At 38.3% G+C, this 144,179-nt stretch overlaps 1 protein-coding gene and 1 pseudogene across 1 annotated transcript; one reads left to right on the forward strand and one right to left on the reverse strand.

The window, feature by feature from the left end:
• Positions 1-1,550: 1,550 nt before the first annotated feature.
• Positions 1,551-83,678, reverse strand: C9H9orf135 (chromosome 9 C9orf135 homolog). The gene is made up of 6 exons (XM_036739214.1): positions 83,554-83,678; positions 36,302-36,413; positions 26,320-26,438; positions 25,028-25,096; positions 18,625-18,682; positions 1,551-1,842 (listed from the first exon to the last, which is right to left on the reverse strand). Exons 1-6 carry the CDS (start codon positions 83,676-83,678, stop codon positions 1,657-1,659), a joined length of 669 nt encoding a protein of 222 aa, XP_036595109.1. The 3' UTR covers positions 1,551-1,656.
• On the forward strand, positions 39,280-54,890 carry LOC118831050 (annotated as a pseudogene).
• Positions 83,679-144,179: the final 60,501 nt, after the last annotated feature.

The following is a 144,179-nucleotide window of genomic DNA, read 5'->3' on the forward strand; positions in this document are numbered from 1 at the left end:
AACATATCCTTTGGGTGCTCTTTCCTTGTTGTCTGAACATTTTAGTTGTGCCTGATGCTTTGTGACCCCATTTGGGGTTTTCTTGGCAAGGAGACTGAACTGGTTTGCCACTTCCTTCTCCAGCTCATTTTACAGATGAGGAAACTGAGGCAAACAGGGTTAAGTGATTTGCCCAGGGTGACACAGCTAGTAAATGTCTGAGGCCAGATTTGAATTCAGGAAGATGAATCTTCCTGACTTCAAGCCCAGTACTCTATCCACTGCACCACCTAGCTGCCAGTTACTTAAGAAAGGTTTACATACACAGTGTAATTTGATATCCAGAGGTCTGGTCTTGGAGTCCTAAGATGAAACATGTTACCTGCCTCTTGGCAGAGGTAATGATAGACTAGGGATCCAAAATGAGACATATGCTTTCATAGATAATTGATATGCTGATTTGCCTGACTACACTTATTTTGCACTCTGTGTACTGTGTCACCTAGGTGCTCTTGAGTACTCTACAATCCATATTATTCACAGCATCAGGGAAGCGCCAGGTTTGGGTTGCCTCACAGTACATGTAGTTCCTTGACATGGTGATCTCTCTTCTATGGCATGATTTCAACATCTCCACTTTATCAGTTTCTTAGAGCACATGCTTCTCCATAGGCCTATGTGAATTCTTAGACCTCTTTCTAGGTCCCCCATGTAGCTCAGTGTATGTTTTTACTCCTTGTCAAATGAATGTTCCTTCTAAATACAGAAGCAGATTCTTTTTTGGGTAAGTGCCCCTTGGATTGAGTCCTCTTCTAATGAGGGGAAAGGAGCTTACGCAAACAAGCGGGGAGGAGCTTATCCAGACAAGGGGGGGAAGAGCTTATTCAAAGGGGAGGAGCTTATCAAACAAGAGGAGGGGCTTATCCAAACAGGTGGAGGGCCTTATCAAACAAGGGGAAGAGCTTATCCAAACAAGGGAGAAGCTTATCTAAACAAGGGGGAGGAGCTTATCCAAACAAGGGGAGTGGCTTATCCAAATAAGGGGGAGGGGCTTATCCAAACAAGGCGGAAGAAGCTTCCCTGGGTGCCAGAAAGATAAACTATTACATAGTCAAACTTGAATTCAAGGTCTAACTCAGCTCGATTAACCTCTATGTGACTAAGTTTCCTCATATATGCTGAAGGGACTGGAGTAGATCAGGGTTACTTTTTGTGACATATACTCCTCTTGGCAACCTGGTAAAGCCTAATGGTTTCTAAGAATAAAGTTTTTAAATGCATAAAATAAAATATGCATGATTGCAAAGGAAACCAATTCTGTTGAAATGTAGCCATCACAATATTTTAAAAACACATTCATGCAGACCAGGTTAAGAACCCCCACACTAGATAGTCTCTAAGGTTCCTAACATCTTCAAAACTTGGTGATTTCTATAATTTTCCATAATGATTTCTTCAAATGAGTTAGCATTTTAAATCGCTATGTACATGCTAGTGATGATGATGATGGTGTTCATCTATCTTTAAAAAAAACCAAGTTGTATGCTAGAAGAAAAAACCTGCTATGTAAGTAAGCATTTCAATTATATTTATTAGAACATATAATAAACCATTAACTGTTTGTTTATTGGTCTTTCATCAGAAATGAAACCAAACAAGTACCTTTGATACAGTGCATTATTTCAGAATAGGAAGGATAGGATTAACTGATGGGAAGACCATTTGTCTTAAATGTGCATTGGGATAAATTCCACTCTCATCGTGCCATGTATGGATACCTATTCTTTTAAAACCTCCAACATCAGTGAACTGAGAGCAACATTTTCTGTGAACTATCGAGTACATATCCTGGAGGGGTTGAAGCTGTGGGAACAAAAGAAACATTTTTGAAGTGAACAAAGGTCATCTGACACATTACTACTATTTAACATACTGGCATTATAGACAAAAGTTTATTTCCAAATAATTAAAAGATTTTATCTCCAAATAAAATACTTACCTAGCAAATCTAGCCAGTATATTCACTGACACTTTGTGGAAAAATGATCTAGTTCACAGTTAGGGATATTATGCAAAGATAAAGAGGTTTTTTTTTTATGTGGAGTCTTCTTAAACAATTTTAGAGTAAAGAATGCTTTTATTAAAAATTTATAGCTAAGATTATTGGTGAAGTTGTATACTGATTCAACCATTCGATAGAGCAATTTGGAACTATACCCAAAGGGCTATAAAACTGTGCATACCCTTTGACCTAGTAATAGCACTACAGGTGTGTGTCCCAAAGAGATCAAAGGAAAAGGAGAAGAACCTATGTGTGTAAAAATATTTCTAGCAACTCTTTTTGTGGTGGCAAAGAACTGGAAAATGAATTGATGCCCATCAATCAGGGAATGGCTGAACAAGCTGTGGTATATGATTATGATGGAATACTATTGCGCTATAAGAAATGACAAGCAGGTTTTCCAGAAAAACCTGGAAAGACTCATGTGAACTGACGCAAAGTGAAGTAAGTAGAACAGAATATCATACACGGTAACAGCAATATTGTCCAATGATCGACTGTGAATGACTTAGCTATTCTCAGTAATAAGAGGATCCAAGACAATTCTGAAGGACTCATGATGAAAAATGCTATCCACCTCCACAGAAAGAAGTGACAGAGTTTGAATGTGAATCGAAGGATGCTTTTCTTTGCTTTCTTTATTTTTCTTGATTTGGAGGGTTTGGGGCCTGTGTTTCCTTTCACAACATGGCTAATGTGGAAATACATTTTGCATAACTGCACATATACAGTTATATCAAATTGCTTACCTTCTCAGGAAGCAGGGAGGGAATAGAGGGTGAGAGATAATTTGGAGCTCAAAATTTTAAAAAACATATGCAAAATTGTTTTTACATGTAATTGGGAGGAAAACTAATTAAATAAATAAGAGTTATGGCCATAAAAATTAGACCAGAATAAATTACTATTCAGCCACTGTTCAACATTTTTATTCAAAAACATTACACACATTCCAAAGAGTCATATTTCTAGTCTGCCTTTATTCCTTGGAGTAATGAAATTAGGTTTCCCAGGAAAACGGTAAATTCCAAGCCCCAGAGAAAAAGCAACATTGCTATTTCTCCTGGGAACTTGCCTTAGCAAAACAAAGACTGTTGTCTGGATGATTCCCCACAGCCTATACTATATCTAAGAATCCGTTTGTCAAGACACCATATGATTGACCAAATCCCAAAGGAAATGTCAATTGTGTAGATGTTACTCATAACATTGCTGCTGACAGCAACCTGGATTACACTATACCTGGTAAGCTAATGGCTACTTTCAATCCCTACTAATTTTAAACAAAGAGGATACTAAAAGTAAATCACTAAATCTCAACCTGTGAAACAAAGCAACCAAAGACCATCAAAAAATGATTTCTCTTCCACGAAGTGAATCACTGGATTGCCTAGCTGCTTTTCCCCTAGCATCATGTCTAAGGGTGTGCTAGTCTTCAAGAAAAAGAGAGGTTACTATCAAAGTGAAAAGCCACACATCTTTCTAAATTTTATTTAGTTCTTGGCTTCACTTGCACTATATAAATTAACTGAAAAGTTGTTTGCTTTTTTCAAATTACAAAGATCATTTGGCCTTGGTGGTCTACACAAGACCTGCTCAGTCATGTCTGTTTTATTCTTTCTTGTACAGTAAATAATCCTTGGGTTGGATGTATCATCCAAAAAACACTAGATCTTCATTTCAGGTGAAAGTAATCTCTTAAGAAGTTTAGCAATCTGAATTATAGCCTCATTATTAACTGTTCACTGCTTTATCTACTCACTTCAATGCCTTTTTATAGCATCTTGGGAAATGTTGTAAGAAGGTGTGTGGTACGGATTTACGAATCCAAGAATTAAAAACAGAGGCATCTCAAGGTGAAAGTAGAAAAGAAAATTTATTACGATCCCATGGGAAAGGGCAACTCCAGGCACCTCTCAGTGTCAAAGCGTGCTGGACACAGAGAATTGGGGTGTTGATATAGGTCCCTAACCGCAATTCCCCCTCCCAACCTCCTTCCTCTTGGCTTGAAGACGTAAGCTTTGAGGGTACAATCTGGATGCAATAAATCTATCCCAGGGACAATGGCAAAGAACAAAGTTTTAATTATTTTTGACAAGCAAGTGACGGACATAACCTTCCCACCATTCTTATCCCATTCTCCCACCAATCTGAAGTGATAAATCTATCTTAATGACAATGACAATGAACAAATGATTTGGTTATCTGTGACAGGCAGAAGCCAGTTGTTGGTTACCTCATCTTCACATCTGTGGCAAACTAGCCTTTCCCATCACCCTTATATCTGTGACAGATATCCCCCAGCACCCTTACATTTTGTCTCCCATTATTCATACCTAACTGGTCTTGCATGTCTACATTGCACCTGGCTTTCCAGCTTTTCATCCATTCTTCTCCTGAGCTGGGGGTCCCTTATCCTGGGGTCAATACACAGGAGCTGAGCATCCTGTGTCCTTTGGTCATTCTCAGAGGATTTTATGGTTGCTGACTTATTCACCTCAACCTTCTTTCTTTCAGGCCTCTCGCCCTTAGGTAAATACACAGGATGTGAGCATCCTGTGTCCTATTCTTATTCTTGGGGGCCTTTCAGTCACTAGTTTGGCTTATAGAAAGGAAAATATCTAAGTATAGAAATGGGACTCACTATCCTACTTATTTCTATTTATTTAATTTGTCCGCTTTTATGAGAGGTCTTCACTCATTCCACACAAAGGGTCTTTAAAATAACATCTAGTCTAGACACCTTTCCTACAGTGTTCCTACAGTGACTTAAATGTCTAGAGTGTCTGGATTAATTTGTTGCCTAGTTTCTTATTACCTAGAGCATGTGGGGGAGAGAGAAGTAGAGGAGATACACACACACACACATACAGAGAGAGAGAGAGAGAGAACAGTACAAAGTATATATGTATGTACTAGGGGAAGGGAGAGGTACCCTCTTCCCCTGCTTTGGGGAATGGTTAGCTGCACTGGCATTTCCATGAGAATATTTAACGGTTTAGAAAGTAGGAAGACCTTTCACCTATGGGGGGTTTTGTACCCAAATGAAATAAGAAAAAAATCTGTAGATAAATATTTAGGGAGTGAACAGTAGAAGCTAAGAGTCATAGGGGCAATGACACCTAAAACATTTTGTTTGGGGTCTCATTCCCTTGTGCCATCATTGTGGTATTGGGGTGAATAGGACAAAGTTTGGGGCTCCTAGTGCTCCTGCCCTATGCACACAGCTTGCAATACTTTGGAAGCAAGTGATGATGAGAGTTGTGGTCAGCTCTAGTCTCAGCACCTACCTCAAAGCTTCATCTAAGTGTAAATTGTTGGATTTTCATCACCATCACCATCATCATCATCACCACCATCACCATCATCATCATCACCATCATCATCATCATCATTGTACTAAGTGCATTTGCTTCTAGTTTTCCATCCACAGAGAAGGGACAGCTTGGGAATTCTAGTTACCTAATTGCTCCTTTCCTCTATTTCTGTCACAATTTGTTCACCAGGCTAACCCCTTTTGCCCCCAGGATGTCACCTCGTACTGCCTATGAGTTAAATTATAACCATACTTGAAGCTTCTCCAGTCCAGGTATCCTCAGATCTGACAATTGGCTTGTATTATAATGCAGTATAATGGATTAATTTGTACCACACCTGACCCTCCACTGCCCCCTAGTGTCTATTTACACCACAACCCTGCCTGATCTCCAGGTTAAAATTTTGGTATATTAGCAATGTATGTGCTGACTAAAATAATGATAACTCCTTGAGGACATGGACTGTTTTTGCTTTTCCTTTGTATCCCCAGATCTTAACACAATGCCTGGCACATAGTAAGAGCTTAATAAATTCTTGTTGATTGGTTCATGTGGCATTTTAAAGTTGGCAAAGCCTTTCTATACATGAGTTTATTTGATCTGATAGCCATAAGAAAACAACAATCACTATAAGTTAGATTGGGAAGTAAAGACTTCGTGGGGAAAGAGTTTTTGGATTCAAGTCTAGAAAGACAGGAAATATATGGGTAGGTCCAGAGGTAAGAATGAGCAAGGCAACGGATAGATACAGACACAGGACAATGAAATTTGGAGTAAGGATGAGTGTAAAATAGGAAATACAATAGGCAGAAAAATAGTCTAGAGTGACTCACAGTGGGTCTGTAATGTTCAGTTGTTTTTCAGTTGTATCTAACTCTTTTGTCACCCATTTAGGGTTTTCTTGGCAAAGATACTAGAATGATTTGCCATTTCCTTCTCCAACTCCTTTTCCAGATGAGGAAACTAAGGTAAACAGGGTTAAGTGCCTTGCTCAAGGTCAAACAGCTAGTAAACATCTGAGGCCAGATTTGAACTCAGGAAGATCAGTGTTCCTGACTCCAGGCCCAGTACAGTGCACTGTACCATCTAAGGAGTGGGCAAAGTAAAATTGGACTTCTGTAATCATGTAAGTAGACCAGAATGGGAAAATTCAGGCGGCGAAGGTCAGAAACAAGTAGGCAAGCTGGAATAAGGGTATGCAGCAGGTCAAATACTACTTGATCGATAAAAACAAGGTGGGGGAGGCAGAGGAGCAGACTTCAAAATAAGATAAGTGGCAAGAAGACCAAATCGACAGCAAAAAAAAAAATCTAGAGGGTAGGAGCACTAGCGGACAGAGCAAAACTAGTGGTCAAAGTGGTCAAAGTGGTCAAAGTAATAGTCACAATTCTGAAGGATTCATAATGAAAGATGCTATCTACCTCCTGAAAAAGAACTGATAGAGTCTGAATGCAGATTCAAGCCTACTTTTTAACTTTCTTCATTATTCTTGGTGGGGTTTGTTTTTTTCAGTCTGTGGTTTGTTTTCTTGTTTTTTGGTTTTTTTTTTTGCAATGGCTAATATGGAAATATATTTTGCATGATTGTATATGTATAATCTAAATCAAATTGCTTGCCTTTTCAAGCAGGGGGGAGGAGGTAGAGAATTTGGATTTTATTTTTAGGGCAGGGCAATTGGGGTTAAGCGACTTGTCCAAGGTCACACAGCTAGTAAGTGTGTCAAGTGTCTGAGGCCGAATTTGAACTCACATCCTCCTGACTCCAGGGCCAGTGCTCTATTCACTGCGCCACCTAGCTGCCCTGAGAATTTGGAACTCAAAATTTTTCAAAAATGAATGTTAAAAATTTTTGTTTACATGCAATTGAGGAAAAATAAAATAAAAATTAAATTTAAGTTTTTAAAATTTAAAATGTATTAGTCAACATATTTGTCAACAGAAGACATATATGTGTATATCTCAATATATATATGAAGGCACAAACAAGACAGATTTTAGTAACTGAGATAGCTTCCTTGCTTGGGCTATAGAGCTTCTAGATTTCTCTCAGTTATACATTTGACTTCAATCCCAGTAGGGCTAACCTGGGCCCTACAGGTAGAAACAAATAATAGAGTACATCTGAATGAGGTAAAGGGCCTTTTTTGGTTTTACTGTACCCTAATAAATATCTGGAATACATTGAGGTAGGTACTAGTTTATTTCAGAGACACATTAGGCATTAGCAAGAAGGTTGCCAACAAATGAATATGATAACAAATGCAAGAACCTTCTGGTGGACCTCCCTGACTCAAGTCTCTTCCAAATCTAGCCTATCCTCCACTCAACTGCCAAAATGATTTTCCTGAAGTGCAGAAATGACTGCATCATGCCCATACTCCATAAACTCCAGGGACTTCTTATCATCTCCAGAACAAAATGTAAAAATCCTCTGTTTGGCATTTAAAACCTTTCACAACCTGGTCCCTTCCTACTTTTCCATCTTTTTATGCATTGCTCTGCTTCACATAGATACAGCAGTCCAGAGAACTGAAGCCTTCTTGCTATTCCTAGCACATGATACCATCTCTATGGCTTGTCACTGGTTGTCCCATCAGTTTTGGAATGCTGACCCTCATTCCCCTCTTGGCTTTTCTGGATTCCTTTAATAGAGCTCAAATCCAACCTCCTACCACTTTTCCCTGCTTACTAGTGCTTTCCTTTAGAATTACCTTCCATTTATACTATATGTTCCTTGTATGTACATAGTTACTTGTATGTTGTCTCCCCAATTAGAATCTGAGTTCACTAAGTCCAAAGACTGTTTTTTCCTTGCTCTGTACACCTGGCACACAGCAAGTATTTAACAAAAGCTTGTTGACTGTATGACTGATCTCAAAAAAAATCCTCTATACAGGGCTTCTTAAACTTTTTCCATTCCTGACCCCTTTTTGCATTTTGGCAGTGTTCACTGGGGTTGCGTGGTATGACAGCATGCACAGTGCAAAGTTTTCATGCTGTGCATTCAGAACCAAGGCTGCAGTGATGCTGCGTGATCCAATACAGGCACGTGCTGCCAGAAACACCTCGGATTCATTATGCATTTGATTTTTAATTAATTTTTGGTTGTTGTGTGTTCAGAAACCTTTTACTATTGCCAAATTCTTCACGACCCCATATGGGGTTGCAACCCAGAGTTTAAGAAGTGTTGCAAGATATAACTCTCTCTCTATATATATACATACACACACATAGATAGATAGATAGATAGATAGGTAGATAGATCAAGTGCTAGTTCACCGATATTTGTATCCAAGCTTCAAGTCAACTTCTCTCTACCTAGCAGTATAGTCAAAGTCCAGCTTTCCTATTTTGTCAACCTGCTATTTCCCAGGGCTAGGGCTAGTACTCATCATAGGTTGAGACTGAACCAATTCTACGACACAATGTTGAAGCTACTCTGGTTGAGGAACAAGGGAAGGCCATAGTTGGAAAGTTCCCATGCAGTTTGGGGCCAGAAGTATTATGCTATAAGCCACAGTTTGTAACTAGCTGATAGAATGCTGAACTGAAAAGATCAGAAGAAGAGGAGGGTGCTGGGAATTAAAGTAATGGAAAAAGAGGTGACCAAAAAGGCATGCTCCAAGGTGAGTGAGACTAAAAGTCGTTGATATCATGATAAACCACTGAAATATAAGCCACAATCAGATGTTGCTGAATTTGCTATGTTCAATTTTCTTTGCTAATGTTATTTTTTTTTGCTCCTCTATGAGTAAGGCAGGCACTGGCCGCTAATTCCCATGCTTGGCAGAATCTGGCAGGGTCTCTACAACATAGACCTTCTCCTTTATTTCCTAGATAGAAGATTCTTCTGATCTTTGAACACTCAACCTCTATAGTTCATTATATAAGTGTACAACATCCACAGCGATCTATTGTACATCTTGCTTATGTAGAAAAACAATGTTTGCGAAGCTAAGGTGGTAACAGAAATAGCTATGTAGGACAAAGAACATTGCCGTACAACACAATCCCGGGAGAGAATGGAGTACCAAAAATATCTACGTATTTTGATAGTTTGAAAAATGAGGAGCAGAGTCATATGGTAGGGATGGCTTTGTTTGTTCACTTGTGGGGTTTTTTGGTCTGGCTGGAAAAGACTATAGAGGTCATTTGTTCTCTCCCCGCCACCTCACTACTCTCCACAATTCTTATTCTTTCTGAGAGCTAGGAGCCTCAAAGATTCTTTCACTTCTTCTGCCTAGATACTTCAAAGTTGAGCAGTAAGGATGACCCAAAAGGACACTGGGAAGGGTATGTTTACTACTCTATTCTATTTTATCAGAGGTCATTCCTGAACCTAGTGGCCTCCCTTCCTAGTCAATAGGAATTTATTAAGCACCTACTGTGTAAGGGGAGATACAACAAAAGGCAAACTGTCCTTGTCCTCAAGGAACTTACAAAGTAATGAGGGAGATTTCCATTCTCAATATTATACATGTGCACACACATCTTCTCCCACTCATGAACCTTAACCCTGTTTATCTCCCTTCTGGGTTCTGAATCACTATTAGAAGTTGTTGAAGCTAAGCTCCCTTTGCGAAGTAGTTCTCTAATTGAACTAATTGCTATTTTGATGAACAATGATTTGCATATTTGTCTTTGAGCTAAAATTTCCCTTATGTGATTAATGTATGATTTAATTCTGTATGCTTAATAAATTACCCTCTTGTTTTCAGCAGACCCATAAGACTGTGAACTTCTGGGTATGATCTGTCAAGATAAAACTACTGCTAAAAATAAAAGACGCTAAGTTCACGACACTCTTCGAACATAAGTAAAAGATGGGAGGAGGCTCATTGTTAAAGAATACAAATACAAAATTAAAAAAAGAAAAAAGTCTCCTTAATAGATCCCCGTGAGCCTACTACTGCTCTAACAAAGGACAGAAGAAAATGCTTCCCTCTTATCCTCATAGGAACATTCTTCCTCCATAATCCAGCTTACTTACCCCAGAGCAGGGGTTGTAACAGAAGGAACCCTGACACATGGACTCCTTTTTATCTGGCCAAAAAGACAGGCAGGGCCTAAAAGAGGTACAGGTAACCTTTCAGAAGAGGTAATAACATGCTACTGATAACTAGTCTTTTCCCACTGGGCAGGAACAAAGGAGAAAAAAGATAAAAGAACATAAGATCCTAAAGGACAATCCTTGAGGATTGTCTCATTTATTCTTCTTGGTATTCAAGCATCAAGCACAGTGCCTGGCACATAGTAGGTAGTTTATATATGTTTATGGATATGCATTGAATAGTGTTGGTGACTCTCACAAGGTAGGGAAGATGATAGCTTTTGTGAGAGATGGTGTGGTGGTGGCCTTCAGAAATCACACTTAACTAACTCAGTTGATGTCACAATCTGTCATAAAGATGCATACTACCCTGATAACGGCCTCTGATGACAATAACTGAGCTCAATTTTGATGAATTAGATAGACTTATCTAAGGCTATATCTGCACGGAACCTCAGACTCCCCTCTCAGATGCACCCTGTGTCCTGGTTCCCAAGAACTATCAAGCCTAACCATGAAAATATACAAAACATTGGGGATTGGAGGGGGATAGAGAGAGTTGATTCTCTTGTGGCATTTTTGTCTGTCTTCTATGGAGGCACAAGAGCTAGTCCAATTCAACATCACTGAGGGATATGATAGAGAAAAACAAGATTATCACAACTAAACTGCTTCAAGCTTCTCTGAGACTTACCCAACATCTGCCTACCACTCCATCCCCTCACACACTGAACTGTAATTCTAACAAGATAGAAATGACTTGACAAAAGTACCCCGGCAACTTTTTTTTTTTACTTTCTTTTTTCTTAATTTAATATATTTAGTTTTCAGCATTGATTTTCACAAGAGTTTGAATTACAAATTTTCTCCCCATTTCTATCCTCCCCCCACTCCAAGATGGCATATGTTCTGGTTGCCCTGTTCCCCAGTCAGCCCTCCCTTCTGTCACCCCACTCCCCTCCCATCCCCTTTTCCCTTTCTTTCTTGTAGGGCAAGATAAATTTCTACCCTCCATTGTCTGTGTATCTTATTTTCTAGTTGCATGCAAAAACTTTTTTTTGTTTTTGAACATCTGCTTTTAAAACTTTGAGTTCCAAATTCTCTCCCCTCTTCCCTTCCCACCCACCCTCCCTAAGAAGTCAAGCAATTCAACATAGGCCACATGCGTATCATCGTGTATAACCCTTCCACAATACTCATGTTGTGAAAGACTTACTATATTTTGCTCCTTCCTAACCTATCCCCCTTTATTGAATTTTCTTCCTTGACCCTGTCCCCTTTCAAAAGTGTTTGTTTTTGATTACCTCCACCCTCATCTGCCCTCCCTTCTATCATCCCCCCCCTTTTTTTATCTTCTTCCCTCTTCTTTCCTGTGGGGTAAGATACCCAATTGAGCATGTATGGAATTCCCTCCTCAGGTCAAATCTGATGAGAACAAGATTCACTCATTCCTCCCTCACCTGACTTCTCTTCCCTTCCTACAGAACTGCTTTTTCTTGCCACTTTTATGAGAGATATTTTACCCCATTCTATCTCTCCCTATCTCCCTCTCTCAATACATTCCTCTCTCATCCTTTAATTTTATTTTATTTCTTTTAGATATCTTCCCTTCATCTTCAACTCAGCCTGTGCCCACTCTCTCTGTCTCTCTCTCTCTATATATATATACACATACATACATGTATATATATATATATATATATATATACACATACACACTCACATATACATATATATACATAAACATATATACATATGCATATTCCCTTCAGCTACCCTAATACTGAGGTCTCATGAATCATACCCATCATCTTTCCATGCAGGAATGTAAACAAAACAGTTCAACTTTAGTAAGTCCCTTGCAATTTCTTTTTCTTGTTCTTTTTCTTGATTACCTTTTCATGCTTCTCTTGATTCTTGTGTTTGAAAGTCAAATTTTCTATTCAGCTCTGGTCTTTTCACTGAGAAAGCTTGAAAGTCCTCTATTTTATTGAAAGTCCATATTTTGCCTTGGAGCATGATACTTCATTTTGCTGGGTAGGTGATTCTTGGTTTTAATGCTAGCTCTGTTGACCTCCGGAATATCGTATTCCAAGCCCTTCGATCTCTTAATGTAGAAGCTGCTAGATCTTTGGTTATTCTGATTGTGTTTCCACAATACTCAAATTGTTTCTTTCTAGATGCTTGCAATACTTTCTCCTTGATCTGGGAGCTCTGGAATTTGGCGACAATATTCCTAGAAGATTTCTTTTTGAGATCTTTTTGAGGAGGCCATCTGTGGATTCCTTCAATTTCTATTTTACCCTCTGGCTCTAGAATATCAGGGCAGTTCTCCTTGATAATTTCTTGAAAGATGATATCTAGACTCTTTTCTTGATCATGGCTTTCAGGTAGTCCAATAATTTTTAAATTATCTCTCCTGGATCTATTTCCAGGTCAGTGGTTTTTCCAATGAGATATTTCACATTGTCTTCCATTTTTTCATTCCTTTGGTTCTGTTTTATAATATCTTGATTTCTCATCAAGTCACTAGCTTCCACTTGCTCCAATCTAATTTTTAAAGCAGTATTTTCTTCAGTGGTCTTTTGGACCTCCTTTTCCATTTGGGTAATTCTGCCTTTCAAGGCATTCTTCTCCTCATTGGCTTTTTGGAGCTCTTTTGCCATTTGAGTTAGTCTATTTTTTTTAAAATGCAATTTATTTATTTAACATATTTGGTTTTCAGCATTGATTTTCACAACAGTTTGAATTACAAATTTTCTCCCCATTTCTACCCTCCCCCCCCCACTCCAAGATGGCTTATATTCTGGTTGCCCTGTTCCCCAGTCAGCCCTCCCCTCTATCACCCCCCTCCCCTCTCATCCCCTTTTCCCTTCCTTTCTTGTAGGGCAAGATAAATTTCTACGCCCCATTGCCTGTGTATCTTATTTTTTAGTTGCATACAAAAACTTTTTTTGTTTTTGAACATCTGATTTTAAAACTTTGAGTTCCAAATTCCCTTCCCTCTTCCCTTCCCACCCACTCTCCCTAAGAAGTTGAGCAATTCAACCTAGGCCACACATGTATTATTATGTATAACCCTTCCACAATGTTGTTTTCTTCAGTGTATTTTTCAGCATTTTTTTTGGGTCTCCTTTAGCAAGTCATTGACTTGTTTCTCATGGTTTTCTCGCATCCTTCTCATTTCTCTTCCCAATTTTTCCTCTACTTCTCTAACTTGCTTTTCCAAATCCTTTTTGAGCTCTTCCATGGCCTGGGACCAGTTCATGTTTTTCTTGGAGGCTTTTGTTGTAGGCTCTTTGACTTTGTTGACTTCTTCTGGCTGTATGTTTTGGTCTTCTTTGTCACCAAAGTAAGATTCCAAAGTCTGAGACTGAATCTGGATGTGTTTTCACTGCCTGGCCATATTCCCAACCAACTAACTTGACCCTTGAGTTTTTCAGTGGGGTATGACTGCTTGTAGACTAAAGAGTTCTATGTTCCAAGCTTGGGGGGATGCGCCAGCTCTGCCATACCAGCACTCCTCCTTCCCCAAGAACCCCCAACCTGGACTGGACTTAGATCTTCAGCAGGCTCCGCACTCCTGCTCGGATCCACCACTTAATTCCTCCCACCAGGTGGGCCTGGGGCCAGAAGCAACTGCAGCTGTACTTCTGTAGCTGCCCCACCTCCGCTGCCCCTGGGGCGGTAGCCGAACTGCGAACTCCTTCCACTCCCACAGCTTTTCCCACTAACCTTCTCTGTTGTCTTTGGTGTTTGTGGGTTGAGAAGTCTGGTAACTGCTGCAGCTCACTGATTTGGGGCGCTAGGGCACGGTCTGCCTGGCTCCTGGTCTGGTTGGTCTGCCCCGCCCACGCTGGGCTCTGCTCTGCTCCCAGCTCCGTGCAGGATAGACCTCACCCAGAGACCATCCAGGCTGTCCTGGGCTGAAGTCCTGCTTCCCTCTGCTATTTTGTGGGTTCTGCAGTTCTAGAATTGGTTCAGAGCCATTTTTTATAGGTTTTTGGAGGGACTCAGTGGGGAGCTCATGTAGTCTCTGCTTTTCAGCTGCCATCTTGGCCGTACCCCGGCAACTTTAAATGCAGCAATATAAAACAGACATAAATAACTATTATTTTCCTACTAGAGATGGGTAGAAACCTTGCATCTTTGATGTGCAATCACAGCCCATAGGTCCCTTCTCATGCTCATTGCTAACAGCTAAGACTATTGCCAATGAAAATTCAAAGAAAAAGATTGGCTTTGGGCTTCTACTACTCTGTGTACTCAGAACTCTCAAAGTAGAATTGGACATGAAGGTGAAAGGAAAGGCTGGACTCATTTTCCCATACATTTTCATGTCTCCAAAATTTTAGCTACTGTTCCACTCTAAATTACTTTACATACTACAGTTGTTGATCTGGACTAGAGAAAAGAATTAGCAAGTCTATGCTCACAGGTTATCCATTTCAGAGGTGGACTTCATTTCAATAAACATTTATTCTACTGTATGCCAGACACTGTCCTAGGTGCTGAGAATACAAAAACAAAAGTGAAATGGTACCCGCTTCCCAGAATTTTACATTTATCCACATTTATCGACTATGTGCCAGACACCATACTAGGTGCTGAGAATACAAAGACAAAAATGAAATAGTACCCACTTCCCAGGATTTTACATTCTGAGGGGAAAGAAGATATATACAAATAAATATAAAGTGATTTCATGGAGGAGCATTGACAAATGGGAGAGGGAGAATCAGAAAAGGCCTCATGTGGTGGTACTTGGAGGGAACTAGGGATTTGGAGTCAGAGATGAAAAAGACCAGCATTCTAAGCAGGAGTGGCAAAGCACCAGAGGTGTTAGGAGGAACATTGTGCACAGAGAATATAGCAAGTTGGCTTATTTGGCTAGAACTTAGCATGTGTAGTGGAGAGTAACATGAATTCAGTATGGAAAAACAGGTTAGGACCAGATTGTGAGGGATTTTACCCTAAAGGTAATTGGAAGCTGGTTGTTGTCCTTTGTTCTCAAAGAGGACCAAAATTATGTCAGGGTCAAGTTATAGTGTGTCCAACTGTGGCTGATCACAACAATATAAGTTCAGAATGCTCTGCCACAGGTCGGGCACAAATAGTCCTTGTGAACATTTGGGGTGGGTTCTATAAATCTGCACATCTCATGTTTCTTTTGAGCTACTCGAATTGGAAGCTACTGCAGCTTCTTAGGCAGAGAAGGGACATGGTCAGACCTATGTTCTTTAGGAATATCAATCTAGCAGCTACCTGGAAGAAGGGAAAGATGGAAGACAGGGATACCAATTGGAAGGCATTAGCCCAGACCAGAGGTGATGAGGGAGTGGGGTGAACTAGGACAGTTCAGAGATAGTTTAGTATCTGAAAAAGAATACTTTCTAAAATTTTCCAGAAAAAAAATAGCCACTCACTTGGCAGAGAAAACAGCTAAAGTAAGAGCTGAATAGTTCTGCCTCCTCTCCATCATCCATTATCATCACCACATCTACCTTAAGCTGCAGTCCCATTCTTTTTTATTCTAATTTTCCCCAATATTGCTTTGAAAACACCCATAAAAGGCTTTTGTGGTTATTTTCCTTAGCATTGCCCATTATCCTCAGCTCATTCTGAGCACTCCTGACATATTATTACATTATTATAGGCATTTATACATTCACACATTGTGAAAGGAGGAAAGAAAAAAAGAAAAAAAGTTACATGGTAAATTTATTATAGTCTTAAAAGGAATAGCAAGTTGCACATAATAGATTTGCAGTTTCATGTACAATCACCTTTTTTCTATTCTACTATGTTATGGAAATGCTAGTTTTATTTCTTAAATTCAGAATAAAATAAATATAATTTTTAAAACATGTTTTAAAAAAGTCATTAGGTTCCAAGACTGAATCCTGCATCTGATAATTACTGTATAACCCTGGGCAAGTAATTTAACCTTTATAAACCTCAGTGTCCTCATCTATAAGATGAGGATAATAATAGCAATGATTTCACAGGGTTGGTTCAGGTGGGGCTCAAAGGCATTAATATATATATATACATATATATATGTATATATATATATATATATATATATATATATATATACACTGTGCTTTGTAAAATTAAGTTCTCTCTCTGTCTCTGTCTCTCTCTCTCTGTCTCTCTTTCACTCCTCTCATAGTTCTGAAACCGAGTTGCCACTTTCCCTCATTTTCATCCCAGTATCCAGTTCGTCTTTGTTGGATCCCAAATCGCAATTCCTCTCTTTGCCTCCTCCACTTTCTGAAAGATGAAGTGACTGCTAAAATAGGCCACAAGCTGTGAACTAGTCCAACCATTCTGGAAAGTCATTTGGAACTATGCCCCCAAAACTCTCAAACTACCCATACTCTTTGACCCAAGAACTGCTCATAGGTTTATATGTGAACGAGATCCAAGAAAGAGAAAAGGACCCATTTGTGCGAAAATATTTATAACGGCTCTTTTTGTAGTGGCAAAGAAGTGGAAACTGATGGGATGCCCATCAATTTGAGGAGTGGCTGAACAAGTTATGGTATATGAATGTGATGGAATACTATTGTACTACAAGAAATTACGAAGGAGATGGTTTCAGAAAAGCCTAGGAAGACTTGTATCAACTGATGCAAAGTGAAGTGAGCAGAACCAGGAGAACAATTTATACAACAACAGCAATATTTTAAAGATAATGAACTTTGAAAGATGTAGTAATTCTGACCAACCACAATTCCAAAAGATTCATAGTGAAACATGCTATCCACCTCCAGAGAACTGATTAACTCAGTGCAGACAAAAGTATATTTTTTCTTTTTCTCTTCCTCTTTCTTGTTTTTTTTTTAATGTGGCTAATGCAGAAATTTGTTTTGCATAATGATACATATCTGTAGCGGGTTTTGTTTTTCTTGCTTTTTAATGAGTGGGAGAGTGGGAAGAGAAGGGAGAGAATTTGGAACTGGAAATAAAACTGAATTTAAAGAAAGAGACAGGTCACAAAATCATTAGCTGTTCCTTTTAGAAGACAGAACTCCAGCAGCTCATATTTCTATGTTTTTTTTACTGCTAAATAGAACTAGAGGAAACCACATAACCAACCACTGTAAATTTATATTATCTATCCTCAAGTAGGCCTCCACTTCAGTAACACAATTCTTTTATTCCTACTAAACTGATTCTCTATCTCACTACCCATAGAGATTCTTCCAAAGTTTCTCCATTCAAGCTTTTTATACCTCCTCCTCTGATTCAAGGAGCTAGACCTTAGAGACTCCCTAAGAACCTGATCCTTTCACAGACTATATGGTATAATTCCAGGGATAGGATCAGTTTCAAAAGAATGCCAGGGATGAAAAAGCAGCAGATGCCTTTATGCCCTGTTAGAGCAACAAACTCACTGGGAGCTCCCTCTGGTGCTGAAATCTCTGCACCATATCCCTGGCTGAAATCTCTCATCTGAGTGATGTCTTAATTTTTGCCCATCAGAACAAGTTCTGCCTGTGAACTGTCTAAATCCTGATCTGCCTAACCAAACCTTAAGCTACCAGCCTTGGACCTCCACACTCTTTGTGCGTTCTCCATTTACCAGCTGAGCTTGCTGTTACCCCAATCATTGCAACGTAGCTTATATGATTTAGGGAGATATGGTGCCTGGGGATAAGTTTAGTTTATAACAAAATAAACCTTACTTCATAGAGAAGTCAAATACCTTAAAGATCAGGAAAAAGAACAGCACCATTGCTCATATATATACATATATATATATATATATATACATATATATATATATATATTCAAAAATACGAAGTATATTCAAGTGTTAAGAAAGCCTTTAAAATCCACATCTTCCCAAACTACATATAGCAACTTTGTTTTTTATGTAGAATGGATGTATAGAAGCAAAGATGTTAAGAAAACAAAAAAAAATCTTATTTGCCATAAAATGTTAAGTTCTGAATGGCAGTAAAACCAGAAAGAAAGTGGCTGATACATTTAAGGCACTGACATCTTTTCTTCTTTGCAGTCTGTAAACTCCTCAAAATTATTAATAACTTCCACAGACATGTTGCTAACAACACTATGTAAATATAGCATTTCTAGCCTAGCAGTTTCTTACTTTCAATACTTGATTATTTAGTTTAGATAGGAATATGTGTTTTAAATACATGTATTAAAAACCCACTTAATAGAGCTCTTTTCTCTCATACTTACAACTTTTGTGTAATCATATGGAGGAACATATTCTTCACGATATGTCGTCATGTATTCCCTACAAAGGATAAACCAATATTCGTGAAAAGACAGAATACACAAAAATGGATTTTTTTCCTTTTTGTTTTAATGTCACTTTGTGATGGCTCCATTAAACTATGACTGCTCCAGCTCTCTCTAATATTGTTAAGTCAAAAAATGATTGTTGATCTGCATTGATTGGGAGAGTTTTCTCACTAAAAATTCCCTAAATCAATGAAACCATAGCAGCAGCAGCAGCAGCAGCATCACCGAAGGCTGCCATTGAACTAAACTGTGAAATAGGCAAAACTGATCTCCATTTCCATCTCCCCAATAATAACATCCCTCTATGGTACAGCATTTAACCTACCCCTATACTAAAGCCCTTATTATAATTCAATCAAACAGTAACTTACTAAGTACCCACTATATTCCTGACACCATGCTCATGCTATCCTTTGCTGCCCGAAAGGTTTAAACACCATCCATCCCAAGGTTTTGACACCTTTTTCCCCATTGAAACTTATCTATCCTGTATCCCACCCCTTCAGGATTCACTCTCTAACACCTGACAGTTAATTGGTTTAATAAATTATCTGTACTTATATGATATTTCAATACTTTTGGATAAAAGGAGTTGGTATCTGTACCTCAGTTTCTTTATATGTTAAAATGAGGAAAACAGTACCTGCTCGAGTTCTATTACACAATTGTGAAGATGAGAAAAGAATGCACATGAAGGAACTTTGAACGGTCTGAAGCGTTCTGCAAATGTAAACTCATACTGATATCTGTACCCAGCAGCTAACATCTATGGAACATATTCAGGTTTGCAAAGCACTTTCCATATATGATCTCATGTGATCCTTATGACAGCTTTGGGAGGTAGTTATTACAAATAGTATTACTAGCCTTTTAAAGACAAGGAAACTGAAGCTCAGGAAGGCTATGAATTGCCTATGTCCACATAGCTAATTACAGGTTGATTTGGGATTTAAACAGAGATTTCACCAAGTCCAATTCTAGCATTCTTTTCACTACCTTACTACTAAGCAGTCTCTGTGGTAGAGTAACAGGGGAAGAGATAACCAAAGTGTGGAGATCAAAAGAAACTTCATCATGGTTAATGATCTCTTCAAACTATTGGAAAGATTGATTGATGTGAGGCATAGGTGCTTTGGTGATATTTGAGCTATAAATGCCAACTAGATATACTGTGTGATATTAAAAAGGCAATGGCATAGAAATATGCAGTTCTGGAAAGTTCTTATCCTTACAAAAATAGTCTCCCCAATATCATAAGTATGTTCTGATGTGATTCATGACATAAAATACATGGGGCATTTCATCCCAAGAGAGATGGGAAGCTCTCAAGAAGGATGTTCTACTATTACAAACACCAATGATACCAATGAAGAAGAGAACAGGATGCTGCCTGAATAGACTAAGATGAATATATGAGGAATTCAATGACCAAGTTAAACTTTAATGACACGTAACAAATTCTTCATCAGATATTTACTATCTGTGTGACTATGGGCAGGTTCCCTAACCCCCAGAGCCTCAGTGTACTTGTCTATAATATGAAAATAATAAAACCTGCATTATTTATCTCCACAGAAATGTGAGGAATGCCATTAGAAAACCTTAAAGTGTTCTGTGTGCCATTTTTTCCATCATCATCATCACTGAAGATGGAAGAAAGGATAAGTAATTGCAGATATGTGAAATAAAGCTCAGAATCCACTTAAGCTGGTGATAAATGGACACCAAAAGGGGATTTTTGGAGAGGAAGGGCTATGTTGCAGAAAAGAAAGCTTAAAAGAAAGGTAATAGGACTGATGTCTTTGAGGTTCTTTCCAGCTCTTAGATTCTATGATTCCCCTGATCTGGATAGAGAGATGATGATAACAGATTACGGTGAGAAGGCAGAACTACTCAACTTTTATTTTTGGTTTTTTTTGTGATTTCCTAAAGAAAATTATCTTTAGACCAGAAAAGATAGAATAAAAATGACTATCAGGGAGCTGTAAAAAAGTAAGTGAAGAAGTGACAAGAGAGCATCTATCTGCCCAAGACAAACTCAAGGTACCAGTCCAGGAGGCATTACATCCCAGGCTACTAAAGTAATTAATTGATGGATATGATTATTGAGCCACTTTCAGTGATCCTTGAAAAATCATGGCAAATAGTAGAGGTTCCAGAAAGTTAGAAATGGGAAAACATCTCAGTTTTTAAGAAAGGAAAGGGGTAGAATATTCAGAGCTCTAAGCCACTGAGCTTGACTTCAAATCCTGGTAAAGTTCTAGAATATATTCTTAGAGAGAAGGTATACAAGCTTTTAGAGAGCAAAGCAAAGGGTCACTGGGTGTCGGCATGGTTTCTTTCAAATTAAACTAGTTTCTTTTGTGAACAGAACAACTAGACTTACAGACAGGGGAAATGCAAACATGTAAGCTATGATTTTAGCATTTATCAGTGTTTCATGTTATCTTTATGGAGATGGCAAGATGCAGGCAGGATAATATTACAGTTAGCACTATTCAGAACCAGTTGAATGAACAAACCTAAAGAGTAAATCATGTCACTCTTAGTTATAGCTACATATTAAACTTAGAGGTGGAGCACCTGAAGTTTTCAACTAAGTGATGAATTTCTTTCTCTCCTGATTTTAATGTTGAGGTTCAACCCTAGGCTAGGAACTCAGTGCATAGCTACACTCAAGCTAATATTTCTGATTGTTAAGGAGGAAGAAATAATAATAGCATTTTTTTATTTCTTGGCATTCGTTTCTTTGAAGTGGAAAGGATGGCATTGTTTACAAAACATTTCTGGAACTAGTTCAGTATTTTTTTCATGGCCTGGCAAAGGTATTGTAGATGCATATTTGAATGAAGGCACAGATGATATAAGTTGCAGATATGCAAACGACCCAAAGCAAGAATGCTGGATGAGAAGGCAGTGTTCAAAAAGGTCTTAACAGACTAGAATAATGGGCCAAATCTAATAGAACGAAATTTAATGTAAAGTCCTATTCTTGGGTTCAAAATATTTCCCGTACAAGTACAGCGTGGGATAGACATACCTGGATTAGGGTTATTTGAAAAAGATCTAGACTGTTGGCTCAATGAGTCAACAGCATAACAGAGTATAGAAGGATCGATATGATCATACGCTGTATAGTGTCTGGGCTAGTAACTGTCTGTATGCCGTCCTCGTTGGATCACATTTGAAATAGTGTTCAGTCGCCATTTTGGGAAGAACATTACCAAACTGGACTGTGTCCAGAAGTAAGCGAGTAGGAAAGGGAGCATATCATATAAGGATTGGCACTAAATAAGGTCATTTACCATAACAATCCAGGTGAATTCAATCAACTATAGAATGGACTAAAGGCATCTGTGAAAGCCCTCCATAAAAATGTAAAGCACTAGGTATTCCAACTCTTTCTCTATTAGGTAAGTGACAAGAATTTCCACTTAAAGGTGAATCATGAATGCTTGGCTCAAACAGAGCCAACAAACCCAGGTCTCTGATTACAAAATTTTTCATTAAGCCTTTTTTTCCTCTATGAATTTTTGAAGCCTATTTATAAGGAAAAGAAGCATTTTCTTCATAGAAATAGTCCAAAATTGTGTAGGTCCAAGGTTGTAGTATAGAGAAAAAAAAACAAGTTACCAAATGTAATTATAATTAATTTGATGGGTCCTAAAATTTAAGTTAAATATCTTCAGATAAAAGTCTCCATTATGACCAAGTTATACATTTATACTATTGCACCAAAAGAGTTAACGTGAGGATTGTGGTCATATTATAATTACAGTTTTCCAGCATAACTGGAAACACATCATTCTGGTCCATTGAACAAACTCATTTTTATTCATTGCCTTTTGCCTGTTGACATTTAGTTTTAACTGCTGTACGGTTGGCAAGAAGCAAAAGAATAGTTGATATTCAAGAGAGAATATTCTAAAATAGTATATTTCAGTTAATTTTCCAAAATGGCATGCTATATGTATTCTGACTAAAACAGAGTATTTATGTCTTTAATACCTTGTTTATATTCACTAATTAAATTAAAGTAATAAATGGTTTTAACCCACCATTTAAATTATTAAAGCCTTATTTCCTAATGGACCATATATTCCCTACATTCATCCAACAAGATGGAATCAGGAAGGATTTTTATAACTATGTGCTTTCAATTGTTATGTTAAATATAAAAATTAACCCCACCACTTACACCTTATCTCTGAAGTATTATTACACTAGAGTCACAGCCAGAATCATAGAATTTAGAGGATAAAAGACTTCGCAGATCATCTAGTTCAATCCATCCTCACTGTAACATCCCTAAGAAGTCATCTTGATTCTTCTTTAAAGCCTCTATTTTTGGGGGCAGCTAGGTGGCACAGTGAATAGAGCACTGGCCCTGGAGTCAGGAGGACCTGAGTTCAAATCCAGCCTCAGACACTTGACACATACTAGCTGTGTGACCTTGGGCAAGTCACTTAACCCCAACTGCCCTGCCTCCCCCACTCCAAAAAAAAGCCTCTAGTTTGGAGGACCTAAAGAAATAGCCCATTCTACCTTTAAGGACTTCCAACGTTTAGGAAGTTATTTTCCCCCTGGACATGAAACACCAATTTGCCATCTGACAATGTCTACTCATTTCTCCTAGTCCTCCCCTCTGGGACCAAACAGAACAAAGTTAGTCCTAAATCATAAGCCTTCAGATATTTGAAGACAGATAAACTGTCTCTAGCGAGATTCTTATTCTCCTTGACAAACACCCCAAATTCATTCAACTAATCCTCATCAGCCTATAGGGCATCCAAGGAAGGAATAAAATTATATTAGAGCATCTGTGGTCTACAGAATATAGAGATATGGAGATAAAAATCTGGTATGGTTTTGGCTCATATTTGGGAGCATCAATTGTCTCTTGGTGATTTATTTGGGCTCTGAATGCCATGATCAAAACTGTACCTGAAAAATATATTAATTTAGTCAATGTATTGTTATGTAATATTAACTACATTAAGATAGGTATCATAATTATGGAAACGCAGCTAGGTGGTATGATGGATAGAGCACTGGGCTTGGAATCAGGGAGACTCATCCTCATGAGTTCAAATCCTGCCTCAGACACATACTAGCTCTGTGACCCTGGGCAAGCCACTTAACCCTATCTGCCTCAGTTTCCTCATCTGTAACATGAGCTAGAGCAGGAAATGGCAAACCACTCCAGTATCTTTGCCAAGAAAACCCCAAATGGGGTCACGAAGAGTCGGACACAACTAAAACGACTCAACAACAATGACGACATACTTATGGAGACATCCCAGGGCCTCAGCAGACCTAATAGGGGCTACAATCCCTAGAATCCACATCCCTAGCATTGGATTGTAATTTATCTAACAAGGGTAGGGAACTTGTGGCCTTGAGGCCACATGTGGCCTTCTAGGTCCTTGGGTGTGGCCTTTTGGCTGAGTCCAAGTTTTACAGAACAAATCCTTTTATTAAGGGGATTTCTTCTGTGAAGTTTGGATTCAGTCAAAGGGCTGCACTTGAGGTCCTAGAGGGCCACATGTGGCCTCGAGGCTGCAGGCTCCCCACCCTTGGAGCACTACGGTTAGAGGAATGGGAATGGGACATTATTTTGCCCCTTTTCCCAAGTAAGCTTACTCCTTAATAATTCACATTTATATAGTACTTAAAAATGTTTTACTCACAGCAGCCCCGTGAGGTAGATAGCACAGGTACTACTATCTTCCTTGTACAGATATAGAAACTAAGGTGAGATTAAATGACTGATCTCTTAGCAAGTATTATTAGATAAAGCCTCAATCAGATCAAATCTATATTAATGTGCAGTTAGCAGATCCCTACTGCCCTTGAAGTAGAAACTTTAGCTAATAATGTATGTTTATGATGTTCCCTGATGATGCACAGGTTGCTCTGGGTGCCTTAGCTTTCGATAGCTTTCATTTTCTTCTACGTCACTGATATCATTGTGGATTTTTTTTAAACTTCATTTGGGACCACATCACTAAATTATATTACCTCAAGATACCTTTAGTCACCAAAGGTACCTTATTTTCACAATTTTTTCCTTTAAAAATGGGAAAACGCATATTAATTTAGTCAATGTATTATTATATAATTGTCATGTAATATTAGCTATATTAAAATAGGTATCATACTTACTAAAGGGCAAAATAACATTGTATTAAAGAATGTAACTGACAGATATAACAAACGGTACTTGAGAATTTTTTTTCATTCTTTGACCCATTGTACTTATTTCAGGAAATCAAATTTCCCTGACTCATTATGTGATATTTGCTATCATTGGTAGCATTTTTAGTAAATTACTAACATTTTACGGTGATCTGGTGGGTGTCGAGAAAAGAGAGCTCCAAAACCTCTTCTGGGCAATCCAGTGTCCCTGAAAACAAGAGGACAATTTCCAGAAAACAAGTCACAGTGCCACTTTTAAAATGTCAAAACACAAAAAACTCATTTGAAGGAGAATTTAATAACTATTTTAAAATTACTAGATTGAAGAAAATGATAGAAAATTTTATACTTTCCTAGAGAGGAAAATTGGGCAGCTACGGGGCACAGTGAATACAGAACAGGGCATGGAGTCAGGACAACCTCAAATCTGGCCTCAGACACTTAACTGTGTGACCCTGGGCTAGTCACGTAAGCCCATTTGCCTCAGTTCCTTTTCTGTATAATGAGCTGAAGAGGAAATGGCAAACCACGCCAGTGTCTTTGCCAAGAAAACCCTAAATGGGGTCACAAAGAGTCAGACGTGACTGAAATGACCGAACAACAACAGAGAAGAAAATATTTTCATACCCCAAAAATTTGCTAAGTTCTATTGATTCTGTCTACATAGTACTTCACATATCCATCCCCTCCTCTCTAATATGCTTGCCATATGTTATTGTGTATTATAATTGTGTGCTGTGTCTCCCTAGCAAACTATGAAGTCTAAGAAGGAGAAATCCTCATCTTATCTAAATACATTTTCCCTCTACAAACACATAATGCTCTGTACTCAATAGACACTCAATATATGCTTGCTGTTTTTGTTGTTATTAAAATATCATACAAATCATACTATGATATTTACTTTATGTGGCATGAACATAACTCACATATTTTTTCTGTATTTCCTTTTCATCACCACTCAAAAATACTCTTCTGATGTTTCACTATGGTTTGGAGATAACTCCAAGGTCTTGAAAATCATGCCAACAGGGCAGGCATCAAGGAATAAAGATTACAGGCTGGTTATGAATTGCATACCTGTTGTCCAAGGACTTACCAGTCAAGTTAAATTTACGAAGATTCATCACCAGGTTGAAATAAGGGTGAGTAGTTGTCCAATCACAGCAAGTCTCAGGGGATATGATTTAGAGGATTATGTTCATTCTCTATTTTATATTACTATTTAAGGCCTACCAGAAGCAACTCCATGAAACTATAAATTGCTGATCCTTATCTGTGGAGGAATTTTCACACAGGAAGTTCCTTACGCTACTGAAAACACGGATGTGTACAAAAGAGAAAGACTGACCACAAGTTTACTGACCCCTTGAACAAGTCCTACTTCTAGGGTTCATGCTCTATACAAATAAATATAAATATTAAGAATACCGTTCAATAATTCCAGAATCAAATGTGTCATTATTCAGCAGGGGTAAACTACTTCTTTCCACAAAGTCTTTGTTTACATAAAATTGCTCCATCTGTTCATGTGCTTCTGATTTCCAAGGCTGGAAAAATAGGAGTTTAGCATAAGAAAAATAAATGACCTAGCAAAAAGGTCAGTAAACGTTTCTATTAAAGTATACACTACACTGATTTCTTTAAAACAGTTAGCAAATATCCTCTGATAACTCCCAAAATTACTTAATTTAGATCCAATGTGTGGCTGAAAAAAGAGAAAACCAAATTTATTTTTAATAACAATGGAAAATTTTTTAATAACAATGAAAAACAATCATTTCTTTTGCCTGTTTTGTTTCTTTTTTTCTTTTCTCAAGGGGAAAGTACATTCCATTCATTCATTTTTATTACATTTCTCTATGAAATAGCAATGTTGAAGTAGATGACCTTTAGAACTCAATATTAGCCTCATAAGAGATCCTAGAAGACCATGATCTTGAGGTGTACATGCGTGTGATGGAGAACCCTGCCCCTCCACCTCCAGGGGCAAATCACCTCTCCAAATCTAAGAACAAGACAGAGTCCAAGACCAGCGAATCAACACCTGTATGCCCAGTGTTGTCAATGTTTCTGCTAAAAATGGAAAGTATCCATTTATTGAATTGCTTGGAGCCCCTAACCATTGGGGAAGGTGGAGGTGGCTTCACAGTAGAATTACAAAAGCCTCCCATTTACTCAAGACCAGGCAAGCATTTAGGTCCTACTGCCCTAGGGATTCTCTTGGATTCTGTCCTTGGTTCTGAAACACCATTCTCTTATATCCCAGTTCTTTCTATTCACTTCTAGAGACTGGAACCATAAGATTCCTTTGAGCTTTGGCTCCCTTAGGTCTGAGGCTTCAGGCTTTCTGATCTTTCCTCTCAGCCTCTTATCTGGTCACTTTTATCTCTAGTTGCCCAGACACTGACTATCTGCATCGTTATCCTAGTATTAGGGATATGGTATTGGGCTTTTCATTGTATTCTCAAATAGGAAAAGAAAACACCCTCTTGAAAAAATTTACCAGCTGGCATTTTAAGATGGCAGACTGCCCCACAAATTAAAGTCAAGTGTGTGTTGATACCCATCATTAACAAACAATTTGGTCAAGTTATGTTGAAAAGGAAGAAATAAACATATACAAAATACAGAGAAGTCAAGATGAAATAGATTTCATTTTGGTCAATCACAGCCAATTAAATGGCAGCATTTTCTTCCGATGAAAACACAATATCTAAAAGTATTTATGATCTGTCATAGGAATCATACTTCAGAAAATTACCATTCCTATCTTGAAAAGTCCTCTTCAGTGAGGAGGAACCAGATGCCCCCAAACAAAATAAGAGGACAGCCATATTTTATTTTTTAAAAATGCTCACAAGGAAAGTTATCTCAGAGAAAATAAGTCAACTTGAGGAAATAGATAAGCCCTTCCCCAAAATTCTAACATGATGAATAAACATTATGTGTAAGAAAAACTGAAGTGTGGTCATCAGAAAGCATAAAAACCCCAAATTTGAAAATAGATCTATTTCAAGACTCTTCAGAGTGATTTGATAAGATAAAATAGAGGATATATGACATCTCTAGAGATGGAATTGAAAATCAATAAAAGAAGAAGAAAGATAGGTAAATAAGAGACAAGACACAAAAGAAAATTCAGAAGAGATAAGAGGTGTTCCACAGTCCAGGAGAAAAGAGGTGCTAAGGATTAAGACCTAACCTATGACCCAAATCTGCATTCCATGGTTATGAAGAGGCTCAGGCCATCCTTGATTTGGTTCCATTCCAGTCCATTCTCCACAAACTCAAAAAAAACCCACCTCCCTAGTATTGTCTAGAGACATCTAGGTGGAGCAGTAGATATAAGGTTGGATCTAAAATTAGGCAGACCTGAGTTCAAATACAACTTCAGACACTTACTAGTTATATTGCCCTGGACAAACCATATAACCTCTGTCATCTTCAGGTATAAAATGAAGCTAGTAGTAGCACCTACTTCCCAGGGTTGTTGTGAGGATCAAATGAGAATTAACATTTGTAAAGTGCTTTGCAAATCTCAAAGTGATATAAAATGCTAACTATTAGCTGTTATTATTTTTATTCACCCCCAAAGCTGAGAAGAAATAATCGAAACATTGACAAAAATGTATTGCCAAAAGCTATATTCCAATTAGATAAACAGTCCAAGTTCTCAAAAGAATTGCAAACTATAAATGACCACATGAAAACATACTCAAATTATTGACTGTAAGAGAAATAGAAATTAAAACATATTTGAGGTTTCATCTCACATCATACCAATTGACAGAGATAACAGAAGATGAGAACAACCAATGTTGGAGCCACTGTAGTTAAGACAGCCACAGTGATATACTGCTGAAAGAGCTGCGAAATGGCCCAGAATTTCTGGATTTTCAGTTTTGAATTATGTGACAAAAGTGATTGAATCAATCATGTCCTTTGATTCAGAAATCCTACTATGAATATTCTCCACGGAAATAAAAGACAGAAACAAAGACTGAAGCAGCGCTTTGTGGTAGCAAAGAACTGGAGACAAAGTGGGGGCCCATGGATTGAGGAATAGTCTTTAAATGCTATTATACATCCAGAGGCCAACAGGATCATAGATCTGGAGCTGCAAGGGATCCCAGAGGCCAACTAGTTCAAAATATTCAATTTACAGATGAGGAAACTGAGGCCAAAGATGGTTAAGTGTCCCATCCAAGAAGTATCAGAGCCAGGTTCCTTGACTCCCTAAAGCCAACGATCTTTCTACTGTACTATGAATGTAATGAAATAGTATTGTGCAATAAGCAATCGCAAATATGAAAAACTCATAAAAACATGGGGAGATTTATGTGAACTGATTGTAAAACAAAATAAGTAGAGCCAAGAAGACAATATATGCAATGCAACACAGTAAATGAAAAAGTCACAAAGAGGAATCGAAACTCTAAGTAATGGTAAAATCAATAAAGGCCCAAGAGAACAAAAATGAAATATACCTCTCCTCTCTCATGACGGAAAATTGGGAGGTTACTATGGCAAAATAGTGCCTATCTTATCAAATACAGAAAATCTCTTGGATATCTTTGCTTAGATGTTTTTCTTTGTCATGGGGAGGGTTCAATTTACAGGTAAATTGATTTGAAATGACTGTTTAAAAAACAAAAAAGCATTGACAAATTTTTTCCAAAAAAATCTGAGACCCCCCCATTCTCCCTCCTCTCCTTACTAACCAGACCATAGGGAGAGTACAACCTATTCCCCACCCCTAAATCAGGCAAAAGATTCCCTCCTGGCAGAGCATCTTCAGCTCACACTAAGGCAATTTTCATTGCTTCTATCCTAGAACAGAAAAAATAAGGAGTAAATAAAAGAAAATCTACAACTCGGTAAAGAACTTCTGCAGTAAAACCCAAACTGAACAATTAAAGGTCAGGCTGGAAGAAGTTCCCATGGAGAAATCAAAGCATAAATAAGCATATTAAATCAATTAAAGCAGGATTTGAAAGGAGCTTTTTTAAAAAAGAGCAAGCAAAAACTAGAAGAGTGCAAAACACCCTTGCCAGTCTAAAAACATATATGAAAGTGGCAAATAATAAAATCAAGGAAACTGGTGAAAGGTCAACAGAAAATATTAGTCAAATTGAAGAACAAGCCAAGCAGTATACTTGAAAAAAAAAACAACTAAGAGATAGGCAGTGAAAAAGGACAGATTTAGAAGACATAGTAAAAAGTATAAACATGGGATAAGGTGGAACTTCAGAAAGTACTAAAAAGACAAAAATTAGATATTATATTTGAAGACTTGATAGGAGAAAATTTTCCACAGACCACAGAAGCCTCTACAAGTAGAGAAAATACATAGGACACCAGTAAGGAGAAATATGAACTTGATTCACTAAGCCACATAAATGTAAACTGGCATAAAGCATCTTTTCAACAAGGTGACGCATCTTTAAAGTAATGAATAAATGAGGAAACTTAAGAATTTGCATTCTATATGGAATAAAAAAAGTCTTTTCTCCTAAGTTGTAAAGAAAAACAATGATTAGGAGTTTTTGCGCAAAACTCAAAAATAACTTTGAGGGGGGGAATGGGTTGGGGAGGGTGAATAAGAAAGGAAAGGGAAAGATTACTGCATAGGCATTGACAAAGACTACCTGAGAAGGATGGGACACTCCTTCAACAAATCACTTCTCTGAGATAAGGATGGGGCAGAAAGGCTCTGAAAAGTTTAACTCAATAAAACTAAGTGGAGAGATCTTCCATAGAGGGAAAAGGGAAGAGACATAGTTTTAGACTTTGATTATATCCTCCTAAACCGCTAGGTGGCACAGTGGATAGAGGGCCAGGCCTGGACTCAGGAGAGCTAATCTTCCTGAGTTCAAATGTGGCCTCAGACACTTGCTAGCTGTGTGATCCTGGGCAAGTCACTTAACCCTGTTTGTCTCAGTTTCCTCATCTGTAAAATGAGCTGGAGAAAGAAATGGAAAACCACTCCAGCGTCTTTGCCAAGAAAGCTCCAAATGGGTTCGACACAACTGAAATGACTCAACAACAAAAATATCTTCCTACGGAGTATGAACAAGCCCATTGGCACCTTGATGAGAAGATTAAAAGATATTTCCTGAGTCTAGAAGATTTGTCAAGCCAGTCAAGTCAAAAGAAATATATGTGCGAGAACACTGAACCTGTCCCATGTAAACTCAGTCCTTGGAGTCATGGGTAGTTGTATTTAAGAGGGGAAATTTGTGTGTGTGTGTGTGTTTGTGTGTGTGTGTGTGGAAGTTTCCATGCTGGGAGTTCCCAACATCAGTGAAATCACAAGTACAGATTAAAAAACAAATCTTTCAAAAAACAAAATTTGAATTAAATTGCTTTTTAAATTCACAAGGCCACTGATTCTTTTTCTTGTATATCACTTCTGCTTTAAATAACAAATTTCTATAATGCCTTTAAGATAATCTTATAATGGAAGATCTACAGGTTTGGGATTACAGTGGCCAAACTGATATTTTGCAATTACAGAAAACTATACCGATTAAATAAATATTTACTCATTGCAGATTATAGTGATGGAAGGGACCTTAGATGCCATCAAGGTAATTTTACAGACAAGGAAACAGGCATATGAAAGCTAGCTAACTTGTTTTGCTAGTATATGTCTGAGGTAGGATTTGAACTCGTGTTCCTGACTCCAAACTCATCTCTCTATCCGCTACTTCATGCTACATCTTCAAGTCTAAATTATATCTCATTTGGAATCATGAACCTTAAACGTTATTACATCATTTCACTTATTGATTAGTTGAAATTACCTGATGTTTATTACCTGACGTTGAAGAGGATGATCAAGACCTGATCTTAATTCAGTTATATGATCAGGAAGTGTTCCACAAATCAAGTGCTCTGCTCCCCCTGCCATGGACACTATCCAAAACCAAACAACACTCAGGGGCTCCCATTACCTCTGTGAGGCCCTCAGAATTGGCTGTCGCTCACCCATTGGTTCTACTCCTTGGAGAGCAGTGTCATTTTTCTCATTAGTCTAGGGGGTTGTCATAGATTATTCAACCAAAGCACAGATTGAGCTCTATCCTACTTTAAGATATACTATTCCCCTTTGTTCCTTACCCCACTGCTCTTTCCTTAAAGCTCTTTCAAATGAATTCTATTATAGCTATTAATCTTAATTGATTAATATAGCTATTAATCATAAATTAATAAATGCAAATAACATCAACATAGTCATCAGATACATTCCATAGCCCATGCACTCATCCTTAGTGCCTGTATCATACCCCACCCACACCTCTAAGAGTGTGGCAAGGAGCCAAATCAAGAAGTTTGGTCCTCTCCTCTCCCCCTCATCTCAAGCTCTCCATAAGGAGTCAGTAAGGTTTCTGCTAAAAAAAATTAAGGTTTTCTCCCCCATTCATAGCAAAACCTCCATATGAGATCAGCATCCAACGTACTATAACTAAGAAAATCAGAGCTCGCTGCTGAAATCTTCTGAAAGTAGCACAAGTAACTCCTCAAGCAGGTGGAGTTGGTCATCAGCCCCATTCCAAATAACTGTGGCTCTGTACCCAGTCTCCAACTCTCCCAGATGCGAGAGCATTAACTTATACGCAAAGTTAAGTGAGCAGAACCAGGAAAAATTGTTCATAATAGCAGCAATATTGTAATGGTGATCTACTGGGAAAAGAACTCTTATCAATAAAATGATTCAAGACATTCCAAAGGACTCATAATGAAAAATGCTATTTACCTCCAGAGAGAGAACTGGGAAATTCTGAGTTCAGATTAAAGCATATTTTCCCACTTTATTTTTCTTGTTTTTTTTTTAATATGTGCAACATGACCAATATGGAAATATGTTTTACATGACTTCACATATATAATGGATATCACATTGCTAGCTTTCTCAAAGGGTGGGGTAGAGAATTTGGAACTCTAAATAAATAAATAAATGAACAAATAAAAAAATAGTAAATGAATTAATAAATAAGTAAACCAAACAGTATCAAGGTGTGGCACAATGAAAGGTCACAGGATCTGTATCTGAAACCCAGATAGGCTACCCCAGCAGTGTGACCTTAGCCAAGTCACGTAATGTCGCAAGACTTCAGTTTCCTCCATCAGATTAAATCAGATCCAATAAAAGCATTAGACTAGATGATCTCTAAGGTCTCTTCCAACACAAACACTCTTTGATTCTGTGATTTTAAACTCTACTTACATAGTTGGCTTGAGAGCTTATCAGTATTAGCTCTCTGTTCACTAGCATGGATAGCTACCCCTCTATACCTTATGTGTGATTCTTAGACTTTTCTTTGCATGAAGCCTCCACTGAGGAGCCACCCAATATACTGAGGCCTTCCTCTGTTTTTTATAACCATCTCAAGTGCATCCATTCATCTAATGTCTCTCAATCCCATCTCATGTTCTTGACACACATACATGTTCTTGACAATGTATGTATTTTATCCCCACTTCTCTGATACTGATCATCGTTGGTAATATGCTGCCACCTGTTTACACACAAAATGCATCTATTCATCTTTCCTACAACACCTTCTTGACAAACATTATTTCATTTGATTCTTACAACAACCCTGGGAGACAGCAGCTATAATTATCTCCTTTTTACAAATGAGGAAACTGAAGATGAGAGAGGTTAAATGGCTTGCCCAGGGTCATAAGCTAGTGTCTGAGACAAGATTCAAACTCAGGTCTTCCTAACTCTGTGCCCAGCACTCTAGCTATGGGATTTCTTTTTCCAGAGTGATCAAGGACGTGTCAGAGGTTATCCATCTAATTCCCACTGGCTGGAGATTAGACAGGAGATCCTATTAAATGGAAGAACAGAGAGTAGAGGAGGGAAAAACTCCAAAGGCATGGAAAAAATCTTGGACCTTGTTAATAATTTTTCAAAAGTAACTAGGAGAATATCATCAGCTATTGACCTATATGCCTACTCTCTTATCTGCACAAAATTTTCATGAGACTCATCTATAACCACATTAAGAGTAGCCTTGATAAGGGCATTAGCAAAGAATAAGATGAATATCACAAGTGATATTCTATCGTGGACCACTACATCTTTACCATCTTTCAACTGACTGAAAGATGCCGAAGGTGCCATGGTGCTTATTCTTTGTTGATTATGAAAAAAGTATTTGATTCAGTAGAGCAAAATGCTGCAATGAAGTGCTTGCCATCCACACCTCAAACTAATTCAAGATTTCTTGAAAGATTTAATAATGAAAGATAACCTTTTGCAATCATTGGATCATAAGCATCAAGCAAGGCATAGGGTATATAGACATGCTAGACAAAAATGGAAGAGACCCAGTACAAAGTTCAAGGTGAAGAGGGTGTAAAGGGTGAGAGCCTCCAGAGGCACTTGTTTGGAGATTACCTTATATGGATTACATCAAGTACCAAAATACTACAGAGCCTCCTAGAAGAAATCTAGGAAGAGAAGATGAGCTGGTCACATGGAAAAGGTGAGAGATGACAAATGGACAAACAGCCTGACTCCTCCACTGGTATCCTGATGATGTCAGGAGAAAATGAGGAAAGCTGCTAGCACTTTGAGTGGAACCTCCAGGGGGAACTTAAAGACAAGAGGCACACAGGATAGGCAGGCATAGCTGGATGGCAAACTACATCACTGGAGGGAACATCCAAAATGATATGATCCCACATCTCTTTCTGAGCATTTGGATAAGATTCTGTTGTTTCCCTCTATAACAAAAGGCAAATCCTAAGAAATAAACTAATATCAAGGATGTATCTCACATAACCTCTTACTCAAAAATATTTAACTGCCCTCCACTGCCTATAGAATAAAGTCACAGAATCATAGAGTGTCAGAGCTGGAAGAGAACTAAAGGTCCATCTCATTCAACTCAAAGAAAAATCACCTCTTCTATGGCATGATCTACAGGTTCCTCACCATCCTGGTTGCCCAGTTCAGGAACTCTCCAGCTTATCAATGTCCTTCCTAAAACGTGGCGCCCAGATATGGTCTGACCAGGGCAGAATACAGAAGAGCCATAATTTCCCTAATCTTCATCATTATTACTATGGTAATGCAGCCAAAGACTGCATTAATAATGGGTTGTTGTGAATTGTAGCCATTCTTGTATTTGTCCTAGAAATATGAGATATTACTACTGTTGGTACTGTTGTTATTGTTATTACTAGATTGGATCCATTTTGAAGACAGGAACTGTATCTTATTCACCTTTAAATTCTCCTAGTCCCTAGAACAATGTACAGAGTAGATACTCAAAAAATACTTGTCAAATGAATGAATGGAAATTAAACAAGCAAATGAATAAGTGAAGTACAAGCTTCCAAATATGTTTTAGCAGAATTATGCATCCTCCTCTAGCTCCTATATTTCTTTTTTTATTAATTCATTTCTTTTTAGTTTTCAACACTCACTTCCATAAGAATTTGAGGTTTAAATTTTCTCCCCCTCCCTCTCAACCCCCCTGCCCAAAACAGCCTTCAATCTAGGCTCTACATATACATTCACATTAAACATATTTTTTTTATTAATTAATTTATTTATTTTCAGTTTTCAACATCTAGCTCCTATAGTTCCACACTAATTCTGCATTTCTTTACTCTTGCACCATGAAATTTATTCACCTAAGAAACATTAAATTATATTCTGTATACTCTTACTAATAGGGGAATGTCATCTCTTCATTTTTATCAGAATTCTCAACCACAACATCAAAATCAAAACAAAATTTTCTCATGAACTAGGTACTACAGCTTAAGATATTCTAAGATACATGTGAGGTTCCAGATTTCTTGTGGGGTTCTTGGATCACAAGGTTTCTTCGTCCCTAACAGGTTCTGAGTTCATGAGAGAATTAAATTAACTAGAATATTCAAGTTCTCTAGCATTCCAGTTAATGAATTTACTCCATAAGACATCTCCTTTATATGGTAATTATGCTTGAGGATACCATTATTTGATCCACAATGTGTACAAATCCATGAATAATAAATTATGATATAGTAAGGTTCTTACTTTTTATTCCCATGCTGAAGATTCTTAAATCAAATTTTTAAAAATGACTTCTTTGCCTATGCCTATTCCTTCAATTTTTTCTTGCCTTATTGCTTTAGCTAGCATTTCTAGGACTATGTTAAATAGTGGTAATGACAATGAATAATATTGCTCGCCTCATGATAGAGAAGTAATGAATTAACATGCAAAATGAGACACGGTTTTTGGACATTTGTTTTGTTTAACAATGCTTATTTGTTATGAGGATTTTATATTTCTTCTGTTGTTGTTTTCAGTAGGGAAGGGAAATAGAAGGGATAAAAAATAAATGCTTCATAATTAAATATTTACATAAAACTTTTTTTAAAAGTACAAATTACTTACCATAGCATCTTCTGTTCCAAACCTCAAATAACTTGAAATACACAGATTTTTTGAGCCAAAGGGAAGTTCATCTATATCATAATCTTTGGGATATCCTTCTCTGTCTACATGCCTTTAGAAAAGAGGATGAGTATGTTAAGAGACAAATCCTGTTTATCACTCTCCCTTCTGAAGTGTCTTAAAATTACTCAAAATATTGAACATTTTACCTGTATTATTTTAATTCTAAGAAATACTTTGTTTCTTTTTTCATTAAAGAAGAACTTAATAATGTTTCAAAGATCAATGGAAGGTACTTCTGCCATCAATGTATATCATAATCCTTCTATGGTTTAATAGATGTCATTGGTGATTTTCTATGGCCCAGAAAAAAATTAATTGCTTCATTCCAACCTGGTGACGAGCTTCTACAAAGTTACTTAGATTGATCCTTAGATGAAAGTCACATAGCTCATCCCCATATTTAGACTTCTCACTATAGAGGAACTGCCAGCATTTTATGTTCTTCTAGCATAGCCTACAAGAACCCAAGACCAGAGTAGCATGATGAGGTGGAGGGGTAAGACTCTGATAAAGGAAGAAGAATAAAATATACTTCACATTTATATAATGCTGTAATGTTTACAAGGTACCTTCCTCACAATAGCTCTATGAGGTAGGTAGTATAAGTCGTAATCTCATTTTATAGATTTTGCAGATGAGGAAACTGAGGCTAAGAAGTTCAATGACTTATCCTAGGCCACACAACTAGCAGTACTGGAACATTTAAACTCTTTTCTCCCAACTCCAAATCCAGTGTCCTTTCCACACCATGCTACTGCAGTACGACAATAGGGTCATTATTATTATATTTCTGGAATGAAATTTTAATTACTTAGTATTATAGATTGGACCCTGGAACTAAATTCTGAAAGCAGTAAAATGATGAAGTGAGATTGGCAATTTAAACAATAAAGAGCTTTCCTCAATAAAGTTCAATTATAAAAATAAATTCCAAGAGGTAGAACTACATCAAAGCTCTCTCTCTCTCTCTCTATCTCTCTCTCTCTTTGCCTTTCCCCTGTCTACATATGTATGTATGTATATATTTATATGTATATACATACATATATATGAGTGTGTAATCCTTAAAAGCAAGAAGATGAATCCATCAGAATAATAGATTGTCCTAAAAATTCCCACAAAGCTTTCCCCAACCATTATATCCCAGTCTCAACAATAACAAGAAATAATATACCAAAAAGAAATCAGATTTGTTTTTTGCTGTTGTTGCTGTTTTCCCAGTAAGGGAAAATCAGTGTAATAAGTCAGGCTACCTCAACTATATAAAAAATCACCAAAAGTCCATCCCAGAGTTCTAAAGATACCATTCAGAATCTGGTTAAGCACACAGGGACCCATATCATCAGAAATTAAGACAGCAACATCTGTATGAAGTGATTAAGAAACTAAGAGTTATAAAGCCGTGAACTTCACAAAATACTTGAGATTTCTAAGTCATATCCACCGTTAAGCAACCAACACTTCCTGCCCTTCTTAGTTACTGTACTCTCCCTTCTTCCTGGCCTAGTTCTGGCATGAACTGATCCCATAGGCCTAAGTCATTCCTGTACAAGAGAACTCCTAAAAAACCAAGTTTGTTTGAAGAGCTCATTAGAACCTTGTGTTCTTTCTGTAAACCAAATCTGCAGGTACTGCCTAGGGCACATAAGAACACCTAGACTAACTCCACAACCAAGCCAAGTCTTCTAAGGATCCTCAAGATCAGTGTCTTCCAATATAAATTATGTCGCGGACTGATCATAAAAATCTAACTTCTATTCTTCTAGGCCCTCCACAACTTCAAAATGGCTTTAAAAGAAGAGGTAACAACCAAGGCAACAAGCTCCTTAAGAGTTTACTAGGGGCCCGGAATTGTGCTAAAAAGAAGCAAGAATGGGAAGGGTAGGACATTTTGGCACAGGCATTTGAGAAGGAAGTAGATCTGAATCTACAATTTTGATGAGCTTCCCCATGGAGATTGGCCATTTCTCCAACTTTCCTGACCTCCTGGTATAACAGCAGCTCTTACCATTAAAGGGAACCAGTAGCAGGGCCCCAAGGAAGGCTTTAGAGGGACACATTGCAAAACACCAATCGAATTCTATTTCAACTTTTGTGGTAGAGTAACTGCTAGCAGTAAGTGTCTGCATATGAAGTATGTCAAAGCAATTCACCTCCTTTTGTATCAGATCTCCAAACACAATCATATGCTTCTTGGGCAATAAGCCCATACCATCGCCTCATTAGGCTTCACTCCTACACTGATCATCCCAACTTCAACTGGCTAATCCACCATAGACCATTCCACTGAGTCCTCTCAAATTTCTTTTCTGTTATCACAAACTTGACCATCTACTTAACATTAAAAAAAAGTTTTTTTCCCAAGAAAATATCCACCTTCTATCCTTACCACCTCCCTGCTATTAAGAAGAAAAACAAAACCCCAGTTACAAACATGCATAGTCAAATAAAACAAATTCCCACACTGGCCATGTCCAAAAAAATTATGTTTCATTCTGTGTTCTACATCCATCACCTCTCCATCAGGATATAGGTAGCAAACTTCATCATGAATCTTCTGGAGTCATGGTTGATCATTGCCTTGACCACAGTTTTTAAGTCATTCAAAGCTGTTTGTTTTTACAATAATGTTATTGTATACATTGTTCTCCTGATTCTTCTTACTTCACTCTGCATTATTTATACAAGTCTTCCCAGGTTTCTCTGAAACCATCCCTTTCATCCTTTCTTAGAACACAGTAAGTTATCTTTAAGAGTTACCAATGATCTACTAATTCCTAGATCTAAGAGCCTTTTCTCATTACCCATCTTCCTTGACCTTGTATAGCTTTTGATACTGCTGACCACCAAATCTTCTCTCCTTCCCTTGCTTCTGTGAAAACACTCTCCTCTTCTGAAAAATTTCTCTTGGAGGCATGTATAAAGGAAATCCATGGAGAAAGCAGTGTGACTTGACAGTCCAGTCCACCAACCAGAGAGCCACAGAGATTTTTAGCCCCCTAGGAGAGAAGACTGAAATACACCCTTGCTACACTTTGGTAGGTTTAAGAAAAGAAATCAGTAGCAATAAGATTCTTTCTTATAAAGGTCCTGAGATCCCAGCCAAGGTAGGGTATGAGTGGGGGGAGAAGGGGCAGGGGAATTCCTTCCATCCTGGTAATTCAGTCTGTTCTCTCTTTCATATATTACATCAGTCACTATTTCTAACTCTTTGGAAACTCCCCAATGACAAACAATGAAATGCTCAGACCAAGACAATTGTGATCAAAAGTGTCTTTTTTCCATGGCCATCATGGTATTAATTAGAACAGAAAGAGTAAACAAACTTTAAAGAAAAGGAAAACTTTGGAATCAACCTCTGCTCTCTTGGACAAAAAGAGTGAGAGAACAGCCACTTTGCCATCCACCTACATTATCTGGCCTCTGACCTAAGCACCAGGCAAGTTCCATCTGATTACAGTGGGAGAAGGTGGCTCCCCAGAGCCTTAGCAACCACCTCTACATCTCACTCCCAGAATTTCAAAGTCTTTCAGCCCATCATCACTCAAATCACTGGGCCTCTCTCCCGCTCAACCCACAAGCCAAACTCACACCTGACCAGTTTGCACTATTGCGCCAGCACTCAGCTTTCTGCTCACCACACCAGGTAACCGCTCACCTGTTCACTCCTTGCTCCTCTTCCTGAAGTGTTACCCTTCCCCTTCCTTCAGGACAAGGGAAGGGCAACCTGTGTTTTCCTGAGGAACTGACAATCTCGCTTTTTCCAGAGGCTTGCTCACAGAGACAGGTGCTGAATATCTTACAATTTCTGCCTGCAGAAATGCATGTCCAAATGCCCTGCCACACTAAGATTTTAAAAATCCACAGAAGAGAGTAGAAGTAAGTTCAGAAGGAAACACAGACAAGCTCACAGTACTGGTATTGCTGTAGTAAAATTAAAATTTACTTTAAAAAATAAAAATAAGCAGTACGTAATAGAAATTCAGTTTCATTAAAAAAATCCCAGACCTTAATTGTTAATAAAAACGGTAACCAAGAAAAATCAGTAACTACCAATCCAAATGCTTATTTTCCTATATCTATAAAATATGAAAATAATTTGTACGCACACTGAGAGCTCCCTTCATAAAGACACAAGAAGGGAATAAGCAGACATTCCCAAATAATATTCTGCAGAAGAGCCCATCTTTAGTCACACAAACTATTAAAAGCACAAAAGATAAAAGCTGCAACTGTGCTTATCACTTGTTGACTATAAAAAGGCATAGGATTTGGTAAGGCCAAATGCCATCTTAAGGGTAACTTTCCAACAAGGTATCTTATGTTGAGATTATACAACATTCCTTGAAAGATGTGACAGCCGGGATAATGTTGGTCAGCCCTCAGATTTTAAACATCAATCAAGGAATAAAACAAGCAGCCATATGCTTGCAGAAAGTGTTAACCACTGTCATAAACAAATTCCAGAGCAAGGTACAAATGGAAAATGGATTCCCTGGTGATAGGCAAAATACTCTAGGCATTTCTGTTTGTGGATAGCATTGCAGTGATTGTACCAAATCCTGTAACACAGCAAGGCCTGCTAAATTAGATCCATAATCATCCAAAAGATTTCATGCCATCTATCTACATAGCAACAATCAATTGAATGTAAGATCACGTGTAAAATGAAGATGTCTAGTGTCATTACTATTATCAGATATAGTTTTAGAAATGCTAGCTATGACAGCAAGACAAGAAAAAGAAATTGAAAGAATAAGCACAGACAAAAGGTTCACTAAATTATCACTACTTGTAGGTGATATGATGGTTTGCTTAGAGAACTCCACAGAGATGCAACTAAAAGATTAACTGAAATAAACAAGTATAGTAGCAGGATATAAAATTAACCCACAAAAATCAGCAGCAGCCTTTCTACCTATTATTGACAAACCCCTGCAGGAAGAAATGGGTGGAAATCCCTTAAAAATAACTTTAAGATATATCAAGGATGTGGGAGTTAACTTATCAACCAACAATACTTAGGACTCATGTGAATACCACTACAAAACACTCCTTACTGAAATAAAGGAAGACAAATAATTGAAGAACTCTTAATTGTTCATGCTTGGGCCATGCCAATATAATAAAAATAGTGATATTACCTAAATTAATTTACAGATTTAGTGCCATACCAATCAAATTACCAATGAGGTTATTTTACAGAACTGCATAAAGTAATAATAAAATTCATATGGAGGAGCATAAGGTCAAGGGTCTCAAGGGAGATAAATGAAGTATCCTAGCAGTAATCATCAAAATTATATGGCACTGGATAAAAGCATAAGAGTAGGTCAGTTGAACAGTTTAGGTAATTAAGAACAGAAATAGTAGCACAGGAGGAACTATAGAGAATTAGATTAAAAAGAAGCATATTTTAATTCTGGACTTGGAGTTAGGAAGAACTGAGTTCAAATCCTGCCTCAGATTTTTACCAGCTACACAATTTTGTATAAGTCATTTAACCTCTTGGTCTCAGTAGTTCCTATTCTGTGAGTCAAATGAGATCATGTATGAATGAATGTACTTATAAAAGTGTTTATTATAATAACATTTATTAAGTGTTTACTATGTGCAAAGTACTATGCTAAGTGTTGGATATACACATAGAAAAAACAGTCCTTGCTCTTAAATTATTCACATTCTAATGGGGTTGACAACACATGGAAGGTTTCAGCTGCCAATTATATGGAAAGGTCCCATGGTCCTTAGGGTGCAGTGGCAAAACAGAAGGTAATGCCTTTTCTTAAATGTCATTTCCAACAACAGAAAATGGGGATTTGGCTGATTGCCTAAAATCAAGGCACCCATGGGGGAGACATTAGGGACCTACTTCTGGGAGTAGACAGCCTGTGCAGGCCAACGATGTGGGTGGGAGCAGCCTCTTTCCACTGGCTGTGTAGCCAGAGCAGGCAGTGTCTTTAAATCAACCTGAATAAGTCACATTGTACAGTAAGCTGTACACTCAGACCCATACTAAGAAAGTCAGACCTCATAAAATGTAATTTGAAAAGAAAATAAGCAGTTCAGAAAATAACCAACTGAGTCTGACAGTCATATGCAACGTTCCACACCAATAGTCCTCCCCTTGGCAAAGAAGGGAGGGACATGCATTTTGTTCAACTTTTCTCCAGGGTCACGCTTCTCAACCATTATAATTGCACAGCCTTCATTTTGTTTGTTTTTCTTTCCATTCACGTAGTTGTAGTGATGGCATAGGTTTTTTTTTTCCTGGTTCTAATCAAGTTCTTTTAAAAAAAAACCAAAACACCAAGTTTTTCTCAGAGAAAAGGCCCATCTTTTTATTATTTATATTTTCAAATAATGTTATAAGTAATGCAATATCACTGTTTTCAAAGAATTAAAATTTCAGCTCACCCAAAGGGAGATGAAAAGGAGCTTGGAGAATATGAGTAAACTGAACATAAAATCAACAAAAATTATGCAGGGGAAAATGCATAAAGGATATCATCAGAGATGTATCTGTGTAGATATATATTGGAGATATATCAGAGTAGAGAAGAAAGTTGCCCTGTACCATAGGAAGAACAGTATGGATTGTCAAGTACAAAAACTCAGACCAGTAAAATGATCAGTAAATAATAATTGGGCATCTCAGTCAGGGTCAAGGAATTGCAACCCAGCATACTGGCTTTTCAGACAAGGGTTTGCAGGGAGGAGCATTACCACAGGGTTTATATACTCTCAGGAGTGGCAGCTAGGTAGCTAGATGGAACAGTGGGTGGCTCATAAGTTATTTATTGCAGAGTGACAGCACCTTCCTGGAAAAACCACAGGATCAGTTCAAGCCACTTCTAGCCAACAGAGGCAGGTGACTGACCAGGCCCCAAGCTGGGGTCACCTGGAGGATCAACAGAATAGCTAAACTTCAGAGGGGGAGGGATTGCAGAAGTGTCCTTGGAGCTTTCTCTATCAGGGAACAGGGGCAGCTAGAAACTGCTGGTCTTAGCAGGGATTCCAAGGAGTTTACCTTGGGGGTAAGGGTGGAGGGGCATTGATTGGAAACTGCCAGTCAAAAGAGGGTAGGGGCCCAGACTTTCCCAGGTGTTGAGAGAATAGATAGATAGATAGATAGATAGACAGACAGATAGATAGATGGATAATAGATATCTCAGATTCAAAAGCCATCCATAGAATGTATATATGCATGTTTGCATATGTGAATGTAAACAATATACATATGTGTGTTTATGTTTGTGTGTGTAGTTTTTCTATATATATCTCAGCTTCAGGAGTCGTTAAAGATTTTTGAGGAAGAGAGGTTGACACAAAGTTGTATTTCAAGATGATCAGTTTGACAGATATATGGAATATATATATTGGAGATGGAAGATACTAGAGACAGGAATCCAATGTATCAGTAAGGCAAGATTCATGATATCGATGGTGACCATGAATATGTCTGTATAGCTCAGAATCACAAAACATAAGAGACTCTCTATATAGAAGGCAGAAGAAGTAAAACATTTATTCAGACACCAGATGATCAAATCCCAAAACCAGTAACCCCAATTCAACATAGCAACAATTGTATCCCAAAACCAGTAAGTTCACTTCACTATAATAGCAAGGAAATTAAAAAACAATATCACAACAAGAAGCCCCTCTGCTGGGGCGTTCCCATAAACACTCACTCACAAATCTTAGCTGTTTGCTTGCCTGCGTCCTTTCCTCCTACAGTTCTGAAAACCCACATTTCTGAAAGCCCTTACAATTCTCAAAGCCCTTGCAGTTCTCTCTCTGCATCTCTTCCAGTTTTCTGTCTCTCACAGCTCTCTTTTCTCTCAAAGTTCTGTCTTCTTCAAAGCTCTCTCTACTCTCACTCAGTTCTCTCTTCTTCTTCATCTTCTTCTCCTCACAGGTCTCTAGTCTGAGCTTAATGGCTACCCTCAGGGTATATATATCCTGTTTAGGGCCCTGAGGCTTAGCACCTACTTAGCAAAAGGGTGTGGGCTTGCCTACAAACAATCCTCCCCTAATCAAGCTTCCCTTAACTAACTCCACTTGAGGACTATTAAATGGGTGGGGAAGATCTTTAATCAAGATTAGCACCACATTCAGGCCCAAGATCTTTCCCATCCATTACATAGGCAACTTGTGTCTCAATAGGAACTAACTTTTCTTAAGTATAACAAAATCCCCACAAAACAAACGCATCATGAGCTTCACATTTATAAAATACATAACATCTCATTACCAGAGTGGCCACATGGCTCACTCTTCAGCCCCTAGATCTTTCATATCCATAGCATAGGTCAACGGGAATTTTGGGATAACTGGTATCAACAGAACTTTACAACAATATAACACAAAATAGATATACAGAACGATGTCATCATTCCCCTCCTCAAATGAATGGAGCACAAAATCTTCCTCCATAGCTTCTTCCTGCTGAAACTGGATATAGAGCTGTCCCTGCCCCTATTTGAGAGGTCAGTTCTTTAGCGAGCTGGCATCCAGAACTCGATTGATGCCAGGTCCAGGCATGACACATTACAGTCGTGGTCAGTGGGTGATGTCCAGCTTAAGCAGTCAGTCATCTGCAAGTGGAGGGTACTTAAGCCTAGAGAAGACAAATCTAGCAAAAAGGGTAAATAAAACAAAGGCCAAAAAGAATAGGTAAACATGGGCTGTTACCCTTCAAATAGGGTCACCTCAATTTTGATTGAGTCTCCAACTATGCAGTATCAATTCAACCTCAGAGGCAAATTCAGGTGGGAAATGTTTCTTTTCAAAAGGAACACAATGAGGAAACTAAGCCAGGAGGATCCCATCCTAGATAGAGACGAAGATTGTCCTCACAGCTTTTCCCCAGATACAAACTTCTATCTGTTCATAGTACAAGATCACATTCCCTCTGAGTGGCTTGTGGCATTTATTGGTGTTAGCCATTCTCCTGGAGTCCATGAACCCACTATCATAGCCTTATTCATGGTAAAATATATGAATCAAGGGCACAATTTGGTAATTGTGTATCAGGCTACTGTAATTGTCCAAGTTAGAGGTGATGAGAGTCTGAACTAGGGTGAAGTGAATGAGAGAAATGCAACTTGGCAACTAGTTAGACATAGAGGGTTGAGGAAGAGAAGAGAGTGAATGATACCTCCATGGTTATGAATCTGGATGACTGGGATAATGGAGATGCTACAAAATAAAAAGGTAATGTAGAAGGAGAGATGGGTTTTGAGTGAAATATAACAATCCCTAGGGTATCCTCCTCTTGTACGTAGGCTCCCCAGAAAATCTACTCCAATTTAAGGTACCCTGTGAGTACCATGCTCGAAATCTTGTTCAAAGGCCCCCACCAGTATATTTGCTTTTACCAATCTGCCAGAGGAAACCTTAGCTTGAAACAAAATAATCAATACTATAATCTGTATATGTATAATCATAGTAGATTATAGCCAAATAATATATCAAATTATATATTAATATGTACATATAATTATATAAAAAGCATGTATCTATATAGAAATATAAAACATTATGTAATAAACAATATATAAAATTATACATGTATACATAACAAATTATATGTGCACATATGATTTGTGAAATAAGTTATAGTTTGCTATTGTATTTTTATTATATGCACATAGAATTTTCTATGTTTAGATTGAGCCAATTTGTATGCATATGTGTATGTACTGTAATATAAATAATGTTATACTGTTTGACGATCATGTGCTACACATATACATGTGGGCACATATATATGTGTGTGTATATAAGTACAGACATGTATGTATAGATATACATATATACATAGAAAATTTTCTATAATGAGAAAATATTTCTAAAGCACTTTAGCACAGTAAATGGTTAACAAATACTTTTTCCCTTCCAATCTTTCCCATAATATTGTTTGTCCTTTGTTTTTGAAGAGGAACAATGACATCACAAGGTGAATCAGATTTACGGGAGGCAGAATTGCACAAAGTCATCAGCCTCACTCTCTCTTCCAGAGTCATCAAAGTCCAGTAGCAAGACAAAAGTCAGGACAACTGGAGATGACCTGGGATGTGGCAGATGACCTTTGCATCGCTCATGTCTGCCTAAGTTCTAAGAGCTCTACAGCACCTGCTTCAGCCACCTTCCTGGCTGTTGGAAGAAATTATTCTCATCTACCCATTCCACCACAGGAAGCCTTCACATACTTGGGATAGACATCCTCTAACTCACCTACCAGTTTGAAGCTGGTCAGTTACCCTCCACCTGGGTTAGCCCATCTGTCAAGATGCTTTTATTGGGGCATGACTGCTGCACAAGCCAGTTTCCTGAAGCCACTGATGAGAATTGGGTGGCAAGTGGACACCAAAGGTGGATGAGCAGCCCTGAAAAGGACTTGGCAAGCCCTCACACCAGAGGTGCTGGTCTTTTTTGACCACCACCACATAAGCTCTTCCCCATAACCATCTTCTATACCTTTTGATTCTCCCCGCCCCCAACTTGTTAGTCCTCTCTCTCTCTTGAAATTACTTTGCATTGCATTGAATGTGCTTGGTATTTACTTACTTGTGCACATGCTACAATACCCTTCTGAATCTGAGTTCCTTAAGGACAAAGACTACTTCCTTTTCATCCTTGTATCCTTAGCACCTAGGAGAGTGTCTTGCATATAGAAGGAGCTTAATAAATACTCATTGACTTGAATTTGACCTGAAATGAGAATTTCACAACTAAAGAATAGTGAATGATAAGACTGCCTTGGCATTCTCCCCGAGGACAGGTCACATGTCTTATTCTTGCCTTCACAATGTCCTTGTCCCAAAGCAATTCACACAGTGAAAACGAACCTATATATTTTCTCGCTATCATCTTAACAGTTAAAATGCTGAAAACTGAAGCTTTCAAATTTACCTATAAACTTAAAGAGTAACTCTGTTCACTGTCAGAGAAGGCATAAACAAGGAAGAATTTATGAATATTTATATTCTAGTTCTTTATAATACAGGCTTTTTTCTCAAGAGGAATTTAAATCCTCCTGATGAATGGAAAAACTTTCGGCATAAATATGCATAACTCTGATGTTCTAAACAGGATTTTTGATGTTTGATCTAATTTTGAAATTAGAAGAATGAAAAACTGAGCATTAGAATCTCTAGTTCTTCTGAGCAGGTTTTTAGATGTGTTGCAATTTATAGTCTAACACTACAGTATCTGTGATTTCACATTTTAGAATTATTAATTGAGATTAAGACTTATCTATATTTCACTCTCTGTTCTAAACTGCTGCCAAATGAGATGAGAATGATGCTTTTTTATCAGGCTCTGATAGGCAGAGCTTCAGAAAAGTTACTCTGGAGAGTGAACAATTCCCTAACATATTAGAAACCCCAAACAAATAAGAACCAAAGAATATGTTTTTGACTGTCATCTTTAAAAGATATCACAAATGAATGAAGCAGATGTCAGGATTTTTATTTCAATGACAGATTCATCAAGCCAACAAACAAAGGCTCTGCCACAAAAAAAATTTTTAAAACTATATATGGGGGGGTGGGCTTCTCATTTTCAAACTTTTTAAAAAGGCCTTATTTTTCTATGTATTCCATGTAATAAATGTGAATTACATCCCATGAATAAACTGAAGCCACAAAACAAGCCAGAAAAGGCAGGATCAAAAAAGCCTAAACTAAGTTCAAATAACAAAAGCAGCTTAGGTCAAACTGAAAGGAAAATCCATCTGACTTCCAGGATAGTAAAATAAAAATAAATCTCACTAAGTCAAATGATATCATCTATCATGACAGTGGAACAGAGCTGGAACTAGGAATTTTTGCATCTGGGGCAAGTATTAACAACGCCAGCTGTGAAAAGTGGTATGAGAGGTGTTCTCCATGGGGAGTTGGGGTTGTTGTATGTCCTTTGTTTAGAAGAGGACCAATGACAGCACAGGGTCTTGACTTGCCTATGAATTGCATTTAAGGGAGGCAGAGATGTACCAAGTTATCAGCCTCATTCTCTCTTCCAAAGTCATCAAAGTCCAGTGGCAAGACAAAAGTCAGGAAGACAGGTGATGGCCTGGAATGCAGTGGATGACTTTGGCATCTTTGATGCCTGACCAAGCTCTAAGAGCTTCACAGCACCTGCTTCAACCACCTTCATGACCATTGGAACAAATTATTCTCATCTACTGTAGCAACAATGTGGCTAGCAGCTGTTGTGGGGTGTAAGACCCAACAAGACTAGCAACCAGAGCTGCCAGCACAGGTTCTTTTGATCTGCTTTACTAAGGAAAGTAACCATAAGGGGTTAACAATCTCACTTTAATCAAACATACATATATAATTCACTTAGTTCAGGAGGAAAAGCCAGCACCCTGAACTTCAGAGCAAATACAAACAAATTACAAATATACATTATAAATAGACCAAACACAAATCAACATCTGGGTTAGCAAAGCCAGGGGGCAGTTACAAGGGCTTGCCCAGAGTCACCTGCCACTCTTCCAGTGAGTGAGAGGCCTAAGGGAGAACTCCAGCCTCTGGGTTTATATATCTTGTTCAGGGTCAAAGGTGAGTCACACATGCAACTCACCCATGTGACCTAAAAGCTTCACAAACCCGGGACTCAAACCCATGCAAACCAGGCTTTTCCTTGAGGCAAGGAGGTCATCAAAGACTCGTAATTTAATCAAAGAAACAAAGGCCAAACTCTTCAAGGGCACCTGATTAAATAAGTGCTAAAAGTCCACCTTAATTACTGATACATCTACCCATTCCACCAAGAAAAGTCTTTACTTTTGAAAGACATCCCCCTAACTCCCCTACTAGTTTGAGGCTGGTCAGTTACTCTCAATCTAGTTTACCTCATCTCCAGAGAAGGTTTTAGCAGGGTGTGGCCATTGTGCATGGGCAGCTTCTTGCAGCCACAGGTGAGAATTGGGTGGCAGGTGGACACCAAAGGTGGGTGAGCAGCCCTGAAAAGGGCTCAGCAAGCTCTCACACCAGAAGTGTTAGTCCTCCCTGAACACCCCATACACCAGAGGGGCTGGGGGTATGAAGAACAGATACCATTCCCTGGGAGGAGATAGAGACTCCTGAACAGCATGAGGTTGCTGCTACAGAAACCACTCCTGGGGAGAGGTGGGAGCTTACTTAATTAGCCTTGATAACTGGGTGCTAAGGTCAGTTATTTCTTCACTCTTAGCATCTCATTTCTTGAGTGAGGAAGGGAGGATTATAACTGTCTATAGTAAACTGATAGATATTTCAGGGAAAGAGGCTAAACATTGCCTTGAAGCCTATTGCCCCAATCCATTCCCCTGTCCACCCCACAAAGAGCAACCCCAAAGAATGACAACAGAACGTTGGAGTTAGAAAATAATCTGGAGATAGTTTAGTCCAGTTGAACGTATAGGGGCAGAAAATGAAGCTCTGTATGAGGAAGTAACTTCCCCAAGGTCACAAAGGAAGACTCATACCGAAATTTACACTAAACTGAGATGGCATCAAATGGAACCCAAATGTAAGTAGACTATTAATAGACTATTTTGTTGGAGCTGGAAGGGACCACAGAAACTCCGTCCAATCCATTCATTTTAGAAAGGAAGAAATGGAGACTCAGAGTTCCCGTCAGGGCAGGGGCCAGGATCCAGCTCTCCCACCCTCTGGTCCAGATTGTTGAAATTTGGCCTTCTGAGATTTAGAAAAAACCTACTTATAGATTCTGGTCCTTCCAACCCCTGGCTCCTGGTTCAGGGTAAGCAGCTAAAGTGGGAAGGTGACCCTCAGCCCTTTCCAGGTACATTTTGACTAGGGCCACACCACCCTCCCCACTCCCTAGGCCAGGGAAGAGCTCTGATTCTGCCAGCTGTGGCTTTTGTCTTCTTTCTTCCCCCTTCTCCAGGGAACCCTTTGAGACATGCACTTAACCACAGCTGAGTCACCCCACCATGGTGCTGCCTGCTCTAAATTTGCCAACCTGTGGCAAATTGCCCAGTGAATCAAAGAACCAGATGTCCCTCCCTAGTCCTATGTCTGCTGTGAATTTCCTCCACTGGGAGTTCTCAAGTAGCAGTTTCAAAGCTACTCATCCAATTCATTCCAATTCAACTCAATAAACATTTATTAAGTGTCTACTATGTGCCAAGCACTGTGCTAAGCACTGGGGATACAAATAAGAAAGATATTACTTGCCCTCAAAGAGCTTGCCATCTGATAAGGGAAGACAACACCTACAAAAGGAAGATGTGAAGGAGAGGGGAAAGTACAGGGGAGGTGGCGGTAGGAACCAGGGGCCATGATGATCTGTGGAGTCAAACCAAGCAGAACTACTAATGGAAGGTGGACAGTTACCACTCTGTTGGGGGAAGTCTTTACATGCTTGGGGTAGACATCCCCCTAACTCACAGACAGACAGGTTCGAGGCCTATCAGGTTACCCTCAACCTAGTTTTGCCCATCTTTCTAAGACACTTTACTGTGGTGTGGCCACTATGCATGCTACAGCTTCTAGGAGCCACAGATGAGAGTTAGGCAGCAGGTGCACACCAAAGATGGAAAGCAGATCTGAAGAGGGCTCTGCAGCTTTCATACTAGAGTTTCTAGTCTTCCCTTAACACCCTGTACACCCCACCTACAACAACAAATGATTGATATACTCAGATACATACATCTGAAAGGAATGAATGGATTCACTTTGCATCTGCTGCTCCACAGAACAAGGTACCCTCATACTAGGCCTGTTACCTCCAAGGAAGCTCTGCTTTCCTATCTTCTTTTGTGTATTGTTTCCCCCTTTGGATTGTAAGCTCCTTGAGGACAGAGACTGTCTTTTTTATTAACTGTATTCAGCTCTTAGCACAATACTTACCAAATAGTAGATGAAAAATATTTATTGGATTGGATTGGATAGGAAGGGCTTAGGTTAGGGCATTTCAATTGTATTTTCACTGTTGTTTTTAAATCCTGTAACTACTCTGATCATGTGTAACAGCAATTCAGATTTGAAGATCTTTCCCACCCATTAATAGTCCATGTGACCTGCTTATGACACAGGAAGCCCAAGTCACATGTGGTGGAAGGAGCTTGCTGAGAGGAAAAGGAAGTTGTGTCACAGGAAATGCAGAGAGAGAGAGCCGTTATGGCTGTTAATGGCTGTCATGATAGAGCTGAGGTAAAGAGAGTCTAACTCTGAGAGCTGAACGGACTGTGATAACTGTACTGAGAGTTTGTTTTTTGGGAAGACCCCAGTAGGGGGTCGGAGAGGTTTTGGGATGGCGAGGCTCCATGTTGTGATATTGTGTTTTAAGTTCCTTGCTGTTATGAAAAAGTGAGATAACTGGTTGTGGGAGCTGAACATTTAGTTACGGGACATGGTTATCTGGTGTCTGAATAAATGTTTTACTTCTTCTACCTTCTATAGGGAGAGTCTCTCATACTTTGCCATTGTAATATCAATTAAGTTCGGTGTCTTTGATTGAGTCTTAGTAGGTGCTAAACCTCAGGCCCAAACCCCTATCTAGCAGGTGCTAAGCCTATGTGGGCGTGAAGCCCTTGGGGTCCTAAGGGGAGTTACTAAGGCCAGAGCCAATAGTAGGAGCCTAAATTCTGGTCACTCAGATGACGTTTGATGATGGCTAAAGAGTGTATAAAAAGAAAGAGCAGAGCTATTTGCAGGGGGCTCTCATTCTTGAAGGTGTGTTGATGTGGAGACTCTGGGCTGCTGTAGTTAAGAGCCCTCCAGCTTGTAAACCCGGATGTTGGGACTTTGTTAAACCCTGGTAACTATGTGTTGAGATTTGAATCAGACAAGGTCTCTCTGTTGATGTTTGTAATTTGTTTGTATTTGCTCTGAAGTTCAGGGTGCTGGCTTTTTCCCCTGAATTAAGTGAATGATATTTGTATGCTGGATTAAAGTAAGATTGTTAACCCCTTAACATTGCTTTCCTTAGTAAAGCAGATCAAAAGGAGCTGCGCTTGCAGCATTCTTGTTGTTGGGCTTATATTGGTTTTTCACCCCCACAGCAGCTGCTAGCCGGATTGTTGCAACAGCGATACAGAACTACGTAGGCATATTCACCATTACCCTTGATGTTGTGTTTATTGCCTTACTGATACATTAGTCTAGATCACTATTGTTTTCCCCAAAACAACTACCCTTTCCCCAATGCACTTACATATCCAGAGTGGCTACCCATTAGGATCCCAATGGCATCTATAATAAACATGGAGATCTGTCAGCTCCAGAAACTCACCGGTGTTTTCATGGAGTCCCTGACCCTAGAGTTTGAAAATTACTGGTTTAAATCATTTTAATATTTCTAGCATGTCAAGAGAATAGATCCGATGTTATCCTTCCCTCTTAGGGATAATATGCTTCAGTGGTATTCACGAAATGTGAAAAGACCTAGCTACCAATACATTGATCCTTTTTGGAGAATCTCTGGGAAGACATGGAAAAGAGTCACACAAGATGAGGAGGTGTAGATAGGTTATGATTTGTACTAATCGAGGGAATACCCTCATTGATCAAGTTATGGATCCTAAGAAATAATGAAAGAGATCAGATGATTTTATGGTCTCTTTTAATCTTACTTTTCCAGTTCTATAAGCTCAGTACATTTATTGAAGATGAAGTGGTCTTCAGTTCCTAAGCAATCAGTAATTTTCATAATCAGTATAATTTGCTTTCAGAAAAAAAATACAAATTTTTTCTCTATATGAGTAGAAAATGAAAGTAAAATCTCTTTTAATAAAGAATGCAGATAGGTTAATACATAAGTTGAATTTCATGTTAACTTTACAGATAACTAAATAACTTCTCACACCTTAGGTGAACATTTTGAGAGAAACTCAATTCAAGCAATTAACACACTGATATTAAACATTCTGTGAATGCATTATAATAACTCTAATTTATATAGAGCTTTAAATACTGACTGACCTCACAATCACCCTATGAGGTAGGGAGAACAAATTTCCACTTTTATAGATACATAGAAGTCAAATTTTGGAACTCTGAAAATTTAAATTTAAAAAAATCACAACTGTGAACAAATCACACAATGGGGAAAGGGCTGAATTGAAATGACTGCAAAAAAAATTTTTTAGAAAGAAATGATTGTGGAAAATCACCCACTTAAAAAAATGAAACACAAAACAGCTGAAACCATTCCTGCTGCACTGTTTCATCTCTGCTCCTTGTCAACTCAAAACTCCTCTATGTCTTCACCCATTCTTTCCTTCTTCTCTCTAGTCTCAGAGGATAAATAATCCTTCTTGCCAAATCACTAATCTCTCCTTCTCTGTTTTCTAGGACCTTACCCCAGGCCTCATCTTCAACCTCTTTTCCAGACTTTCAGAACCTATGCATTCTGTTGCTGGCAATGTAACAAGGATGATGTTGCCTCTTTTCCCCTAGGGTCCCTTTGCACCACCCAGACACTGTGCTGGCTGCTGGCACTGTGAAGATTTGGACATCAGATAACATTTTCAAACACCCATGGGAAATAGTTACAACAGCTGCTAGGCATAAATTTCCAAATCCTATGAATCTGAGGGTGCTAGAGAGACATATAGATCACACTAGAAAATTGCATAGCCATAGTCTTCTCAGCACAGCGTGTTATCAGCACAGATTTCTATTGTAAAATAGTTTATCAGTGCAACAAGAACAAAAACAAATCTGCAGGACAATTCTGTGGTTGATCCCATAGAGAAAACAACAAAGCTTAAATCCACTAATATTTCATACAAATCGTTGTGTTTGTCCTTTGTTTTTGAAGAGGACCGTGACATCAGGGAACTGATGGCATGACTTGCCATTGACTTTGATTTGAGTGAGGGAGGGCTGTGCAAGGTCACCAGCCTCACTTTCTCCTCAAGAGACATCTGGATCCAGCAATCAGATAGTCATCAGGATGACTGGAGATGATCCAGGATGCAAAGGGAGACCCTGGCCCTTTGGGGTTAAGGCCTTTTCATGTACTTGCTTAGAGTGAGGTGACACCCATTCAGTGAACAGGCCTCTTTAAGAAGTGAGTCAAGGGATGACCCCTTTAATCGGAAAAAAAGAAAAAAATCAAGCTTGGGAGGGCAAGACCCTCATGGATGCTGTTCCAAAGAGAAACAGTTACCATTGACATTCACCCAAAGCCATGGGGGGCCCAAAATACAGCCATTAGGTGGAGTTTGGGCAGGGACCTATTGTGGTCCAATCTATGAGCTTCAGAGTGAACTGGGTTTAAGGTTTTGGTAAAGAGAAACGTGTATAAACCACATCCTCAGAAACTAGGAAAGACCAATATGACTCAAGAAGCCATAATCACTGTATAAGGAATGAACCTTAGCAGTTATGTAGAAGGACTGATGGAAAGCACAATATCATCTAAAGCTAATAAAGGCTGTGAAGCAATGGAGTGCATAATTAACAAATTAAATGCTGAGAATGAAGAGTTGACGGCTTCAGCAAGAGAAAGCATGAAGATATTGATGGCAGCAATACCACTTGTAGAGAAATGATAATGGCTAGTTATATAAAACATTGATAGGTCCACCAGGGTCTCTCCAAGCAGGGAACATATTTATTGATATTTGTTATTTAAGAGGCATATCTGTATATTAGATAGGTATTCAATTAGCTTGGAGAAAGGCTATGATTTTTGATGGAAAAGGGGTGAAGGCACAAGTCTTCCAACCACATAGGATCAACTGCAATTGACATTACCCTAAAATACCATGCAATATGAAGTTTCCAATATTTGAAGATTTAAGGGTATTTCAAATGGATACCTTGACTAGAAACTGGCATATTAAATCTCTATAAAGTTGAATTTTATAGCATTTAATTCTTGAGATGTTATTTGAATTTGGACCAACTCCAAAATGAAGCAGAGCTACCTTTTCTAGCATGATTGCCCTGTTATATTTGATCTGAACAGTTTTCACTGTACAATAACTTCCTTTGGAAAAAAAGGAAAGTATATTACTTGAAGTCAAAGCGCAGGATTTTTATTTGTACAAAATTAACTGGCATGACATAGTGAATTAGAGGAGTCAGGAAGATTTGGGTTCAAATTCCACATCTAATATATACTATCTGTGCAACTTTGGAAAAGTCACTTAAATTCTCTGAGCCTCAATTTTCTCAGCTGTGAAATAAAGAATGAGGAGGTAGCATGAGATAAAGGACAGAATCTAGATCTCGAGTCTGGAAGATCTGGATTCAAGCCCTACCTCTATCATACACTGTGTGCCCATAGCCAAGTCATTTAGCCACTCAGTGCCCTAGGTAACCTTCCAAGATTATAAGCTGCAGATAAACTGTAGATGTGCATCTCCAGAAGAATTTCCACACTGAGAATTCCCCATGTAGGTCTGAACAACTATAACAACAAAAATGGGGATCACATTACCTGTAATCCTTATCTCAAAGGGCTCTTGTAAGGTTCAAATGAGAGAATGCAGGGAAAGAACTTTGCAGATGGTAAAGTAACATACATATGTATATATATATGTGTGTGTGTGTGTGTGTGTGTGTGTGTGTGTGTGTGTGTGTGCATAGGTATACCTCAGATATATTGAGGATTCAGTTCCAAACTACTGCGATAAAGAGAATGTCACAATAAAGTGAGTCACACAGATTTTTTTTAGTTTACCAGGGCATATGAAAGTTTTGTTTATACTATACTACAGTCTCTTAAGTGTACAATAGTATTATATTTTAAAAAAACAATGCACATACATTAATTTAAAATACTTTATTGCTTAAAATGCTAACCATTATCTGAGCCTTCAGCAAGTAGTAATCCTTTTGCTGGTGGAATGTCTTGATGGCTGCTGACTGATCAGGGTGGTGGTTGATGAAGGCTGGGATGACTATGGCAATTTCTTAAAATAAGACAACAGTGAAGTTTGCCACATCAATTGACTTTTCCTTTCATGAAAGATTTCTTTGTAGCATGCAATCTGTTTGATAGCACAATAAAAGTTTTACCACTGTAAAACTTCTTTCAAAATTGCAATCAATCCTCTCAAATTCTGCCACTGCTTTATCAACTAAGTTTATGTGATATCCTTCAATATTGTTGTGTCTCAGGGAATAGGGAGACCCAAGGAGAAGGAGAGGCATGGAAGAACAGCTGGTCAGTGGAACACTGAGAACACTCACAACATTTATTGTTTAAGTTGTCTGTCTTACATGGGTGCTATTCATGGCACCCCAAAACAATCATAATAGTAACATCAAAAATCACTGATCATAGATCACCGTAACAGATATAATAATTATGAAGAAGTCTATAATATTGCAAGAATTGCCAAACGTGACACAGAGACACGATGTGAGCACATATTATTGGATAAATGGTGCCAAAGATTTCCTTGAAGTAAGGCTGCCACAAACCTTCAATTTGTAAAAGAAAAAAAGCAATATCTGTGAAATGCAATAAAGCAAAGTGCAATAAAATGAGGTATGTCTGTATGATATATATTATATATAACATTTATGAAATATATATTACATGCAACCGTAGTGTTATTATCATCATTATTGCTACTGGTGCTGTTACTACTACTTGTTTTTGCCCTTCTGCCTACATATATGTTAAGTCTCTTTCCTCCCTTCCTATGTCCCTCACTCCTGAAGATATTATCTTCCCAGCTCCTATTGACTGCCAAACTCCTAGAAAAGAGTGGTTTAGTCACTGCCTCTACTGCTCCCAATCTCAGCATTCCAGCAAAAATGTACTAATTTTCCCTTACTGACTGTCCTCTCCCACCTCCAAGCATTTGCAAAGGTCAAAATTAACATGTCATAAAAAAAGGCTCATCATCTTTCCTCTTATGCCTGTCCCTCCATCTTACTTTATCATTTCTTGCTGTGGCACCACCATTCATCCAGTCTCCTACATTCAAAACCTGTGCATCACCCTCTTCTTCTTGACATTCTCTTCTTCCCAGGTTTTCATGACTCTACTCTCTTTTGGTCTTCTCCTATTTATCTGACCACTCTTCCTCAGTCTCGGGATTCATCCAGGCTATGTGGATGTTCCATAAGGTTCTGTCCTGGGCCTTCTTTTCTCCTTCTATACTATTTCACTTAGTGACCTCATCAGTTCCCGAGGATTCAATTATCATCTCTATGCTCATCTATTTACCCAGCCCTGACCTCTCTGCTGACCTTTAGTCTCACATCTCCAACTGCCTATTTGACATATAGAACAGGATGTCCCATAGTGTGTCCCAAAACTGAACTTGTTACTTTTCCTTCTCTAAACCCTCCTCTCTTCCTGTAAGGTTAAGCAGGGTGGAACTTTTTTACTGTTTTCTCCTTTGGAGCACTTATGTAATCAAGTGCCTTTGATGAGTCTGGCCTTTGTTTCTTTGATTAAATCGGGAGACTTTGATGACCTGCTTACCTCAAGGGAAAGCCTAGTTTACATGGGTTTGAGTCGCATGTTTGTGACACCCTTTGACTCTGAACAGGGCATATAAACTCAGAAGTTAGCACTTTGGCTGGGGCTCTCACTCGCTGGAAGAGTGTTGGTGTGGAGACTTTGGGTAGCTGCTGGAGCCCCCCGGCTTTGAAGAAACCCAGATGTTGATGCTTCCCTGGTAACTATGTATTGCTATGGATAAACTGGTTCGTGTTGTTTGCTCTGTTGATATTGTCTCTGTTTGTAATTTGTTTGTATTTGCCCTGAAGTTCAGGGCGCTGGCTTTTTCCCCTGAACTAAGGGAATGATACATGTATGTTTGATTAAAGTGAGATTGTTAACACCTTAATGTTGCTTTCCTTAGAAAAGCAGATCAAAGAACCTGTGCTGGCCCCTCTTGTTGCTGGTCCTGTTGGGTCTTACACCTCAACCTCAGCTGCTAGCCACATTGTTGTTACACTTCTAACTTCTCTGTTACCATCAAAGGCAACACTATCCTCCCAATCACCTGGGCTGGCAACCCAGGTGTCATCCTTACTCTCTCCCATCACCCCCATGGCCAACAGAATTCCAAGCTTGTCCTCTTTTCTCCTCTGACACTGCCACCACCCTGGTGCAGGCCCTTATTACCTCACACTTGGACTATTGAAGTAGCCTGCTGGTTGGTCTCCCTGCCTCAAATCTCTCCCCACTGCAGTCTATCCACCACTCACTCAGCTGTCTTCCTAAAGCACAGGTCTGATTAAGTCATCCCCGCATTCAATGAACTCCAGTGGCAAATCCTCTGGCATTCAAAGTCCTCCATACCTGGCCTACTCCTACCTTACCAATCTTCTCACACCTTACACCCCACCACTTACTCTTCAGTCCAGGGACACTGACCTCCTAACTGTTCCTGACTCAAAGCATTTCCACTGGTTGTCCTCCATGCCTGGAATTCTCTTCCTCCTCATCTGTGCCTCCTGGCTTCCCTGGCTTCTTTCAAGTCCCAGCTAAAATCCCACTTTCTATAGGAAGCCTTTCTTGATTCCCCTTAATTCTTGTGCCTTCCCTCAGTTGATTATCTCCAATTTTTCTTGTACGTGTCTTGTTTGTACATAGTTGTTTACAAGTTGTCTCCCCCATTAAACTGTGAGTGCCTTGATAGGAGGGATTTCTTTTACCTTTTTCTGTATCCCCAGCACAGAGCCTAGCGTATTTATTGTAGGAGCTTAATAATTTTTTATTGACTGATTTCTTGAGGTTACATTTAACTCTTTCCTCACCCTTACCTATCATGTCCAATTCATTAAGATGTCATATTAATGACATCTCTGCAATATCTCTCATATTTATCGCCTCCTCTCTGGTCCAACTGCCATTACCCTAAAGGAGACCTGCATTGCCAACTAACTGTATTCTTGCCAAAGCCTCCTAGTCTTCTCATCAACACCCTCTCCCCACTTCAATCCATCTTTCATACTAATGTCAAGAGAATACTGCTTATATATAGAGCTGTTCATGTGATCTGCTCAAAAATCTTTAGTGAATGATTCCCTACTGCCTGAGTAAAAATCAAACTTCTATGTCAGGCATTCAAGTTCAAGATACTACCCTACTACCTTACTTTTGCAACCTTATTTCAAATTACCCCCCTGCCCATCCACCCTTCACACTTCACATTTCAGCCAAAGTCATCTAATTTCAGTTCCCAAAACATGCTAAGCACCCTCTCACTTCTTTGCTTGGCTAAGGCTACTAACTATGTTCATATGTCTTTTCTTTTTTCTCTTCACCTAATTAATTACTACTCATCCTGGAAAATCACTTTGCATTAATTCAGTACGAAAAGATAATTTTTTGGAGACATAAATGCACATACTGCTTACAACAAACCGAATAATGGAATCACAGAATATCAGAGTTAGAAAAGACCTCATAGATGGCTTAATCTAAGCCATGGAATCTCCCCTAAAGTAACCAACACAATTTTCCAATCAAATTCTACTAGAAATGAGAACTCCACTGGCCATTCCACTTTTGGACACCTCTAATTATTCAGATTTTTTTTTTACCTTATATTGAGCTGAAATCTGCCTTTCTACGACTTTCGCCCCTTGTCATAGATCTTTTCAACTATGATCTGTCTTGCTTTTTTCCCCACAATCTTTCTTCTTTATAATAACTCCTTAACTATGTGAAGACAGCTATCATGTCACCACCCTACATCTTTTCTTCCTCAGGCTAAATACCCATAGTTTGTTCAACCAGTCCTTGTGATGGGGTTATGGTGATGGGATTCATGTTGGACCCCTAAAAGGAAAAGACCATGTTTTTAGGACCCGGGCCCCTAAAAGTCTCTGAATTTTCCCACACATTTCAGCAGCCCAGTTCCCTGGTTCCATAACCCTATCACATCACTTGTTTCTCATGGTTTTCAGTACACTCATCATCCCTAGAGTCCTTATCTGAGTGAGAGAAATGATTATTTCTTTCTTATATTAATATCCATTTACTATTTGGAAGATCCAGGATTTTTTCCCTCCCTATTTCCTTATTCTCTAACATTCTCCTCAATCTTGTTCAGACCCCACCCAACCAGGAAAACTAGTTTAGGCGAACTGGTGCATTCTGGGCCATTGTGTTTTTAATCAGATAGGTCTGAATGGAAGTGGATTCCCCATTTTGTCTAGATTGCCCTAAAATGGTGTGGTCTGGGAAGGGCTAAGTTTCTTTGACCAAGACTGAGTAATCAAAGTCCTATCCCTCAGACTCTCATTAGAATAAGCCCACCTGTCATTATAATATTCATTCTCTCATTCATTGTTAACCAATCAGAGTTGATTTCTACCCTCAAGAGCATTCACTCTTCCAAGGGCATATATGTATTGAGTGGGTTCCATGAGAGGTCTTTGGCATTCAAGAGTGCCACTTTTATTAATTATCTGCTAGCAATAATTAATAAAATTATTAATTACCCAGAAACTATGTCTCTCAAACTTTTTATACATCACATGCACACACTCCAGCTTGTCAGTGTCCTCCATAAAATCTGGCTTCTATAACTGAAAAACTGTAGATGTGGTTTATGCCAAGACTCACTGCTCTGATTCCAGGTACTCTGCCTGTCATTATGCAGTGAGGTACTATTGAAAGAGCCCTGACTAGAGTCAGGAGACCCCAGTTCAAATCCTGTCTCCTCTAATAATTACTGCCTATGTGACAAACTCTCATTTCAACTCCCTAGGCATCTGTTTCCTCATTAGTAAAACAAAAGAACTGGACAAATGTGGCTTTTGAGATCCCTTCCATGTATAGGTCTATTATGCAATTTCAGATTAATCTCTTCAGCAAACACATCACACCATTGGCCCCCCCTTCAGCTTGCAGCCCAGTAAAGTCCTCAATTTTATTCCCATGAGCAGTTAGCTAGGTAAGTCTCCCCTATCCTGGATTAGAGATAGAAGACCAATTAGAAGGTGCAGTAGTCCAGGGCAGCTGGACTAAAATAATAACAATATTCAGAATTTCACATCACTCAATGCATTTCACTATTAGCATTCTTTTTCTGTCTTTGACAGCTTGAAGCACTTTTTCCATATCATCACAATGTTGGAGTTTAACTATAATGTGTTGAGGAGTGTTCAATCTTGGATTCATCCTCCTCATTATCAGAGGATTCATATATTTGTATATCACAGCTTGATTCAGCTATGTCTGAGAAATGTTCTTGGCTGATTTCCTGGAATTTGCATTCAAATTCTTTTGTTATTGCTGTTTTTTTCCTCTTTAAAGGAAAATGGTTGTGTTGTAACCTGTTCTCCAAACCACTATTGGATTCCGGTTTGGGGATAATAATTTTCTGGGCCTATATTTCCTCAAATGGATCTGTGTTGGTTATAATTCTGCTTTTATAGTATTAAGTTACTTGACTATTCTTTCAGATTTTCTACTATATTCTCCAAGTTGGTCATTCTCTTCAAAATTTCTTGAACTTTTTTTAAAAGCATCTTTAAATTCTAGCTTGATTTTCTTGCATGAATTTTATTTTTTTTCAAAGCTTTTTTTTAAATTTACTTGATTATTTTCTTAACAGTTGTGTTAGGGCCAATTCTAGCTCTCTCCCCTGCCCCAGTAATTGCCTCCTGTCCCATTTCATAGTTTCAAGAAGCCCCAAAATGTAAAAGACAACAAAAAGTCTTGAATGAATTTTAACCTATTGACTGCACCTACAACATGCTTTAGAGCAGAAATTCTGACCTTTTTTTATTTTGTGGACTCCTTCTCAGAACAATGTTTTAAGATAATGAGAAAAAATGCTAAATTTCATTTAGAGGTTAGTGAAAATAGAGATGTAATTTTTTTTCCAGAGAAATTCAGGCCATCAACAAACTTGACGGCACTTTTATTCTCTGTTTGGCCATGAGGTCTGTGATGAGCTAAGGGCCACCAGTGAAGAAGCCTGGGCTCTGGGGACTTTACAGATTAATGTTTCACAGAGTCCAGCCAAGGCCATGAAAGCTAGTCCTTATTTCTTTGAAAACAAGTCCAATAAAATTACAAAGATACTCATGGGGTAAGGTTCTCTCCCCTCCCCCTTCCCTTTCCTCCCTCCTTCAGTCCTCCAACAATTATAATGCTCAGAGATCAAAAAACACAGACCTAGGAGGGGAAGTAACAGATTGTAACTTTATTTCTCCACCGATCTCTGCCATAGGACCCCTGAGAAGCTAGAAAACTGGTAAAACTTCACTGACTTAATAAAGGTTTGTGGAATTAATGAATGCTCAGCTTTGCATATAAGTCCACAAAAGTTTATTTATAATAAGTTTCTCATCCCAAAGGAACATTAGTTTGGGACAAGGGATGGAGGTGTGGTGGTGGCTCTGATGGAGGCATCAAAGGGATGAGGGAGGTAGCTGGGCAAAGTTTCCACTGACCATCACAGCAATGGAGGGGGAAAGTGTGCAGAGAAAAGAGGGTCAGCAGAGAGTAAAGGCATGCCACAGGACCTACATTAGCCTATGTCATAATTAAAAGACAATATCAACAGTAGGAAAAGGCTCTAAAAATAGGAGATTGAAGTGGAAAGAGCTATTCAAATGTATGTCTTGATTGTGAATTGCTGACTTTTATAGTACATTCTCATTTTTAAGGATCTCAGTTCTCAAATATAAATCTGAGAATTTTACTTCAGCTCATTTCATTTAAATTAAGTAAATGTTCATATTAAGATCAAAGAGCTAGGGATCCTTTTGTCATTGGTTTTCAGAAAAGCTTTTGATGTGTATGTCTTAAAAGAAAACCACATGGAGAGGAAAACATTGTCATGGAAGAATGATCATAAAGTCTCTTGTATTTGTTTATGAAAAATTAAAGGGCCTTAAAATAAATTATTGCAATTAACAGCATTTGTGAGGATATTGTGATGAAGAATAAGAAAACAAGGTTAGATTTTTAAAAATCACAGACTAGCATTCTGTATTGGAAAGCATAGCCAAGAGGAAAATGAACATCCCAGATTCAATCTTAAGTACAGCTAGGTAGTGCAACAAGAAATGGGCCTGGAATATGGAAAATTTGAGTTCCAATGCAGCCTCAGATGTAACTTTGAGCAAGTTTTTTCAGTTCTGTTTGCCTCCCTTTACTCAACTGCAAAATAAGGATAAAATAGAACACCCAGGGTTATAGGATCAAATGAGATTTAAGTGGCACATAGTAGGCACTTAATAAATGTTTGTTTCCTTCCTTCTCTCCTTCCATCTTTCCTTCCTTTCTTCTTTCCTTTGTTCCTTCCTTTCTTCCTTCTTTCCTTCCTTCCTCCCTTCCTCCCTTCATCTTTGGACAATAGGCATATGCAATCTATCAATGGGGCTGTATTTAAAGGTTTTCCAGCTTGGAAGGTCTCTACTAGGCTTTGAGAAAACAGCCACACTGAGATGAGGCCTCTAAATAGTACTTCAGTGGAGGATGCTTCAACTTTGGGGAATCAGTTGTTCTGAACAGCAGAGGGTTAAGCACCAAAAAAAAAAAAAATTTTAACTGTCTTGAAATCTTTTCCCAAGTATGTATTCTATGGTTCTCTGCCTTCATAAACTGAATATACAGAATACAACTTTTCCATTTCTTGGTGATTTCAGTCATACTTATTGTCATTATCTATGCCTAATTTTTCCCCCTGCCCCCAGTCCATATATAAACTCCATTAAGTACTAGAATTATATCTAATCTGAAGTTCGTATTTCTCCCAGCACCTCATATAGAGCTCTGCATACAGTAGGTGCTTAACAATTTTTTTAAATTGCAGTTAATCTATTCTTCTGTTATATACTCAGAGCCTATGTATAAAATGATTCCAGGCTACTCTCATTTTTGATTCTTGTATCTGCTATTTATAGGTTTTCTGTCCCTTCTCTGACTGTAGGACTATTAACTTTCACTTATGTTTTTGTTGTGTGTGTGTGTGTGTGTGTGTGTGTGTGTGTGTGTGTGTTCATGTGTATGGTTACTCCTTCCTCTTACTGTGTTGCTTCTACTCTGTTATGGGCATGAAAGTGTATTAGATAATCAAACTTGTTAGAACTATGTTTGTAAACATAAGGAGACACAGGTTCTGAGGTTCTGGCCTATGTACAAAGACATGAGTCTATGAATTTTACCATACCAAATTTGGTTAATCAAAGGCCTTTTGGTTTAGGGTTGGAGTTAGGGTTAGGTATACAAATATCTGAGTTCTAAATAATTTAGGTATTACTATACTATATACTATCACAACAATTGCCTTATGACCTGTAGAATCGCTGACCTTTGTTATGGTAATTAGGGTGGGACTTTTTACTATTTTATCCTTTAGAATGCTGAGGTAATCAAGTCCCTTTGATGAGTTTTGCTTTTCAAATGTAATGGCAAGCAAAGTTGACTTTTGTTGTCTTTGTTTTGCAGTGCTTCTCAGCATTGAGGAATCTTTGATTATTCGAATTGGGAGTCTTTGACGACCTGCTTACATCAAGAGAAGGCCTAGTTCCACCCTCTGACCCTGATCAAGCATTTAAGTCACAAGAAGGCCTAAGTCATGTGGGTTTGAGTTCCATGATTGTGACCCCCTTTGACCCTGAAGAAGTGCATATAAATTCAGAGGTTAGCATTTTGCCTTTGGGGACACATTCATTGAAAGAGTGTTGGTGACGAGACTCTAGGTAGCCGCTGAAGCAGCTCTCTTGGCTTTGAAAACCCAGATGTTCGTGCTTCTCTCTCTGGTAACTGTTTAGGTACTGTTTGGTCAGACAGATAAAATCCTGTCTGTTAATCTGTTTGTGATATCGGTTTGTATTTGCTCTGAAGTTCAGGATGCTAACTTTTTCCTCTGAACTAAGTGAATGATATATGCATGTTGGATTGAAGTGAGATTGTAAACCCCTTAAAGCTGCTTTTCTTAGAAAAGCAGACCAAAGAACTTGTGCTAGCAGCCCTCCTGTGTGCTGGTGTTATTGGCCTTACACAGTCACAGAAGCTTTAAGCAGCATTCTTGTTACACCTTTTGGGCCCATTCTCCTGACTGGTGAGTCACATAATTTCTGAGAGGGCACTAGCCATGCTTCCTCTTTAGTGGTAAGAACTCTCTTGTTTACTTGCATTTGTATCTCTAACTCTAAGATCAGTGCCCGACACATAATAAGCACTTGATAAGTGTTGTATCTATCTATCTTGTGACCTAAAAGAGTCAAAATATTTCCATTTAATACTAAGGATCATAATCTCTGGAGAAAACTTTGGCGTAATATAGACAAAATGATGCTACATGTATAAAAATTCAAGGTCCTGCCGAGCAGTAAATGGTACCCTAGTGGTTTGAGTCACTGGCATCTTGGATATATTCCACACATCTTTGATTTCACTATGAGTGTAATGTAAGAATAAATGAATATGACTTATAATAAGGTATGATAGAAGTCTAGAAGCCACATAAAAATGTGATCTTTCTCTTTTGATTCTAATCCACTGCCACCTTATGGATAATTTCATGTGAAAAAAACTAGAAGAAATAAAAGGTATGATATAATTATCACTATATTTTACTTCTTTTCCTCCTTCCCCTTTATCTTTCCATTTGCTATATGTTACAGAAAATATTATGATACTCAAGCTGCTGAACTGGGGTTAGATAGGAAAACAAAATAATATAAAATCTCAAATACATAAAATTAAATTTGGTCTGTAAGACACTGTAAATGTCACCATGGATACTAGGGAATGAATTGTCTCCATGGAGATCCATGAGATCTTTCTACTTAAAATTATCATCACATGTAATCAAGTATTGGTTTAACCATGGAAAGGAACAGGAAAAGCAAGGACATGTGGATGATCCTTCAAGAGACAAACCCCAAACATCCCTGAATGGTATCATGCCATTATCAGAATGAATAGGAAGAAAGCCTTCAGGAAAGGTTCTTCCTCACTCCAGTCTACAAAAAAACCACAGTGACTATTATATTTACCACAACAATAGTTTGTGAGCGAGGTGCTTAATAAAGCCATCAGATATTGGAAAGGGAACAAGGTATTTATATAGCACTGATCTAAGTGCTTCTTACAAATATTATTGATCCTCAAAACATCCTTACAAGATAGAGTCTATTAGCGTGAGAATCAGTGAACCAACTCTGATGGGGTGGTGTCCTCTTCACTAGTTTAGCAATCAGTCAGTCAGCTCTCCGGAAAAGCCTTTACATTTGCTTAAAATCAATCTAAATTGCCATCCTGGAATAACAACCAGGTAGCTGATCTATATGGATCAGTTACATGTGTTCACATGTGTTTTCTTTAAATGTGCTTAATGAATGCAGAGGAAGCAACATTTTATTAGATTCCACAAACATTTATGAATTCCTACTATGCTCAATGTACTATATTAGGCACTGAGAACACAAAAACGAAATGTCATAGTTCCTGATCTAGTGCAAAGAATACAGGAATCATGGTCCATGGTTTGAATCCTGACTTTGCTACTTGCCAACTATGTAACCATGAACAGATTACTTAACCTATGTGTACCTCAGTTTCCAAAATAGGAATATTGATATATATGATGCTTACCTTACCAGATTGTTCTGAAGGAGTTTTATAAATCTCAAAGAGCTATAAAAATGTGAATTAGTAAGAAGACTACAATACAAATCGACTTCTAAATCTATGATCCTCAGTGTCCTGGAGAAAGTCAACACAGAGATGCAAGAAACAAGTCACATATCAATTAACAAGCATTTATTATGCTTCTGTTATGTGCCGATAATATGCCTTGTATAAAGTTATCAACCCCCTGCAAAAAGAGAAACCACTGTTTCTTAGGGGAAAAAAGAATGGCAGCAACGGGCTGCTAAAAAACAACATTAACATGAAAAAGACAAAGACAAAAATGAAACATTCCCTGCCCTTAAGGAATTTGTGTTCTATGAGGGGAGGCAAAGTGTAAATGTGTAAGTATATACAAAATAAAGGGGAGGCAATTTAGTGGGGGAGGCTCTTATAGCTCGAGGGAATCAATACATCCTCCAGGAGGAAGAAATAATTTCTAACTGGACAGATAAGGGTCGGCCTCATGAAAGAAGTTGGGCAGCTAGGTGGCGCAGTTGATAGAGGCTGGAGTCAGAAGACTCATCTTTCTGAATTCAAATCTGGCCTCAGACATTTGTGACCCTGGGCAAGTCACTTAACTCTGTTTGCCTCAGTTTCTTCATCCACAAAATGAGCTGGAAAAGGAAATGGCAAATCACTCCAGTATCTTTGCCAAGAAAACCCCAAATGGGGTCATGAAGAGTTGGCCATGACTGAAAACAACATGAAAGAGGAAGCTCATGAGGTGAACCCTGAGAGAGGAGTGGATTTCAACAGGGAGAGATATTAAAAAACAAGCCAGTCCTTTCAGGAGAAGTAGCACATATAAATACATAAAATCAGACAAGGTCAGCAGTACAAGATCAGGAAAGAACAAGCAACTGGATTGACTGGAATTGAAGAGTATAGGAATGAATGAACAAATGAATGAAAAAGTATTTTATCAAGCATTTACCATGGGCTAAGCACTATGTGAAAGGGATTGCTTTTTGAAAAAGCTAGAAAGGTAGATTGGAGAGAAACAGGGAAGGGCCTTCAATGCCAGGCTAAAAGGTATTTTATTCGGTAAGCAGTGCGGATCTAATAAAGGTTTTTGAGCCATGGAGCAATGTGGTCAAGAGTTAGGAAGATTACTATAGCTGCAGGGTAAAGTTCTTGACAGTCTGGGGGCATGTGCTACTATGCCCACATTAAATTCGGAATGAAATTTGTTTATGTACTTAGATCAGCAGAAATTTTTTTTCCTGATTAGGAATTACATATTAGCAACCAATGCAGGCAACTGATTACTCACTTGGACAAATATTCAAATGAGCTGCTAACCACACATATTGCCATGTCCATAAAATGAAATTGAAAAATATCTCAGTTCAATAGATAGTGCTACTCTAAGCAATGACAAAATGTAAACAGCTTCTGCCTTCAAAGAGCGAGCATTCTACTGAAGGGATACAACTGGATGTGAGTTAGTGAATATCAAATGATCTCAAGAGGCAGGGGACACTTAACAACTGGGGTGGGGGGCACAGAAATCAGGAAAGGGTTTGTTAATGAAGTGGAAACTGAGTTGTGCTTTGAGAAAGATTCTAGGAGGCAGAGGAGAAGAAGGACTGTGATCTAGGCGTGGGGCGACCCTGAGCAAAGGTATAGAGGTGGGAGAGGCTGACTTCCTGTATGGGGAGCCGATGGTAGACTATTCTGACTGAAAAGGAGGATGTATGAAGGAAAATAATATAAAATAAGATTGGAAATGGAGTTGGGAGCCAGGAGTCAAATGATGGCCTGAGGGTTTTGTATTTTACCCTAGCAACAATAGAGTATCCTTGATATATAACTACTTATGGATGTGCTGCTTGGTGTAGTAGTAAGAAATCATAATATAAAACATCAAAAAATAAAATACACATTCTGCATCCTGTAAAATGTTGCAATATAATGGATTCAATTTCAATTCAATACATGTTTATTAAATCTCTCTAATAAGCAAGGCAATACCTGCCTACAGTCTACTGGAGAGATGCAACCTGTACACAGCTAGTTAAAGTTAGGGAAAAAAGGGGGCCAAAGAAAGATCAGATATGGAAAATAAGGAATCTGAAATAGGGGAATGACAGATCGAAGGATGTGCAGGGTGTTTCAAAAGTCTTAGTGCGGTTTTAAGCTTTAATACCTTCATATGTGTTATAAATGCTACAAACATAAAGAATAGAATTTGAAAGTTAGTTAAATTTTCACACAATTATTTAGCTTTGGTAATTTTTTTCCTGGTAAAATTCTAGAATGTATAGTTTTGTTTAATTTATTTATTAACATTTATTTTTTAAAATTTTGACTTCCAAATTCTCTCCTTCCATTTCTCCCCCACCCATTGTGAAGGCAAGAAATATGATCTCAATTATATATGCGAAATCATGCAAAAATGTTTTTCCATATTTGCCATGTTGCCAAAAAAAAGCAAGAAAAATGAAGTGAAAAAATTATGCTTTGATATGCATACAGATTTCATTGGATCTTTCTCTGGAACCAGGTAGCATTTTTCATCATAAGGATGGAATTGTCTTGGATTATTGTACTGAAGAGAATAGCTAAGTCATTCATATCTAATCATCACATAATATTGCTGTTACTGTGTACTCCTGGTTCTGCTCACTTCACTTTGCAGGAGTTCATATAAATCTTCCCAGGTTTTTCTGAAATCTTCCTGCTTGCCATTTCTTGTAGCACAAGAGTATTCAATTACAATCATAAACTACAACTTCTTCAGCCATTCCCCAATTGACAAGGAGTCTCCTCAATTTCCAATTCCTTGCCACCACAAAAAGAGCTGTTACAAATATTTTAGTATTATATAGGTCCTTTTTCTTTGATCTCTTTAGTATACAGACCCAGTAGTGGTATTGCTTCCCAGATTTTTTTCCAAATTGCTTTCCGGAATGGTTGGATTAGTTCACAACTTCACCAACAGTGCATTAGTGTCCCAATTTTTCCACATCCCTTCCAATACTTGTCATTTTCCTTTTCTGTTATGTTAGCCAGTCTGATAGTTGTTTCCTCAAAGTTGTTTTAATTTGCATTTCTAAAATCAATAGTGATTTAGAACATTTTTATATGTCTATAGATAGCTTTGATTTCATCTTCTGGAAACTGTACGTTCATATCCTTTACCATTTATCAATTGAGGAATGACTTGTCACAAATTTGACTCAGTTCTCTATATACTTAAGAAATGAAGACTTTCTCAAAAAAACTTTTCAATTTGATGTAATCAAAATTATCTATTTTATATCCCTTAGCGATCTCTATTTCTTGTTTGGTCATGAATTCTTTCATTATTCATAGATATGACAGGTAGAATTATTCATGCTCCCCTAAATTTAGACCTTGTTCTAAACTATGTATTCATTTTGACCTTATCTTGATATAGGGCATGATAAGATGGTCTATATCTAGTTTCTGCCAAACTGCTTTGCAGTTTTCCCAGCACTTTTTGTCAAATCAGTGAGTTCTTGTCCCAAAATCTTAGATCTTAAGATTTATCAAACACTAGATTACTACGGTCATCTACTAACGTGTATTTTATACCTAATACTGCTATTTCTTAGCCAATACCAGATTGTTTTGATATTTGCTGCTTTGAAATATGGTATGAGATCTGTTACTGCTAGGTGACTTTGCTTCATTTATTTTCATTGATCCCTTGATATTCTTGACCTTTTGTTTCTCCAAATGAATTTTTTTCTAGCACTATAAGTTAATTTTTTGTAGTTTGATTGGTATGGCACTGAATATGTAAATTCAGTTAGGTAGAACTGTCATTTTTACTATATTGGCTCAGTCTACCCAGAAGTAATCAATATTTCTCCAGTTGTTTAGATCTCTATTTGTGTAAAAAGTGTTTTGTAATTTTATTCATATGGTTCCTGGGTTTGTCTTGGCAGATAGACTTCCAAAGTACTTTATATTGTCTGCAGTTATTTTAAAAGGAATTTCTCTTTCTATCTCTTCCTATTGGACTTTGTTGGTAAAATATAGAAATGCTGATGGCATATGTGGATTTATTTTATATCCTGCAACTTTACTGAAGATGTTCACTGTTTCAACTCGTTTTTTAGTTGATTCTCTAGGGTTCTCTTAGTATACCATCATATCTTCAAAGAGTGGTAGTTTTGTTTTCTCTTTACCTATTCTAATTCCTTCAATTTCTTTTTCTTTTCTTATTAATATAGCTGCCATTTCTAGTACAATATTGAATAATAGTGATGATAATAGGCATTCTTGCCTCATCCCTGATCTTATTAGGAAGGTTTAAACAGATAATGCTTGCTAATGCTTTTAGATAGGTGCTACTTATCATTTAAGGAAGGTTCCATTTATTCCTATGTTTTTTATTGTTTTAACAGGAATGAGTGTTGTATTTTGTCAAAAGCTTTTTCTGCATCTATTGAGATAATCACTAAATTTTTGTTAGTCAATTATGCTCACAGTTTCCTAATATTGAACCAGCCCTGCATTCCTAATATAAATACCACCTTGTCATAATGAATGATTTCTGTGAAATATTGCTTCCATATCCTTGTTAGCATTTTATTTTAAAATTTTCATCAATATTCATTATGGAAATTGGTCTATATTTTTCTTTTTCTGTTGTTACTCTTCCTGGTTTAGGTATCAGCACCATATCTGCATCATTAAAAAAAAATTGGTGGGACTTCTTCTTTGCCTGTTTTTCCAAATAGTTTGTATAATATCAGAATTAATTGTTCTTTAAATGTTTGTTAGAATTCACTTGTGAATCCATCTGGTCCTGGGAATGTTTTCTTACGGAGCTCATTAATGGTTTGTTCAATTTCTTTTTCTAAGATAGGGTTATTTAAGTATTCTATTTCCTCTTCTGTTAATCTGAGCAATCTGTATTTTTGTAAATATTCATCTATTTCACTTTGAGTGTGAGATTTATTAGCACATAATTGAGCAAAATAGGTCCCAATAATTGCTTTAATTTCATCTTCATTGGTGGTATATTCATCCTTTTCATTTTTGATAGTGGTAATTGGGGTTTTTTCACTCTTTTTTAAAAATCAAGTTAACCAATGGTTTATCTACTTTATTGGTTTTTTAAATGAAATTAGCTCCTAGTTTTATTAGTTTAATGGTTTTCTTGATTTCAATTTTTTTAATCTCTCCTTTGATTTTTAGGGTTTCCAGTTTGGTATTTAAATGAGGATTTTTAATTTGTTCTATTTTTTAATTGCATGCTTAATTCATTGATCTGCTCTTTCTCTATTTTACTGGTATATTTACAGATATAAATTTTCCCATAAGTACTGCTTTGCCTGCTTCCCATACATTCTGATATGTTGTCTTATTGTTGTCATTCTCTTTAATGAAATTGTTTCTATTATTTGTTCTTTACCCACTCTTTAGGATTAGATTATCTAGTTTCCAATTAATTTTTTATCTTCATTTACGAGACCTTTTATTGAATTTAATTTTATTGCATTATGGTCTAAAAAGGATGCATTTAATATTTCTGCTTTTCTGCATTTGGTTGTGAGGTTTTAATGCCCTAATACATAGTCAATTTTTGTGAAGGTCCCATGTACAGGTGAGAAAAAAGCATACACTTTTCTATTTTCATTCAATTTTCTTCAGAGGGCTATCATATCTAACTTTTCTAAAATTCTACTCATCTCTTTATCTTCTTTCTTATTTATTTTATGGTTTGATTTATCTGGTTCTGAGAGAGGAAAGTTGAGGTCACCCACTAGTATAGTTTTGCTGTCTATTTCTTCCTCATTTATCTCATTTAAGTTTTCCTTTAAGAATTTAGAAGCTGGGGGAGCTAGGTGGCACAGTGAGTAGAGCAGTGGCCCTGGAGTCAGGAGGATCTGAGTTCAAATCCGGCCTCAGACACCTGACACACTAGCTGTGTGACCTTGGGCAAGTCACTTAACCCCAATTGCCCTGCCCTCCCCCCTGCAAAAAAAAAGAGAACTTGGAAGCTATGTCATTTGGTGTACATTTAGTATTTATACTACTTCATTGCCTATGGCGCTTTACAGCAAAATGTAGTTTCTCTGCTTATCTCTTTTAATTAGGTTTTTTTGCTATTGCTTTCTCTAGATCATGATTGCTACTTCTGCATTTTTTTTACCTCAGCTGAAGCATAATAGATTCTACTCCAGTCCCTAATTTTTACTCTGTATGTGTCACTCTGCTTCAGGTGTGTCTCTTGTAGACCACATATTGTTGCATACCAGTCTCTAATCCATTCTGCTACTATCAATTTCCATTTTATGGATGAATTCGTCCCATTCACATTTACAGTTAAGATTGCTGTATAATTCCCTCCATCCTATTTTTCCTCTAGTTATCCTTCTATCTCTCTCCTTTTTACCCTACCTCTCCTCAAAAGTCTATTTTGTTCTGACCACTGCCTCCTCCAATGTGTTCTCCCTCCTATCAGCCCCACCATCCCCTTCCCCTTCTTCTTCTACTTCTCTGTAGAGTAAGGTAAATTTCCATGCCCAACTGGATGTACATGTTATTTTCTCTTTGAGCTAATTCTGATGAGAGTAAGGTTCAAGCACTGCCCCTCCCATTTTTCCTTCCCTGTAAAAGCTCTTCCTTTTGTACCTCTTTCATGTAAGATAATTTTCCCCATTCTTTTTCTCCCTTTTCCCTTCTCTGAGTGTATCCCTCTTCCTCATTCCTTAATTTTATTTCTTTTGAAATCATCCCATCGTAGTCAACTCACACCCATGCCCTCTATCTATGTATATTCCTTTTAATTGCTCTAATAATGACAAAGTTCTTAGGAGTTACAAGTAGCATCTTCCCATATAGGAGTGCAAACAGTTTAATTTTATTGAGTTCCTTATGATTTCTCTTTCATATTTACCATTTTATACTTGTCTTGAATCTATCTATACATCAAATTTTCTATTCAGCTCTAGTCTTTTCATCAAGAATGCTTGAAAGTGCTCTATACTATTAAATTTCCATTTTTTTCCTCCTGAAGAGTTACACTGAGTTTTGCTGGGTATGTTATTCTTGGTTATAATTCTAGTTCCTTCGCTCTCTGTATTATCATATCCCAAGTGCCATGCTCCTTTAATATGGAAGCTGTTAAATCTTAAGTGATTCTGACTGTGGTTCCATGATATTTGAATTGTTCCTTTCTGGCTACTTGCAGTATTTTCTCCTTGACCTGGGATCTCTGGAATTTGGCTATAACATTCCCAGAATTTTCATTTTAGGATCTCTTTCAGGAGGTGATCGGTGCATTGAGTGAGCTTTTGCATCTCTTTTTCCATTAGACCAATTCTACTTTTTAAGGAGTCCTTTTCTGCAGTGAAGTTTTATACCCTTTTTTCCATTTGGCCAACCTTGCTTTTTAAGGAATTCTCTTCAATGCATTTTTGTGCCTCTTTTACCATTTGGCCAATTCTGTTTTTTAAAGTGTTATTTTCTTCAGCATTTTTTATGTCTCTTTTACCAAGCTGTTGACTCTTTTTTTACAATTTTCTTCTATCATTCTCATTTCTTTTTCCAATTTTTTCTATACCTCTCTCATCTGATTTTTAAAATCCTTTTTGAGCTCCCAGGAATTCTTGCTAGGCTTACATCTAATTCACATTTTTTTCTTTTGAGGATTTGCTTGTAGCTGTTTTGACATTGTTTTCTTCTGAGTTTGTGTCATTGTTTTCCCTGTTATCATAGTAGCTTTTTAGAATCAGGTTCTTTTTTGGTTGTTTGCTCATTTTTTCCAGCCTATTTCCTGACTTTCAACTCTTTGTTAAAGTGGGGCTCTGCTCACAGGGCAGACTGGACACTGTCCTAAGCTTTAGGTTTTTCCTGCTGCTATTTTCAAAGCTAGTTCTGGGGTTCTATAAGTTTTCAGTGTTTCCAAGGTGGTATGATCAGGGGAGAAGTGTGGTCACTGCTCCCCTGGTCATAAGAAGGGACCTTGTTCCCCTGTAGTTCCAAATGCTAATGCTCTTCTTGTCCCTGGAACCGCTCTCCTTCAATTGCAAGCACCCCTCCCTTGTGAGTGTCCACAAGGACTCTTCTCCACCTCGGAACTGAGACAAGCACTCTTCTCCACCCTGGAATTGTGGCCATGGCCCCAGCTCATCTGTAGCCACAAATACTGGTGCCCAGAGTAGCTTATTGGTTCAGCATCAGCAAAGGGTCCACTATAATCTCTTTCTAACCAGTTGCCTGACCCTCTTACTATCTGTGGGCTGAGAGCTCCCAAGTGGCCTCTGTTGCAGCTGCCTCCAAGGCCTGCTGCTCATATTGCAGGAGCGTATGCTGCACTCTGGGCCAACTACCACCAGTGTCACAGACCTTTCCTGCTGACCTCCTAAGTTGTCTTGAGCTGGAAAAATCTCTCTCCCCCAACCTCCAATCTTTTGTTGGCTCTGCTGCTCCAGAATTTGATTTAAGGCATTATTTTAAAGTTATTCAGAGAGGAATGTTGGGAAATTTCAGCTGAGTTCCTACCGCTACTCTGCCACTTTGGTCAGCTTTGAGAATTTTCAATAATAAATTTTTAATTTTAAGAAGACAAGACATCTTATCATCATGTATTGCATGTGTGACAGGTGGATCAGTAGAGAAGGTCCTCTTGCTTGGCCACCTCAGTCATCAGATCTATCTCCATTAGATTTTTTTTCTTATCCCAACAAAACTGTCATGGATGATCTTAAGGCCAGGATTACAAATGCAATCCTTTCAGTCGCTGAGCAGCAGCTGATGAAAGTTTTTACAAAGGGAGAGTATCAACTAAATATATCCGTATTTTAAAATTTTAAATAATTTACCTCTCAGGTGTTGCTTTTTTCTAAGCTTGTAACATTTGTACTTTTGAATTAAAGCTTAAAACTAAGACTTTTTGGATACCCTGTATAAAGAGAAGCCATGCAGATTTCTAGGGAAAAAAAGAAAAGCTGTAACAGTTACTGAATAACAGCATTAGTGTGAAATAGTGTCTTCTTTCTCTGCTCTCTAATTTTCCATGTGTATATCTGGACTATTTATGTTATTTATGTTCAGTTTCCTGGTAGCTCTTAGCAAATTCTAAATAGAGATAATATCCCATTTTGCCAACATGAAAATAACCAACTCTGCTGAGAAGGATATACCCACATTATTGGCTCTATCTTATTGCCAAAATGACTTCTCGCCACCAGCTGCTTGGAAACAAATTTCCTCATTTTTTCCAAATGCAACTGTTCCATTATCTCACCAAATTTACAGCTTTGCAGATAAGGAGATCTGTGTTGGTGGAGGGACTGAGATGGTAGGTCTAGACTATTTGTGAAAACAGAATACAAGAGATGCCATATAGTCTTTGCGGATTAAATAGAGAGGACCTATAGGACAGCTCTTAAATTAAATTCTCATTCGGCCATAGTGATGACTACAGAATCAGTCATTTAACCTTTCTAACTCAGTGTTCTCCTTTGTAATACTGTGACATCAAAAGAAAACAATATCATAAAACACTTGAAATGTTTGAAGATCTAAAAGAATCAGAAGATTCTTAGGAATGATGATGAGTTTACTGTTGGGGAACAGAATAAAAAGAAATAGAGACAAACCTATGCCAATTACATATACACTTTCTTTAATGCTGGATGATAATAGGATGGGGGGGGGTGCAAAATTGCTGACCAAACAGCAATGTGGGAAGACAGGAGTTATTTGCACCATTCTTTTCATTTTCCCTTTTCTTGCTTCTCTCTCTCATTCTAAAGCCATCCCAAAAGGATGGCTACCTTCATGTAGCATCTGGGGGACCATATGGCTTTGGTAAGGTCCACGTGAAAAAGAGGAATTCTAAGTGTTATATTTACAAACATAAGACTTTTCTAACCTAATGTCTATACAATTCTCTTAATACTGACACTTCTTTCTCTACCCATGGGAATCTCAAATGTTCAAGTTTCATGACTCTCTCTGTCTCTGTCTGTCTGTCTGTCTGTCTCTCTCTCTCTCTCTCTTCCTCTCTCTCTCTCTCTCTCTCTCTCTCTCTCTTCCTCTCTCTCTCTCTGACCTAATCATCTAATCATATTTTTCCCAGGATTTTCAATTTACACTGAGCATTTTGTAATATATTCAATTCAATAAATGTTAATCAAGCACCCACAATGCATAAAGCAATATGCTAGGAACTGTGAGAGGTACAAAGTTTAGATAAAACACAGCCTCTGCCCTCATGGAGTTTACACTTTAGTAGGGAGATATGACACACAAAATCACCATAATACAAAATAATACATGATAAGTACACAAAAGGTATTGAAACCCATGAGGAGTTTATTCACAAAGAAAACCAAGAAAAACCAAGAAGATAAAGATGTCCTATAAGACTGTGGTTCTTAACCTTTTTGGTGTCATAAATCATTTTGGCAGCCTAGTGAAGCCTATGGACCCTTATCAGCATAATGCTTTAAAATATATAAAATGCATAATATTAATAAAGTAAACCAATTATGCTGAAACACAGTAATCAAAATATAAGAGGGAAAAAAACAAATCCATGGACCCCAGGTGAAGAATTTCTGCTAGTCAAGGAGATGGCTTTAAAGAACAGCTAGGAATTCTACTGGTATAGAGAATAGCATTAGCAAATGTATGGAGGTAGGATAACATGGGGTATGCTCTGGGGACAGTGAGTGGTCCAGTTAGGGAATAACATGAAATAAGATTAGAAGAGTTGGATGATACCAGATTACAGAAGACTAGCCAATGTAAATTATACTTGTTTCACAAATGGAAGCCACTGAAAATTCTGACCAGAAGAGAGGCATGCATAAGGAAGATAAGTCTGGCATTATTTAAAGGATGGATTGGAGATTAGAGAGATTGGAGGCATGATGATCTGTTAGAAAACTACTCACTGCAAAAAGCCAAGAGACTGGTAAGGAAGGGTTGAACAAAGGAAGTAACAGTGGAGATATAAGAGCGGATGTATATGAAAGATATTGTGGAGGTAGAACAAATAAACTTGTGAACTGATTGGCTATCAGAGGTAACTGAGAAGGAAGAGGCAAAGGTAGCACCAAAGTTTGAACATGGAAGATGAAACAAAATAGGGATGCTACCACAAATCAGGTTAATGGTAATAATAATGAAATAGAACCATGCCATAATTTTATTTCCCCCAGTAAACTTTGATTATATTGCCCAATAGTAATATTTCTATTATCTCTATTTCACAGGGAATAAATGAGTCACCAAAAGACTTTGAGGTTGTGCAGTGAGTCACTCTTGGTACTTACAATAAGGCATTCTTTCTCCCGTTACTGCACTGTATTCAAAATCCACATAGCCTCTTATCTATTAATTCTCAACCAGCAAGAGATGAGAAAAGGCTATTTATAAATACTAATGAACTTTTCTTCTAAAACAAAAAATAGCCTTTTCAACTATTTCACTTCCTAAACTATTTAGCAGTAGTAGTACCTATACTTACAATGTGACTCAGATAAATCTAGATAAAACAACACTTTTTCAATTAACATTTCCAGGTAATGAAACTGATAAAGTTTTATTATGTATTGCCTCTTTATGAAAGAGGCAATACCCTACAAAGTATGATTTGAGGGTTCTAGGGTTGCTAGGTGGAGTAGTGAGTAGAGCGCTGGGCTAAAATCAGGAAGACTACTCTTCCTGAGTTCAAATCTGGCCTCAGATAACTTACTAGCTGTGTGACCCTGGGCAAGTCACTTCATCCTGTTTGCCTCAGTTCTTCAACTGAAAAATGAGCTAGAGGATGAAATGGCAAACCACTACAGTACCTCCGTCAAGAAAACCTGAAAGCGGAGTCATGAAAAGTCAGACATGGCTGAAAATGACTGAACAATAACAAACTAATTCCCCTCCCCCCTGCAAAAAAACCTATCCCACATAACTCCTGAAATTCCAAATTTTGAGATTAATTTCTTTGTCCCCTATTAAAATATAAATGCTCCTGAAGTATGTAACACATTAAACAGATATAAATAAGTAACACATATGTAATACATGACTGGTTGTCATTAACGTCCTTGTAGATCAATTTAAACATCTTTTTATGAGTACAGATTTGGAAAGGGGGAAGGAAGCTCCCATCTGGAAAATGAGCACAAAGTGAAGCAGGGGAAAAGGAATAAGAAACAAAGAAAGAAGTCAAGGGACTAAGGATAAGCTATGGCTGAGTTTTGCTTCAGTACAAGGAGAAAAGCAAACAGTGACCACATTTTATTTTTCCCTTATCTTTAAAATTATTTGTTTCTATAGGGAGAAGAGTAAGAAGGGGAAAGCAGAAAATATACTACAAGATAAAGGAGGATGGTAGGATTGGGAAAAGATTTAGGATTCAAATTCAGTTCTGATAAACCTCAAATACCTACTATATGCAAAAGGTTTTGCTAAATGCTGGAGATACAAAGATAGAAAACATAGTTCTTTCCCTCAAGATACTTATAATCTAAATATCTAGATATAAATATAGATATCAAATGCTATTTTCATATATGTATACATATATAAAACACATGTATAAACACATTTATACATATGTAGTATATAAATGTATGTGCCTGTATATGTATACATTGTATAAATGAGTATGCACATGCATACACACACGCGCACACACACACACAAATGATGATACAAGGCAAAATAAAAAACACTGGATTTTGATCAAAGGTACTGGGTTCAAATCTCAGTTCTGTGTGACTAGGTCACGATTCACTGGCCTTCAGTTTCATCATCTGTAAATTAAACAGGTTGGACCAGATCATCTCTAAAGTCCAAGTTCCAAACCAAAGATGATCTCTAAGGTCTTGAGAACCCTACAGACAAGACACTGTCCAAGATGCTGGAAATATAAAATTAAAAGAAAATCCTTCAAGTTTATATTCAATTGGGGGATACCACAGGCAAAATAGTACAGAAGATATTCTGAGGAAGGAGAAAGCACTAATAATTGGGGAGATGAGCAAAGGCTTCCTAGCAATTAGCATGGGCTTGGTGTTTACAACATAGTGCAGTGGGATACACAGAGGCAGGAAAAGGCAAGGCAAGATCAGAAAATAAATAGTAGTCCAGTCTGACTGGAACACAGAACACAAAAAGGGGAGTAGAATAACAAAGCTGGAAAGGCTGACTGTGGTTCCAGTCTAAGGAGTTTATATTTTATTCAGCAACCAGAAGCAGGGTGGAGGGGGAAAGAATAAAAGGTTTGGGATCAGAGTGGTGGGGTAAAGTGGTTACAACTGGAGGGTAGAAAGATTAACTGTGACAGCCATGTCATAACTGCTTGAAAGAGTACTGGATTTCAAGTCTGAGGTTCTGGGTTCAGACTCCATTTTGTATGGACCTTATGCAAGCCATTTCAGTTTGATCGATCTTCTTGATTTCTTCTTCAGCAAAAATGAAAAAATTGGACTAGGATCTCTAAGTTCCCTCCCAGGTCTCTGGAAACATGGGACTGATATCTCAGGGCAGATCAACACACAGTATTCTATGGAAAATGTTTGAGGCATCTGCCTGGCACCTCAAATGGCACCTACCCATTCAAGACTGTGATCATTTGTCATTCATCTTGCCCTCACCTGCTCCATATTAATAGCCTAGGGTAGTAAAAAGAATATATGGTTCAGGAAAACAGTTAGCTTGTTCTGAGACTAATCACACAGCCTTGGATCATTTAAACAGTAGGGGCTTTGGTTTCCTCATCCGCAAAATTAGGGTGTTAAATTCAACGATGTTGGAGATCATTTATTTCAACCAATCTTAAAAGTCCTTATTCCTGTACCTAGTGACTGCTGCTCAGAAGCCCTTCTTCACATTTATCCACTTAATGTTCTCCCTCGCATCATAGTTATTTGTGCACACACCTTTTTTCCACTGCGTTACATTGTAAACTCTGCAAACAGAGACGACTATCTGGTTCAAGTCGTTCCAGTCTCATTCCACCCTATTCTCTTTCATGAATGCTATATTCCAAGCAAATTAGACTACGTATCCAGCAATCTCCTTTATCAGTTTACTGGCATGTCCATAACTGGAATCCATTCCCTTCTTCACTTTTGCCTATTGACATCCTCTCTTCCTCTAAAGCTTACATCATGCACTAGCTAGATAGTTCAGTAGGAGAAATGGATCTGGACTCAAGCAGACCCAATTGATGCGATGGTTCATTTTGCTGGATGGCTTGTTTTCACCCCTTTTTTATCATTTGTTATAAGAAATAGTTCACTCAAATCAAGTCAACAAGCATTTATTAAGCACCTACTATGGGCCAGGCACCGGGTAAAGCACTAGGAATACAAAGAAAGACAAATAAACAGTTCCTCCTCTTAAGGAACTTACAGTATAATGGGAGAGAAACATGCAAACAACTATGTACAAAAAGTTGTAGAAAATAAAGTATAGATAATCTTAGAGGGGAAGCACTAAGATTAAGGAAGAATGTTGTACCTGGAGACAAGCAGACCTGAGTTCAAATCCAACCTCAGATACCTGCTGTATGATCTGAACAAGTCTCTTAATCTTTTGTCTGTTTCAGTTTCCTTATCTTTAAAATGGAGATAGTATCCCAAAAGAGATAAAAACAAAAAAGGAAAAGGACCTATACGTACAAAAATATTTATAGCAGCTCTTTCCTGGGGGTAAAGAATTAGAAATTGAGGGGATGCACATCAATTGGGCAACTGGCTGAATGACAAGATGTGATATGTAATTATAATGGAATACTATTGTACTATAAGAAATAATGAGCAGGAGGCTCTCAGAAAAAACCGAGAAAGACTTAGATGAGTTGATACAAAGTTAAATGTACTGGGTACAATAGTATAAGATGGTCAGCTGTGAATGACTTTACTCTCAGCAATACAAAGATCCATGACAACGCTTAGGACTTAGGATAAAAAATGCTATCCATCTCCATAGAAAGAACTGATGGTGCCTAAATACAGATTGAAGCAACTTCTGTAGGTTTTTTTCACTTTATTTTTCTTGTGGGTTTTTTTGTTCATGTTTTCTTTCACACCATGACTATTATGGATATGTTTTGCATGACTACACTATATAACCTTCTCAATGAGGGAGGGTAGGGAGGTAGGAAGAGAGAGAATTTGGAACTCAAAGTTTTAAAAACAAATTTTAAAAAATTGTTTTCACATGTAACTGGGGAACAATTAAATACTGAATAAATACCTCTAAAATGGAGTTAGTAATTGCATCTACCTGTCAGGGTTCTTGTGAGGATGAAATGAGATATTTGTAAAGCTCTTTGCAGACCTTAAAATACTATACACACACCCCAGCTATTATTACTAGTTACATCCTCTGTGACACCTTCCCTATTCCCTCTGCATCTCCCCACTTCCCACCTGCAAGGACCACTCCTTCCTTGGATTTCCTTAGGTCACTTTGGATCTTTCCTTTGCCCTCATCACATTCTGTCTTTTATCATGCTTTTTTGTGTATTTGTTTCATCTCCCAACCCTCATCCTAGGTTGGTAAACTCCTTCGAGACCAGGAACAATGCCTACAGTGCTGGGACTAGAGTCAGGAAACTGGGATTTAAATCCCAGAAATGTCATTTACTAGCTGTACAACCTTCAGCAAATGACTTAACCTTCATGAGCTTCATATTCCTCTTTTAGTAAAACAAAGATGATAATACTGGCACCATTCCCTTCTTCACCCTTGCTATGAGGAATGGATAGGGCATAGGATTGGATCAGTGATTTCACTGATACAAGGAAATTTCCCAAGAGGAAATTGCCTCTACTAATGATGGTAAGCACCTTCTCCTCATGTCAGTTGCCTAGACAGGGTTGCTATGAGGGATGAATAGGGCATAGGTACTAGACCTGTAATTTCACTGGTACAGGGTAATTCCCGGATGAGGAAACTCCTTCTACCAATGCAGGTACGCATCTTCTCGAAATTCCTAGTCTTAGAGAACTGCCTAGAGCACTGACAGGTTAAGGAACATGCCTTAGAACACAAGGATATGAAGAAAGGACTCACAGGAATTTGTCCTATAGCCTCAAAGGGCTATAAAATGTATTATTACTGTACTGGGTTCATGTGAGAAGCTTAATAAACCCTTGCTGAGTAGAACCACTAAGAGAACCCATGAAGGTTCCCTGCAACTCTGAAAGCCTCTGGAATCAATTAGAATCAGAACTGGAAGGAAGCTAGGAGTCGATCTAGTCCAACTCCACCTCATCTTACAGATGAGACCGAAAAAGAGATCGACTTGCCCAAAGTCGCAAAGGTAACAAGGAGAACCTGTGAATCGAAACTAAGTTCTCCGACACCAAATCTAGAACTCTTCCCAGTGTTCTATTCCACTTGTTCTTTGGAAGGGTGGGGAAGCTTTTGATAGGGAAGAGGAAAGGAGGGGAAGGAAAAGAGGAAGGAAGTGGAGGCGATGAAACTGAACTGAATTGACCCTAGAGGTCCCTTCCAACTCCGAGGTTGTGATTCTACAAACGCCCTGCAGAGGGCGCGAGGCGACTACAGGTGTGGGGCGTCCATCCAGGCTGCGGGAAGGGGGAGCAGCTCCCTCTCGGACTTGCGAGGCCAGGTCTTTCTCCCCATCCTCCGGGGTTAGCGGGTTAGGGGGAAGGGGTCCTTACCAGCGATACACCAGCACCGGCTTTGAGTACTTCATGTGGCGGGAGCGGATGGTGAGGGAGCCTTTGCGCTCCAGGACGTCTGTGGGTCCCAGCTCCAAGTACCCCCAGCTGCTGGGGGTCCCCATGGCTTGATTCTGGTCGGGGGGCGCCTGATTGGGGTGTTCTTTCGTTCCCCGCCTCCCCTCTTCTTAGACCGGCTAGGGGAACCCCTTGTTCTCAGCGCAGCGTCTCTTCGTCTCCACGGCAACTGGGGGTGGGGTGGGGAAGTAGGCTGTTATGTGGGTCGCGGAACTGGCGTGTGCGCCACGACGCACAGAACTACATGTCCCCAAGGGCCACGCAGCGGCTCGGCCACGGAGGGGAAAAGGTTAGGGGAAGAGCTTTGCCCTTTGGGATCTGTAGTCTCCTGCACATTTACGAGCGCTGGCAAAAGGAGATGAGAAAATTTGTTTTGAGAAGGGTCCAGTAAAGGGAGAAATGGAAAGGATTCCATGTATGTAGAGCCTGCCTCTGACATATACTAGCTGTGTGGTCCTGGGCTTAGTTACCATTAGACTGTAAGCTCCTTGAGGGCAGGAACCGTCTTTTACTTCCTTTTGTATCCCCAGTGTTTAGCACTTTGCCAGGCACGTAGTCGTCTATTGATAAATATTTATTGAATTGAACTAAACTTTAGTAATAATGATAATAACATACATTAAAATAGCGCTTACCCTATGCTAGGCGCTTTACAATTGTTATTTCATTTGATAGTCACAACAACCCTGGGAGGTGGCCATTCTCTTCATTTTACAGATGAGAAAACCGCGGCAGACAAAGTTCAAATGACTTGTCCAGGGTCACGTAGTGTCTGAGGCAAATTTGAACTCGGCTTTCTTACTCCCGGTTTAGTGCTCTGTCTCCTGTGCTGTCACACCACTCTCGAGACTACTGGATATAGAAGAAATGAGAAAATGCAGCTCTCTCCCTTCATTTCAGAGGTGGGGAACCATGGATGTGGAACATTGCATTGCTGTCAGACTTCTTTGATGTGTCCCCCTTTTTTCATTTTTTGTTATAAAAGATGGCTTACTTAAGACAACTAGTATTTATTAAGTGTTTGACATGTACTAGACATTGTACTAAGTCTGGGGATACAAAGGCAAATTATCAGTCCCTGCTCTTAGGAAATTCATAATCAAATGGAAGAGACAATATGCAAAGAATTATGTACAAACAAGATACATGCAGGATAAACTGGAATTAATCTCAGAAGGAGGGCACTAAAATTAAGGAATATTGAGAACAACTTAGAAGGTAGGATTTTAGCTGAGATTTGAAGGAAGCCAGGGACACAGGGAAGTTGAAATACTACTCAAGGGTAAAGGGGCTATATAAACAAATTCATGGACCCCAGATTAAGAACCCCTGCACTGGAAGATTTCCACGTATCCAGCTCTAAATCCTACAATGTATGTGAACTGATCCAACCATTCTGGAAAGCACTTTGGAACTATGTTCAAAGGGGCTATAAAACTGTGTATACCCTTTGATCCAGCAATACCACTTCTAGGTCTATATCCCAAAGAGATCGTAAAAATGAGAAAAGGACCCAGATGTACAAAAATATTTGTAACAGCTCTTTTTCTGGTGGCCAAGAATTAGAAATGGAGGAGATGCCCATCAATTGGAGAATAGCTGAACAAGTTGTGGTATAGGAATGTAATGGAACACTATTGTGCTATAAGAAATGATGAGAAAGCAGACTTCAGAAAAACCTCAAAAGAGTTATATGAACTGATGCTGAGTGGCTATTATACACAGTAGCAGCCACATTTTGCAATGACTAACTTGGATAGACTTAGCTCTTCTCAGCAATTCAAGGATCCAAAAAACTCACAATAGAAAATGCTATCCACATCCAGAGAAAGAACTTTGGAGTCTGAACAGATAGAAGCACACTATTTGTTCTCCTTTTCATTTGTTGTTTTGTTTCTTCTTTCTCGTGGTTCCTCCCGTTAGTTCTAATTTTTCTTTACATCATGACTAATGTGAAAATATGTTTAATATGAATGCAGAAGTAGAGATATATCAAATCACATGCTCTCTTGGGAAGTGGGGAGGAGAAGGAAGGGGGATATTTAAAACTCAAAATCTCATGGAAGTGAATGTCGAAAACTAGAAATAAATAAATAAATTACATTAAAAATAAATAAATAAATCCTACAATCTAAACAAATGAGAGAATTCATTTTATTAGCTCTAGAACCTCGTACTAGGATTGTGTGACTGTCTTCTAATATCCTATAAGGTATTGTGGGGAATACAAAAGAACCTAAAGACATAATCCTTCCTGAGAAGTAGTTTGTAATTTATTTGATCTTTTTACCAGAGCCATTAGGTGTTCACAGGACACCAAACTTACCCATGGACTGTGACTTTAGGGAAAATAAATGGGTCAAGAGTGAGTACTGCTGCTCCTGTTCTCCCCCCCCCCTCTCAGAAATGTCTGTAAGACGAATGTGGAAATGCTGGCCAATCACTGTGGAATGCTGTAGAACAGCTGCTGCACACTCCCCTGGACGACATGCAAGCTGCTTGTCCAAAGCACCTGTGTGGCTTCTATGAGATTTTTAGCATCCTGGTATAGTAAGAAAAGCACTGGACTTAGCTTCAGAGAGCACAAGTTCAGGTTCAGGCTCAGACACCTGTTAGTTGTGTGACCCTGAGTGTCATACCACTCAGCCTCAGCTTCAGAGAGCTGTCTCTCTTCAGAGAGCTGTTACAAATCAATTTGTAAACCTTGAAGCATCATACAAATGTGCTATATGTGTTTTATAAATGTGAAGTGTTGTCTTGATTATTATTCTTTGTGATTTCATTGATTATGAGTGCTCCCTCCAACAGAGCACATCACAACCTATCCATACTTTCTCATGCTTTGAGACTCTTGTTATGCATTTCTATAAATCCTGCAAAGAGTGGGTGGCCTTCCTGTGAGATTATTGTGTGGATACCAGAAAGGCACATATGTCATCCATTTGTTATGCCATGCTTTCATTACATGACCCATCCATCTCCTTTTCTGATCATACATCTCTTAAATGAAATCTTTTATGCCATTTCTTACGTAAAAGTTATCACTGGCAAATATGCTAGAGCCCAATTAAGCCATCCATACATCTTTCCATTGCCCCATGGGCCACCTTCAATTTTAGATTGTTGGAGGTTGCATTATTTCATTATTCATAGCCAAATAACATCACCAGAATAATACTTGTGTTTAAAAGATGAATTTTTATTTCAGAGAGAAGTTTGGGATTATTAAAAGTACTGCATAACTTCCCAGATGTAATTCAGCCTGCTGTCCCTCTCCCCAGATCCGGTTTGTTATTATTATAAATTTTAAAACATCACCCAATTAGCTAGCACATATGCACTAGTAAGCTAGTAGGGCCTAACCACCTGAATGAAGTTTCTGACTTTGTCAGAATGGCAATGCATTGCAAACTGAGTGGTTTGCATCTCCCCAGTTCTGTGAAAGTATATTCTCTTTCATTAAGCTGCTGAAATGGAAGGTGAAAATCATCTGTGAGTTTGTTGCACTAAAACCATGAATCCCAGTTGTGATGTTCCATAACAGAATAATAAACCCCACAATTCTTGAGAGTTCAGACTGTTAAGTAATGGAATTCTTATTGACTTAATTAACCATAATTGATCAATAACTAGCACTAGGTCTACAACCATGCACTTTTGTATAAAGTCAATTGAACTGTTTATGAGACTGCTTTTGTACAATCAACACATTTTGAATAATCAACAGGTTATACTTCATTCTTATCAACTAAATTGATGTCACTGACACAATATGAATTTCTGATTGTCTGTTAAACAAACACTGGCACATATACTGGGTAAGCTATAGTCCAAATAAACTACCTGAAATATGGGGCTCAGAGACTTTTAAATCGGTAGTATGTTGAAGCCACCTCAATACTCAGGAGAGCCAACTGTTAAATTTTCATCATAATCATTTATGCCTTGTAGCAAATGCTTCAAATTAGGGCTTGATTTATTATTTTGCTGATTGTCTGGACTTAAGAAAGGGATGGAGAAAATGTTAATAATAAAGATTTAATTTAAAAGTGTGTCATGTGTATATTGTGCTCTCACCCACCCACTCAGATAGTTGTTAAACATTTACCTATACACTCCTGCATTTAATTCTACCTGCTACTGTGAAGGGTAGCCATATGCCCCACATATTTGTATCAGTAAGGCAAGATTCATGATAACAATGGTGACCATGAATATGCCTGTATAGTTCGGAATTGCAAAATATAAGAGACTCTCTATGTAGAAGACAGAAGAAGTAAAACATTTATTCAGACACCAGAGGATCAAGTCCTAAAACCAATAATTCCAATTCAACATAGCAACAATTGTATCCCCAAACCAGTAAGTCCACTTCAATGTAACAGCAAGGAAATTAAAACACAATATCACAGCAGGGATCCAAGGCATTTCATAACCTTCTCCTCTGCTAGGGCCTTCCTGTAAACACTCACTCACGAATCCTAACTATCTGCTTGCCTATGTCCTTTCCTCCCGAAGTTCTGAGAGCTTGCAGTTCTGAAAGTCCTTGCAGTTCTCTCTCCCCTCCCCTCTGTTACCCCATCTCTCCACTGTCTCTTCCAGTTCTCTCTCTCAGCCCTTCCAGTTCTCTCTGTGTCTCTCCATCTCTCTCTCTCTGTCTCTGAGCTTAATGGCTACCCTCAGAGTATATATATATATATAAAATCTTCTTACGGTCTGAAGGCTTCATATCTAATCAGCAAAAGGGTGTGAGCCTGGGGCTTCATACCTAATCAACAAAAGGGTGTGAGCCTGAGACCTCACATCTAGCTAGCAAAAGGGTATGGGTCTAACTACAAACAAGCCTCCCCAAATCAAGCTTCCCTTAACTAGCTCTACCTGAGGTCTTGTTAAATTGGTGGGGAGGAGGAGAGAGAAGATCTTTAATCACATTAACACTACAATAATATATTTCACCTTTGGGCAATTTCATTATGTCCACACAGTAAACAAATAAGGGATGCCAAAGGGAGTGGATATGGCATGGCCTTGAAAACCATAAGCTAGACATCACTGGAGAAAATATTTTCTTGCTCCTTTTATTTCTCAGAAGGCTTCTTCCCACTTCCTTACTTAAAAAAAAATAAACAAGGAAGTTGTTTGATGTTCTCTTTTCTTTCCTCATTTGATTCATCTTGAAAATTAAAGTTGGCTAAATGTGACTTGGGGTCTCCTAATTTGCTATATAAAACATATTCCATTTTAAGAACATTCATCATATTTTTTAATCCTAACATAAAATGATAAGTTAAGGAGATATCTTTTCACTTTAAGAAAAGTCTTTACAGCTACAATTCCAAAGAGTGCATGATGAAACATGGTAAGCATCCCCCTCCTAACAAAGAGGTGATGGATTTTGGATGCAGATTGAAATGTATATTTTTGGACATAGTCAATGAGAGAATTTGTTGTTCTTGACTACACATGCTTTTTTTTTTAACAAAGATTCTCCCCCTCCCCTCCTGAACTCCTGTAGAGGGATGCAAGAGAGAGAGAAAATTGATTTTTGTTAATTAAAAAAAATTAAGTTTAAAAAAAAGGAGTCCATAGAATTCTTTTAAGTAATGGAATGCTCTATTGTACTTTAAATGATTCAATTTTCAAAAATTGGATTACACACAGCTATTTAAGAGCACATCTACCGTATCAAGGGATGTATGCTAGTGTATGCTACCATATAAAGTGATATTGCTACCTTGATAGTCACATGCCGGAGGACATATTATTGAAAGCATTAACAGGGCACATTGTTACCCATAAGAGAAAATTATAGAGCTGCTCACAATTCTTTTTTCTTTCAGTAATGACTAGGGAGGCATAAGGTATCATTAAAAGAATAAAGTTGTATTTAGCAAGAGTATACATATTCCAAAGTATAGAATATTGGCAGTATTTAGTAATGCTCAATTCCTATTATAAATACACATACACACACATGCTTTTTTGGGCCTATGTTTAAAATGATGCAGAAATAATAAATAATCTGCTTAGTCCTTTCCCAGATACCAACAAAGAAATGGCATGCACTATACACAACATACAACACATAATTACTAGAGGAAACAGCAATGACAACAAAACACACTTGAATTCATCTTAAACTAAACCGACACTGTTATGCTGTCAATGTCCTTTTTAGTTATTCACTTTCCTTTTAATTTCAATTATGTTCTCAGTGTCTCCCAAATGCCTTGGTAATAGCTTTGAGCTTAGATGGAGGAGATTAAATCTCTAAAACCCTGAAGCTTTGATGTAGGAGATAAAGTATAACTATGCTTTAAATTTTTCTTTTGCCAAGCATAGTTTACATTGTTAGTGATTTTTTCATCTGGTTCCAGTATTCTATCTTTATTCTTTCCTTTTAAAAAAATTTTTGGACTGGACCTGTGATGTCTTTGGCAAAGGAAATTCCTGGTGAGTAACTTCCCCTCCCAATGCAAATTGGTACCACCACTGCAATTTAAATATTTTAGAGATGTGTCTGGGTCAATAGGGGCAGCTAGGTGGCACAGTGGATAGAGCAGAGGGCCTGAAGTCAAAAAGACTCATCTTTCTGAGTTCAAATCCAGCCTCAGACACTTACTAGCTATGTGACCCTGGACAAGTCACTTAACCCTGCTTGCCTCAGGTTACTCATCTGGAAAATGAGCTGGAGAAGGAAATGACAAACAATTCTAGTATCTTTGCCAGGGAAACCCCAAAACGGATCCACAAACAATCAGACACCACAGAAATGACTGAACAACAAACAACTGAGTCAATAAGAAGTCGTAAGATTTCCCTAGGATCACACAGACATTAGTATGAGAGGCAAAACTTGAACCCCAGTCTTCCTGACTCCCAGGACAACCCTTTAGCCCAGGCTGCCTCTCAGTCTTATTTTTGAACTCATCAATAAAAAACCAAGCTCCAAATGTGACAACAAACAGTTAATTTTTCTGGGATATCCTTAAAAAAATAATGCAGTCATTGTAATTCAGGTTTTTCTATGTTTCACTATGTTTTTTGTGAAGATTTTTAGCATATTTTCAAAATGAAATTTCACTGTTCCAGAAATATATTGCCAGAGTATTTGCATATATGTTATCAGAGATGATGTTGAATATATGGAGACTTTCATCCATGAGAACAATAATGTGCTTCTTTAATGTGAATTTATCACAGAATAAAAAAAAATGAATATCAGAATTGGAGAGGCCTCCAGGGTCTTCTAAGCCAAACCACAGCCAAGCCAGCTTTTGGTCCCTTTATTGAAAACAACCAGGTATCACAGTAGATAGTGCACCTGGCCTGAGGTCAAACCTGAGTTTAAATCCGGCCTCAGACACTTACTAGCTCTGTGACCCTGGGCAAGTCACTTAATTCTGTTTGCCTCAGTTCCTAATCAATAAAATGAGATGGAGAAGGAAATGGCAAACCACTCCAGGATTTATGCCAAGAAAACCTCAAATAGGGTCACAAAGAGACAGACATGACTGAACAACAACAAATTAAAGACCTCTCTCTAGTGATGACCTAGTGAAAAATCCATTCCACTTTTTGCATCAGTAAGGCAACAAATACAACATCACTGATAATTGTGAATATGTCTATGTAGTTCTAGATCGCAAAGTATGAGAGACTCTCCATAAAGAAGGTAAAAGAAGTATAACATTTATTCAGACACCAGAGAATCATATCCCATAACCAAATGTTCAGCTCCCACAGCCAGGTAGCCCACTTTATCATAACGGCAAGGAACCCAAAACATGTTATCAGCACATGGAGCCTGGCCATCACAAAACCTCTCCGACCCCCTGCTGGGGTCTTCCTCAAAACAAACTCACAGTACAGCTAAGTGCTAAGTGAGTCTGTTGAGCTCTATCTATCACCATGGCCATTAGCAGCTCTCGAGCATGCTCTCTTTCTCTCTCTCTTTCTCCATTTCCTGTGACACAACTTCCTTTTCCTGTCAGGAAGCTCCTCCCACCACACGTAACTTAGTCTTCTTGTGACATAAGCAGGTCATATGATCTGTTAATGGATGGGAAAGATCTTCAAACCTAAATTGCTACTACATTTTTGTACATCTCCAGATGTTGGGAATATTTTCCAGCATCAAATCACAGCTTGTTCCTCTATAACTTAAACCTTTCACTCCTACTTCTTTAATCAGTGTCCAACCAAAATAATTGTAATCCCTCTTCCATATGAAAGGTCTTTCAGATATTTGAAGACAATGATTATTCTTTTCTCCAAGTTAACCCCAGTTCCTTCAGTCAGGCCTTATAGGGTGTGATTTTGTGTCTCCTCAATTTTCTGGTCACCCTCTTCTGGATGTGCTACAGTTTGTCCATGTGCTCACTAAAATGTGGTGCTCTTGGTGTGGTCTTTTCTTTTCTTTTATTAATTTGCAACATTCACTTTTACAAGATTTTGAATTCCAAATTTTTCTCCCTCCCTCCCTCTTCCCCCTCCCCAAGATGGCATGCAATCTGATATGGGTCATACATGTACAATCACATTAATTATATTTCTACATTAGTCATGTTGTGAAAGAATAAGAACAGGACAAACCACGAGAAAGAAAAAACAAAAAAAGGGAAAATAATATTCTAGCTGTGGTCTTATCAAGGAATGTCTCATACAGTATAACTTCCCTCTTCTTAGATATTAATAACTGATATTTTAAAAATGCTTTCACTGACCTAAGGTTAAGAGCCCCTGCTAAGGTCTTCAAGGCATTTTAAAGAGGCAGTTAGGTAGTGCAGTAGGTAGAGTACTTCATGTGGAATAAAGAGATCTGAGTTCTAATCTGGCCTCAAACACTTCCCAGCTATGTAACTATAGGCAAGTCACTTAATCCCTATGTGCCTCAGTTTACTCAACTATAAAAAAGTGGATAATAATGGCATTTACCTCCCAGAGTTGTTAAGAGGATCATTGGTAAAGCACTTAGCACAATGCATTCTATTGGTGTTTAATAAATGCTTGCTCCCTTTTCTACTTCATGTTTTTATTAATTCAACCTATGAGAGCATTAGCTTTCTTGGGTGCCACATCAAACTTTTGATTCAAACTCCCAGGTCTATTTCATGTGAATTATTTGTTGTCTAGTCAAGTCTCCTCCAATCCAAAGTTGCACAGTCAATTTGCTTGATCCAAATTTAGCATTTTACATTTATACCTGTAACATTTCATATTATTAGATTCAGCCCTTCACTCTGACTTGTCACAATGTTTTGGGATATTGACTGTCATCCAATGTGTTAGGTATCGCTCCCAGCTTTGAATCATCTGCAAATCTGATAGGAATGCCACCTCTATTTTCATCCAAGTCATTGATCAATATATTGAATGCAATATGCCTTACAACATTTCATATATCTGTGTCTTCAGAATTCATCAGATTTTAAAATAATCTTTTGTTTATTACTTTTATGGGCTTGACATTTTTCATAATGGCTGTTTTCCAAAGGAGATTGAGGCACTGACCTAAGGTGATTTCCTCAAAGTTACAAATAAAGTAAAGACCCTAATATCATCATTAAAGTCTTCCAATTACAACAGATTAATGCTTCCCTGTAGACAGAATTTGTCCATCAGCATACATATCTTGGCTAGAAAGTGCAAATGGATAATGTACTGGGCTCAGAACACAATAGAAGGAAGAGAGAGCTGGCTAGATGTCCTTTGGGAAATGATACAGTGCTTTTAGTGATCCCAAACTCCTCCCTGAAAAAGGTCACTCCGTATAACAAATATTTGTATTTTGATGCTATATTGCTGTAAATTATGAAATAGACTAGCATAGTCTCTGAAGGATTAGAATTGCAGGTCACTCAATGGGAAATGGAGAGGTCCATGGTGGGCGTTGAGTAGGAATAGGCTACAAACATATTACTAACAAACAATTAAACACAAAACAGGGCTTAAAAGGTATCACCAAAGTGATGTGTGATGAGAAGAGGAAGTGAGCTTGCCACATGATGGAAACCAGGAATAACCGATGGATGGCTTCAGTGCTCTTCCACTCCCCATAGATTATCAAACATCTTGAGGGAGGCTCTCTGGGGAGGACTTCCAGGAGGATATAGACAGGAGTCATATAAAATGACAAGGTATCCATGGGCTGCACTACTGGATGTGGTTGCCACATTAATGAGATCACAAATCCATCAAAGCTTGAAAGTGTTTTTCTGTTGATTCTCTGTGGCTCTGAATCATAGAAGATGACATCATAACAAATATTTGGGCATTAACTTACAAACATACATAGAAAATGTATATAAAGGCATTATGAAAATGTTAAAAGAAATAAAATAAATAATTATTAAATCCTGCAAAAAATAAATGGGCAGAATGAGCATTTATTAAGTGCCTACTATGTGCCAGGTACTTTATAAATATTTGAGTTGATCCTCACAACAGCCCTGGAAGCTTGGTACTATTTTTACTCCCATTTTACAGATGTGAAACTGAGGTAAATAGAGATTAAGCATCGTGCCCGCCATCACAGAGCTAGTGTCTGACACCAGACATGAACTCCAGTCTCCCTGACTCCAGGCCCAGTATTCTACTGGGCCACCTAGCTACCTCAATGAATTTATCAAACCAACACAGCAAAGATGGCAATACTACTCAAGTTAATTTATAGATTTAATGTAATGCCATGCAAAATGCCAAAGGCTGACTTCAGAAAAATTAAATAAAGTATTAACAAATTCTCATAGAAGAAAAATATTGTTATGGGGGAAAGCAGGAAGGAGAATTTGCATTTATAATATCACTTTATATTATAGAATAGGAATTGTCAAAACTGTGTGGTTGTTGATAAAGAATAGAAGAAAAAAATCAATGCAACAGACTAGATGATCCAGAATTGGTAAACTATAAAATGCTTTTCGGTAAATCCAAGATCATATAACATTTGGAAAGGAATCATTATTCAATAGAAATTATTTAGAAAATTAGATGGTAGCATTGCAAAAAAATAGGTTTAGATCCATGTTTTACATCATACTCCATAATAAATCCCAAGTGAATCATTGATCTAAACATAAAATATAACAGAAATTTAAGAAAATGGAATTTTATACAATAATAGCTAACAGGCATCTTAAGGTTTGCAAAATGCTTCATAAATGTTATCTCATTCTATCCTCACAACAACCTTCAGAGATAGGTCCTATGATTGTCCCCATTTTATAGATGAGAAAACTGAAGTAGACAAAAATTATGTGACTTACCCAGGATCACACACCTATAGTAAATATCTGTGAACCAATTTGAATTCAGTTGCTCCTGACTTCAGATTTAACACTTTATCTACTCTACCACCTCACTGCCTCTGACATATATGCTACAACTATAAAGAGAAGGAAAATTCTTATCAAATTGTGAAGAATTACAGAAGCTAAAGTAGATGAACTTTATTATGTTTTTTAAATTTAAATTTATTTATTTAACATATTTGGTTTTCAACATTGATTTTCACAACAGTTTGGATTACAAATTTTCTCCCCATTTCTACCCTCCCCCCCACTCCAAGATGGCATATATTCTGGTTGCCCTGTTCCCCAGTCAGCCCTCCCCTCTATCACCCCCTTCCCCTCTCATCCTCTTTTCCCTTCCTTTCTTGTAGGGCAAGATAAATTTTTACGCCCCATTGCCTGTGTATCTTATTTTTTAGTTGCATGCAAAAACTTTTTTTTTGAACATCTGTTTTTAAAACTTTGAGTTCCAAATTCTCTCCCCTCTTCCCTTCCCACCCACCCTCCCTAAGAAGTCGTTTATTATGTTTTTTAAAACAACTTTCAAACAACAGTATGATGTATCCAGAATTTTTTTTAAAAAATGAGGGAGAAAAACTTTTCCATAAATATTTCTAATAAAAAAATCTGCCATTCACATCAAATGAAATTGACATAGATATATAAGACTAAGATCCATTCCCCAAAAGTGACCAAGGGCTATGTTTAAGCAGTTGTTGTTTTTGTCATAACCAGTTGAAAACTCAATTCAATGCTGGCAGGGTTTTGTAGAAATGGGTACACTCATTCATTGTAGGTGGAATTACAAACTTGTAGAATCTTTCGGGAACACAATCTGCTAGTCCAGATTAAAGTTTGAAAAAATAATTAAGCCTAATCATGCCATTGTTGCTAATATCCCCTATGAGGGTTATTAAAAAAGAAAAAAACTATTTAAAGATTTGTATATCAATATTATTTGTAATTTTAAAAAATACTGGAAACAACTTAAATTTCCCAGAGTTGGGGAATGGTTAAATAAATTGTCATACATTATTGTGAGGAAATACTACAATGCAGTTGAGATAGACAAAAATGAGGAATATAAAGAAAAAAGTAAAACAGGAAGACCTTGACACCATTATTGCTAAGTGAGATCATGGAAGGAAGGAAGGTCTCCCTGACTTCTAGCCTAGCACTCTATGGAGCATCATTGAAGGATAAGTTTGAGGAGCATGTACTTTAGCCATACAAGTATGAACATCTCTAAATTATGCTAAGGAAACACAGCCAAATATTTTATTATAGTTATTTCCTTCTGAGAGCTAACAAAGTGCTGCGCCTGTTTAAATCAATATATAAAAATCAATGCCCTAGATAACAATCAATCTCTATCCTCTGTCCAAACATAACCCAAAAGAGATTGATAATTTATTTTAGGATCACCCATGCTTTTCTCCAACCCAGACTTTTCCCAATGCATACAATAGAGCAGTAACACACCTGGTGCCTAGAAGGTCCCAGGAGACAGAGTTGGCAAAGGACGCATCCTTCCCTGTGGGTGTGTGTAATATAACTGCTGGCTACGGCAGCTGGACTAACAGAGTCCTACATCAATATTCAAACATGCTACCATGAGCCCACAAGCAATTTTTTGTCCAGCTCACACAGGCGTGAATGGTCAGATGCCAGAAAGGACTTATGGAAGATGGTTTCAAAATCTGACAGGGATTGTACTGGGGATGGTAGTCAAACTGATGCTAGTAAAAAAGGCTTTGGTGGAATGTTACATGGTCCTTCTTCCTAGCCTTTTAGCAACTGACATAGGTTTCCCCTCAAATTATCTGTCGATGTTTATGTTTGGGATCTAAGCATCCAAGGAATCAGGGGAATGTAGATAGTAAGGATATGTCACCACTAGGTGTTGCTGTGGAGCAAAGTTAGCTGCACTCTGTCTTTTCCCCTTCTATCTGGGTAGCCCTATGACCCCTATAACACTATAACCCCTAAAGGGATATGTTCCATTCCTATACCTCCTCTTCCATTTGGGGTTAGAGCTTGGCCCGAGAACCCCTGAAGTTTGAGCAGCCACCCTCCGATTGAACAATGAGCTAAGTATCTAGCCACGTGGTCCAAGTGGATTTCTTCATTTGCTCTCTTAAGGATCTCAGAAATACAAGTTATTAATTGAAATAACATATAGGAGAATAAAAGCCTGATCACTAGTACAGGGCTTGGTCCCCGACTTGTCGTTGCTGTTTTTCATTCTTTGTACCCCCCCCCCGTTACTATCTTCTTCCATTTCCTCCCCTTCCAAGACATGCAATAATTATATGAAACCATTGACTAAAATCTTTATTTGCACAAGGCTCTCCTCGTTGGTGGAGATGGATTATTCAATGCTCCCTGTCTATGTGAAGAATAGAGTTGGTGAGAACTAGAGAAAAGAGCCATTCTGGTCTCCTAACCAACTCTTCCCCTCACCCAGGCCAGGAGCACTGAATAATCCATCTCCACCAATGATGAAAGTCTTATGTAAATGACCCTTATACAAACATGCCACATCCCTTAATTTCTCTCAGCCTCAGTATTCTCATCCTGCAAAATGAAGATAATACCAGCACCAACCTTACAGAATTGTTGTTAGGATCAGATGAGTTACTATAGGTTATGTGCTTTGCAAAACCTAAAGCCTCTATAAATGCTAGTTATTATCCCTCCTAACATTGTGTCATCTGCAAGTCTGAGAAGGTTCTATTGTTTTGACTCCAGTTCAGTGTCCTTTTAATCAGAAAGACTGAGTTAAGACTCTGAAGTGGTCCCTTGTTAAAATTCAAATGCACCTGACATAGGTAATACTTTAAGCTTTGTGCAGATAAATTGATTCCTAGCTGAGAGAAAGGATACTAGGTTAATTAATTTATTCATTCATCAGGCATTCATTTAGCACCTGCTGTGCTTGGTATGGGGAAAGGTGCAAAGATAAATAAGGCAACACCCTTCTCTCCAATAGTTGGTCTAGTGTCCCCAGAAGAGATGAAAGGAAGATCTGGGTTGGACTCTTATAGATTACTGAACGATTTTGCCTGGCATCCAGCTATGAATACATACATCTGCAAAAATCTGCGTCATTCTGCTGGTATCTTCAAATTAAAATAAGGAAAGGGACATCAACCTGGCTAGGACTAATCTTTGACATGCAGACTTCAAGCCTTTACGGGAACTTGCCACCAAGTTCTAACTGAAGCACTAGGTATAGAGCTGCAGTGGTAATTGTTAACTGATCCTATAGTACTTGAGTACCCATGAGGAAGAGGCCTGGGGCAGGCATAGCTGTCTGAAAGAGAACCTACATTTTGGCTGGGGACTTAGAATTTAACCTTAAGCCAAAGCCAATGGAGCAGTGGATAGAGTGCCTGGCCTTGAGTCAAGAAATCTCATCTTCCTGAGTTCAAATCTGGCCTCAGATACTTGCTAGCTGTGTGACCCTGGCCAAGTCACTTAATCCCGTCAGCTTCAGTTTCCTCCTCTGTAAAATGAGCTAGAGAAGGAAATGGCAAAACTCTCCAGTATCTTTGGCAAGAAAACCCCAAACAGGGTCATGTAAAATGATTGAACAACAACCACAAAGCCAATTGCTGTCTAATTGCTATTTAAATCAGATTGATTGCTTTATCAATGCTCATTGTTCAGTCAATAGGCATGAAGTACTCACTATGTGCCAAGTACTGTGGTAGCAATGGGACTACAAAGATAAAAATGAAACAGCTCCTCCTCTCGAAGAGTTTACCTATTTATCAATCTCCTGAACCTTAAAGGAAGGCTAAGTACTGGGGAATTCTGAAGTCAGTCAATAAGAATTCTTTAAGTGATTACTATGGGCCATGCACTGTGCTAAATGCAGTGGATGTAAAGAAAGGCAAAAACAATCACTGTCCTCTTCTACATACTAATGGGGAGAAGACATGTAAAGAAATAGATCCATATAAGATGGAAGGGAATCTCAGAGGTTCTGGTGGCTAGGAGGTAGCAAAGTACAAGGAGGTACAAAAGAACACATGTGAACAGCTTCCTCCTCAAATTGAAACTTCTTGAGGTCAAGATTTCTATTGTTTTTTCATCATCGTATCTCCGGCACCTAGAACCCTTGGAGATAGTGGGCACAAAATCAATGTCTTGAGTTAAATTGAAAACATTCCCTCAATTTAAATCTTGTTTATCAGCCATCAGATGTTACTATGCGGATGCTCTGTCCAAGATTTATTCCCAATAAATTGGCACTAAATGCACCATAAGAAGTTGTTGGAGGGAATTTGCAGCATTACAGTGGTTTCTCAAATGTAAATATCAATGTCTGCTTCCCTCTCTGCTTCCTCCATCTCTTTTTCATGTAATTGTTCCAGGTCATCATCTTCAATCATGCTGCCAACTCCGTCAGTTCTTAAAATATCATTCATGAAGGTGCAATTCTTTTTTTGTTGAGATATAAAGAAGGAACTGCTGAAATAAGCATTTGCCATTTTATTGGTCTGGTGTGAATAATAGGCCATTTAGAACATTTCAGGACAATGTTTTCTCAATTTATTATTGATTATTTGCTATTTGTAAGAATTTTATACGAAAGGCAGTCATGAAAAAGCTTTTTATCTTTATAGTAAAAGATGGTCTCTCTTTATGTGTACATTCATGTGTCTAGCTAATGCATAGCTTGCTCTAAATATAATGAATGAGTGGTAGCAATGCATTATAGATTGAGCTATACCTACATAAATATGGAATTTATATGCATTCTCCCATGTTAACTACTAAAATGGTTTCTAACAATTTCTCCTATAAGAGTTATTTCTTATACTTGTTACTAATCAAATGTTGCATGAGAGCTCATGCATGGGTAAGTTAACTTAGCTCAGTAATATAAGACAGTTTGATAAAGAGAAAAGAACATTGGTCTTGTAATCAGAAGACCCAAGTGCATTCCTCGTTCTGTCACTTTTTAGCTATGTGACTAGGTGAGCAACCTAACCTCTATGACACTAAATTTACTCATCTCCAAAATGGCGTTCATTGGATTGTAGACCTAGGGCTGGAAGCAACCTCAGAGGCCTATTAGTCCAATCCTTTCATCTTGCAGATGAAGACCTTTTCTGTTCCTCCCACATGACACTCCACTTCCCATTTCTCCGCTGATCTCCATGCCTGGAATTCTCTCTCTCCTCATGTCTACCTCTAAGCTCCCCTGGCTTCCTTCAAGACTCAGTTCAAACCCCACATTCTGCAAGCAGCTTCCCTGGTCCCACCAGCTTCTACATCCCTCCCCTCTAAGATTAACATCAATTCTGGATATATCTCGTTTGTCCTCAGTCGTTTAAGTGTTGGCTTCTTCAAAGTAAGAACTGGCTTCTGCCTTTCTCTGTGTCTCCAGCACAAAGCCTGGCACGCAGTTAGCCTTTAATAAATGCTTCCTGACTGACTGACTGAGGCCAATGGAGTAGTTACTGTCAGAGACAGAATCTGGGGCCCAGGAACTAAAACTGTCCTGTACTGCTACCTGACTTATACTATTCACTTCAATGGGCTATTGTGAGGCTCATATATGGAAAGCATTTAGCAAAACTTAACATGCTATGGAGATATTAATACATCAGTGATCTGAGATTTTAGCTATTTGTGTGGACTGGGAGAGATCACCAGCTACTATAACCTAGTAGATAAAGTCTTAATTTTGAGGTACTGCATGGTGCAGTGGATAAAGCACCAGCCTGGAGTCAAAAAGCTCAAGTTCAAATCAGGCCTCATCTGTATGACCCTGAGCAAGTAATTTAACCTCTGTTTGACTCCATTTTCTTATCTGTAAAATGGGGATTAAAAATAGCACCTACCTCCCAGGGTTGTTGTGATGATAAAACGAGATAATATTTGTAAAGTGTTTTGAAAAATTTAAAGTGCGATATAAATGCTAGGTATTGTTATTATATTAAAGCATGCTAATATGACTATAATTTCCTGTGTGAAGTGATTTCTTTGCGACCCAGAAAACTTAGGTTTATATCTCTGTTCCTGTACCTTATTTATACTACGTGGATTAAGTCAGCTAAGAACGTAAAAGAGTCTGATGGTGGGAGGAAGAGAGTGGGGAGGAAACAATAATAAAATTTTAGAGGTAGAAAATATTCCAAGCCCTTATTCCAAGCCCTTCATTTATATTACCTACCTCACAGTGTTATTGGGAGGAAATAATTTTGAAACCATAAAGCGCCTTGTAAATGAAAGCAATTACTATTTCATAGTTGAAGAAACTGAAACCCAGAATTTTACTACCTGCATGACCATGAAATTCAGAATTTGAACTCATGTTTTGGGTTTTGGCTTTTGCCTCCATGTTATTGTGAAGCTATACACAAATGGAGAAGGGCACCTAGGTTGCACAGAGGATAGAGTTCTGGGCCTGGAGTCTGGAAGACTCATCTTCCTGGGTTCAGATCTGGGCAAGTCACTTCACACTGTTTGCCTCAGTTTCCTCATCAGTAAAATGAGCCGGAGATGGAAATGGCAAATTATTCCAGTATGTTTGCCAAGAAAACCCCAAATGGAGTTGGACATAACTGAAATGACTGAACAAATACAGAAATAGAAGATGTTTGTAATTTTGAGAGGTGGCATAATATAATGGAAAGAATGTTGGATCAGGAGTTGAGACACCTGGGTTCCCATCATGACACTAACCAGTTTTTTAACAATAGGCATATCAATTCACCTCTCAGGTCTTTATTTTCCTCATTTGTATATTGGGGACAATAATCTTTCTACTACACTGAGGCTGATGAGTAGGTTTCAACAAGGTTCTTGTAAGGAAAGTATTTTATAAACAGTAGAGTAATTAATGGTTATTTATGAAATTATTTTATGTATAATTCAATAATGATATGATAGCAATATTTATACAGCATTTTGGCATTTGTAGAGCACTTTCCTCACCACAACCATGTGAGGTAGGTAGTACAAACATTATCCTCAAAATTTCAAAGACCTGTCAAATATAAATAATTCTAACCTACTTCATGAGTCTAAATGCCCTGGTTAGAAAATTAAAATTGATAGATGATAGCTATATAGATAGATAGACCCTTTAAATTTCATACATTTGATGCTTTTGCATAATTTTAATAAGGTTGCATTGGCTCAGGAAAACATCCCTGGTGCCATATACAAGATCTTTGCTTTGGCATCAGGCATCAAAGACATAGGATCACAGATGCAGAGCTGGAAAAAACCTTAGAAATCACCAGATCAAGCCCTCTTATTTTAAAGATGAGGAAACCAAGAATGGGAGAAATTAAGTGACTTGCCCAAGTTAACCAGCTAGTGAGTATCTAAGGCAGGAATCAACCCAGGTCTTCCTAATTCCAAATCTAGCACTCTACCCAAGGTGCCATCCTGCCTTCCCAAAGGTCATCAATTATACATGCAATTGGGGAAGTTAGTAGATTGATTATGACAGGAGATGGAAGGATATGAGACTGGTAACCCTACTCTTCTTTTTTTAATTTAAAGAAAACCTCAATTTTAATAAGCTATAGAACAATGTATAGGACTTAAAGTTCCCTGCAATAAACAGTTCAAGTAATAATTGTATTACAAAACTAATGTATTATACTATTAACTTTATGCTTTATTATACTATGAAGTAGTCAGTTTAAAATGCTATCAGGGGTGGGGAGCCTGTGGTCTCAAGGCCACGTATGGCCTTCTAGATCCTTGGGTACAGTCTTTTGACTGAGTCCAAGTTTTATAGAACAATCCTTTCATTAAGGAGATTTGTTCTGTGAAGTTTGGATTCAGTCAAAAGGCCACACTGGAGGACCTAGAGGGCCACATGTGGCCTCAAGGCTGCAGGTTCTCCACCTCTGCAGTAAACCTAACAGATGAATGACAATCCTTCAAAATTACGTGTCAAAAATTAAAACTTACATCATCATGAGTCGACGGTTGAAAAAATGTATACTCTCTAAATCTTACATATTTAACACTTTTGCATATTTTTAGTTATGTAGTATCAGCTCAGGACAATAGTTCATTCTGATCATAAGCAACGTGCAAGTCACTCAGAAGGAATCAGTGGAGCTATTGTTTAGAATGCAGCAGACATAGGAGTCAAGAATGTATTTAAAGCAAAGAACATCCTTTTTAATATACTCCAAGTCACTAGGTGGAATTCATCTGAATTGTGAACTGGACCAGCAGCAACTCCCTTGCAAGAGATAGCTTCTTAATGAGGTCACATATTAAGAAGAAATTGACAGCTGGAGTGCAAGTCGTCCCCCTCATGACATTTGAGCCAGTTATTAAGGTTTAAATCTTCAAAACATATTTAGTTCTTAATACTAGTACCCAAATTTAATGTCAGGATATAAAGGTCAGCTATCAAAAACATTATAAAGAGTATTAACAGTGATGCCATTAAATTGAATTAGCTTTAGCTGTCAAAAGTTTATAAAGGTTGCAAAGAAGCATCTTCTCATTAATTTTTTGCACCTTTTTCTAGAAAAGATTTCTTTCCCTCATTTTCTTCATTACTTATATTCCCCTTCTGTCTATCCCATACTTTTATTTTTTTGGTTCATAGCCATTCCACTCATTTTTTATTCTCCATATTCCTCATGGAACTAACATTTTTGAGGTTCCTTTTGGGTTCTTTCTTCTGTTAGTTTCTATTATTGTCCTGTTAAGCTTGCTCCTGGGTCCTCTTTTTTCTGTTGTACTTTACTCTTAGAAATACTCATTCCTGCAGGTGATGGAGGGTATTGCCTCCCATGGATTCTTCCTATGTCCCTCCCTGATTGGGTAGTGCATTATTGTTCTTTGAGCCTCCCTTGGTCACTTTTTTTTATAATTGCCTCTAAATATCTTCCCTGGGTCCATGCCCTCCCACTTTTCTGGGTGTCAGTAGCCCCCAGAAGCTCTAATTCTCCTCTTGAGGCAGAATGAGTGGCCTCTCTTAGCACCCGTATTAGCAATTAGATTTGAAAATCTTTCCCACCCATTTATAGGCCATGTGACCTGCTTATGTCACAGGAAGCCTAAGACACATATGTTAGGAGAAGCTTCCTGACAGGAAGAGGAAGTTATGTCACAGGAAATGCTGAGAGAGAGAGAAAGGGAGAGGGAGAGAGAGAGAGAGATGTTATGGCTACTAATGGCTGCCCTTGTGACTGTTAGAACTGAACAGGCTGACTTAGCTGTACTCTGAGTTTGTTTTGGGGAAGACTCCAGCAGGGGGGTCCAAGAGGTTTTGGGATGGCAAGTTTCCAGGCTGTGATATGGTGTTTTAAATTCCTTGCTGTTATGGTAAAGTGGGCTGACTGGCTGTGGGAGCTGAACATTTGGTTATGGGATATGATTTTCTAGTGTCTGAATAAATGTTATACTTCTTTTACCTTCTTTATGGAGAGTCTCTCATACCTTAAGATGCAAAACTACATGGGCATATTCATGATTGTCACTGATGTTGTGTTTATTGCCTTACTGTTTCAGCACCAAGTCCCTGAAGATCATAATCAATATAACGTCCCTATTTCCCTTTTAGACTATCTCTCTTCTCTGCTCCCAAAGAAGCATTCATCAGTGGTACCCTATCTCACTAGTGAAACAAAGTTTTCCTCTTTCTCTCCCCCATTCTTAATCCCATTGTCTCATTATCCATTTTCCAATTTAGGGGAGCTAGGTGGTACAGTAGATAGAGCTCTATTCCTGGAGTCAGGAAGATTTGAGTTCAAATATGGCCTCAGACACCTGCAAGCTGTGTGACCCTGGGCAAGTCACTTAACCCTGTTTACCTCAGTTTCTCCATTTGTAAAATGAGATGGAGAAGGAAGTGGCAAACCCCTCCAGTATCTTTGCCAAGAAAACACTAAATGGAGTCATGAACAGTTGGATACAACTGAATAACAACAAGAAACCCAATTTAAAGAAACCCACACACTAGTATTAGAAGAATTTCATTAAGAATAGTTTTGTTCAGTTCAGATTAATGGCACAAGCAGTAAGAACAAGAAAAAAATTTATGTTCCTTCATAATAAATTGAATAAAAATTTGAAAGGAATTCTAGAAGAAAAGTGTAAACATCTTATGATTAAATGTAAACAAATAATTCCCCAATTAAAAGAAAAAGTTAAATAATGCATTTTTAAAAAATTCAAGTCTATAGTAGTTAGAAGAAACACATCTACTACAAAAGAATTCAGAAAGATTTATATAAATAAGGCATTCTCAAATTTACCAGTATAATTGTCAAATCATGAAAAGTGATAGCTATATCGATTATATCCAAGTGAAATTCAAACCATAAAATATCAAAGTATGAAAATGAGCTTTCCATTCATAATGAGAGCATATCCATCTTAAATGCATAAACATATAATTCTACAATAAAATTCCTAAAGGAAAGGCTTATAATCTTTTAATAGGAAACGGCAAAAAAATGATAATAACAATCTTAATACCACACCATCGGAATATGTGATAAATCCATAAAAGGAATAAATTATAATCATAGAAATAAATGTAGTAGTAAATAAACTAGATCTCATAATTTTATGTAAAGAGTTCAATCGGAAAAGGCACATTTTAAATGCACACGAAATGTATACAAAATGATGATATAGCTTAACATACTATGTTTACAAATCATGATCTAATACAATAAGACGAGCATTTAGGAGGCACCTACTTTGCACCCTTGTATTGTGCTATAGGTGCTACAGATATAAAGAAAAATGAAAAAAGTTCTGACACAACCTGTAAATAGATAAATAGGTATATGAACATTTGAAGAGGAGGAAGAAGGGACCAACAAAGACTCTTCCCTAGAGCTGGAACTTCAACTGAGTCTTGAAGGAAGCCAAGAATTCTAAAAGGTAGACCTCTACCTTTTAGAGAAAGGGGCTCATTCTAGGCATGGAGGGCAGATAACTCAAGTAAAGCATATGAGCAGAGACAGAGGGCAGGGAGGCTGATTTGGCTGAAACGTAAGAATGAATGAAGGCAAACATTGTGCAATAAACCTAGAAAAGTAGATTGGTACCAAACCATGAAGGGCCTTAAATGCCAAGCTGAGGAGCATGTATTCTGCCCAAGAAGCAGATGGAATTCTCTGGATTAACAAGGTCAGACTTGCGCTTTAGGAAGATTATTTTGACTGCTTCATTGAAGATAGATGGTAGGAAAAGAGAATGGAATTCAGAAGTCCACTTTGCAGATTCTTACGGTAGGGTCTGATCACGGGGAGCAGTTATGTGAGTGGAGAGAAGGGGATGGATCCAAAGTAGGATGTCAAATTAATAATAATGGAGTAAGATTACCTGTAAATAATGAGATTGAATAAAAGGCATACATAGAATCTAAAAATGAAATATTTAATAATACCTAGGTGAGATGAAATGATAAAATGGCAGGTTGAATAAAATATAATAATGATAGAGATATGACCTATCAAAATCGGTGAGATGTAGCCAAAGAATATTCAGAGGGAAATTTATAGAACTAAATGGCTATGTCAATAAAAAAGCAAGAGACATACTTAATGAATTGAATCTTCATTCTAAAAACCTAGAAAAAGAACAAACAACACACCAACAGAAAATGGATAGTCAAGTCAACAACCATTTTATTAAGCATCTACTATGTGTCAAGCAGTGGGGATATAAAGAAAGGCAGAAAACAGTCCCTGTTCTCAAGGTCCTAACAGTCTAATGGGGGAGATAATGTGCAATTATGTGCAAACAAGATACATACAGAATTAATGGGAGATGATCTCAAAGGGAAGGCTCTAAGATTAAGAGGCACTGAGGTTGAGCAAAGGCTTCTTGCAAAAGTAGGAATGTTAGCTGAGACTTGAAAGAAGCCAAGGAAGGCAGGAAGCCAAGGAAGCCAGAGATGAAGAGATAGTGAAAATGCCTAGAATCAGAACACAGATTGCCTTTTTGCAAGGAATAGCAAGGTGGTAAGAAGACTAGAAAGGTAAGAAAGACCTTGGTTATGAAAGACTGTAAAAGCCAAATAGGATTTTATATTTGATCTTCATAGTTACTAAATGGGGACGGGGGTAAGGATACATGGAGGGTGACATGGCCAAACTTTCACTTTAGAAAGATCAATTTGAAATCTATATGGAAGATGAACTAGAGTGGGTAGAGACCAACCAGTGTACTATTGCCAACAGCCTAGGCATAAGGTCTTGAGGGATAAATAACCTGGAACAGTGCTGAGATTAATATTATTGAAAATAAGATATTTGAAATTTTTTTAAATCCACAAGCTATTTTTAAAGACCAACATTAATAAATAATTAGGAAATCTAACAAATAAAAATGAAAGCAAATCCAAATCATCAGAGTAAGAAAGGAGAAAGAATAATGAGTATAACAAAGGCAAAATAAATCAAGAATAATGTCAAAAGTGAATGACCTCAGACATTTCTATGATGACAAATTTGATACAATTGTCTCCAAAAGTGAAGAATACCAAAATTAGCAAATCAAGGACAGCTTAACCTAAATGGACCCATCCCAGAAAGAGAAATCAAAAAGGCAATTTAGAAGCTAAACTGCTGCCCCCCCAAAAAAAATATCGGGGCCGGTTGGCTCCACAAGAAATTCTACTAAGCTTGTAAAGATCAAATTATTCCTATGCTATGAAGATTGATTCAAAACATAGAGAAGGATATGGAGTCTGATCTGGTTGAATAAACAAATCCAACCACAGGTCTGTTAATGGGATGATGTCAATTTAAAAATCTAGCACAGTGCCCCAGGGATCAGTTGCTGCTTGGATTATGGCATAAATGGCCTATCAAATTTTCAAATGACACAAATCAAAAGGGATAGCTAATATGCTAGATGACAGAGTTGATATCTAAGGGGATTTCAACAAGCTAGAACTTTGGGCCAAATTTAGTAATATTGATAGATGTAAAATCACTTGGGTTTAAAAAATCAATTTTGCAAGTAAAAGATGGGGAAAGTATGGCTAGATAGCAGTTTGTCTGAAAAGAATTTAGCAGGGGAGGGGAGGGCAGAGTATAGGAGATTACTGCAAACTTCAGAAGCTCCAAATTCTCCATCTTATGAGCATAATGTAGGGGACAGTCCAATTATACACTCTTTTCCCTGGACAGTCCACATCTGTATTGTTATGATCATTTCTGGGCCCCACATTTTAGGAAGTACATTGATAAACTGGAGAGAAGCCAGGATGTCAGGATGGTGAAGGTCTCATATAAGAATTAGTCAGTGGAACTAGGGATGGCTAGCCTAAAGAAGAGAACACTTAAAGGAGACATGCTGGCTGTTTATGGTACAGTGGAAAGGATATTCATTCTGGAGGCAGAGGTCCTGGGTTCAAATCTCACTTCTGACATTTACTCCTTGTATGAACCCCAGGCAAGTCACTTAGCCTCCTAAATTCTCAGTTTCCTTAGCCATAAAATGAAGAAGTTGGACAAGATGGTTTGTAAGAATTCTTGCTGTCATGCAGAATAGGGACTTACTCTTCTTGACTCCAAAAAAGCAGAACTAAGAGCCACTGGTGGATGTTATAAAGAGATAGATTTTATAATTATGGAAGGAAAAACTCTAAAAATTTGAGCTCACCAAAAAGATGAAAGGTTTACTATAGGAAGTAGAAGATTCCCCTTAACATCCTCCCCCTCCCTTTCTTCATTAGAGGCCTTCAAGAAAAGTCTGGGTGACTACTTGCTGGGTGTGATGTACAAGGAATTCTCGTTCAGATACAGCTTAGGCTGTAACACCTTTGAGGTCATTCCCAATTCATGAGATCCTATAATTCTGTGATTCTGATATGGGAAAGAATATCAAGAAGAATTCTAAAAACAGGACTGGTTAAGGAGGATTTATCTGCTGCCCCATATTTTAAATTGTATTATGAAAGAACTTGTATATGTATATAGAAAAACTTATTGAGACAGAATGTTATACATAGCAGGTAGAAATACAGTCTTGAAACCAGGAAGACTTGTATTTAAGCCTTTCTCTAACACATATTGGCTTATGACCCTAGGCAGTTGATTTAACCTTTCAGGGCTCTAGGAATCTAAGACTATTTGTGTAGAAGGTGCCAGCTTACCCTGATAGCGAGTATTTCCTCATCCAAGATTTTCCTAAACCGATGAATTCACAAGTCCAGTTCCTCTCTCTGACCTTACCACTTAATAAATGCTTGTTGAATGAATAAATAAAAACTGTCTGCTAGGAAATAAATCAGTGAAACCCAGAAATAGAATCCAACGCATATGAGAGGTTTGTATTTGATAACCTGGAATAAGAAACAGCAATGGTGGCTTTAAAAAAAAGCAGTCAGACCATAGGAGAAGAAACAAGAGGGAGAAGTGTCATGGAAAGTAGAGAAGAGAGAGTATCCAGAAGGAGACGGTGATCAACAGCGTCAAACGCTTCAGGGAGAGAGAATGAAGGAGAAAAGGCCGTTAGATTTGGCAATTTCAAGATCATCAGTAGCTTTGAAGAGCAGTTTCCGTTGAGTGATAAGGTTGGAAGGCAGATATGAATGAGAAGATAGGAAATGGAAGAAACAAGTAAGAGTATTTTTCTAGGAATTGGCTGTGAAAGGGAGGAGAGATGTAGGATGACCACTTGAGGGGATGACAAAGTGAACTAAGGGTTTTTTAAGGAATCCAAAGACTTGGGCTTCTTTATAGGTGGTAAAGAATGAACCAGTAAATAAGAAAAGACTAAAGACGAGAGAAAGGATGACTGTGGGAGCAAACCGCTGGAGAAGATGGGAGGGAATGAGATCAAAGGGTTTACAAGTAAAAGGGATAGATTTGTCAGTTCACATCCGGCCTCTGACACATAATGACATTGTGACCATGAATAAGTCACTTAAATCCTCCCACCTGAACATCTTAGACTCTGCCTCTGGGATTCTAGAATCTGACAGGTGACTTTTCACATGATTTTGCCCAGAATCAGGCCCCCATTTCACTTCCTAACCACTTCCAGACCTTACTCTGCCACCCTTTCTAGTTTCCTCTTTCCTGAGTGGCCCTTCCTCCACCATTAGAATATAAGCATTTCAAGAACAGCAACTATGCTGCTCACTTATATTTGTGTCCCTAACACTTGGCAGTAACTGGTGCCCAGCAAATACTTGATAAATGCTTTTTCATTCATTCACACATTCACTCACACTCATTCGTTCATTTGTCCCTAATCTCTCAGTTGGTGTCAAACTCAGAAACAGCTGCCTACCACTTGGAAAACCACGTATTAACATTATTTACATGGTAAATGTTTTTATTTATTTTGTTGCATATTTTCCCAATTATACTTTTATCTGGTTCCAGTGGCACTTGGGAGGTTTTTTTTTTAGTTAAATACTTCTGTTCTAAGCAATTCTCTAAGTTTTTGAGAGGTTACCAACCCCTTATTGGTAGAGAAAGTTCCTTACAAGGAACAACCTTTCCTAATGAAACCACAGGTGCAGTCCCCATCCCTATCTCCTAATTTCAGATGGTTTTCCAGAATGGTTACAACAGTTTAGAACTTTAATAAAAGTGTATTGGTATATCTGTCTTTCTGTAGCCTCTCTGATGTTGACTTTTGTCAGTCTTTGTTAATCAATGTCACCTTTTGTCATCTTTGCCAATTTGCTGAGTGTGAGGTGAAATCTTGGAATTGTTTTTGATTTGTATTTCCTTTGTTATTTGTGATTTGGAGCAATCTTTCCTATAGCTATTAACAGTCTGCAGTTCTTTTGAGAACTTTGTTCATATTCTTTGACTACTTATCCATTGTGGAATGGCTCTTGAAAAGACAAATAAAATTGATAAGACACTAGACAATTTAACCAAAAAGGGAGAATAATTGAACTTATCAAAACCATAAATGGTGTGGTCTAATCAAAATAACGTGACATTTGGAGTTAGAGAACTGACTCTGGGTGGGTGATTCCATGGCAGCTGGGTGGCACAGTGGGTGGAGTGCTGGACTTGAAATTAGGGTAAGACATGAGTTCAAGTCTTTACCTTGGACTTAGGTATCTGACTCTGGGCAAGTCACTTCACCTTTCTTGGATTCAGTTTCCTCACTTGTAAAGTGGGGATAATAATAACTGCCTCACAAGATTGTTTTGAGGATGAATTGAGGTAATATACAAAAAGGGTTTTGTAAACCTTAAAGTGCTATATAAATTATGCCTATTATTAAGTCATAACCTCTCTGGGTTTCAGTTTCATCACCTATGAAATAATTATCTTATATTAGAGGTCCTCTAAGGTTCGTTCCAACTCTGGATATATGAAAGAAGGAGGTCACCATGAATGCAAAAGATATAAAGCTATCAAAAACATAGCATGCATAGCTACAGGAAAACAAAACTGAGTCTATAAAAAAATGAACTATTATCACCATTACATGTCATAGAACAAAAAAAAGCTATTAACAATGGTCAAAAGATTCAGGCTCACAAGTATGTAATTACAAAAATAAAAGATGGTCCAAATTCACAAAATAGGAAATAGCCTAAATAAACCAATATCAGAAGGTAAAATTAAAACAGACAATTATTTAATACCAGATCTCATAAAAAATCCTTCTTCATATAATAAACTATTTTAATATATAATTTCACCTAATTTTTCTCTCTAAAAGAAATATAGTTCTCATATCTAAACCTGATAAATGTAAGGCAAGAAAAAACTTGACTGACACAATTAATGAATATTTTGATACTTGGATGAATCTGCCATATCATCCACATGGGTTCTCCCAACAATGATGCAGATTTCAATACATTCATGCCTTCACATCCTGTGAGATTGTCATCAATTTCCTCCCATAATCCTCCATAGGAATCTACTTACCATTCTGGGGGTATTTAACTGGTTCTTTTGATGTTGTGTGAATAGCAGCTGGGTATTAGGGAGGGCCACTGGTTATCTAAGCACAGTGCTTTGTACATAATAATCACCTAATGCTCAGACATCCTTTCATTCAATCTTTCATCCCTTTCTTGCTCTAGTTACATGGCTAGCTCATCTTTTTTCCAGGCATGGTTTTCCTATGACACTCTTTCTTTCTCTTCGCCAATGCAATTTTAATAATAGTAATAATGCTAAAATTTATATGGTGCTTTAAGATTTGCAAAGCACTTTACATATGTTATTTCATTTTATGCTCACAAGAACCCTGTGAGGTAAATGCTATTATTATGCCCATCTTACAGATCAGGAAACTGAGACTTACAGAATTGTAATGACTTGCCCAGGACCATGCAGCTAGTAAGTGTCTGAGGCAGGATTTGAACTCAGTTCTTCCTGGCTCCAAGTTCAATACTCTCTGCTCTGTGCCCCCTAGGGAAAATAGTTGTACTTTTGTTATTAGTATATCTTTAAAGTAAATATCCCTTTGTTAAAAAAATCATGGATGAATGGAACTGGGGCAATAGTAGGTACTATAATTATCTCCACTTTACAGATAAGGAAACTGAGGCTAACATAATTGTATTGACTTACCCAGGTTCACAAGCCTTAAACCCAGGTCTTCTTAGTTTCAAGACTAGATCTCTGTCTCAAGCTACCTCAGTAAATGGTTATTGTTCCATAATTTAAAATCTGGTATAGCAAATAAGTTCCCTTTAGGCAGTTCTGTTTTTAGAGTCCTTCCTGATATTATTTCCCATAGCAGATCACAAAATTACAGAATCCTGAGAGTTGGGAATGACCTCACAGGTGTTATAGCCCCACCTACATCAGACTAAAATTTCCCTCTGCAATAACTCTAGGAGGCAGTCCTGAAGGACTTTGCTTGAAGGCCTCTAGTGAAGAATTTGGGGTGATGGACTACACACCCCTAGAATGATGAGGCAAGCTGGGGGAAAAGGTAGTACCATGGTGGAACCAGATAGATAGCCATCTATCTATCTATGTTTTTTTTCCTCAGGGGAACATACAGCTTCAAGGTGAGCATAGAACGGCCAACATGAGGGCCCTCATCATTAAAAAAAAAGATTAAGGTGAATGAGTAAACCCTCCCCTTTGTAGAGCCCACTAAACTTTGACTGCTACCCTTCATTGCACAGTGCAGTAGCTATGACTATTCCTGCAATGTGTATGAGGGCAGCTTTGCCATTGGGAGTTTGAGATACACAGATATACACTTGACTAAAAGGTGGAAGGAATCCAAGGTATCTAAGATCCCAGTATGCTTATCCAGTTTACACATCACCCTTCCTCTAGGAACTCAAATGAATTGCTGTTGCTTGCTAGAGAAAGTAGATGTGCAAACAAACATTCATACATAGACGTAATAATAATTCTCATATATAGATGTTAGTAATTTCTCATGTTAAGATCCTTGCATATCAGAGGCTTCTTTCCCCTCATAGAACCTAGGCTAGAATTCACAAACAGAATCGAGGAAAATCTGTGAAGCCCCTATCAAAGAGCCTTGGTCCTCCTATTCGAGAAAACAGCTCAAGGCCATTCTTAGGATACTGGCCTAACAATTTAGAGACAGAGAGCTCCCAGGGTATGCTATGCCTGTTTATTATCCAGCATACCTATGTAGTCTTAATTGTTTTTCTTCAGTTCTTTTCTTTAAGCCCCTAAAACCATTCGAGAAGGTTCCCCCCCCTCTACAATCTTACTTCATAGATACGCATCCACCTGGGCCCTAAGGCTTCATAGCACCTGGGATGATAGATTATTCCCCTGCTAAATGTCCTTGAATAGTGGAGGAAGCTAAATTCCATTTCTATGCCAATTTTGATTTTTCACCAATTGCAGTGCTCAAAGATCCCAAAGATTAGATCTGGGTACAAAAGTAACAGATTATGCTTTGCTTCCCCATCAGTCACCGCTCTGAGGAAACAAGGGAGCAAACTCATAAATGGAACTTACCTGTACAAAGAAGAAAACTGGGAAGCCATTTTAGGGGAACTTCTATTCCTGATCCCTGATGAATTTCATTATTTCATTATGTTGAGACTTGGGGTTAAGGGGTGCTTGAGACCCCAAAATACCGACATGCTGGGTCCTGCTCGAATGAATCCGACTCAAGCCTTCTCAGCTGTATGGGACAGAATTTTCAAATAATAGGAGAGACATCTTTAGGAGAAGCAAAGTGAATTTATTTTACAAACCTTGCAAGATTTGGGCACACCTCCATAATGGAGGAGGCGAGGTAAAAGGGAGCACTGCCTTAATTTATACTCTTAATGAAAAGATTCCCGCCCACCTCTATCCCTTCTCACCATTGGCTGGGAGGGGGGTTTACAATCTAGGTGCGAAAGATAGACAGAGGACTAGGGGACCAAGATTGATATGGCCCGTTCAGGTTTTCCCTATCCAGAACTCAACTGCTGGGGGTGGCGTCTGAAAGTCTAGGAGAAGAAATGAGGAAGGAAGGGGGAGGCCATTCCTTCAACCTCACTTAATGCAGGTCACAGTGACCCTTTCCTTATTTGATCAGAAAGAGAGAGAGAGAGAGAGAGAGAGAGAGAGAGAGAGAGAGAGAGAGAGAGAGAGAGAGAGAGAGATGGGGGGTGGGCAGAGAAGGAGAGGAAGGACCCCTACCATTTCAGGCCCTGATTTTCTAGAAGTTTAGTTCAGTCACTACAACGTTAAATTCTAAGCCTCTCCTACTCCCTCAGACATTCCCTATTTCAGAAATATGAGAAGAGTGTAACCCCTGTATTTCACCCTGTGAAGTCTTCACAATTATCCGTCCCATTCATCAGCCAAAGAAAAACAAAGCTTATTAAAAATATACCGTATTGAGTACTCTTAGGGAGCCTAAGCTTATGTGGCGCTTATGCCGGTGGGCCAGATTAACCTGAGCTGAGCTAGATTGAATCTGAGCACCTTCATGGAGGCAAGATGGAGCTTATATACAGAAAGATTGTGGGAGGGATCTAGGGCAGTCCAGTAGTCTGGGGTAATGGGAGGAGGGGTTTAGGGAGGATTGAGGTGACTGGGGTGAGGTCAGACTCCAGGGTGGGAAATAGCTGTAGGCTACCTGGAGATGATGGACAATAGAGTCTAAAACCCATCAGTTAGGTGAAGACTTGGAGGCTTGCAGCAACCCTCTCATACCCATCCCCAGTCCTCCTGAGGCCTCAGTTAGCTGACAGAATATCTGTCAATAAATATCATATAGATATGTAAGTTTTGTACATTTTTCCTTTTCCCTTCCTATTATGGGAATTTGATGCAGAATTAATTATTTGGAGAGACATCTACTGCCAGGTGCCAAACTTAAAATGGTTGGGTAGATTTGGTCAATTCTCTTTTTCATGATAGCAAAAAAACTGCAAATTCAAAGAAATGTTACCAATTCAGATTGGTGGAATAAAGAGAGATGATTTCTCAAGGGAGGATGCCAACCTTTTGGGAAAAAAATCTCATACGTTAACGATTTTTTTAAAGGTGACTAAAAAAATATTGACAACCATAAAACTATGTGCCTATCCTCCAATCTCTACAAAATATTTATAAGAACTGTATACACTCCCATCTTTGATAAAAGCACGAGAAAGCAATATGCAGACTTTCGCAGATTATATCCTACAATATCCAACATTTTTACAATTCACTAAAGGGTGGAAGGAATCCAAGATTCCAGTGTGCTTACTATTTGTAGACTACAAAAACAATTGAGTTAGTTAAGTAAAATTTTACCTTAAAGGCTCTCCTCCCTTATGAAATACCCTAAAAGATATAATAGGGATAGTTTTGTTTTGATTATTAATATGAAACAAAGCAAGAAACAAGAAAACATATGCTCGCCAAAGGTATGTGCTACTATCTGTAAGAATTCCCAGGACAAAGTATAAGTGGAAAAAGATTCCTTATAATTGTGAGGTCTTCCAAATGTTCATTTGCAGATGACATTGTGCTGATTTCAGCAAACCCTAGACACTGCAGAGCCTCCTAAAATGATATCTATAATTGCTCAGCCTAAATATCCTGAGAGAAAAAACCAACTGGTTGAAGAATGGCTATTGTACAAAGTTCAATATGCAGCTGAATGGACAACCCATAAAACTGGCCCATTGGTATATATTTTTGGACATATCAAATGGATATAATGAGTTAGGTCCAGTGCTGAACAATAGGAGTCGTTTGCTTTTGGGAATTTGCTCAGTGATTTTAATGACCTCAAGCTTCTCCCAGAAACAAAGGGTATTCTTTTTATTCTTCTGGTGATGGCATATGGCTGAAATGATAGTCATCAAATAATATAGTCTCCAGAAAGTTAAAATTGAGGGTCAAGTAAGAGAGAGCTGCATGGTGAATATGTGCAGGCTTCAACATGAAGGGGGAGGTGAGGGTGGCACAGATAAAGGATCAAGTAAAATTTATACCAGGGAGGCAATGATGGTTCAATATAAGGAAAATAATCCATGTAATATACTAATTAATATGTTGTAATGTAATATACTAATTAAATGTAATATATTAATTAATCAACGCAATATATTAATAATAAAAACCATCATAATTAAATCACATCAATGTCATGCAATCAGGTCTTTGAGAAAAATATAACACCAAATTATCATTTTATGTAGCAAAAGGTGAGATGGATCAGGGGAAACCTGATCACTTGAATCTCCCTACTTCCCCTTCCACTTGAAAATACACAATGTGAGAAAAAGGCAATAAAGATAATGAGAGGGGGGCGGAGCCAAGATGGCGCTGAAAAGCAGGGACTAGCGTGAGCTCCCTGCTGAGCCCCTCCAAAAACCTAAAAAAAATGGCTCTGAAGCAATTCTAAAACTGCAGAACCCACAAAAGAGCAGAGGGAAGCAGGGCTCCAGCCCAGGACAGCCTGGATGGTCTCTGGGTGAGGTCTATCCCACACGGAGCTGGGAGCAGAGCAGGGTGGAGCAGAGCAGAGCCCAGCATGAGCGGAGCGGACCAACTAGACCAGGAGCCAGGAGGAGCATGCCCTAGCGCCCTGAATCAGTGAGCTGCAGCAGTTACCAGACTTCTTAACCCACAAACACCAAAGACAACAGAGAAGGTTAGTGGGAAAAGCTGCAGGAGTGGAAGGAGTTCGCAGTTTGGCTACTGCCCTGGGGGCAGCAGAGGCAGGGCAGCTACAGAACTACAGCTGCAGTTGCTTCCGGCCCCAGGCCCACCTGGTGGGAGAATTAAGTGGGGGATCAGAGCAGGAGTGAAGAGCCTGCTGAAGATCTAAGCCCAGTCCGGGTAGGGAGTTCTTGGGGAAGGAGGAGTGCTGGTGTGGCAGAGCTGGCACATCCCCCAAGCGTGGAACATAGAACTCTTTAGTCTACAAGCAGTCATACTCTGCTGAAAAACTCAAGGGTCAAGTTAGTTGGTTGGGAATATGGCCAGGCAGCGAAAACGCACCCAGATTCAGTCTCAGACTTTGGATTCTTTCTTTGGTGACAAAGAAGACCAAAACATACAGCCAGAAGAAGTCAACAAAGTCATAGAGCCTACAACAAAAGCCTCCAAGAAAAACATGAACTGGTCTCAGGCCATGGAAGAGCTCAAAAAGGATTTGGAAAAGCAAGTTAGAGAAGTAGAGGAAAAATTGGGAAGAGAAATGAGAGCGATGCAGGAAAACCATGAAAAACAAGTCAATGACTTGCTAAAGGAGACTCAAAAAAATGCTGAAAAATACACTGAAGAAAACAACACCTTAAAAAATAGACTAACTCAAATGGCAAAAGAGCTCCAAAAAGCCAATGAGGAGAAGAATGCCTTGAAAGGCAAAATTAGCCAAATGGAAAAGGAGGTCCAAAAGACCACTGAAGAAAATACTACCTTAAAAATTAGATTGGAGCAAGTGGAAGCTAGTGACTTTATGAGAAATCAAGATATTATAAAACAGAACCAAAGGAATGAAAAAATGGAAGACAATGTGAAATATCTCATTGGAAAAATCACTGACCTGGAAAGTAGATCTAGGAGAGATAATTTTTTTTTTAGAAATATTACAAATTTTATTTGAAGTTAAAATGTACAATTAATTCTGCATTATTTTTATTTATTTCTTTTTGGTCATTGCAGTCATGCCCAACTCTCTGTAACACTATTTGGAGTTTTCTTGGTGAAGATACTGGAGTGGTTTGATATTTCCTTCTCCAGCTCATTTCACATGTGAGAGAATTGAGGCTAATAGGGTTAAGTGACCTTCCCAGGGTCACACAGCTAGTAAGTTTCTGAGGCCATATTTGAACCCAGGAAGATGAGTCCTCCCGAGTCCAGGACCAGAGCTCTATCCAAGTATAAGACCATGGGGCAGCTAGGTGTCACAGAGGGCAGCTAGGTGGAGCAGTGAGTAGAGCACTGGCCCTGAAGTCAGGAGGCCCTGAGTTCAAATATGGCCCCAGACATTTGACACACTTCCTAGCTGTGTGACCCTGGACAAGCCACCCAACCTCAATTGCCCTGCTTTCCCACCTCCAAAAAAAAAGTATAAGACCAGGAAAAGAAGCCAATGACTTTTAATACTGTATATACTGTGCCTTCAAAAAGTTTGATATTTGAATTTTTTTTTATAAATTTCTTTATTTATTTTTAGTTTACCACGCACGGTTCTACATAGTTTTGAGTTCCAGTTTTTCTCTCCTCCCTCCCCCCTCCTTCCCCAAGATGGCATGAAGTCTCATATAACTGTCATGTATAACTTCGCATTGAATTAATTTATGCACTAGTCAAGTCGTGGAGAAGAATTTTGACCAATGGAATGAATCATGAGAAAGAAGAAACAGAACCAAAAAAAAAAAAACCCAAAAACAAAAACAAAAGAGAAGCAGAAAAGGCAAGAATGTAGTGTGCCTCAGTCTGTATTCAAACTTCGCAGTTCTTTGTCTCGATGAAGATAGCATTCTCTAGGAGAGATAATTTAAAAATTATTGGACTACCTGAAAGCCATGATCAAAAACAGAACCTAGATATCATCTTTCAAGAAATTATCAAGGAGAACTGACCTGATATTCTAGAGCCACAGGGCAAAATAAAAATTGAAATAATCCACCGATTGCCTCCTCAAATAGATCCCAAAAAGAAATCTCCTAGGAATATTGTCACCAAATTCCAGAGCTCCCAGCTCAAGGAGAAAATATTGCAAGCAGCCAGAAAAAAACAATTTGAGTACTGTGGAAACACAATCAGAATAACCAAAGATCTGGCAGCTTCTACATTAAGAGATCGAAGGGCTTGGAATACGATATTCCAGATGTCAATGGAGCTAGGATTAAAACCTAGAATCACCTACCCTGCAAAACTGAGTATCATGCTCCAAGGCAAAATATGGATTTTCAATAAAATAGAGGAGTTTCAAGCTTTCTCAGTGAAAAGACCAGAGCTGAATAGAAAATTTGACTTTCAAACACAAGAATCAAAAGAAGCATGAAAAGGTAATCAAGAAAAAGAAATTTCAAGGGACTTACTAAAGTTGAACTGTTTTGTTTACGTTCCTACATGGAAAGATAATGTGTATGATTCATGAGACCTCAGTATTAGGGTAGTTGAAGGGAATATGCATATATATATATGTTTATGTATATGTATATATAAGTGAATGTGTATATATGTATATACGTGTGTGTGTGTGTGTATATACATATATATATATATATATATATAGAGAGAGAGAGAGAGAGAGAGAGAGAGAGTGGACACAGGGTGAGTTGAAGATGAAGGGAAGATATCTAAAAGAAATAAAATCAAATTAAGGGATGAGAGAGGAATATATTGAGAGAGGGAAATAGGGAGAGATAGAATGGAGTGGATTATCTCGTATAAAGGTGGCAAGAAGAAGCAGTTCTGTGGGAGGAGGGGAGAGGGCAGATGAGGGGGGAATGAGTGAATCTTGCTCTCATCAAATTTGGCCTGAGGAGGGAATACCATACATACTCAATTGGGTATCTTACCCCACAGGAAAGAACAGAGAAGAAGATAAAAAAAAGCGGGGGGATGATGGAGGGGAGGGCTGATGGGGGTGGAGGTAATCAAAACAAACACTTTGGAAAGGGGACAGGGTCAAGGGAGAAAATTCAATAAAGGGGGATGGGTTGGGAAGGAGCAAAATATAGTTAGTCTTTCACAACATGAGTATTGTGGAAGGATTATACATAATGATACACATGTGGCCTATGTTGAATTGCTTGACTTCTTAGGGAGGGTGAGTGGGAAGGGAAGAGGGGAGAGAATTTGGAACTCAAAGTTTTAAAAACAGATGTTCAAAAACAAAAAAAAAGTTTTTGCATGCAACTAGAAAATAAGATACACAGGCAATGGGGCGTAGAAATTTATCTTGCCCTACAAGAAAGGAAGGGAAAAGGGGATGGGAGGGGAGTGGGGTGACAGAAGGGAGGGCTGACTGGGGAAAAAGGCAACCAGAATATATGCCATCTTGGAGTGGGGGAGAGGGTAGAAATGGGGAGAAAATTTGTAATTCAAAATCTTGTGAAAATCAATGCTGAAAACTAAATATATTAAATAAAAAATATTTTAAAAAAAGATAATGAGATATAAGCGTGTGCCCCTTTTAGACTTTGAACAATGCTTACAATTTATTATGTACTTTTTTAAAAAAAAGTAGTATGGAAAAGAAATTCACCATTATATACACAACCCTGTTTTTACAAAGAATTTAGAGAAGTTTGGAAAGTGTGACTGGTGAAATCTGAAATCACTGAAGAAACAAAGGTTCAAACTTCTGAGCATATCAATTTATTAATCAATGCATACCAGTTGCATAACAAATAGGGACCAAGCCTCCTCACCTTGGCACTAGCCCTCAATACAGTGGGAGACAAATTTTTATGCATTAAAAGACAACAATTACCAGGATATAAACGAGGACACAAGATTAGGTAATATGATTTCTAACTGGAGGAAAGGTTAAGGACTTTCCAAGTTGGAAGAGGAAGAGCAAACAGGTGTAATTCCCTGAAATCAGCAAAAAATAATACCCCACTCTCCCCCTCACCCAAGTGTCTATGTTCAACCAAAGGAACAAGGATACAGTAACTGATTGACTGGTACTGGGTCAGTTTTCAGATAAGCCATATGAGTTGCTTGTGATGTAAAATTGTGAGAAAACTCCTTGCATCAATCTTTTCAAAGTTGGGAGGGGGGAAGAGTGAGTTTCAGTCAAGTTGGGAGGGGATAAGTAGGTTTCAAAATCTTTTCTTTCTCAGTATTGGGAGGTGATGATTAATTGCATCCACCTACATTTTACAAAACATAGATTCCTTAGACCATCTATTTTCCTATGAATGATTTGCAGAAAAACAAGATGGAGGATAATCTGTGTGGCAGCACAAGATGGAGTCAGTGTTGATGGGATAGAATCCAACTGGTTCTCTCAATTTTCACAACAGACCATCTCCATTTTGTAAACGGCCCTCACTCTATTTCTTCACAAGAAATATGTTTGGAAACAAAACTGAAATAAGCAGAACCAGGGAACAACATATACAGTAACTCTAACAGTATAAATGGAAATAACAAACAAAAAAATGAAACACTATACAATTATAATGATTAATCTTATCCCCAGTGAAGAAAGAAAAGAATTCACATCCTTCCTTTCACCGAACAGGTAGAAGACGACTGTAGATGTCAAATACTGCACATCCCGTCAGACTCAGTTGACATTTTGGTTAGTTTTGTTAAACTAATTTTTTTCTTTTCTTTAAAAAAAGAAGTTTTTGTTATAAAGAATGGCTTACCACATAGGGGTAGATTGGGAAATAAAGGTGATATAAAAATAAAAGATACCAGTAAAAATTGAAAATTGTTAAAATGTTAGGCTACAGTTTGTATTTTGTCCTAGAGACAATGAGGAATCACTAAAAGGCTTTGAGCAGTGAGTAACATGCCTAGCCCTATGCCTTAGGAAGAATATTTTGGCAGCTATGAGGAAGAGTAGCTAGGAGAGAGACTAGAATCAGGGAAACTATTGCAACATCCCTGCTAAGAGGGCATATAGGGTTTAGGAATAATAAGAAAGGTAGGAATGTAAGAGATTCATTGGAAAGAGGGAAAGGAGGAAGGAAGGGAATAAGTATTCATATAGCACCTACTACGTGCCAGGAACTGTGCTAAGCACTTTTTACACAAATATGATCTCATTTGATCCTCCAAACAACATTCAGTGTAGGTGATATTATCATTTCTACTTTATACTTAAGGATACTAAGACAAAAAGATTATGTGACTTGGCTAGGTCACACAGCTAGTCAGTTCTGGAGGCCATATTTGAACTCAAGTCTTCTCGACTCCAGGCCCATTAGATGTTTCAAAGAAAGCTGGATTTAGAGCCAAAAGACCTACATTCTGACACCAGCTCTGTTGTTTTTACCTGAATGATCTTGACCACATCATTTTACTTCCCCAGGCCTCAATTTCTACAGCTAAAAAAAAGAGGGGATTTCACTGTGATCATAGGATCATAGCTTTAGAGCTGGATGGGAATTTTGAGGCCATGAAAACCAACAACCTTGTTTTACATATGAGAAAACTGAGGCTCAGAAAGGCTAAATGATTTGCCCAGAATCACATACATAGCTATTGAGTATTTGAGGCAGGATTTGAACATAGTTCTTCCTGTCAATAAGCCCAGCACACTATCCTCTAGCTGATCTCTACAATCCTTTTTAACATTAAATCTATGTCCCTGAAAGATAACATAAAGACATAACAGACTTGGCTTGGTAAATGATTGGATGTGTGGGACAGATAGGGAGAAGCCAAAGATGACTCCATGCTGCACAATTGTATCAGTTACTAATGGCAGGATCTATCCTCGCCATGTTGCTTAAATAATCTTCCTTTCAAAGGATTCACATGTACAAAAATATTTATAGCAGCTCTTTTTGTGGTGGCAAAGAATTGGAAATCGAGGGGGTGCCCATCAATTGGGGAATGGCTGAACAAGTTGTGGTATATAAATATAATGGAATATTATTGTGTGATAAGAATGATTAACAGACAGATTATTCAGAAAAACCTGGAAAAACTCACATGAACTGATGCTGAGTGAGGGGAGCAGAACCAGGAGAACATTGTACACAGTAACAGTCACGGTGTGCTGTGACTGACTTTGATAGACTTGGCTCTTCCCAGTAATGCAAGGTTCTAAGACAACTCCAAAAGACTCAAGACACATCCAAAGAGTTATGGAGTCTGAATGCAGATTGAAGCAAACTATTTGCTTTCTCTTTTTTGTTTTGTCTTTTGTCTTTTGTTGTTTTGTCTTTTCTTTCTCGTGGTTCATTCCATTGGTTCTAATTCTTCTTTGCAGCATGACTAATGTGAAAATATGCTTAATGTAAATGTATATGTAGAATCTATATCAGATTACATGCTGTCTTGGAGAGAGAGGGAGGGAGAGCTTGTGGAACTGAATGTTGTAAACTAAAAATAAATAAATTTAAAAAAAATAATCTTCCTTTCCACTGGCCATTTGGCTAAAATAAATTGTCTTCCCTGATTCTTCTCTTATTTTATGCAGTTTTGTCTTACATGGTACAATCTTCCTTTCTACTATCTTCCCAGACATGCCTTCTTTGTCTTTTTTCATAACCAAGTGGTAAGTAAATCCTGAAGCCTGGTAGGAACCTGGTACAGGTACAACACAGAAAGGTAAACAAAAAAGTGTAACTCAGAGACAATACACATTTATCATAAGTTCAAGACTCTAATGTTGGATTTCCACTACAGAATCATGTGCACAAAGAATTACCCAGGGGTGGGAGTTGGGAGGGAGAAGCCTAGTAAGTTAAAAAGAAAGGTAGACGGAGCTCCGCAGGGAAGAAGCTAACCTTGAAAGTACTTAGGATGGGGTTAGGGGAACTTCATAGATTAGATAGAGCTATAAAGATATATTGAAAAAAATATACAGACATATCTACATATTTTAAAGGCAATCATCACAGTTTCTGGTATGATGTGATCTCTAACATTCTTAAGTGTGACGCATAAGGGTGAAAATGATAATTTATAGAAATATGCTTTACATATCACAGTGCAGAAGCTCATTTCCTGTGTAAAGGTGAGGTACATGTGTAGTATTCATCTATTTTAATGGTTTCCAGCATATAGCAAATAGTTCCACTGTATGGCGAATGATCATCAAAGATGAATACAAAAGTTATTGGGAACAACAAAATTATCACATACACGATTGTCTGTTCTTACTTATGAAGAGGAAAAACAATAACAAAGTTTAAAATCTGTTTCTTATCACTGAAATATGTATCCAGAGTACAAAATAACCCAAAAGAAAGTATATATATATATATATATAAGGTAGTATGGTAATGATAGATTGCTGGCTTAGGGGGTAGGAGATTGGAGCAAGTCCAGGCTGGGACAAACACACAGTTTGGCCAAGTCACTTAGTTTCTAAATGCCTCAGGAAACTTTCTAAGGCAACAAATAGCAGAGCAGATGCATTTGCACTGACAGAGGGATGAAACCACAGGTCTGTCTAGTCTAAAATAAAATTATACATCTACACACGTAAACATAGAAAATCAATGAGCTCGAGAAGAAATCGGTCATACTAGAAAAGAACATTGAAATCAGAGTCCGAGGACTCAAGATCAAGTCTTTACTTGGTCTTTTTTAACTACCTTGGACAAATGGACAAGACACTTCCTCATTGAGGACTCATTGAGTCTCTTATTATAGAAAGCTACCTTTAGGACTTCACCCTAGAACTTATGGCTTGTGTATAAATTTCATATTGGATTGGTAACAAGATAAGTTATCTGGTATGCTTAATTCTTTGGTGGTTATAATAGACAGCTAAACAGAAACAAGAAAGTATTGATAAAAGTCAAAAAAACTGAGAGGAAGCAAATGATTTCATAGGAGGAGAAAGAAGAATCAAAAACTGCCAGAAAAGTACAACAGCTTGTTTTTTTGTTTGGTTTTTTTTTTTTTGGTCCTTTATTCTCAAAGTGGACCATGCCATCAGGAAAATGATGCCATGATTTAGAAGTGCATTCAATTTAAGTGAGTGAGGGCTGTGCAAAGTCACCACTCTCACTTTCTTCTCCAGAACCATCTGGTTCCAGTGGCATGATATAGGTCAGGATGACTCAAGATGGCCCTGGATGCAGTGGGAGGCCTTGGTCTTTTTAAGCTAAGGTTTCAACCAGATCTCAGTTTGACTGAGGCAACACTCATTCAATGACTAAAACTAGGTAAGAAATGAGGCACAAAATGGACTCTTAACTAGTCAAAAAAATCAATCTGGGAGGGGAAGACCCTCAAGGTTTCTGGCTAAAACAGCAACAATTACTATTTACACTAATTTTGAGCCATCAGAGTACAAACAATGACCAAATGAGGCTTAGGGGGGACCTGTTGTTGGCCAATCAAGAAGAGCCAGGGTGATTTGGGTTTAAGGCATGGTCCTTAAAAAAGAAATCAAGCCTATAAACCCCAAGATATTTCGTGAGGTTTCAATGATCCAAAGTGATATTCCTTTGGGCAGAGCAACCACAGGTAAGGTATGATTCCCTATGTGGACAAATGGAGAGGAGAGAGGGGCAGATGGAGGGGGGGAAGGAAAGAATGCAGGAAGGAAGGAAGTTACCTAACTGGAACTAACTGTTGGGTCCCAACAGAACAGCTACTACCACTGCTCACAGATTGTCGATTGTTGTTGGTCCTTCATTCTTGAAGAGGACCACAGCATGAGGAAGCTGATGTCATGACTTGCAAGTGAATTGGATTCAAGTGAGGCAGGGCTGTGCAAAGTCACCAGTCTCAATCTCTCTTCCAGAGCCATCTTGACAAGGTCATATAGGATTGATTGAAGAAACCAATGGTGTTTAACCTGGAGAAGAAAAGACTTAGGTGGGACATCTGTTGAAGTATTTGAAGGGTCATCATGTGGGAGACAGATTAGGTTCATTTCTCTTGTCTCTAGAGGATAGAACTAGGAGCGTTGGCATATGTGGCAGAGAGGTAGATGTAGGTACAATATAAAGAAAAACTACTTTACTGTTTGAGATAGCCAAAAAAAAGTTTGGGCTACCTGGGAGGTAGCAGGTTCCCCTTCATCAGTGTCCTTTAAGAAGCAGAATGACTGTTCCCTGAGAATGCTGTAGAGAGTCTTAGTTAGCTGTGGATTGAACTCTGAGGTCCCCTCCAACTCTGAGATTCTGTGATTCTGATTTGGTGACTTGCTCAAGGTCATACATGTGAACTAATACATGTCAGAAGCAAAGTTTTAAAATCAGGTCATCTGACTTTGGGCCCTATGTTGTACCGTACTGCTCGTCAATGTGATTCAATGATACAAAAATTTGATTGACACAGAGCCTTTCAGGTAAGACATACCTATATTTGTACAGTTGTTAATTTGAAAATTACAACATTAATAATGTAATCTAGGGGGCGGAGCCAAGATGGCAGCTGGTAAGCACGGACTAGAGTGAGCTCCGTACCCGAGTCCCTCCAAAAACCTATAAAAATGGCTCTGAACCAATTCTAGAACAGCAGAACCCACAGAACAGCAGAGGGAAGCAGGGCTCCAGCCCAGGACAGCCTGGATGGTCTCTGGGTGAGGTCTATTCCACACGGAGCTGGGAGCTGGGAGCTGGGAACAGAGTGGAACAGAGCCCAGCCTGAGCGGCGTGGACGATCCAGACCAGAAGCCGGGCGGAGGGGGCCCTAGCGCCCTGAATATGTGAGCTGCGGCAGTTACCAGACCCCTCGACCCACAAACACCAAAGACTGCGGAGAAGGTTAGTGGGAAAAGCTGTGGGAGTGGAAGGAGTTCGTGGTTCGGCTTCCAGCCCCGGAGGCAGCGGAGGTGGGGCAGCTACAGCTGCTGCTGCTTCCGGCTCCAGGCCCACCTGGTGGGAGGAATTAAGTGGCGGATCAGAGCAGGAGTGCAACAGCCTGCTGAAGATCTAAGTCCAGTCTGGACTGGGGGTCCTTGGGGAAGGAGGAGTGCAGCTCTGACAGAGCTGGCACCTCCCCCCCAAACGTAGAACATAGAACTCGTTAGTCTACAAGCAGTCATACCCCACTGAAAAACTCAAGGGTCAAGTTAGTTGGTTGGGAATATGGCCAGGCAGCGAAAACGCACCCAGATTCAGTCTCAGACTTTGGATTCTTTCTTTGGTGACAAAGAAGACCAAAACATACAGCCTAAAGAAGACGACAAAGTCATAGAGCCTACAACCAAAGCCTCCGAGAAAAACATGAACTGGCCCCAGGCCATAGAAGAACTCAAAAAGGATTTGGAAAAGCAAGTTAGAGAAGTAGAGGAAAAATTGGGAAGAGAAATGAGAAGGATGCGAGAAAACCATGAAAAACAAGTCAATGACTTGCTAAAGGAGACCCAAAAAAATACTGAAAAATACACTGAAGAAAACAACACCTTAAAAAACAGACTAACTCAAATGGCAAAAGAGCTCCAAAAAGCCAATGAGGAGAAGAATGCCTTGAAAGGCAGAATTAGCCAAATGGAAAAGGAGGTCCAAAAGACCACTGAAGAAAATACTACTTTAAAAATTAGATTGGAGCAAGTGGAAGCTAGTGACTTTAGGAGAAATCAGGATATTATAAAACAGAACCAGAGGAATGAAAAAATGGAAGACAATGTGAAATATCTCCTTGGAAAAACCACTGACCTGGAAAATAGATCCAGGAGAGATAATTTAAAAATTATAGGACTACCTGAAAGCCATGATCAAAAAAAGAGCCTAGATGCCATCTTTCAGGAAATTATCAAGGAGAACTGCCCTGATATTCTAGAGCCACAGGGCAAAATAGAAATTGAAAGAATCCATCGATCGCCTCCTCAAATAGATACCAAAAAGAAATCTCCTAGGAATATTTTCACCAAATTCCAGAGCTCCCAGATCAAGGAGAAAATACTGCAAGCAGCCAGAAAGAAACAATTTGAGTATTGTGGAAACCCAATCAGAATAATCCAAAATCTGGCAGCTTCTACATTAAGAGATCGAAGGGCTTGGAATGCGATATTCCGGAGGTCAATGGAGCTAGGATTAAAACCTAGAATCACCTACCCAGCAAAACTGAGTATCATGTTCCAAGGCAAAATATGGATTTTCAATAAAATAGAGGACTTTCAAGCTTTCTCAGTGAAAAGACCAGAGCTGAATAGAAAATTTGACTTTCAAACACAAGAATCAAGAGAAGCATGAAAAGGTGCCAAGTTTTAGGGAGAGCATTGGTAAATTGATGAATATATAGAAAAGCCTGACTATGGTGATAAATTTGCGGACTGCTTGCAGGAAATGGAGATTATGGAAAAGAAAATACTTTGATCCTAGATGATTTCGAGTATTTGGAATGCTGCCATGTGAATAAGGGAAGAAAATTATTTTGCTCATTCCCAGAAGACAAAACTAGAATAATGGGTGGAAACTTTAAAGAGACAAATTTAGATTTGATGTCAGGAAAATAAACAAAACAAAAACAAACAAAAAAAAAATAATGTAATCTAACTTTTTTTCCCTGGTTTCTGTGACAGTTGTACTAATGAGTATTTCTTAACCTAAGAAACCAGAAGGGATGTTTTGAGATCATCCAGTCCTTTATCCTGCACAGTGTAGCAAAATTTGGGCTGAAGATCTTTTAAGCAAAGTATTTAGCAGTCCTCTGTTTGTATTATTTGATAATTGATATCTTTTTTGCAAAGCCTTTCTTTTTGCATCACTTATATCCTAGGTAATGAGCTACTATTCATCAATTATCATCCATATGGTAACAAGAAAGTATGTACAAGAGTCAGGATTATGCCATCTGTAGTTGTTTTGTTGTGTGTATTTTGTTGTTTTGTTTTTGCTCAGTGCTTTTCATGGTGAATCATTAAAATAAACACATTTTACCCTCTTTGAAAGGATTCGCCATAAACAAAGCTGTATGGGTCTCATGTGGGACATTATTTTTTGAATTTTTGCTGAAGAAAAGCACTTCATTCAGACGGGATGAGATGTAAGAATAATGAGAATGATACTATATGCATATAGCTCGTTGAAACCAAGGTTAAAATATGATAGAACCTCTGAAAACAGTTTCTACTCCTCTAAGTTTCTGCTGAGAGGTAGTGTAATGTAGTAGATAAAGTGCAGATCCCAGAGTCAAGAAGATCTGGGTTCAAGTCCTGCCTTTGACACATACTAGTTGTGTGACCACGGACAAATCATTTCACCTCTCACTGCCCTATATGCCCTATAAACTATAAATTAGAGAGGAGTAGCCCTTATGAATCAGTAAAAGGTTGTCTTATAGAAGAGGGATTATTGAGTTTGTTCCATTTGGCCTCATAGGGCAGAATCAGAAACAAGGAATGGAAGTAGCAATGAGGCAAATGAGTCCAAGAGCATGTCCAAGGCTCCCTGTGGACATCATATGTTCCTTTTCACTAGGACTCTTTAAGCAGAGATTAAATGACCACTTATTGGTTTGGACTAGATAGTCTCTGAAGTTCCTTCCAACTTTAAAATTCTATTATTCTGGAGCTATTTTCTACCAGGGGAGTTTCTAACATGAATAAAATCACAGATCCAGACCAAAAAAATGGTTATAGAAAAACTAAAATGAAGTAGCAAGAGACTGAATTTACAATTCGTCCATTTACCATTGCAGCAAAGTATATAAGCAGCGATTGTCACTACCATTAGCAGTATGGCATGGGGAAAAGAACAACTGAATTAGTGTCACAAAACCTAAGTCCTGGGTCTTCCACTTAATGGCTGGGCTGATGTTGGGCAAACTATTTAATCTCACTAAACCTCAGTTTCCTCATCTGTAAAATGGTATCCCCATTTAGTTCATAGTGCTACAATATTATTACCATTTCACGAGTGTAAGAAGCTTAATAATAATAGTTTACAGGCATGCAACACTCTTAATGTTTTACAAAATGTTTCACATTTATTACCTGATTTTGAACCTCACAACAGTACTGTGAGATGAGTGCTGTTGTTATCCTTAATTTTCAGCCTTTGAAGAGCTTAAGATACTTCCTGCTATCCACATAGCTGATGAGTGTGAGACAGGATTCTGCCTCAAGTCTTCCTGACTCCAAGCCTGGTACTCTAATCTTTACACCACAGGAGGGTATATCATCAAAAACCATGTTCCAAATTATCCCTTTCTAGAAAATTAAAGGGGAAAAAAACCTGTATTATTTTCCCCCAGTCACTGAAATTCTTACTTGGAGTTCTGTAGCTCTAGCCTGCTTTTCACACCATTAGATCTTAAATGTTTTAAGAAAAGAAATTTGAGAAACAAGCTTAGAATAGAACATTATGTATATATATACACAATATATTTAATATGTATATATGTGCATATATGCACATATATGCATACACATATATGTATATATGCATATCAATCTATTTATCTATATAAATATTTACAAATATGGGGCAGCTAGGTGGCTCAGTGGATAGAACACTGGGCTTGTAATCAGGAAGACTCATCTTCATGAGTCTAACTCCAACCTCAGATAATTACTAGCTATGTGACCCAGGACAAATCGCTTAACCATATTTGCCTCAGTTTCCTCATCTGTAAAATGAGCTGGAAAAGGAAATGGCAAAGATGGTGGCTGGAAAGCAGGGACTTGTGTGAGCTCTCCCCCAGATCCCTCCAAACACCTATAAAAATGGCTCTGAACAAATTCTAGAACTTCAGAACCCATGAAATAGCAGAGGGAAGCAGGGCTCCAGCCCAGGACAACCTGGATGGTCACGGGGAAGGGTCTATCACACGGAGCTGGGAGTGGAATGGAGCAGAGCTCAGCAGGGGCTACGCCAAGACCAACCAGACTGGGAGCCAGGCAGAACAGGCCACAGGGTCCTGAATCATTGAGCTGTGGCATTTACTAGACTTCTCAACCCACAAATGCCAAAGACAACAGAGGTTAGTGAGTAGAATTGCTAGAACTGAGTGAAAGGAGTGCACGGTCAGCCCTAGCCCCGGGGGCACAGCAGTGGTGCAGCTCTGAGGCTGTTTCCAGCTGTAGTTGCTTCCAGCCCCAGGCCCACCTGGTGGGAGGAATTAAGCTGCAGATCAGAGCCAGAGTGCAGAGCCTGCTTGGATCTGAGTCATGGTCCGGGTTGGCAGTTCTTAGGGGAGGAGGATCGCTGTTGTGGCAGAGCTTGCTGTGTAGAAATAACTCTGAAAACATCAGCACAAGGCCCTTAGCTGGAACAAAGTACTCTCTACTCTACAAGCAGTCATACCTTTACAAAAAGGTCAAGTTGGCTGGGAACATGAACAGGCAGTGAAAATGCACCTAGATTCAGAATCAGACTTTGGAATCTTTTTTTGGTGACAAAGAAGACCAAAACATACAACCAAAAGAAGTCAACAAAGTCAAAGAGCCTACGTCAAAAGCCTCCAAGAAAGATATGAATTGGGCTCAGGCAATGGAAGAGCTCAAAAAGGATTTGGAAAAGCAAGTAAGAGAAGTAGAAAATGAAAAACAAGTCAATGACTTGCTAAAGGAAACCCAAAAAAATACTGAAGAAAATGACACCTTAAGAAACAGACTAATTCAAATGGCAAAAGAGCTCCAAAAAGCCAATGAGGAGAAGAATGTCTTGAAAGGCAGAATTAGCCAAATGGAAAAGGAGGTCCAAAAGACCACTGAAGAAAATACTACCTTAAAAATTAGATTGGAGCAAGTGGAAGCTAGTGACTTTATGAGAAATCAAGATATTATAAAACAGAACCAAAGGAATGAAAAAGTGGAAGACAATGTGAAATATCTCATTGGAAAAACCACTGACCTGGAAAATAGATCCAGGAGAGATAATTCAAAAATTATTGGACTACCTGAAAGCCATGATCAAAAAAGAGCCTAGATATCATCCTTCAAGAAATCGTCAAGGAGAACTGCCCTGATATTCTAGAGCCACAGGGTAAAATAGAAATTGAAAGAATCCACTGATCACTCCTCAAAAAGATCCCCAAAAGAAAACTCCTAGGAATTTTGTGGCCAAATTCCAGAGCTCCCAGATCAAGGAGAAAATACTGCAAGCAGCCAGAAAGAAACAATTTGAGTATTGTGGAAACACAATCAGGATAACCCAAGATCTATCAGCTTCTACATTAAAGGATCAAAGGGCTTGGAATATGATATTCCAGAGGTCAATAGAGCTAGGATTAAAAGCAAGAATCACCTACCCAGCAAAACTGAGTATCATGCTCCAAGGCAAAATATGGATTTTCAATAAAATAGAGGACTTTCCAGCATTCTCAATAAAAAGACCAGAGCTGAATAGAAAATTTGACTTTCAAACACAAGAATCAAGAGAAGCATGAGAAGGAAATTTCCATTAGTCCATCATGCCTTGAAAAATGGGGAAAGGAGAACCAGAAGACCTGAAGGAGAGGAGAGATGAGTGAGCTCAATTCTGCAGGAATCAGAGTCACGAAACACCCAAGTGAAGTACCTCCTCCAGTCAGAATAACTAAACAGACTAGGAGGAGTGAGAAGAAGAAATCCAGTGACTCACCTCAACATTTCCTTCTCATTGACCTTGCAACAGATCCAGCCTGAGATAGTTCTCAGTTACTCTAAGAACTTAGGATTGAGAGTTAACACATAAGAACAAGGGTGCTGGATTTGGATTCTACCTAATTGTGTGAACTTGAGCAAGTCAAAATTTCTATGGGCCCAGTTTCCTCATCTGTAAAAAGAGGGGCTTGGCTTAGCTAGCTTTTAAGGTCCCTTCCAGCTCTAAATCTATGATCCCAAGGAGTTCATCAGTGCAAAATCATATAGCAAGATGAATAGTTATTGTTATCTTTTCCTGATCTGCTTTCATAACATTTTATACTCTTGCCTTTATATTTTCATATGTAACATGTTTATCTATATACAAGCCCTATCATCCTCACTAGGCTACAATCTCCTTGAGTAGAGGGAACTCAGTATTTTCCTCAGAGCCTAGCACAATGAGCACATAGTAGGTGTTCAATGATATTTAATGATGAAAAGAATAGATACAGTAGGGTTGAATGGAAAGACCCATTGATTTGAAGTTCAAGGACTTGAGTTCAAATTCTATGTCTATTATATACTACTGGTGATTCTGAACAAATCACTTCCTCTTTCTAAGGCTCTGTTTTTTCATCTGTAAAATAAGGAAGATGGATTATCAAGAGAAGTCAAACTCACCACCTGACCCTAAGTGCAACAAAACTCCTAAGTGCCCCTCTCCCAACCAGATTAAATTATAATTGGAAAATGTTGAACAAAATAAATAAAAATATAACATACAAAAAAAGAAAAGGAAATGGCAAACCACTTAGTGTCTCTGCCAAGAAAGTCCCAAATGGGGTCACAAAGGGTCAGACACAACTGAAATGACTAAACAACGATAGATAGATAGATAGATAGATAGAGAGATAGATAGATAGAATTCTGTCATCTCTTAGTTCTGCCATTTCTTTTGCTGTATCAAGGTGCTGAAACTCCTCCTAGAACTTTCTTTTAGTATCAAACACTCATTAAATATTATTTCTCTTACTTAAGCTCTTGCCACAGTCTGCATTTATTCTGATTTTATGCAGGATTTAATGCAGTCTGAAAAACCAAATCTCCCTATGATGGAACAAGATGGGATTTATAGCAAAATATATGTAATTGTTTTTTTGTACTTGCTTTTAAATGATCACAAAATTGGATGAATGGAAGGATTTAAAGATATCGGCCCAAGAATCAAATTTGACTTTAACAATTAGAGAGGTTTGGCTATAATAGATATAAAACACCAGATCTGGTGCCAGAAAGACTTGGGTTTAGATTGTACCTGACTATAGGCATGTCGCTATAACCATTTTAGCCTCCATTTCCTCTTCTGTAAAAGAGAAACTGCATTGCCTACTTTATGGGACAGTTCTGAGGAACATAACATCTGTGGTACACAGGGTTGTTCTGAGGCCCAGATGAGATGTTAGAGCACTTCGTAAATCTTAAAGTATCATATAAATATAAATTATTTTAATAGTGTTATAATTCATAGTTGAAAAATAATTTTAAATTTGCTTTTCTCATTTTATCAGAATCCTTCCATTATTTAATAATAACAATAATAATATACAGTGTTATATATTAATAATATAATAGCATTTGTATGACACTGAGACTTGCAAAGTGCTTTACATGTGTTTTATCCTTGCCACCACCCTGGGAGGTAGGTGCTAGTATTATCCCCAATTTACAGAGGAGGAAACTGAGAGTGAGAGAGGTCAAGCGACTTGGTCAGAGCCACACAAGGACTCTCAGAAGCAGAACTTGAATTCAGACCTTTCTGATTCCAAGTCCAACATTATTAGAAAGGAAGACATATATGAGTTCAGTCAATGTTACTTTCTTGTAACCTATGTACCCTCCTATTTAAACTCAAAAATTGATTAGTTTAAGAGGCTTACATTAGTTGATTCTGTTGATTGTTCATGGTTTTTCCATTGAAATGCATATTGTAATCAATGGCAGCAAAATACCTTGTATTATATACATATAGTATTCAATCCTTTACAGAAACATAGAATATATGCTTTATGACAGTTCCAAGTGAAAAACAGAGCTTAAAAAAAAATGAAAATAATAATTTGTAAAGTACCATATGCACTAGTCTGTATTAACTCGGATGAATTTATATGACTTTATTTACTCCCAAAAGGGACATTTTCATTAGTGTAGAATTAAATTTGTTCTAATTATAAGTCACTTTAACTGTAGTTTATGAAATATAAGAAGTCTTTCAAGCAAGTAATGTTTGTAAGCATCAGACATATCTGTTAGCATTCATTAAAGTTGTGTTTATTATTACATTTTAAAAACTGGTTTGGAGCCAGCTGTATAATTTTGCTTAAAGACATAATGAGAGAATCTGAATAAAACAATTTAGCCTTTTTTGGCACAGTCTTCATTCTTCTGCTTTTAGAAGGCAAAGGCTTTCAGGAAGGCGAAGAATTTTGTAAAACTCTACAAAACTTTGCATCTCTACTCCATACTCATTGTGATTAAACTATAGGAAATAGAGGGTATTTCTAAGCAACTTTTTTTTCTTATTAAAACTCTTATATTCATTTCTACATCAGTTTCCTTTCCTTTTCTCTTTTACCTGTTAAAGGATCATGTTTCTTCTGTTTCTCAAAGATAACGTTTTTACCAGCCCACTGATGTTCCTTGATTATAAGGATAAACTAAGGGACACCATTCCCCTTATTATATAATAATAATAACAAATAACAGTATTTTAAGGTTTGCAAACAGCTTTACATTTATTATCCACATTTTAGAGATAAGGAAACTGAGGCAGAAAGTAAAGTGGCTTGCCTTGGATCACATAGCTGTTAAGTCTGACACAGGATTTCAATCCATCAATCAAGTCTTCCTGACTCCAAGTCCACTCCTCTACCCACTGTACCACTTAGCTCTCCAATAATAAGGAACCATTCATAGAATCACAGAGCTAGCGCTTGTCCCCTTCCTATAAGACAGAAGAAGAATTAGAAGCCCCAATTGTCAAAAGGCACAGCTACTAAATGACAGAGATGGGATTTGAGCCCAGGTCCTTTGACTAAAAATCTAGTGTTCAATTGACTATGCTCTACTCCCTCTCTATTCCGTTCAATTCAATAAACATTTAACTCCCTATACTACATGCCAAGCCCTTGGAATCATGGAACATAGGATCATGGGTCTAAAACTGGGAGGGACTTTAGAGACCATCTAGTCCAAGGGTAGGACTGTGGACTCGAGGCCACATGTGGCCTTCTAGGTCCTAGGTGTGGCATTTTGACTGAGTCCAAGTTTTACAGAACAAATCCTTTTATTAAAGGGATTTATACTGTGAAGTTTGGACTCAGTCAAAGGGTAGCACTTGAGGGCCTAGAGGGCCACATGTGGTGTTGAGACCCAAGGTTCCCTACCCCTGATAGTCCAACTACTTCATCTTAAAAATGAAGAAAATTAAGTCCAGGAATGATAAATGACAGACCCAGCATCACAAAGGAAAGAATTAGAAGTGAGATTTGAACCCAGGTCTTTGGATTCCAGAGCCAGTTTTCTTTCTGTTTTCTACTCTACCATTCCTTCAGCTAATTTGTTTTGCAGGTTTGGGGCAACATTTCATAAGAGTACGTTTTCTGTAAATAAAGCATCCTGTCATATGAGTCTTCATTAAGGGATGATATCTAAAGAAACCTAGACGTTTCATCTTTCATCTTTTCAACCCTAGGGCCTAGCAAAGTACTCAGCACAAAGTAGGTACTTAATAAATGCTTGTTTAGTTGCTTGATTAATCAGGGCACCTGACTTGCACCATTTCAGTAGGATAAAGTCCCCTTTTTGAGTTTGAAAAAACAACTCAAAAGCACTGCCGTTTTAGCCTCACATCAGGCTTCACCTGCAACTTTTTGCCCAAGATGTACTTCGCTTGCATTTCAAATGAGCCAGCCTACAAGATAACAAGAGAATTTTTTAAAACCTTATAAACGTATGGTATGAGACTGCATAAGGCCATTGGTTAGCAATGACAGTGAATAGTCAAGTTATTTTGAAAACGTAAAATAACAAGTAAATTTACCTTCTGAAAATACCTTCCTTTTAAAATAACATGTTTTAAAACCTTCATCACACATGCTGTTGAATCACCTAAAATAATCCATAATTTGATTTTCAGACGTCTTCAAACAGCAGTGTGAAAACATAATTAGAGAAAAGTAATTATGCAATCATCAACAGACAGCTTATAAGGAGTGTCACACTATCTTGAGATTTTTTTTAAAGGAAAATATGGGCTGTATTTCTTACATGTATTTCAGCTAATCACAAAAGGTGGTTTAAGTAAAAGTGACAACTAAGATTTTGGAAACACCTTTCTGATTCATTTAAAAATCTAAAAAGATGTTTTCACCACCACCGGCAACACTTCTTTGAGTTCAATGATATGTATCCAAATCATTAAGCATTTACTGAGCACCTACTATGCACCAGGCACCATGCTAATAACAGAGGATACAAAGAAAAGCAAAAACCCAGTTCCCGCTCTCAAAGTTCTCACAGTCTAGTGGGGAAATCAATATGACAATAGCTACATACAAACAAGAGGATAAATTAGAGGTAATCTCAGAGGAAAGGCACCAAGATGAAGGAGGACTAGCAGAGACCTGCAGAAGGTGGGACTTCAGCTGAGACATGAAGGAAGTCAGGGAAGCCAGGTGGCCAGGTGAGGATGGATCGTGTTTTGTAGACAGTCATGTTTGAGAAACAGCAAAGAGTATGTGGGGGATGAGGGATGGGGAAGGACAGAGGGATTGAGAAAGGTATAAGAAGATTAGAACAGTAAGAAGGGGACAAATTATGAAAGGCTTTGTAGGGCAGTGGATAGACAATCTAGATAGACAATTCAGACACAAATTAGCTGAGTGACCCTGGATAAGTCAATTAACCTCTGTGTGCCTCAATCTGTAAAATGGGGGTGATAATAGCACCTATGTTCCATGGTTGTTGTGAGGATCAAACGATACTTTTGTAAAAAGAACTTAGTATTGTTCCTGACACATATTAAGTAAGTTCAACTTAAATGTTAGCCATTATTATCATCATCACTATCATTATTAATCCTGGAAGTAATAGAGTCACTGGAGTTTATTGACTTGGATTGGGGGTGTGGAGTCGTGACATAGAGTAAGGGAAAGCAAAGTGGGACTTTTTACTGTTTCTTCTTTTGGAGTACTTCTCAGCACTAAGGCAATCAAATGCCTTTGATTAAGTCTTGCCTTTGTTTGTAGAAAGGCCCATACCCTTTTGCTAATTAGATCACAAGAGGTGTGGAACCCTTGAGAAGTGTGAAGTCCTCAGGCCCAGAAAAAGAATATATATACTCAGAGGGTAGCCCTTAAGCTAGAACTCTCAGAACTGTGGGAGAAGAGGTTTTGCTTTGGAGGCTCATTCACTGGAAGAGTGTCATGTGATTTAACCAGACCAGACTCTGGGTAGCCATTAAGGAGCCCCCAGCTTTGAAAACCCAGATGTTGGTGCTTCTGTCTCTGGTAACTGTGCATGTATTGCTATGATCGGACAGATAGAAGCCTGTCTGTTGATTTATGTTATTTTGCTCTGTTAATAATTTCTCCTTGTAATTTCTGTTTGTATTTGCTCTGAAGTTCAGGGTGCTGACTTTTTCCCCTTAAAGTAAGTGAATGATATATGTATGTTTGATTAAAGTGAGATTGTGAACCCGTTTAAGTTGCTTTCCTTAGAAAAGCAGATCAAAGAGCCTGTGCTAGCAGCCCTCCTGTGTGATGGTGTCCGTGGTCTTTTTTATAGCAACACTTTTTTATTAAGATTTTTTATTTTTAGTTTACAACGCTCAGTTCCATGTGATTTTGAGTTCCAGATTTTCTTTCCCTGCCTCCCCCCTCCCTCCCCAAGATGGCATGGAGTCCAATATATCTTCTACATATAACTTTGCACTGAACTTATTTACACAATAGTCAAGTTGTAAACAGGAATTATGACCAATGGAATGAATCATGAGAAAGAAGAAACAAAACCAAAAAAAACAAAAAACAAAAGAGAAACAAACAAAAAAAAACAAAAGAAAAAAAGGAGAGCAAACATTTTGCTTCAATCTGCATTCAGTTTCCATAGTTCTTTCTCTGGATGTAGATGGCTCTCTCCCTCATGAGTCCTTTGGAGTTTTCTTTGAACCTTGTATTGCTGAGAAGAGTGAGGTCTATCAAGGTTAGTCATCACAGAATCTATATATCTGTGGTTGTGTATAATGGTTTCCTAGTTCTTCTTCACTCATTCAGCATTATATCGTGTAGGTTTTTGTAGGTTATTATGAGTCTGTATTTTCCCCATTTCTTATAGCACAATAGTATTCCATTACATTCATATACCACAACTTGTTCAGCCATTCCCAATTGATGGGCATCCCCTTGATTTCCAATTCTTTGCTACGACAAAGTGAGCCGCTATAAATATTTTTGTATATATGTGTCCTTTTCTCTCTTGTGTGATCTCTTTGGGATACATGGTGTTGTTGGCCTTACACAGCCACAGTAGCTACAAGTAGCATTGTTCTTATACATAGTCAAACCTTCCCTTTAGGAAGATCAATTTGGAAGCTGACTAGAATGGGAAGAGACTTAGGCAAGGAGACCAGCCTGAAGGCTATTGCAATAGTTCAGGAATGAGACAATGAGGGTGGTGGCTGTGTTTGAGGACAAGGGATGTTACCTAGGTATAAATGACAGGACTTAGCAATTAATTGGATATAAGGAGTGAGAGGTCAAGGATGATACCTAGGTGGTGAGCCTGGATGACTGGGAAGATGCCTTCTAGTGGTAATATAGAAGTTAGGAAGAGGGAAGGGTTTGGGACTAAAACTATTGCTCATAAGACTCCACTAATGTGCTTAATTAGTAGACATAATTAGCTCAAACCAAAGGCATTTACAGAGATAGCATTTTAACAGCAGTAATAAAACATCCAGCCTACACTACCAATAGTCCCATAAATGTGAGACATTCTCTTACAACTTCATACAGCCCCAGAAGAATAGGCATACAGAGCATACTGATCTGTATAGGATCTTAAGGATCTGATCTGTAAGGAGCACATGGCCAATGTCTTCTTATTCCCTCACGGTTCTCCCCCCAGGTCTGATATCTCTGCTGGGCAGGATGCTTGGTTGGTCAGCTTTTTGCTACAACTTGACTCCTGACTACCAGAGTTTATTCTTTCCAATCCACAATTGGGTTGGCTCTTTTCCCTGCTATTCTTCTTGGAGATACTTCTTCTGAATGTCTCCTGAACTCCCTAGGCCTTCTCTCTGTTATGTAGTATGTTCTAGAGGAAAAGCAGCTCTACCCTAGTATATTATGCCTGGGAGAGGGAGAGAAATTGGCTCTCCTCCAGCCCTGTTTCCCTCTGATAGAGATGCAAATAAAAGGCAAGAAGCAGTAACCTCTGAAGAGCTAGGTTTTCCCCCATAGTTAGCTCTTCTCTAGACTGTCAGAGATCACACATACAACTCTCTCCTACTCCAACTGTCAGCTCCCAATTAGCTTTTCCAAGCCTATTGCTGTTTATTCTTTCAGTTACGTCCAATTCATCATGACTCCATGAACCATAGCACACCTTCTATCCTTTACTATCTCTGTCTGTCCAAGTCTGTCCAAGCTCATCCTTGTGGCTTCCGTGACTCTGTCTATCCAGCTCATCCTCTGCTATCCCCTTTTCCTTTTGTCTTCAACCTTTCCCAACACCAGGGTCTTTTCCAATGAGTCCCATCTTCTCATATAGTCACAGTATTTCAGCTTCAGCTTCAATATTTGACTTTCCAGTGAATACCTGTAGCAGCAATTAGATTTGAAGATCTTTCCCACCCATTAATAGGCCATGTGACCTGCTTAAGTCACAGGAAACCTAAGACATACGTGGTAGGAGGAGCTTCCTGATAGGAAAAGGAAGTTATGATACAGAAAATGCAGAGAGAGCGAGAGAGAGGGAGAGAGAGAGAGAGAGAGAGAGAGAGAGAGAGAGAGAGAGAGATGTTATGGCTGCTGGTGGCTGCTAATGGCTGCCCTTGTGATTGTTAGAATTGAGCAGATTGGGGGCAGCTAGGTGGCACAGTGAGTAGAGCACCAGCCCTGGAGTCAGGAGGACCTGAGTTCAAATCCGGCCTCAGACACTTGACACATGTACTAGCTGTGTGACCTTGGGCAAATCACTTAACCCCAATTGCCCTGCCAAAAAAAAAAAAAAAAGAAAGCAAAAAAAAAAAAAAAACAAGAAGAACTGAGCAGGCTGACTTAGCTGTACTCTGAGTTTGTTTTGGGGAAAATCCCAGCAGGGGGTCAGAGAGGTTTCAGGATGGTGAAGTTCCATGTTGTGTTATTCTGGATTGAATGTTTTGGGTTCCTTGCTGTTATGATGAAGTGGACTGACTGGCTGTGGGAGCTGAGCATTTGGTTATGGGATATGGTTCTCTGGTGTCTGAATACATGGTTTACTTCTACGTTCTATGTGGAGAGTCTCGTATACTTTGAGATACAGAACTACACAGGCATTTTGACAATTATCATCTACGTTGTTATTATTGCCTTACTGTTTCCATAATTTGGATTAATTTCTTTAAGCACCAAGTGATTTGATTTCCTTGCTATCTAAGGGACTCTCAGAAGTCTTCTCCAACACCACAATTTGAAAGTATCGTTTTTGCAGCACTCAGTTCTCCTTATAGTTCAACTCTCACAGCCATACATGACTCCTGGAAAAACCATAGCTTTGACTGTATGGACCTTTGATGGCAAGGCAACATCTCTGCTTTGTAGTATACTGTCCAGATTTGTCATAGGTTTTGTATCTGTCATAGTGTTTGGTTAGGAACTGTGTTTATTGACATAGAAAAACTCCCTTCTGTGATCCAAATCAGGTAGCTATCAATAACAAAGTCTTAGAGAAGTACCTGGGGCACTAAGAGGTCAAGAGTCTTCCCCATGGTTCCAAAGCTAGTATGTGTAAAAGGTGGGACTTGAAGGCCTTTTTGCTCCAAGACTGGTTCTCTATCCATTACTCATCATACTGCTTATCAAAAGGTATCATAGAAAATGAAAATTAAACACATTTGTTAAATTAAAAATAATCAATACTTTTCCTCCACTAAAGTCCTTCTCTGATGCCTTATGGTGGCCATGACAGTTGAATACATGCTCTGACAGGTCCTACTAGGCTGGAAAGGCTTCAAATATGAGACTAGTAATGGACCTACATACCTGCTATCCAATGAACAACTTAGCTAAAGTCAAAGATACTTATCTCCAGGCTGGTCACAGGATGATTTTTGCTTTTGCCACAGTTCCCTCAATATCTACTAAGTCCTACCTGCACTGGTGGAGGCTATACCCAAACTGAAAAAGTCATGGCTAAAGTACCAAAATAATCACAATGTCTTCTATTTACAAAGCCCTGTAAGGTTTTAAAATTGCTTTTCTTGTATTATCTCATTTGGTCCTCACAACCACCCTGTGAGCTAAATGCTATTAATCCCATTTTGCAGGTTAAAAGACAGAGTTTCAGATAGGTTGCTTTGCTAGCTCAGGATCACAAAGGTAATAAGCCTTGAGCCAACATTTGAACCTCTCTTTCTGTTTCCAAATCCAGACCTTGAACTTCTCTGCCTCATTACCAGAAGACCAAGAGACATGTGCAACTAAGTTCACCTGTATTAACCCATATCAAATGTATGCCTGAGAAAAGTTGTGTTTGTCTTTCATTTTCAAAGATGACCATGACATCAGGGAAATGATGACGTGACTTGCAGTTGACTTTGATTTGAGTGAAGAAGCGCTGTGCAAGGTCACCAGCCTCACTTTCTCGTCTAGAGCCATCTGGATCCAGTGACCAGATATTCATCAGGATGACTGGAGATGATCCAGGATGTAATGGGAGACCCTGGCTCTTTTAAGCTGAGGCCTTTTCAGGTACTCACTTAGAGTGAGGTAACACCCATTCAGTGAATAGGCCTCTTTAAGAAGTGAGTCAAGAGATGGCCCCTTTAATTGGAAAAAGAAAAAAAAAATCAAGCTGGGAGGGGAAGACCCTCAGGGTTGCTGTTCCAAAGAGGTTGAGAAAAGATGTTTTACATGAACACCAATTTCATCAGCACTAAAAACCAATTTGGTTTAACACTCTTTTGATTCATTGACAAAAGCAGCCTTCATACTGTAGACAATATGAACTTTGTCATAAGCAATTATTGCCTCTGTGTCTTTCTTGGTCAAATCAGTAGTTTATTCAAATACTTCAACCAAGTTTTGGTGGGAGCATATTATTCAATTCATACTCTAGGACATCTAAGATATGTCCTTTGCTATGGTTCCATTTTTCAAAACTTTTACTGATGAAAAATAAAATAACAAACAAAAACATACAACTGGGTTTCATGTGACTGGAAACTAATCTTATTCTCTATTTTCTAATATATGTACATCAACAGAATATAAAATCCTTTAGAATAATGATTGTTTCATTCTCTGAATTTGTATCCCCAGGGTCTAGCACAATGCAGGGCGCTTAGTAGGTGCTTAATAAATGCTTCATGTTAATTTCCTGTTTTTTGGAAAAAAAATAGAACTTTATAGTTAGCACCCTGAAAAAAATCATCTTTATGGTAATCAGTAAACCCAAATTAAGTTTTTTATTGTTATGACTTTTAATCATTTCAATGGCTCTAGTTAAACTTTGTATCTAAGATAAGCATATTTGAGTGATCAAAAATGTTAACCAATAGAGAGTAAAACATACTTACCATACTCCAATGAGAAGGATGGGAGCCTGTCTAACACAAAATTCTAACAATAGTTTCCAATGATCCAAATAAAAAATAAAACGGCATATAAAGATGAAGAGTTACTTTTTGGCTCTCTCCAAAGTTACTAGTACCTTTAATTACCAAATCTAATAGCCTTTTCTCCTTCCTCATCCTTCTTGAACTCATCAGAATTTGATGAGGGTTCACAGGGAGCTTTCCCATGAGTTCAAATTTAAAATTAAAACAAAGACAGAAGCAGGTACTGGAATAATATGGAAAAAATATTATGTACTTAAAAGAATAGTATCAGGAAGGCAAATGCTGAGAATGATTTGAAAAGCTTGTGAAAAAATTCTAATAATAATTTTTTCTACGCTATTTAGCATAGATATATGTGATCTTAGGGAATCTATTTCAATTCTCTCAGCTTCCATTTACTCACTTGCAAAATGAGAAGAGTGGATGATACAGCGTGGTTCAGTATGAAGCGCGATGCATTTGGAGTCAGAGAACCAGGCCTTGTATCTTGGCCCTGCCATTTACTTCCTGTGTGACCCTGAGCAAGTCACTTAACTGAGCCTCAAATATAAAATGAGGAGGTTAGACAAAGTTCCCTTAAAGGTCCTTTCTATCTTTGAATCTATGACCTTTAAGGATCCTTCCAACTCTAAATCATATTAGTCTAGTTATCTTCAGAACAGGAGCAACAAAATTTCAGTCTTTGAGCATATGCTATGATATCAATAATGACCTTGAAAAAGCAGAACCATTCAACTGTTGTGATTTTATTGTATATTGTTGAGGAAAGTTATTTTCAGACTATAAAAAGACATAATTAAGAAGTAATTAGGGCCAAAAATGGGTTGGGAGATAGTAAGAAAATACCTTGTGTCTCTAAATTATTTCAA

The sequence above is a fragment of the Trichosurus vulpecula genome, chromosome 9 (genome assembly GCF_011100635.1).
Source record: "Trichosurus vulpecula isolate mTriVul1 chromosome 9, mTriVul1.pri, whole genome shotgun sequence".
NCBI lineage: Eukaryota > Metazoa > Chordata > Mammalia > Diprotodontia > Phalangeridae > Trichosurus > Trichosurus vulpecula.

What these genes read in the sequence shown, in the direction of transcription:
- C9H9orf135 (XM_036739214.1), bottom strand. Translation starts at nt 83,678, where the DNA reads ATGGGGACCCCCAGCAGCTGGGGGTACTTGGAGCTGGGACCCACAGAC. An exon ending in TTGGAACAGAAGATGCTATG is followed by an intron (nt 26,439 to 36,301) that starts GTAAGTAATTTG and finishes CTATTTTTCCAG; the next exon opens with CCTTGGAAATCAGAAGCACA. An exon ending in GATTCTGGAATTATTGAACG is followed by an intron (nt 25,097 to 26,319) that starts GTATTCTTAATA and finishes TCTTGTTTTCAG; the next exon opens with GGACACTGGATTGCCCAGAA.